This window comes from Chiloscyllium plagiosum, unplaced genomic scaffold (genome assembly GCF_037043375.1).
Source record: "Chiloscyllium plagiosum isolate Xiang-an unplaced genomic scaffold, Cpla_swu_hap1 HiC_scaffold_30, whole genome shotgun sequence".
NCBI lineage: Eukaryota > Metazoa > Chordata > Chondrichthyes > Orectolobiformes > Hemiscylliidae > Chiloscyllium > Chiloscyllium plagiosum.
Window position 1 is genome coordinate 56,294,253 of NW_028270168.1, and position 120,851 is coordinate 56,415,103.

Consider the following 120,851-nt stretch of genomic DNA (forward strand, 5'->3'; position numbering starts at 1 on the left):
TCCAAGTAAAGATACCAAAACTGCATACAGTATTCGAAATAAGGCTTCACCACAGCCCTGTATAATTGCAGCAAGACATGTTTGTTGCTGTCCTTGAATCCTCTCACTATGAATGCCAACATACAGCTTGTCTTCTTTACTGCTTACTGCACCTGCACACTTACTTTCAGTGGCTGATGCATCAGGAGACCCAGGTCTCAGTGAACATTCCCTTCTCTCAATTTACACCCATTCAAATAAACTACCTTTCTATTTTTGCTACCAAAGTGGATAACGTCACATTTATCCACACTAAACTGCATCAGCCATGCATTTGCTCACTCACTCTGTCTGTCCAAATAACATTATTCTCCTCACAATTTAGCATTCCACACAGCTTTGTGTCATCTACAAATTTTAAAATATTATATTTAGGCCTCTCATCTAAATCATTGGCATACATTGTGAATAGTTGAAGTCCTAGTACCAATCCCTGCAGTACCCCAATCATTAATCATCACGAAACATCAATCTGATTGATCCTCACTGACTGACCATCCAGAATAGCAGATGTTAGACTGACGTTCATGACTGATAGTGCAAAGATTCGATGAGCAATTGTGAACCAACAATTTACTCAAGAAGGCCATTCAACCTGTTGTGTCTGTGCAGTTCTCTACCTTGTATTCTGACCTTGTACCATCCTCTGACCTTTTCTTCTAATCTTGTAATCATCCGATGCACTTTATTGAAACTGTCTAAACCATTATTCCACACAATGCATTCCAGATATAATCGCTAACTGTATGAAGTTTCTTTCTTCTGTCACATTTCCTTCTCTTACAATTTATTTGAAAATACTCTCAATGCTTTTACCAGAGCGATCAGTTTCTCACTATCTACCTCTCATGATTCTAAAAACTTCTTTTAAATTGTCTCTCAGCCTTCTCCAATCTAACATTTGGCTGAAATTTCTCACTGTTGGAGCTATTCACATGAAGGTGGTTTCTCCAAATCTCCCAATATTCCCTTTGTTCCTTCTCTCTAGTTAAAACTAATTTAAAAGTGGAGTAGTCTTATGATCCATTCTGGTTCCTGAATCTCTTCATGTTGATGAATTAACTCCAGTTGATCATTAGGAAGAATTAAGCCAAGGTTTCCAGTCCCTGCTCCAACCGTCATTCCTGAACTACTGCCTCCACCTCCCTCTCTTGAAACTCACTGATATTCCGCCTGGCTATTCACAAATTGGTGCTGCATTTGATTCTGAGAGGAGCTTCTGGTCTCATATCTGTGTCAGCACTAAGACCTGTATTCATTTCTGTCATCTCATTTAAGTCTAAGCCTATCTCAGTGTAGCTGCTGTTGAAACCATAATTCATCCCTTTCTTACCTCCAGGCTTGACTACTTCAATGCTTTGCTCAATGATCTTTCACATTCTACCTTCTGTAAACTGGAATCATCTGAAACTTTGCTATTGGTACATTGCAACAATTCTCATTCCATGTCACTGTTGTGTGCACTGACCTACTGCCCATTCAATCAATGTCTGGATTTTAGAGTTCTCATCCTGGTCATCAAATTCCTCCCATGGTTTCTTCCATCTTTACCTCTGTAATCTCCCTATCTGAGATATCTGGATTGTTTTAATTCCAGTTTATTACACATTTTCAATTTTCATTCATTGACGGCTGCACCTTAAGTTGCCTCAGCTCCAAGGTGTAGATTTCCCTTTCTGTATCTCACTGACATTCTTGAAACTTTATTGCCAAACTGTTTGGTCACCAGCCCTGATATAACCTCATGTGGGCTCTACACAAAGACTTGTTTTACCTCCTTTTCTTTGAGTGCACTGGGATTTGCTTTTCTATGTCACAAACAGTATGTAATTAAAAGTTATTGCTGACTGCCCCCGGCCTTCTGCTTGGTTTGCCCATACTCTGTCTATTGTTCATTACGGCAAAAGTTTGCCTGAAACGTCGATTTTCCCACTCCTCGGATGCTGCCTGATCTGCTGTGCTTTCCAGCACTATTCATTGCTCCAAGTTAAAAAACACACCAGGTTATAGTCCAACTGGTTTATTTGGAAGCACTAGCTTTTAAAGCACTGCTTCTTCGTCTGGTAATCATTACCCGAAGCAGCAGCGCTTTGAAGGCTATTGCATCTAAATAAACCTGTTGGACTCCATCCTGGTATTGTGTGATTTTTAACTTTTTCCATCCAGTCCAACACCAGCTCCTCCACATCACGTCCATTGTTCCAGTGGGTTCTTCATCTGATTGGCAGCTCCCTGAAGGTGAAAGCCGCGCATGCGCCTTAAATGGCGGTGCCCTCACCAACATGTCGAGCCTGTTTTCTGAATAAAACATGCAGGTGTTCCCGCTCGGGGTAAACAGCTGAACTGAAAGCTTTCGATATTAAATCTAAGGTCCGTACTGCGTAGTTCTGAAGACTCCCATTGAAACAAACCGCCTTCTCCATGTTACTCCGCCGTCGCGAGCATCCTCTCTCGCTTTTATCCGAGTACGCATGATCAGATCGCTCTGATTGACGGCGGCTCTGACCAATAGAAGGAAAGGCAGTACTGGCGTTCCGTGATGTGGAGGAGCCGGTGTTGGACTGGGGTGTACAAAATTACAAATCACACACCACCAGGTTATAGTCCAACAGGTTTAATTGGAAGCAGTAGCTTTCGGAGCGTTGCTACTTCATCAGGTGGTTGTGGAGGGCTCAATCCTAACACAGAGATTTTTCAGGAGGAAAATGATGTTTCGCTCACACTGTCTCCTGACTATCTGAACAGACAAGCAAATCATCAACATACTATATCAGTTCACTTCTAAAGACAAACCTTCCAATTCTGATTTTAACACTTGATCGAATATATGTGGTGGGTGCTTAAACCCCTGGGGCATTCTTGTATAAGTTTATCGGTGACCTTTATATGTAAAAGAAAACAGATACCGGCAGTGCTCTTCTAGAGGAATGCTAAAGAAAACAGATTATAAATCTACAACCAAGAACCAAACTGTCTGTGGAGGCACATTAGTCAGCAGTATATGATATTTGGAACAACTGCTAGTCAATCCTCCTCTACCTCATTTACTGCTCTTAAATCATGTACAAGTCTCCATTTTGACCTGTCTGCCTTTAAGACTGGTAACAAAGCAGTGTTGCAGGAACTACAAGTTTCTTTAAGGACCCCTGCCTTAGCAATTCTTGTATTGTTGCTGCTATTTCCTCTACTGCCTCTAATTTTAAAGGATACTGCTAGGCAGAGTATCTCCTGGTTTCAATCTTATTTCCAGTGGGCTAGCTGATTTCACTCACCCCATATCTGTATCATGCTGTGACCACAAAGTGGCTGGTAATGTATCCAATTGATCATTCCCATATTGATCATCTTCTCCATTGTCATTGGCATGCTCCGCTGGGGTGTTACCTTGACTTCCTTCAGATTCCCTGTCAGGTTGCAGCATGCTAGGAATTTAATATAGCTGCCATCCCCGGATTCCAATCCACTGTCGTGACCATGTGCCATTCCCCAACTGTTTCTACATACCTGGCCATAGGTCCTAAATCTTTAGATTGATATTCCTTATTTATCAGTAAGGTTACATGTAGTGCAGCACCTGACACACTATGGCACACCTTTCCAGGAACGCATTTCTTTTTATTTGCAGAATCACTCACTGCTCCCCTCATACTGTTGCTTCACTTCTCAAATGTTGTGGAGCAGTGACTTCCTGCTGCCACTGCCTCTTTAATACCTCATCCTGAGAGTCATCAAGTATCACTGAACAGTGCAGCTCAGACTTAGGTGATCTTGCTCGAGGCAATATCGTCAACACTTCTGCTTCCCACATCCCCACAAACATCTTGCTATATCCCCTATCCAATAAACATTAACATCTCTAACATCACTAATCTATAACCAAGCCTGATGTGTGTACTCCAATCTTACTTCTAACTGTAGTAAAGCATCCCTACCTAACAATTGGCGTCTCTTTAGACACTAATATTGACAAAACTATCTCCCTGCCTTCCATTTCTAACCTTCCCACCCAGGTTCACAGGGCAACTCTAGCACATCCCATACGGGTTAACAAGTCCTGCTGCGCCTGTAGGTGTCTGGGAAGTGGTCGCTGGGGATTCCCGCTGTAGGGCAGAGAGAGTCTGGACCAATAAGGGCAATTCCTCCTGAAGTGGCCTGGTTGATAGTATCCCCAGCACATCATTTCTGGCCTCCCTTGAGCCTGATTATTTATCATGTTTCTTAGTCCCCATTCCTAGTCCCTGTCCTTGGGGACCCCAGTTCTGTTTAGGCTGTTGTTTACATCTGCCCTGCCCAGGATATGTCACCTGTGGGAAAGCTTCTCTAGAAACCTCCATTGCTGGCATGGGACTTTCTGGCCCCTGTCCAGCTACCTGATAGGACCCCCCCTTGCCCCGGCACCAGTGTTAATTACTATGTCGGTTCTCACTGGCAACACCTTTTTTAGCCTTCTCTTTTTCTTTCTTTTTAAGCTCTTCGAGCTGCATTTGCACCAGCTTCCTTTGCACCTCCTCCTGCTGTTCAGACAGTTTCTCTTTGTCTTTTCAAAACCTTTCAACTGCATGAGCTACATGGTCTCTAAATTCCTGGTGGCTCATTGATGATGTCGGACCCACCACCTCTTCCAGTCTTGACCTGACTTGGGAGGGCATTGCCTCAATGATAGAATTTCGGAACATTGTGGTCAGCAGCTGATTATTCTCTATGCCTTGCTCTATTTCCAAACTCCATTTTTTAACCTGTTTTTCCAAATAGGCAGCCGGGTTTTCATTGTCTCCCAGTGGATTCCCTCTCAGTGCCTGGGGTTCCATTTTGGGCAGATAACAGTCTCTTAAGGCCTGTCATACTCTCTGTCTCACTTGATCAAACCCGACCCCATCAATCATTGGATTGTCTGCTGCATTTTTCAAATGGGCTCGGACCTTTAACTTCGAGAGCCTTTCCAACTTCACCAGCAGTGCCTTCAATCTCCTACAGCCCTGTGGTTTCATCTTCAAAACCCCCGATCCACTTTCCTGCTCCCTCATGTAAACTGGGCAGTGCATTTTTCAGCCCTTTCAGGTCCGGAATACCCCAAGGAATGTATTGTGGTATTTCTGCATTCTTTTCTAAGCAGCAGTAGCATCCTTCCCTGTTGGCCCTTTTACCCTTCACCTGCGATGCAATTTCTAATTCTTCCCATCCTTTAGCTACTGGGGCCTTTATCTTTCCTTGTCTTTCTTCATTCCTTTCCACTTCCTCTGTGTCACCTCCACTTCTTCTCTCTTCAGCCTCCCTTCTATATTGCCAATATTCCTCAACAGCTTTTTGTTCCCTTAGCCCATGCAGTACACTAATCTCACATCTCAGCTCTTTTTTCTCTCGTTGTATAGCTTCCATTTGCTCCTTCCTGTATCTTTTCTCTCTTTCTCTTCTTTCCCTCAGTTCATTTTTGTCTTCCACACTCTGTCCCATTCTAACTGTCCCTTTATTTCTACTGTTCCCTTTATTACTGGACACTGCTTCAATCCTCGTCTTCGAGTAGAGAAGGGGTCTATTCAACTCCTCCACATCTGGGTATGGGGGAGGGTTCCTGCTTTTCTGTTTCCAGTAACTGCTCAGCTTGTTCTTTTGCAGCTTTCCTAGTCACCATGGGTGCCTGATAAGCTTCCTTCAGTTCCTCACCCTCTTTCCTAAAAAATTATATTATTTCCATCTCCTGATCCCTCTTTTGATTCCTATTTTTAGATTTATCTTTTGGCTTATAGTTCTTAATTAGTCTTTCCATTTCATTGCACGTGAGTATATCAAAGGTATATATTTTGGCCATTTAGTCAATAAATCCTTAGTTTGTCTTTCCCAGTTCTCAGAAATTTTACAATATAATTTCTTGCCACTGGAAATTTCATACTCAGTATCTCAACAGTATCTCTTTATCCACCCTTCAATTCCTAAACATCCTCAATTGCAGCCAGTTGATACAAACAACCTATTCTCATTTGTTCAGCCGAAACCAATCTAGGACTGCATTTGCAGAATGCACTAATCACTAACGGTTTCTTGAAAGAACTCCCCCTCAAAAAAAACTATCTTAAATTCTTACAATGCAAAATAAAATCAGAATACTCCAAGATCTTGAGGTCCGGGGAAACAAAACACAAACATTTAACCACCAACAAACAATTATGCATACAAACCAGATCACAATGGTTAAACTATAGAGTCTCTCTCTCTCTCTGAAACTTTCAGACAGAACCTTTTTGCAAGCAGTCAGGAGCTCAGCACTGAGCCAACATTTCTCTCTCTCAAAGCCTTTTCTAAACAGACCCTTCAATTCATTTCTAAAAGTACAGTCTAATTATCATTAAGCCTTGTCTATAACATTCAACAGTCTTGTAACACTATCACTATTCTCTACTATTTTACTTTTAATCATCAACTACCAATCTGCTGGCTTTCTAGATAGGTCTATTAGCGCTTTTAGTAAAACAATTCCCCCTTACTTATTTTGCCCTAGCTGTTCAGGCTCTTGTATTCCATGAGGTGGTATCTATAGGGTTTTATATTCACCATATGGAATTTTAACCATCACCACGTTAACTTTTATTAACACCACGTGGAATTTTTACTCAGGCAATTGCAGCATTCTATTCTTACTCCAGTGCACAATTTTCTTGACCAATTCTCCACATCTCCTTCAGCTACAATTTACTCCTCGCCTTTTGGATCTTGGATTGGAGAGAACCTCTGGCAGTTTCCTGCATCTCCAAGTCCCTGAGGACCATCCCAAGCCAACAGCATATAGTCCGAATTCACCCTTATTCTGTCAGTCTCAGGAGTGCCCCTGGCAGACCGAAAAGCACCCTGTTATTGCCATCCTCTTTCCAGGTAGGTCTCTGCACTACCCTGTTCGCAGCGCCAAATTTGTCGTGGAGAAAATGTAGAGAATCACCAGGAGCCATGAGAGTTCTTTAAGAAGTAAGTCTTTTATTTACAACCAAAAAACCGTGACACTCAGAAAGCGAATTCTTGAATGCCCCCAAGCCTCAGGGTTATTGGCTCTTTATAGCTTTCTGTTATCATATTTTTGTGAGCTTATCAGCATGCCCAACTATGTTAGTCAGAATTACCTCACTCTAGATTTACAATAAACCATGTTAGTTCCCATTATCGCTCTACTTCTGCCACGATAGTTTCTTCCTACATTCTACTTAATATTATTCTAATGTCACGATTAGATATTTTACTACCACCACTGCAACAATGGTCTTCCATCCCAGACCCTATCCAATATTATTCTAATGTCATGACTATCCCATCTACAACAATGGACTCCTGTCCCAAGCTGACTCTACTAACTATTAATTAAATATCTAATGGCATCTTCTGTCACAAGGGTCTCAAGCAGGTTGACTCTGCTATTAATTAGATATTTAATGTCATGTCCTAAATATTTATTGTCATGACCTGTCCCAACCTGCCATGATATTTAGCAGATGAGGCAGACTTTACAAATTGTTGTTACCTTATCTGGCCATAGTGACCTTTCAGCCTCAACATGACTCTGCTAATTGGTGTAGGAGCATTCCACTATTCTTATCCCATCCTGCCACAGTGACCTTTTGACTAGTTAGCATTCCACAGGCGCCTTGTAACAGATCGCCAGTGGTCCTCAGGCTTTAACCCTTCCCATGCTTTCATGCTCTTTATTTTCCATAACTGCCCTTGACATCTAGGCAGCATGTGATTGGCTAGACATCAAGGAACTATTGCAAAGACAAAGGAGCCAATGGAAATCAAGAAGAAAACACTCCGCTGGGGCTTGAGCTATCTGATGTTTGGGATGATGTGTAAACATGGTCAGGAACTCAATGTGTGGTAAAACACAAAGATCCAGATTGGGAACAGTGTGCTTCATCCTGAGCTCTCCTGCAGAGGGATGAACACATAGTTGAGGAAGAAAATTAGGCGGTCATTTCCAATATTTTTACCTTGGAGTAAATTTCCGCATATGCAGGAATGTGGAAGACAGAATCGGATAAATTAGCAACAGTAGAGGAATGGAGAGGTGGGGATGGGGTTTTATGATGGGGTTCAGTGAATGTGTGAAAACTAACAGAGTGGTTTTGGATGATGTCACAAAGATGAGAATACAGAGGGCCAGGGATAGATCCTTTGGGGACACCAAGTTCCAGGTATTTGGAGGGAAAGGGAGTTTGGAGATGAGTTCAAAGTTGGTTTTCAAAAGAAGGATTTCAAGTGAGTGCTGGGCTGCTTACTGAGATATTTGTTTCATCGATAGTCACAGGTGAGGTGCCGAAAGACTGGAGGTTGGCTAACGTGATGCCACTGTTTAAGAAAGATGGTAAGGACAAGCCGGGGAACTGTAGACCAGTGAGCCTGAACAAGTTGTTGGAGGGAATCCTGAGGGACAGGATGTACATGTATTTGGAAAGGCAAAAACCGATTAGGGATAGTCAACATGGCTTTGTGCGTGAGAAATCATGTCTCACAAACTTGACTGAGTTTTTTGAAGAAGTAATAAAGAGCATTGATGAGGGCAGAGCAGTAGATGTGATCTTCATGTAAGGCGTTTGACAAGGTTCCACATGAGAGACTGGTTAGCAACATTAGATCTCATGGTATACACGGAAAACTGCCTGTGACCAGTGGAGTGCCACAAGGATCAGTGTTGGGTCCACTGCTTTTCATCATTTATATAAATGATTTGGATGTGAGCATAAGAAAGAGGTAAAGTAAGTAATTCTGCAGATGACATCAAAATTGGAGGTGTAGTGGACAGTGAAGAGGGTTACCTCAGATTACAACTGGATCTTGATCTGAGGGGCCAATGGGCTGAGAAGTGGCAGATGGAGTTTAATTTAGGTAGATGTGAGGTGCTGCATTTTGGGAAAGCAAATCTTAGCAGGACTTATACACTTAATGGTAAGATCCTAGGGAATGTTGCTGAGCAAAGAGACCTTGGAGTGCAGGTTCATAGCTCCTTGAAAGTGGAGTCGCAGGTAGATAGGATAGTGAAGAAGGCGTTTGTTATGCTTTCCTTTATTGGTCAGAGTATTTAGTACAGGAGGTGGGAAGTCACGTTGCGGCTGTACAGGACATTGGTTAAGCCACTGTTGAAATATTGCATGTAGTTCTGGTCTCCTTCCTATCAGAAAGATGTTGTGAAACTTGAAAGGGTTCAGAAAAGATTTACAAGGATGTTGACCGGGTTAGAAGATTTGAGCTATTGGGAGAGATTGGATAGGCCAGGGCTGTTTTCCCTGGAGCGTCGGAGGCTGAGGGGTGACCTTATAGAGGTTTATAAAATCATGGGCATGGATAGGATAAATAGTCAAAGTCTTTTCCCTCGGGTGGAGGAGTCCAGAACTAGAGGGCATAGGTTTAGGGTGAGAGGGGAAATTTATAAAAGAGACCTAAGGAGCAACTGTTTCACGCAGAGGGTGGTACATGTATGGAATGAGCTGCCAGAGGAAGTGGTGGAGGCTAGTACAATTGCAACATTTAAAAGGCATCTGGATGGGTATTTGAATAGGAAGGGTTTGGAGGGATATGGGCCAGGTGCTGGCAGATGGGACTAGATTGGGTTGGGATATCTGGTTGGCATGGATGAGTTGGACTGAAGGGTCTGTTTCCGTGCTGTACTTCTCTATGACTCTATATTAGAAAGCTTCAGCAGGCTGTGTGTTTACAACAAACTTGATATAATTGTACTTTTTATCTCTTTATTAACATCTGGAATTTATACAGATCAACAGAAAAAGATCCCAATGAACATGGTTGTGCCCTGGATGTGATTAACAGCAAAATCCAATTCACTTCAAACAGCCCTAATATGTGTTAGAGATTTAAAAATCTCTCTGAAGCAGGGATATGTTCACAGCAGAAAAACAGACACTGTCATTGCTCATGAACTCGCTGGTGTTTCAGCAAGTTGAATTCATCCCACACTCAGTCCAGGTAAACAGTCTCTTCTCAGTGTCACGGTGTGTTGGGATAACCACCTGAACAATGCCCCACAGTGAGAGCACCCGAATGGTTCCTCACCACTATGAACACATTGATGGAACATCAGGTCCCCAGATCTTTCATAGCACTTCCCTCAAGCTGGGCCTTTAAACAGTCTCTCCTCTGTATCAGCTTGCTGGGGTTTCAGCATGCTGGATAATTGAGTGAATTCTTTGCCACACCTGGAACAGCTAAATGGCCTCTCCCCAGTGGGACTGTACTTATGTTCTGACAGGGCAAATGATCTGCGAGAGCCTTGTCCAACGTACAACACGTGTAACATTTCTCCACATTGTGAATGGTGCTTTTTCCTTTCATGTTCAAAATCCACTGATATTCAGGTGACATTACGCTGGACGATTCTGTCAGATTCTGAAGTGATGTTTGGTTCCAAGACTCCTCATTGCAAATCTTGTAATACTCTGTGAAATTAGTTGAACATCAAAAATGGGGAGTGTGGAAAAACACTGAAGAACAAAAAGATAAGACCATAAGACATAGGAGAAGAAGGGGACAATTCAATCCATCAAGTCTGATCTGATAATCCTTAGTTTCACTTTCCTGCCTTAACCCCTAACCCTTAATTCTGATTAAAAATCTGTTTATCTCAGCCTTGGATACACTGAACAGCCACCTCTACAGCTTTCTGCAGTAAAAAAATTCCACAAATGTAGCATCCATTGAGAAGGAATTCCTCCTCGGTCTTACACGTGACTCCTGACTCTGAGATTATGTCCTCTGCTCCTAGACCCTTAAACATGGAAAACCAATCTCTCTGAATCTATGGTTTCCTTTCATCTCCTGAGAAAATGTTCCCATGCCAGGGATCAATCTGCTGAACATTCCATGGACTACCTTTCCAAAAATAAGTACATCTTATGGTTAAGAAGGCACAACATAACCTCTTCCTTCTCAGGTGGCTCAGGAAATTTGGCATCTCCATAAGTACCCTCACCGCAGAAAGGATGCCAACATTATCAAAGACCCATTCAACCCTGGCAATGCTCCCCTACAACCTCTTCCATCAGACAGAAGATACAGAAGCTTGAACACATACCAGTAGGTTTAGGAACAGCTTCTTCCCTGCCATTATTAGACTGATGAATGGACTCTCGAACTTCAAATAATGCTGATCTTGTTAATGTTCATCCTGCCTAGTATATGTTCTGTGCAGTGCCTTACTCTGATCCTATGATCTGTACATCTTTGCTTGCTGTGATCTGCTTGTACTGCTCGCAAAGTTTTTCACTGTACTTAGTTTGTTGTGATAATAAATCATATCAATAAAACTGTTCACAGCATTCCAGGTGAAATCTGACTAGTCTCATGTAGTCTTAGCAATACATCCCTATGTTTAAAGGGCAAAAACCATTTTCTGATTACCCGCTGAATCCAAGTGCTAGCTTTTTACCTTTCAAACACAAGGACCCACAATTCTCTCTGTGCTGCAGCTTTCTGCAGTGTTTTTCCCCAGTTAAATAATCCTAGTCTTCCTGCTAAAGTGCACAGACCTCAATTTTTCCCTTGTAGTATTTCATCTGTTGAGTTTTTGTCCACACACTTGAGCTGTCTCTATCCTTTGTAGTATCATGATTTGGAGATGCCAGTGTTGGACTGGGGTGTACAAAGTTAAAAATCACACAACACCAGGTTATAATCCAACAGGTTTAATTGGAAGCACACTAGCTTTCGGAGCGACGGTCCTTCATCAGGTGGTAGAATTCTGTGTGTTAGGATTAAGCCCTCCACTACCACCTGATGAAGGAGCGTCGCTCTGAAAGCTAGTGTGCTTCCAATTAAACCTGTTGGACTATAACCTGGTGTTGTCTGATTTTTAACCTTGTAGTATCATGATGTCATCCTCACTACTTGCCTCCCCAACTATTTTGTCATCTTCAGACTTATCAACAGTATGTTCACTTCTGTCTTTGAAGTCATTTGTACATATTGCAAATACTTGCAGCCCTATGGGATTCCACAAATTGCCACCATAAAAATGCCCTCTTTATCTCAACTCACTGCCTTGACTTCATTAGCCAAATCTCAATGCAAGCACATTGTGGGTTCATGGATTCTTATCATAGCAAGTAGTCTCATACACAATACCATACTGAATGCTTTCTGGAAATTCAAATGTACTTCTGCTGGTTTCCCCCTTATCTATCTTGCTTGTTACCTCCTCAAAAATATTCTAATAAACTTTGCAGCTGTTATTTCCCCTTCACAAAACCATGATGACTCTGCTTTATTATTCATTTCCAAATGCTTTTATTAGTCAAAATTAAATAATATTTAATAATAACATTTTCCCAGTGTCAGAATAGCTTGTGAAATTGAGCTGAAACAATCTGATAGTTTGTGGGGCAGACCACTCAGAAAAGGGGATTGTCAAAGCTACCAATTGTCATAAAAACCCAACTGGTTCATTAATGTCCGTCAGGGAAGGAACCTGTCAACCAGTCTGGTCATAGAGACTCTGGCCTCCATGTGTGGCAGGGTGGTTCAGTGGTTCGCACGGCTGCCTCACAGCCCCAGGGACCCAAGTTCCATTCCAGCCTCTAGCGCTTGATTGTGTGGAGCTTGCACATTCTCCCCACGCCTGCATGGGTTTCCTCCATATGCTCTGCTTTCCTCCCATAATCCAAAGATGTGCGGTTAGGTAAACCGGCCATGCTAAATTGCCCATAGTGTTCAGGGATGTGTGTAGGTTAGGTGCATTAGTCAGGGATAACTGTAGGAAAACAGGGTCGGGAAATATTGGTGAGGCCTCTTCTTGAATACTGTATCCAGTTCAAGTCGCCCTGTTATAGGAAGGATATTATTAAGTTGGACATGTTTCAGAAGAGATTTACCAAGATGTTGCTGTGAATGGAGGAATTGAGTTCCAAGGAGAGGCTGGATAAGGGTGGGATTCCTTCCACAGGAGCAAAGGAGGTTGAGTTGACCGTACAAAGGTTTCTAAAATCCTGAGAGTAATTGATAAGGGGAAATTGCAGGTATATTTTCCCTAGAGTGGGAATTTCAAGATCAGGGGCATACTTTTAATCAAATGAATTAATTTATTGTCACATGAACTCACATGAATGGTGAAAAGTTTACAAGTCGGCAATTATAGCACCATCTTAGGTACAAATTGTTCAAGTCCTGCCCTTAAGAGATATAGTTAAGGTGAATGGCAGGTGTCTTTTGCCCTAGGATGGGGGATTTCAAGACTAGGGGCTATATTTAAGGTGAAAGGAGAGAGATTTTAAAAAGACATGGGGGCAACGGAGTTTTTACACAGAGAGTGATGTGTGGAACAAACTTCCAAAGGAAGTGGGAGATGCAGATACAGTTACAATATTTAAAAGACATTTTGCTAAGTATGTGAATAAGAAACATTTGGAGAGATGTGGGCCAAGTACAAGCAGGTGGGACTACCTTTGTTTTGGAACATTGTTAGCAAGGACCGGTTGGACCCAGGGGTCTGTTTCTGTGCTGTCTGACTCTATGTGATTGAAACTTACAGAACACAGAGAGACCTGGATACAGAGGAGGTGGACCTGGATAGGAGAGACTACAACCTGACAGCACAGCCTCAGAGTGAAGGGATGGCCCTTTAGAACTGAGATAAGGAGGAATTTCTTCTGCCTGCAGTGATTCTGTGGAATTCATTGCTGTAGAGGACTGTGAAGGCCAAGCCATTAAAGTTGATTCATGACAGAGATAGATAGGTTCTTGATTGGTAAGGGGTTGAAAAACATTTTAGTCACAATCAAAAGGTGGAGCAGACTTGATGGGCTGAATGCCCTAATTCTGTTTCTATATCTTGTGTACTTATGGTTATTGTGGGTGACTTCAATCTGCACATAGATTGCAAATCAAATCAGTAATAATATCACAAAGGAGTCATTCCTGGAGTGTGTATGAGATGGTTTTCTGGATCAATACACTAAGGACCCAAATGGAGGACAGGCCATCTTCGACTGCATATTTCTTAATGGCCAGGGGTGGGTTAGCTCAGTTGGCTGGATGGATGACTTGTGATGCAGAGATGCCAATAACACATGCTCAATCCCTATATCAGCTGAGGACACCATGAAGGTCCAACATTTTTAACCTTGCCCCTTGCCTAAAACATAGTAGAATGGATGGCTTTGAGGTATGTAGAGAAGAGGTGTTGGAAATCCTGGAAAAGGTGAAAATAGATAAGTCCCCTGGACCTGATGGCATTTATCCTAGGATTCTCTGGGAAGCAAGGGAGGAGATTGCAGAGCCATTGGCCTTGATTTTTATGTCCTCTTTGTCTACAGGAGTAGTGCCAGAAGACTGGAGGATAGCAAATGTGGTTCCCTTGTTCAAAAAGGGGAGTAGGGATAACCCCAGTAACTATAGGCCGGTGAGTCTCACTTCTGTTGTGGGCAAAGTCTTAGAGAGAATTGTAAGGGATAGGATTTATGCACATCTGGATAGGAATAATGTGATCAAGGATAGTCAGCATGGTTTTGTGAAGGGCAGGTCGTGCCTCACAAACCTTATTGAATTCTTTGAAAAGGTGACGAAGGAGGTTGATGAGGGGCAAGCAGTAGATGTGGTATATATGGATTTTAGTAAGGCGTTTGATAAGGTTCCCCATGGTAGGCTACTGCAGAAAATACGGAGATATGGCATTGAGGGTGAGTTGGAGGTTTGGATTAGGAATTGGCTGGATGGAAGAAGACAGAGGGTAGTAGTTGATGGCAAAGTTTCTTCATGGAGTGCCGTCACTAGCGGTGTTCCGCAAGGATCTGTTTTGGGACCATTGCTGTTTGTCATTTTTATAAATGACCTGGAAGAGGGGTTAGAAGGTTGGGTGAGCAAGTTTGCGGATGATACGAAAGTCGGAGGAGTTGTTGACAGTGAGGAAGGATGTGGCAGGTTACAGCAGGATATAGAGAAGCTGCAGAGCTGGGCAGAAAGGTGGCAAATGGAATTCAATGTAGCTAAGTGTGAGGTGATTCACTTTGGGAAGAATAACAAAAAGATGGGGTACTGGGATAACGGTCGGATACTTGGTAGTGTGGAAGAGCAGAGGGATCTTGGTGTCCATGTACACAGATCTCTGAAAGTTGCCACCCAGGTAAATAGTGCGGTGAGGAAGGCATATGGCGTATTGGCTTTTATTGGTAGAGGAATTGAGTTCCGGAGTCCTGAGGTCATGATGCAGTTGTATAAGACTCTGGTGCGGCCGCATCTGGAATATTGTGTGCAGTTTTGGTCGCCATACTATAGGAAGGATGTGGAGGCACTGGAACGGGTGCAGAGGAGGTTTACCAGGATGTTGCCTGGTATGGAAGGAAGATCGTATGAGGAAAGACTGAGACACTTGGGGCTGTTTTCATTAGAGAAAAGAAGGTTTAGGGGTGACTTGATTGAGGTGTACAAGATGATTAGGGGGTTAGATAGGGTTGACAGTGTGAACCTTTTCCCGCGTATGGAGTCGGGTATTACAAGGGGGCATAGCTTTAAATTAAGGGGGGGTAGATATAGGACTGAAGTTAGGGGTAGGTTCTTCACTCAGCGAGTCGTAAGTTCATGGAATGCCCTGCCAGTAGCAGTGGTGGACTCTCCCTCTTTATGGGCATTTAAGCGGGCATTGGATAGGTATATGGAGGATAGTGGGTTAGTATAGGTTAGGTGGGTTTGGATCGGCGCAACATCGAGGGCCAAAGGGCCTGTACTGCGCTGTATTCTTCTATGTTCTATGTTCTATGGTGATTCTCAGGTTAAAGCACAATCAATCATCTTTCTCTGTCTAATGACAGAGCAGTCCTATGGTTTACTGGGACGATGACAACTATAATTTCAAAATGTTGTCAATTCGTGTATGCACATTTTAGCTCATACAAAAACAATTATATATTTCCTCCACATAGTTTCCATTCTTGTTGACTCAGCTCTTGGTTGAAACAATTATACACTGGTGTGAGTGCATTTACCTTGCATAAGTAATTATGATTACAGAAGTAACACTACTTTACCTATATCCCACAGAAGGAATATATAATTTTTTTGTATTAGCTAAAATGTGCATACAAGGATGAAACGTTCCTGCAAACAATGATAGATGTTACAGACAAATAGATAAGGTGCTGTGAGGGTGTAGGTTTAGCCAGATATGCTTGTACAAGCAGTAGTTGTAAGCATCTGTTTCCCACTTCTGCAAAAACACAAAAACAAACCCCAATTAAAAGGTCATCAGGATCAATATGGTTGGGGAAAAGGGAGGAAATGTCACAAGTCAGGGAAATAGATAGTAGTGAAAGAGGATATACATAACAATGGGCCACAGCAGGATGTGGTGAAATGGCCAAGTAAAACTTGGACTTTGTCATGCACAAGGCCGGATAAGGCAAGAGATAAACAATAGTAATGGGCACCGGGTTTGGAGTAGTGAATCCTATATAAGATATGTACTTTCTAAACTCTGTGTGTCTATTTCAGGCATCATGCTTGCAAGCGTATAATAAACGCACTGATTACTTCAGATCTTGTCTCGGACTGAAATTATTGAAGTGAGTGAGCTTCGTTTCTCACAGCAAGGAGGGCAGACTTTTGACCATAAAATGGCTTCCCGACAGATTGTGTCAGAATCCCTTCAATGTTACGTTTAGAATAATTTTAACTTGGGAGCAGATTCCTGCTTTTTATCTTAAGTACAGAATCATTCTGTACCCGAGGCCGAAATGTTACTGCAAAGGTTGTATTTAAAATTATTAATTAGTCTCGAATTAAACATGCTTTCTTTTCAAGTTTGTGATTCAAATTCAAATAAAACATAAGATCTGATTAGTTAGAGATGACAGCGGGGCAGTCTGTAAGGTCTGTAGAGTGGTCTACAAGAACAGCAACTAAGCTAAGGCTTCACCAATATTACCTTTCACAGAGTTTATATTTAATAACTGGCAATGGCTATTCAATATCATCATAAAGTCCCAAAATGCAATTAAATTCAATCCATAGCAGACACGCACTAAGAGTTAATTTTCTACTGGCACCAATAGCCTCAGCATTAAAATGGTCTCCATCTATAGCGTCCTTTTGAACTCTTAAGTCAGCAAAGTTTTTTTCTTTCTCTGTGTCTGCCCCGCCTTCAAGGGGTAATAAGGATCCATCATAATTGGCAGTATCTGACCATTAATTACAAAACTTTTGATAGTACCGAGTTTCATTTCAGGGTCAGAATCAAACACTGTCATTAATTTCACAAGGGAACAGCTGTGAATGTTATCACTTGGTGTCCTGTTCACACAGATTCACCGATGCTAAGGCAAATATTCTTAATTGCCTGACAGCATCCTGTTATCACTTGGTGAGCCCATATGTCCCTATCTTCTGCATTCGTTGAGATCTCCCCTTTTTTGCTGAGCCTTCCTACCTGTCTATTTTCTAGTGCAGTAGATGTGTTCTATAATTCAGCATTTTAATCTAAATGTTTAAAGGCAAGTTTTAAGGCAATAGATTTTCTCACTTACCTTGAAGTAGTTCTCCTTCTTTCTCTACAAGGATCTCAGTGAGTTTCTCTCTTACTGCACCCCCAAGTTCATCTCCTCAGTCCTGAAGCAGACTCACTACCACAGCCACATCTCCTTCTTCAGCGCTTGCCTACGGAACCGACTGATCCCACACGGACTCTCCCATTCAGACCAAGATAACCAGTACCTACAACAAATCCAAAGCCTCCAGAAATGGTTCTTCTTCCGGATCTTCCGCTCCACACTCACAGCAATGCACCATCACCTTCACTCCCTGCAGTCAGCCCTGCCACAGCAGAGGGCCATACTCTCCCAGACCTGCAAAGGATCCCTGCTGTTCTTATTTCACCAGTTTCCCCTCTCCTCACCTTATCCCAGTCCCAACCTTCCAACTCTGCACCACCCTCTTGAACAGTCCTACCAGCCATCTTCCTTCCCACCTATCTGCTCCACCCTCCTCTCCAACCTGTCATTTTCATCCCCACCTTCATCTACCTATCACTTTCTCAGCTACCTTACCCCAGCCCCATCCCCCTCCCATTTATCTCTCAGCCCCTTTGGCCTACAAGCCTCATTCCTGATGAAGGACTGATGCCCGAAACGTCAATTCTCCTGCTGCTCAGCTGTGTTTTTCCCGCACCACACTCTTTGACTCTGATCTCCAGAATCTGCAGTCTTCACTTTCTCCCAGAGAAAATTGATGGTCATCTTTCAAAATTCTTTGAATGAGGAACAATTCCTATGGATTGGAGGGAAGCTCATGTAACCCCACTATTTAAAAAGGTGGAAAGAAAACATGGCATTATAGACAGGTTTCCCTAACACTGGAAAACGGTGACAAGAGTGGACAGAGTCAGTCAGCGTGGATTTATGAAAGAAAAAGAAAAAATGAGACATGGCGTCCTCCTATATAAGTCACTGAATGTAAGCATGCAGGTGCAGCAGGAGGTGTAGAAGACAAATGGCATGGTGGGCTTCATATACGAGAGCAGTTGAGAAATGCAGGAATATCTTGCTGAAATTGTACAAGGTGAGACCACACCTGGAGTATTGCGTGCAGGTTTGAAATCCGTATCTGATAAAAGATGTCCTGGCTATGGAGTTTGAACAACAAACGTTTACCAGACTGGTTCCTGGGATGACAGGACTGACGTTTGAGGATAGGATAGATTGGTTAGGATAAAGTTCACTGGGGTTTAAAAGAATGAAGACGGACCTCACAGAAACCAATAAAATTCTAACAGGACTAACAAGGTAAATGCAAAAGATTGCTTTTAATGACCAGTAAGTCTACAATCAAAGGATCACAATTTAAGGATATCAGTAGGCTGTTTAAGACTAAGTAAAAACAATGACTGCAGATGCTGGAAACCAAATTCTGGATTAGTGGTGCTGGAAGAGCACAGTTCAGGCAGCATCCGACGAGCAGGAAAATTGGCGTTTCGGGCAAAAGCCCTTTATCAGAATACAGGCAGAGAGCCTGGAGCGTGGAGAGATAACTGAGAAGAGGGTGGGGGTGGGGAGAAAGTAGCATAGAGTACAATAGGTGAGTGGGGGAGGGGATGAAAGGTGATAGGTCGGGGGGGAGGGTGGAGTGGATAGGTGGAAAAGAAGATAGGCAGGTAGGACAAGTCATGGGAACAGTGCTGAGCTGTAAGTTTGGAACTGCGGTGAGGTGGGGGAAGGGGAAATGAGGAAACTGTTGAAGTCCACATTGATGCCCTGGGGTTGAAGTGTTCCGAGGCGGAAGATGAGGCATTCTTCCTCCAGGTGTCTGGTGGTGAGGGAGCGGCAGTGAAGGAGGCCCATGACCTCCATGTCCTCGGCAGAGTGGGAGGGAGAGTTGAAATGTTGGGCCACAGGGCAGTGTGGTTGATTGGTGCGGGTATCCCGGAGATGTTCCCTAAAGCGCTCTGCTAGGAGGCGTCCAGTCTCCCCAATGTAGAGGAGACCGCATCGGGAGCAATGGATACAATAAATGATATTGATGGATGTGCAGGTAAAACTTTTAAAATAAATGAGATTGTGGATGTGCAGGTAAGACGAAGTTGAGGTAAAATTTCTTTATTTAGAGACTGTTGAATCTGTGGAATTCACTGCCACAAAAAGCAATTAAGACCAAAACATGGAATATTTCCAAAAAGGAGACAGATATAACTCTGAGGGCTAAAGGGATCAAAGGGCAGGGTTGAAAGGAGGAAACGTTACTGAGTAGCATGTCAGCCACGATCACACGGAATTGCAGAGCAGGATCAAACACCACAATGGCCTACTCCTGTTCCTATTTTCCAAGTTTCTATTCTGTTAAAGGTGGGATATAAAAACAAAATGATTGTAACTGACACAGATATCAGCACTACCTTATTACCACTGGATGAAAACCCTGTAACGCCTTACCAAACAGCAATCTGGGAGCAGCTTCACCTCATGTACTGCAGCAGTTCAAGAAGGTCAATGAGGTGCAGAGTGAGTTTGGAAGCTTCTGGACTGGCTGCTCTCTTTTTTTATCTGCTTCTCAAATTGTTCAATGTGTGAGAAAAGCATGTATGTATGAAAAAAATCTTTGGAAGTTTGTGGATATTGGGGACAGAGTGGTGGTGGTGGTGGGGGTGAAGGGGATATAGGTGGGAAATGGGAGCAGTGAGATGAAACATTGGGCCAGGTTTTGTGGCAGGCAAAGAACAGCTCCAATTCCCACCCTGCTCAGTTCTCTCCCTCCACTCCCTGTTCCGTTCTCTCAGCCTGTTTCACATTGGCAGCCAGTTCAATGAAAAAGATGTTCACGTTGACACTTGTCCATCATTTTCAGTCACTAGCACATTCACAAGTGTCTCCCAACAGCGTACTGCACATACTCCTCAGTGGAAACAACGACTTAATCGAACAACCTTTGCTTTCAGCTCCATTCATGCCAAAGATAGATTAAAAAACAAAGATAAATTATTACCCCATGGGGCAGCACAGTGCCTCAGTGGTTAGCACTGCTGCCTCACAGCACAAGGGTCCCAGGTTCAATTCCAGCTTCGGGCAACTGTCTGTGTGGAGTTTGCACATTTTCCCCGTATCTGCGTGGGTTTCGTCCCACAGTCCAAAGATGTGCAGGTTAGGTGATGCTAAATTGCTCAAAGAGTTAGATGCATTAGTCTGGGGGAATGAGTCTGAATGGGTTACTCTTCGGCGGGTCGGTGTGGACTAGTTGGGCCGAAGGGCCTGTTTCCACACTATGGGGAATCTAATCTATTAAACAAGAAACTGACCACATTACTTAGCAGTTTCCATGATGCATTGTTTCACACATACATACGAATGTCAAACTTTTATGCTGCAGCATCAACAGCCTTTCCTCAGAAAATCCCATTTCAAAACACTCCAGGTCTTTCTTCTGTTCATGTCCTCTCCCAGACATGTTGGCACCAGTTTCCAGACAATGACCTCATTAATGACCAAAAGAGTCTGCAGAGTTTTTGATCATAAACGACCTGCAATTAACTTCCAGGCCTGACCTCAAAAAAATTGTTTATTCTTTTTAATGCAAGCTGCTGCTCACAACCCAGAGGGCATCCTTCAGCCCACAGGTTCAAACAGAAACAATCTTTTAAAAATCAGGGGTTCTAATACATTCCAGGAAGCTTTAACTTACACTGAGAATAAAAACAAATTACACTCGTCACAGTTGAGAGAAACTATATGGATGTCCTATTTATTGAACTACAATTTATCTGACCGCGCAGCCAAGACATACCTACACTATGCAGTTCCTGTGGAAATATCAGGTCAGTGACAGGTATACACTTGCCCACCTGAGCTGGCTACTCAATAGTGTAGTCGCATTGGCAACAGACCATTCCCCAGCTCCATGTGCAGGAAGGATTCAGTCAGACATCAAATTGCTGAGATCCCTTAAGTTTACAGAGAGTTACAGGAGCTGGATTCTGGTGGTATAGCTGCTTTTTTATCACATCCAACTCCATCTCCCCTTCATATTGCACTTTTCCTGCAGTGAGCCGTCCCTACCACTGGAGACGAGTCAGATTGGAGACGGAGGAATTGAAGAGTGGGGCAGGGTGGCACGGTGGCTCAATGGGTAGCACTGCTATCTCACAGGGCCAAGCTCGATTCCAGCCTACGGCAACTCTCTGTGTGAAGTTTGCACATTCTCCCTGTGTCTGCATGGGTTACCTCCAGGTGCTCTGGTTTCCTCCCACAATCCAAAGACATGCAGGTAGGTGAACTGTGGTCAGCCCGTGGGCCTGGCTGCAATGCTCGGTGAACTGTTCCCTCAGTTTACGTTCAGTCTCCCCGATGTAGAAAAGAACACATTAGGAGCACCTGATGCAATAAACCAGGTTGAAAGAGAGTTGGGGGAACCTCTGTCTCACCTAGAAGGACTGTTTGGGGCGCTGAATGGAGGTGAGAGGGGTGGTGGACCGGCAAGTTTTGCATCTTTTCTGGTTGCAGAGGAAGGTACCTGGGGGTTCAAGGAGGTTGGTGGGGAGAATGGCGCAAACTAAGGACTGATAAAGGGAACGGTTCTTGAGGAAAGCAGAGGTATATCTGGGATGTTCGCATTCCACTCATAAGCATCCCAGATATCCACCTCCGCATCTGTTCGGATGAGGAGACATTCCACTCGCGAGCATCTCAGATGTCCACCTATTTCGAACAACATGCTTTTCCTTCCTGTCATCCAGACAGCCCACTGCCGCACCATCCCCACTTCCCATTCCACAGCCCTGAACCCTCCTCCCTCTCAATGCAGAGTCCCCCTTGTCCTCACCTACCACCTCACCAGTCTCCACATCCAACCCATTATCCTTAAACACTTTCATCAAATGCAACTAGACCACACCACCAAGAACATCTCTCCTCCCCATCTTGCTCTGCGTTCTAAAAGGACTGCTCCCTTCAACAGTCCTTGGTTTGCTTCATCCCCCACCCCCAGGTACCTTCCCCTGCAACCGGAAAAGATGCAAAACATGTCGGTATACCACCCCCCTCACCTCCAGCCAGGGCTCCAAACAGTCCTTCCAGGCGAGACAAAAGGTCGCCTGCTCTGATCCAACCTAGTTTGCGTGGTCTTCCCTGCATCCAGGAAACCAAAAGTAAAGTTAGGGAACTGTTCACCAAGCATCACAGCCAGGTCCGCAGGGGCTGACTAGACCTCACAGTCACAGCCCATTTCAATTCCCCCAACCATTCCCTTTCCGACATGACCATCCTTCCTCCTCCATTGCCAAAACGAACCATAGCGCAAATGGGAGGAACAACATCTCATCTGCCTGGGCAGCATACAGCACAGAGAACTGAGTTCTCCAAAGTCAAATAAGCTCCCTTCCCATCCCCCAACTCCCAGCACCTTCCACTTCTCCATGCCACCAACCGGGTTCATTCATCCCACTAACCAACCAGGTTGGACCCTCTACCTGTCTTCACCTATCTCCACTTAACCACCCTACCTCCACCATCCCCTTTATCTGCTGCACCCATTACACCCACCCACAGTGCTGAAGAAGGGTTACACCCAAAATGTCGACTTCTCCACCTCCTCGTTGCCTGGCTTGCTGTGTTTTTCCAGCCTCCTGCCTGTATATTTTGTCACTGACCAGGGATGCCACCATTCTTCATGACAGACTGCCATTGCTGCCATCCTTCACTGTCACTACCGCCATCCGCTGGACTCCATCCACTGTAATGCTCCATTACCGAGTCAGCTATCTCGCTGCAGAGTACAGCTCTAGACATTGATGAAGCCATAATGCTGCCGATCACAACTATCTGCCTTATGGGGAACTGAGACTGTTCCCCAACTGTTGCTGACTCCCTGACCAAGCTCTAAAAACCAACGAATCATGAGAAAGAGAAATGCAAGAAAGAGAAGTGTCGGACAGGATCAGCATTGATGCTTGGTGCCTTTGTGATCAGGCAACTACTCTGCTGCCATCTTGGATGGAGGATTGTACCCTGGACTGAGGGGAAGACTGCTATCTGTCCATTTTATTTACAGCACTTGCAGTGGGAAGCATTTCCACATTATCAATCCCAACAGATATCACAGCAAGATCTGACAGTCACCAACACCTCACTATCATCAGCCTTTCACTGTGCAAGGTAAAAGGTTTGTCCACTTTCGTCTGTTGGAAAAGATTGCAGAGATCAGTGCTGCTGGAAAAGCTCCAAGAAACTCGGAGGATGCGTCAGGGTACCACAGCTGAAAGTGAGGGCTGCAGATGTTGGAAATCAGCATTGAAAAGTGCAGCGCTGGGAAAGCACAACAGGTTAGGCTGCATCCAAGGAGCAGGAGAGTCAACTGCTTCAGGCATAAGCCCTTCATCAGTTGAGGAAGGAGAGCCTTCCTGGGGAACAGCACAGATTTACCTCAGTGATTCCTGGACCCAAGTGTTATATTATGAGCAGAAGTTGCAGAAATCAGTCTTAGGTGCGTTATGGCACAGAAAGAAGTAATTTATTAATGCCAAATTTCTGTACAGAAAGGCATTCTCTCCACTTCCCATGCTCCCTCCCCTGCAAATTTATTTACCTAAAATGCTCATCTAATATCCTCTTTTAAGTCATTGAACCTGAGTTTCCACTTATAAGCATTGTGTAGTACCACTTATTCTGGGGAAAGAAAAAGTGATACATTCGCCTTTATCTGCTGTTGCTGAAATAGCTCAGTTGTGAATACTTTAGCCTGAAGATATTAAGATTCTTCATTCAATCCCAGGTTTCACCAGTCAATTTTGGGCAGCACATTACCCCAGTGATTACCACTGCTGCCTCACAGGGCCAGGAACTTGGGTTTCACAGCCTTGAGCAAATGTTTGTGTAGTTTGCACATTCTCCCTGTGACTGTGTGGGTTTCCTCTGGGTTCTCGGGTTTCCTCCGATGTCCCAAGAATGGGTAGGTGAGATGGATTGGCCATGCTAAACATTGCCCGATAGTGTCCATGGACATACAGGTTAGGTGGGTTAGCCATGGTAAAAACCCCATGTGAGGTTACAAGGATGGAATCGGGTTGGTATCTGGGTGCCATGCTCTTCGGAGGTTTGGTGCTTCTTTCTGCATTTCAGGAATTCTATGAATCTATCTCTTGCCCATGTTGGAGATGGTTCGGCCTAATACACTTCCTAACCTTCCAAACTTACATAAACTTAGATGAGGGGATTGAACACTTCAGCGGTCAGGGACATTCGGCCTTGGATCTTCGGCTGGCCATCCTCCAAGGCGGACTTTGGGACAGGCAACCATGCAAAGTGATCAAGCAGAGGCTGATAGTCATGCTCGGTACCTGTAGATCTATGATTTCTCAAGAGGGGCCTCCTGGCTCGAGATCGGTCAAAAGAATCAACAAATACCATCTGTTCAAAAAGCAAGGGTCATTAGTTTATTGAATTAAAGTACTTTGATGCAATTCTATCCAGAGGTTAAGGCTTCCGTGTTCCGTGGTGAAGTTGCGTGATTACATTTGAAAATTACACATTATTTATATGTTTTTTAAGAGATAGTACAGCGTTAATTACAAGAAAGACAAATCACATGTAATAAGGTGACATGATTTACAGGAAGTTAATCCAAAGATATTTCCTGGGAAAGGGTTCTTAATTACAAGAAAAGTCCAATCAACTGTAATTTGGTGGCATAGTTGACAACAGGCTAATCCAATGGTATTCCTCGGAAAAGAAATCTTATTTACATAAATTGTCATGCTATGTATCAGTTCAAGGTTAGTTCAAATGGTCAACTAATGTGTCAGTATTCATTTTATGAAAACTCTATTGTCCTCTTATCTTTGAATTTCAGCTTAATTCTACAAATCAGCAGTCAGGTTCACAGGGTTCAATCAGTATTCTCAGCCATTTTATAATATTCTTTTAAATTGAAAAACTATTTTGTGGTTAATAAAAATCTACATATACTTGTTGCCTAAATTCAAATTTTAGATCCTCAGCCTCAGCTGGGACCTTGGGTTCATGCCACACTACATGTGACCACTCTACACTATACTCTTTCTCTCACATACACGCACACTCTTAGTACTCACACTCACGCAGACCGTGTCTCATACACAAGCTCTCTTTCATATGCACACACACACACACAAGCATGCACCCTCTCACAGGCTTATACCCCATCACACTCATACACATACTCTACCAAGCTTACACACAGGCATACACTCACATGCACACTTCTCTCTTTCTCTTGCATGCTCACAGACATACACACATAAGTCAATGGGATGAATCTTTATTTGCAGAATTATATTTGCAGATACTTTCTATTTTGCTCAAAAAATACATAACTTACAGGCAGTCAATCCATGTAATATCTTATAAATTTCACTTTAGAAATAGAACCAGTCTAACTCACGATTGGGACATAGACAGACTTTAACCTCAAACCTTTAATGCATTGTTAAGGTTTTGTTACATATTAAAGAACTAAAACGAGCAAACCCATTCTAAAAGATGAAAGACTTAATTTAGGTTTGTTCAATATATCATTTCAGCTGCATGACACTATAAACTTTAAATTAGATTAGATTCCCTACAGCATGGAAACAGGCCCTTCAGTCCAACAAGTCCACACGGATCCTCCGAAGAGTAACCCACGCAGACTCATTTCCTTACAATTATCCCTGACTAATGCGCCTACCACTGGACAATTTAGCATGGGAGGAAACCACAGTCTTGGATTTTTGCTATAAATTCCTGTCTTATGATCATGCTTCACAACCACCTGAAGAAGCAGCACTTCGAAAGCTAGTGTCTCCAAATAAATCTATTAGACTATAACCTGGTATTGTGCGATTTTTAATTTTTTCCACCCCAGTCTAACATTGGCTCCTCCAAATCATCGACACTGATACAGTTACAATGTTTAAAAGTACGTGAAGAAAAAGTGTTTGAAGGGATATGGGGGCCAAGCGCAGGCAAGTGGGACTAGTTAAATTTGGGATTATGACGAGCATGGACTGGTTGAACCAGAGGGTCTATTTTCATGCTGGATAACTTCATGACTCTACATCTGTCTGCAACCTCACGTCTTCATTACAGCATGGCTACCCTGCTTCAATTGTGTAGTGTCCATTCACCTGTTGTCATAGCAACTGCTAGGTCTCACCAATGTACCATGCCATGGGTATGTTAAAGGCTCTCACCATATTTGCAGAAGCATTCTATTTTGCTGAAAAAATGCAAAACCTACAGGCAGTCAATCCATGTAATATTTTGTAAATTCCACTTTAGGAATAGAACCAGTTTGACTCAAGAGTGGGATACAGGCTTTAACCTCACACCTTTAATGCATTTCCTGAGTGGAGATGGAACCTTTTGTTAGAAAACCTCCTATCTTGAGAATGTGACTTAAAAGTAGTTCTGGAATTTACATATTAAAGGACCAAAACTGGTAAGCCCATTCTAAAAGATGAAAGACTTAATCTAGGTTTGTTCAATTCATTCCAAATCCATGACACTGTAATCTTTTGCTATAAATTCTGTGTCATATGATTGTGCTTCACAACCATCTGATGAAGCAGCAGCGCTTTGAAAGCTAGTGCCTCCAAAGTCCTCACCAGAAGCCTCACCTTCATCACCCTACGCTCCCGGATTAACGAATTCAACACGCGGCGAGACATCGAGCATTTCTTCCGCCGCCTTTGCGCCTACTTCTTCAACCAGGACTCCCGCCCACCCTCTGACAACCCCTTCTCCCGCCTCCAACACACCCCATTCACCTGGACACCCCATGCTGGCCTCTCACCCGCCCTCGATCTCTTCATAGCCAACTGCCACCGCGACATTGACCGCCTCAACCTCTCTCCCACTCCAACCTCTCACCCTTGCAACGTGCAGCCCTCCACTCCCTCTGCTCCAACCCCAACCTCACCATCAAACCGGCAGACAAGGGAGGCGTGGTGGTAATTTGGCGCACCGATCTTTACACCGCTGAGGCTAAACGCTAGCTCGCGGACACCTCCTCCTACTGCCCCCTTGACCATGACCCGACCTCCCACACCAAACCATCATCTCCCAGACCATCCATAACCTCATCACCTCAGGGGATCTCCCATCCACCGCCTCCAACCTCATAGTACCATAACCCCGAACCGCCCATTTCTATCTCCTGCCCAAAATCCACAAACCTGACTGCCCCGGCCGACCCATTGCCTCAGCCTACTCCTGCCCCACCGAACTCATTTCTGCATATCTTGACACGGTCCTGTCCCTCTTAGTCCAAGAACTCCCCACCTACGTTAGGGACACAACCCACGCCCCCCACCTACTCCATGATTTGCACTTCCCCGGCCCCCAACGCCTTATCTTCACCATGGACATCCAGTCCCTATACACCTCCATCCCCCATCACGAAGGCTTCAAAGCCCTCCGCTTCTTCCTTTCCCGCCGAATCAACCAGTACCCTTCCATTGACACCCTCCTTCGACTGACTGAACTGGTCCTCATTCTGAACAACTTCTCTTTCCAATCCTCCCACATCCTCCAAACCAAAGGAGTAGCTATGGGCACCCGCATGGGCCCCAGCTATGCCTGCCTCTTCGTTGGATATGTGGAACAGTCCGTCTTCCGCAGCTACACTGGCACCACCCCCCACCTTTTCCTCCGCTACATCGATGACTGTATCGACGCTACCTCGTGCTCCCACGAGGAGGTTGAACAGTTCATCCACTTTACTAACACCTTCCACCCTGACCTCAAATTTACCTGGACTGTCTCAGTCCCCTCCCTCCCCTTCCTAGATCTCTCCATTTCTATCTATCTCGGACGACCGACTCAACACGGACGTTTACTATAAATCGACTGACTCCCACAGCTACCTAGATTACACCTCCTCCCACCATGCCCCCTGTAAAAACCCCATCCCATATTCCCAATTCCTTCGCCTTCGCCTTCGCCACATCTGCTCCCAGGAGGACCAATTCCAATACCGAACAACCCAGATGGCCTCCTTCTTCAAAGACCGCAATTTCCCCTCATCTCCTCCACTTCCCGCTCCTCCGCCCTTGAACCCCGCCCCTCCAATCGCCACCAGGACAGAACAACACTGGTCCTCACCTACAACCCCACCAACCTCCAGATACATTGTGTCATCCTTCATCATTTCCGCCACCTCCAAACAGACCCCACCACCAAGGATATATTTCCCTCCCTACCCCTATCAGCGTTCCGGAAAGACCACTCCCTCTGTGACTCCCTCGTCAGATCCGCCCCCCCCAAAACCCAACCTCCACTCCTGGCACCTTCCCCTGCACCGCAAGAAATGCAAAACTTGCGCCCACACCTCCCCCCTCACTTCTCTCCAAGGCCCCAAGGGATCCTTCCATATCCGTCACAAATTCACCTGCACCTCCACACACATCATTTACTGCATCCGCTGCACCCGATGTGGCCTCCTATACATTGGGGAGACAGGCCGCCTACTTGCAGAACGTTTCAGATAACACCATCCTCACCAACCAACCCAACCGCCCCGTGGCTGAACACTTTAACTCCCCCTCCTACTCCGCCAAGGACATGCAGGTCCTTGGCCTCCTCCATCGCCAGACACGACGCCTGGAGGGAGAGCGCCTTATTTTCCGCCTAGGAACCCTCCAACCAAGGGATGAATGCAGATTTCAAATGTGTTGCTGGAAAAGCGCAGCAGGTCAGGCAGCATCAAAAGAATGGGAGAATCGACGTTTCGGGCATAAGCCCTTCTTCAGGAATCATGAATGCAGATTTCTCCAGCTTTCTCATTTCCCCTCCCCCCCACCTTTTCTCAGTCCCAACCCTCAGAATCAGCAGCACCTTCTTGACCTGCAATCTTCTTCCCGACCTCTCCGCCCCCATCCCCTCTCCGGCCTATCACCCTCACCTTAACCTCCTTCCACCTATCGTATTCCCAACGCCCCTTCCCCAAGTCCCTCCTCCCTACCTTTTATCTTAGCCTGCTTGGCACACCCTCCTCATTCCTGAAGAAGGGCTTATGCCCGAAACGTCGATTCTCCTGTTCCTTTGATGCTGCGCTTTTACAGCAACACATTTTTAAGCTCTGATCTCTAGCATCTGCAGTCCTCACTTTCTCCTCCAAATAAATCTGTTGGACCATTGCCTAGTATTGTGATTTTTAATTTTGTCCATCCCAGTCCAACACGAGCTCCTCCACATCTGTTTTAAAAAGTTGCCTCTCATGTCTTTACTAAGTTTCTCTCCTCTCGCCTTAAAAGAAATGCCTCCTAGTCTTGAAATCCCTAACCCTAGGGAAAAGACACCTGCCATTCACCTTATCTATAATGTAAACGACTTTCTAAATTTCTGTAAGGTCACCCCTCAGCCTCCCATGCTCCAGGGAAAAAAACTCCCAGCCAATCCAGCCTGACCTTAGTACTCAAATCCTCCATTCCTGGCAACATCCTGATAAATATTTTCTGAACCCTCTCCAGCTTAACAGTATGACGAGAACTGGACACAATTCTCCAGAAAAGCCCTCACCAACATCCTGGGCAACCTCAACATGCTATCACAACTCCAATACTCTAATTTCTAAGCAATTAAGGCAACTGTACTAAACGCCTTTTTAACCACCCTGTCAACATAACATGCAAATTTCAAAGAATTATGTGCCTGGGCCCCAAAGTCTCTCTGTTCTTCATCATTACCCAAGGCTCTATATTTAATTATGTAAGTCCTGACCTTGCTTGTTTTAACAAAATGCAATATCTTGCATTCATTAAAATTAAATACCCTCTGTCAATCTTCAGCCCATAAACCCAATTGATCCAAGATCTCTTTGTAATGAGATAACTTACTTCACTGTCCATTATGCCACCAATTTTGATGTAATCTGCAAACTTACTATCCATTAATAGAAAGTGAGGACTGCAGATGCTGGAGATCAGAGTCAAATAGTGTGGTGTTGGAAAAGCACAGCCAGTCAGGCAGCATCTGAGGAGCAGGAGACTTGATGTTTCGAGCAGAAGTTCTTCATCAGGAATGAGCTGACAAAGAGCTTATGCTCAAAACTCTCCTGCATCCTCTAGATGCTACCTCGCCGACTGTGCTTTTCCAGCACCACACTTTTTGAAACTTACTATTCATGCCTTCTATATTCTCATCTAAATCAGGTTGAAAATTTGCTTGCTGAACTGTTAGATTTGTTCTTAAAATCCCTACAGAATCCTGATAGTCTGGAAACAGGCCCTTCAGCCCAACAGGTCTACAGATTTTCCGAAGAGTATCCCACCTAAACCCATTCCGCTACCCTATTATTTTACATTGACCCCTGACTAATGCATCTAACCTACACATCCCTGAACACCACGGGCAATGTAGCATGGCCAATTCATCTAATCTGCACATTTTTGGATTGTGGGAGGAAACCGAGCATCCGGAGGAAACCCACGCAGACAAGGCAAGAATGTGCAAACTCCTGGTGCTCTGAGGCAACAGTGTTAACCAATGAGCCACGGTACTGGCCCCTTTTGCTTTTAAAAAGAGTTTCCCTTCATTCAAACGTTTCTTAGAATCCCTACAGTGTGGAAACAGGCCCTTCGTTCTCACACGTTTCATCATGCTAGGTAACATCATCAGCGAGCCTCCAACGAAAGGCTGGTGTTTTATCCCACTTGCTAATTATCCGTCTCGGTTTGTTGTGCAGGTGATATCATTTCCGGTTCTGTTTCTGCAATGAATGTAGTCCTAATCTATATGTTTGTTAATGGAGTTCCGGTCTGAATGCCAGGCCTCTAGGAATTCCTATGCGTGTCTTTGTTCAGCCTGTCCCAGGACGGATATATTGTACCAGTCAAACTGGTGTTCCTCTTTGTCTGTGTTTATGGATACCAGTGATAGTTGGTCATGTCTTTTGGTGGCTAGTTGGTGCACATGTATCCTGGCAGCTAATTTCCTGCACGTTTGCACAATGTAATGTTTGTTGCAATCCTTGCAGGGTATTTTGTATATGACATTCATTCTGCTGGTTGTTGGTACAGAGTCCTTTAAATACATCAGGAGATGTTTCAGTGTGGTGGCAGGTTTGTGGGCTACCATGATGCATAAGGGCCAGAGTAGTCTGGTTGTCATCTCAGAGACGTCTGATTTATGGCAGGGTGGCGAGAGTCTCTGGGGGTGTTGTCTTCTTGTTTAGGTCTGTTGTGTAGGAATCGGCACACTGTGCTTCCTAAATACATTGCATGGATGTTTGTCCTTGGTTTCTCATGACTCCTGGGTGTTTTTTTAGATTAGATTAGATTACTTACAGTGTGGAAGCAGGCCCTTCGGCCCAACAAGTCCACACCGCCCCTCCGAAGCGCAACCCACCCAAACCCCTACATTTACCCCTTACCTAACACTAAGGGCAATTTAGCATGGCCAATTCACCTGACCTGCACATCTTTGGGCTATGGGAGGAAACCGGAGCACCCGGAGGAAACCCATGCAGACACGGAGAGAACGTGCAAACTCCACACAGTCAGTCGCCTGAGGCGGGAATTGAATCCGGATCTCTAGCGCTGTGAGGCAGCAGTGCTAACCACTGTGCCACCATGCCGCCGTGTTGCAGTGTGTTCTGGCTCACTTAAATAATGTCTTGATGCAGCTCCATTTGTGTGTGTTGGGATGATAACTCCTGTAGTGGAGTATATGGTCAGTGTGTGAGACGTTCCTGTTGACTCTGGTCTGCAGCTCTCCATTGGCTTTTCGTTCTTACTGTTATGTCTCAGAAGGAGAATCTTCCTCTTTGGTGAACTTTACACCAGTAAGGATGTTATTAATGTGTTTGTGGATTTTTTGTAATTTGTTGCATTTCATGAAGACAAAGGTGTCATCCACATAGTGGACCCAAAGCTTGGGCTCGATCGTGGGAAGGGTTGTTCATTCTAACCTCTGCATAACTGCTTCTGCTAAGAGTCCTGATATTGTGATCCCTTAAGCAACCCAATTAGTTTGTTTATAGATCTTGTTATTGAATGTGAATTGGGTTGGTGTTAAAGTACCTATTTGAGACAGCTCAGGGAATCCGTGATGGACTCAAACTGTAGCCTCTCTTGGTCCGTCCCAGAGATCGTACTCTGTGGTAGTCTGGAATATAAAACTCTTACAGACAGTTTAGTTTAAATTATTACCTTTATTTACCAATGGCATCAATGTTACACTATAATATAGATACCTACAAACCAGGCTTGAGCTAAGGTTCTAAAAACCTTTAGCAGAGTAGCGGGGCCAGCTCTTACACCCAAGACCTCTCTCAGGCTACTTAATGTTGCAAACAAGCTATCTTTATACAGAAATTGCATTTACAAAAACGCCACATGTCCTTAATCAAATAAGCAGCAATAAAATGGCAAAAGTTTGAAACTCATTGGCAGGTCGGAGTATGCTTGACTAACTAAACTACATGCACAAAGTGGGAAACCCTGATCCAGCCAGGCCCAATGGCTGATTGCTTTGGCTAGATAACTTCCCTTTTATCGGTACATCATAATGGGGGACTAACCTAAACTATGTGGAAAGGTCATGAGGTAACCTTGCTCAGCTAACATGTCCAGTATCATTGCCCTGCAAAATGGCTTTTTCTTTTAAAATCATCTTAGATTACCAGAACGCAAATTAAATTCTTAACCTTCCCGGATCTCGAGCTCCAGGAAACAACATAGAAACATTCAATCCATGACAAGCCAGTGTTCACTCAAATCAGACCATAAAGGATTAATCTTCCGTCCTCTGTGTCCCTTGAACCCTTCAGTCAGTGAATGTAATTTACAGAGAAATATTTTCTCTTTCTCTCACTCATACATGAACATCTTCCAACTTTCAGCCTCTGTGTTTTCCTAGCCTATAAGGATAATGAGAGATTCACTTCACAGAGCAGTCAAGATGAGGGAGCTGAGCTTCATTAATTCAAATCTGGTCAGTGTGGTATCCATGAAAATGCATCAGGATTGTTCTATTACATGCATATTCCACTCAGCTTATTAAATTACAAGTTATTTTCCTATTGAGTATAAGTTTTGGTAAGAGTCTTTGATATAAGCTAGTAATTTAGTTATCCGACACCCTACTGTGAAATATGTGCACCTCCAGCCTCTGGCGTGAGAAGAAAGTACTGCCACACATTCCACAACTGAACAAACGTTATCACCTTATTTACACCTATCCATTGACACTAAGAACAGATGTCCCCAATTCTTCTGAACAAGCACTTTCCTGCAGCAAATGTATCACATCTAAGGCTACCTGTTTTCTCACTGTGACATGACTAACTACCACTGGTATGCATACACACAGACAAAGAGGGACACCAGTTCAATTGAGACAATACATCCATCCTACGACAGACTAAACAAAGACACGCACAGGAATTCCTATTGGCCTGGCATTCAGACCAGAACTCTATTACTCTATAACTCAGAACTGGAAATGACATCATCTACTCCAACAAACCAGTATAGATAAACAGCAAGTGGGGGAGAACACCAATACTTCACTGGAGGCTCACTGATGATGTTACCTAGCATGTGACAAAACATTGAGGGACAGGTCTGACAGGTCTACCAGCTCAGCCAGCAAATTTACAACCTGATGCACAACCTGAGCAACAACTCTTCTCCAAAATAAGTGAACGTTGCACTGATCCCTGTGGAACCCCGCTGGTCATAGACATCCAGTCCAAAAGATAACCTCCACCCCCAGTCTTTCGTCTCCTGCTGTTAAACCAATTTTGTATCCATTTGGCAAGCTCAGCCTGAATCCCATGTGCTTTAATGATTTACTAATTAGACTACCATGTGGAACACTGTTAAAGACTTTACCAAAGTCCAAGTAAACACTGTCTACTGCTCGGACCTCATCAATCTTCTTGGTTACCTCCTCAAAAAACCCAAGTTTGAGAGACATGATTTCCTTTGTATAAACCCATGCTGTACACCCCAATCATTCCTTATCTCTCCAGATATATATTAACTCCAGTCTTTCAGAATTATTCCCAATAATGTACCCACCACTGTAGTCAGTCTCACAGGTCTATAGCTACCTTACATCCCTTTTAAAACAAATGTGACTCGCTCGTCATTCAGCACTTCTTCTGTATTTATAGGTGAGACAAATATTTCTGAAAAGAGTCCTCCAAATTTCTCCTAACTTGCCACAAAGTCCTGGGATGCACTAGAGAATTATCCACTTTTTATTTTCTAAGACCTCCAGCACTTCCTCTTCTGTAATGTGAACTGTTTTCAAAATGTTATTTCTTAATTCCTGGAGTTCTCTAGCTTCCATTCCATTTTCCACAGTAAAAACTGATGTAAAATATTCATTTAATATCTCTCCCATCTGCTCAGGTTCATCACAAAGATAATTTCTTTCACCTTTAAGGAGTCCTACTCTCACTCTCTCCAGCTGCTCTCTTGTTCTTTATGTACTTGTAGAATCTCTATGGATTATTCTTTACCTTATTTGCTAAGGCTATCTCATATCTGCTTTTTGCCTTCCTGATCTTCCTCTTAGGAATGCCCCTACATTCTTTATACAGTTCAAGAGATTCATTTGAACCCACATGTTTCTGTCTAATACGTGATTCGTTATTATTCTTACATGATAAACCCATCATTCCCACAATCAATCTTGCAAACCTGCTCTGGACCCCCTCTGTCACCAGCACATCTTTCCTCAGATATGTGACCTGAAACTACTCACAATATTTCAAATGCAGTCTGACCAGAGCCTTTTATTGCCTCAGCAGTATACCTCTGCTCTTGTTTTCTCTGTCTCTTCACGTGAATGCCTACATTGCATTTGCTTTTCTAACCACCAACTGACCCTGCATGTCACCCAGCCAGCTCAAGTCCCTGCTTCCTCAGTGTGACCTGTCCCTCCACCTATCATTGTGTCACCTGCAATAACACAATCAATTCCTTTGTCCAGCTCATTAATGCATAACTTGACTATCTGTGGTCCCAACACTGACGCCTGCTGAACTTCATTAGTCACCAATTGCCATGCTGAAAAAGATCCCTTTATCCCAAATCTCTGCCTTCTCCAGTCAGCCAATCATCAATCCACCTTGTGCTTAACACCAAGGACTCTTACCTTATTTAGCAGCTTCGCATATGGCACCTTGTCAAATGCCTTTTGGAAATCCAAACAGATCACATCCACAGGCTCTCCTTTGTTTAAGTTGCTCATTACCTTCTCAAAGAATTCTAACACAGATTTGACTTCCCCCGATGAAGCAGTACTGACTCTTCCAAGTACTCTGTGATGACATCCTTACAATGAGCTACCACACTGTGTTTAACACAAAGCTGGTTATTTGACTTTTATCCAGAATATTAAAATTTTGCTTTCAGTCCTGAATGTGATGAACAAAGTCCAATCACTGTTGAGACGTGTGAACTCTGTGCTGCCTCAGCAGGGTCGAGTGAGTGACTGAATTTCTTCCCTCACACGGATCAGGTGAATGGTTTGTCCCCCAGTGTGGTCTCAGCAGGGTTGATGAGTGAGCTAATTGTTTTTCTCACATGGAGAAGGTAAATGCTTTGTCCCCATAGTGAAGTCACCAGTGTACTGAGAGTTAAGATGATCGCCTGAACCCAATCCCATAATGAAAGCACCTGAAAGGTCTCTCATCATGTGAGCATGTTGATGGGACATTAGTTCCACAGAACTTCGATAGAACTTTCCACAGACTAGACATTTGAAAGGCCTCTCATCAATATGAACACGTTGATGATAAAACAGTGCCCAGGAACTTGTATAGTGATTCCCACAGTCTGAGCATTTAAAAGGTCTCTCCTCAGTGTGAGCACGTTGATGGGACTTCAGTTCCACAGAATTCCTAAAGCATTTCCCACAGTCTGAGCATTTAAAAGGTCTCTCCTCAGTGTGAACACGTTGATGACAAGTCAGTCCCCAGGAGCTTGTGTAGCATTTACCGCAGTCTGGGCATTTAAAAGATCTCTCCGTAGTGTGAACTTGCTGGTGTCTCAGCAGGTTGGATGACCGAGTGAATCCCCTCCCACATTCAGAGCAGCTGAACGGTCTCTTCCCAGTGTGAACCTGCTGGTGCTCCATGAGGTCAGATGATCGCCTGAACCCTATCCCACAGAGAGAGCACCTGAACGGTTTCTCCTCAGAGTGAACACGTTGGTGGGACAGCAGGTCCCTGGAGGTTTTATAGCATTTTCCACATGCTGGACATTTAAAGGGTCTCTCATTACTGTGAGCAAGTTGATGGGACATCAGGTCCCTGGGACTTTTATAGCACATCCCACAGTTTGGGCATTTAAAAGGTCTCTCCTCTGTGTGAGCACGTTGATGGGACATCAGGTCTCCAGACGTTTTGTAGTATTTTCCACAGTCTGGGCATTTAAAAAGTCTCTCATTAGTATGAGCATGTTGATGGGATGTCAAGTCTCCAGAAGTTTTATAACATTTTCCACAGTCTGGACATTTAAAAGGTCTCTCATTAATGTGAGCATATTGATGGGACGTCAAATCCCTGGAGGTTTTAAAGCATTTTCCACAGTCTGGGCATTGAAATGGTCTTTCCTCAGTGTGAACAAGCTGGTGTTGCAGCAGGTTAGATGACTGAGTGAATCCTTTCCCACACACTGCACAGGTGAATGGCCTGTTACTGGTGTGACTGCGTCGATGCGTCTCCAGCTCAGATGGAGACATGAATTCCTCCTCACAATCGTCACATTTCCAAAGTTTCTCTCCAGTGTGACTGCATTTGTGGTTTGTGAGGTCTGAGGATTGGCTGAAGCCTTTTCCACACACACAACACTGTTTCTCTCCAATGGGAACGGAACTTTTTCCTTCCATGTTCAAAATCTGATCATGTTCCATTTGTGATCAAATGGATGATTCCATCAGACCATGGTGTGATGGTTGGCGTGTATATCTTCCCCTTCTAACATCTGTGAAATTGATATCAAACAAAAGAACAAGAGAGTGAAGAGGAATCTCTCACAAGAATCTGGCTTCTACAAAATAGCGACTGAAGGAAAGGGATTTTAGGCACCTACAACTTTACCAGAACTTTGTCAGAATCTACAAACACACAGCTTCCATCGCTGAGAAGTAGCAAGGTAGCAGGTGGATGTGAGCACTGTCACGTCCCAGTTCCGTGCAGGTCACATATGGAAAGAAATTTCCTCTAATTAAATCATGGCAAAACTGAGGCCTTTGTCTTCAATTCCCAAAACAAATTTCACTGCCTTGCCACTGACTCCATCCCGCAGCCTGGCAACAGTCTGAGTCTGAATCAAACATATCATAATCACTGCGAAATATTTCACCCCGAGATGAGTTTACAACTACATATCTCCATCAGCACCAAGACTGCACACTTCCACCTCACCTGACTCCTCCTAGTCTTTGCTTATCTGCAGCTGAAACTCTCACCCGTTCTTATGCTCCTTCTGGACTTAACTGTCTTAATGCACTCCCCACCTCCTCTCACATTCTCCTCTCTGCACTTGTCAAACTTCCGCTGCCTCTGTTTATGTGTGCACTTGAACTCCGCTTAATGTTTTATTGTTCCTTCCATTGACTGTACTTGAATGAGATTTCACCGACTGCCCGTTCTCTCAACAATGTGCTGCTGCATTAGCCGCTTTATGTGTCCACATGAGCTCCCAAAAGCTGGAAGGGGAGGAGTTACAGATTATTCACCCAGTCATGCAATCCAGGTCATCCAAAACTCTGCTCCTGTGTGAGTATTCATACCAAATCTTAAAGAACAAAGAAAATTTACAGCCCAGGAACAGACCCTTGCTGACCATACCAACAGTGCCCTCTTCGAGATCATTTATGTATATCACAACAGTGTCCCTAGCACTGATACTCGTGGAACACCACTGACCAACTTTCTCCACTTGGTCATGTATCTTCACTTTCTCCATTAGTCTATCATGGGGAACCTTATCAAACGCCTTACTAAAGTCCATGTCTATGACATCAACAGCCCTTCCTTTACCTATCAACTTGGTCACTTCCTCAAATAACTCTATTAAGTTGGTAATGCACAATCTCCCTCGTACAAAACCATGTTGCCTATCTTTTCTAAAGGCCATTCTTTTCTAAATATAAATAGATCCTATCTCTCAGTACCCTCTCCACCAACTTCCCCACCACCGACATCAGGCTCACGGGCCTGTAATTACCCGGAATATCCCTTCTTGTACAGGGGGACATCATGAGCAACCCTCCAGTCCTCTGGCACCTCACCTGTATTTAAGGATGCCACAAAGATATCTGTCGGGGCCCCAGCTATTTCTTCTCTCGCCTCCCTCAGCAACCTGGGATAGATCCCATCCGGTCCTAGGGATTTGTCCACCTTAGTAACCTCTAGCATACCCAACACATCTTCCCTACTTATGCCAACGTGATCCAGACTAAAGATTAAAATCTTTAATCTCAAGATTCATCATGTTCTTCTCCTCAGTGAACAGTGACGCAAAGCAATCAATCATTCAGAATCTCACCCATTCTCTCAGGTTCAACACACAGCCTTCCTTCATTATCTTTTAGTGGACCAATCCTTTTTCTAATATAAGAACAAAATACTTTGGGATTTTCCTTAATCTGCTTGCTAAAGCTATTTCATGACCCCTTTTAGCCCACTTGATTCCTTGTTCAAGACTTGACCTTCTCTTCCGGTATTCCTCCGGGGCCCGTTCTGTTCTTAGCTGCCTAGACCTTATGTCCGCTTCCCTTTTCCTCTTGGCTAGTTGTACAATTTCCCCTGTCATCCGCGGTTCACGAATCTTGCCCTTCCTCTCCTTTGCCTTCAACGGGACATGCCTATCCTGGACTACTGTTAACCTATCTTTGAAAGCCTCCCACATCTCAAATGTGGCCTTCCCTTCAAATAGCTGTGTCCAATCCACATTTCCCAGTTCTTGCCTAATTTTGATATAATTGGCCTTGTTCACCCACCACCTCTCGCCCGCACAGCATAATATTAAACTTTTCATCCATCTCTTCCAACCACTTAATAGTCTCCTCTCTATCCATCTCTGTAATATCTTTCAGCCTTCTCAAGGGCATAAGGGCTAGCCAATAAGTGGTAACCCAACCAGGGATGTCCACATCCCAAGAACAAATGTTTAGAAATGCCAGTCATATAGCACAGAAACAGAGCTTTTGGTCCAACCAATCCATGCTGAACATAATCCAATAGTCCTACCTGCCTGCTCCTGGCCCATATCCCTCCAAACTTTGCTATTCATCTATCTTTTAAACATTGTAATTGTATCCACATCTGCGCTTTCTCTGGAAGTTGATTCCACACGCAAACCACCTTCTGTGTTTAAAAAAATTGCCTTTCATGTCTTTTTTAAATCTCTCTCCTCTCATTTTGAAAGTAACTACAACATTGTGAGCATTCTTGATTTTAACTGTTCCGCATTTAGCGTGCTCAACCTTCAGCTACCAATCCATGAACTGGGAAATCTCTTCAGGAAGCCTCTCCCTTTCTCAATCTCAGTTTTGCACTTTAACTACATATTTGATTATAAAACATTTTGTCACCTCCCTTATATATCATCATGTGACTATAATTGAAAATTGCTTTGTAACACTCCCAAGGAACAGCTTGGAATTTTCCATTGTGTGAAAGGTGTTACAGTGATGTAAATTCATTGTCACTGATTTTGACACATATCACTGCCCCTTCATCATCACTTGGTGAATAACTCCTTACCTAATGGCATTGTAGGAACTACTAAGGGAAGGTAATTGCCAGCAGCAAATGGTCAGGGGATGTTCAGCTGTAAAAATATTACTTACAGGATCAATGAAAGGAACAATAAAATACCTGAGACAGTTATACCAGTTATTGGAGACAAAAGGAGTTAGACAATGACAGATAATTGATCAGGGACAGCAGAGATGAAACAGAACAATGTTTGGACATCAATTCAGATTCACAGGAAAGAGGTCACACCAGCCCCAGAGCCATGTCAAGCTTTCATAGATAACTGAGAACAGCACTAGAAGTTGAAATCTGTAGATTACTGGTTAACAATAGTGAAATAATTTCATTGTTTTCAACTTTAAAATCAAATGCTTGAAAGATATCAGAAGCACTGGGGTCAGAGGAAACTCTCACAGTTGAGGCAACACCTGGGAATCGGGGTGATGTTAGTGACCAACTGTATGTGTGACATAACATCACTCACATGAAAACAGAGTTCTTGGGTCCACGCAAGCATCTCCACAAAGGATGTGAGGGCCCTTGGAGAGATTTGAAAGGAGATTTATCAGAATGCTGGATAGTAGTAACAGGATAGGTCAGAGTCAGCACGGATTTATGAAGGGGAAATCATGCTTGACTAGCCTTCTGGAATTTTTTGACGATGTGACTCTGAAGATGGACGAGGGAGATCCAGTAGATGTAGTGTACCTGGACTTTCAGAAAGCTTTTGATAAAGTCCCACATAGGAGGTTAGTGAGCAAAATTAGGGCGCATGGTATTGGGGACAAACTACTAACATGGATTGAAAGTTGGTTGGCTGATAGGAAACAAAGAGTAGTGATAAACGGCTCCATTTCGGAATGGCAGGCAGTGACAAGTGGGGTACCGCAGGGATCAGTGCTGGGACTGCAGCTTTTTACAATATATGTTAATGATATAGAAGATGGTATTAGTAATAACATTAGCAAATTTGCTGATGATACAAAGCTGGGTGGCAGGGTGAAATGTGAGGAGGATGTTAAGAGATTACAGGTTAGGTGAGTGGTCAGATGCATGGCAGATGCAGTTTAATGTGGATAAATGTATGGTTATCCACTTTGGTGGCAAGAACAGGAAGGCAGATTACTACCTAAATGGAATCAATTTAGGTAAAGGGGTAGTACAAAGAGATCTGGGTGTTCTTATACACCAGTCAATGAGGTTAAGCATGCAGGTACAGCAGTTAGTGAAGAAGGCTAATAGCATGCTGGCCTTCATAACAAGAGGGATTGAGTATAGACGCAAGGAGGTTCTTCTGCAGCTGTACAGGGCCCTGGTGAGACCACACTTGCACTACTGTGTGCAGTTCTGGTCTCCAAATTTGAGGAAAGACATTCTGGCTATTGAGGGAATGCAGCATAGGTTCATGGGATCAATTCCTGGAATGGCAGGCCTACCTTACACTGAAAGACTGGAGCGACTAGGCTTGTATACCCTTGAGTTTAGAAGACTGAGGGTGGATCTGATTGAGACATATAAGATTATTAAAGGATTGGACACTCTGGTGGCAGGAAACATGTTTCCGCTGATGGGTGAGTGCGGAACCAGAGGACACAGCTTAAAAATACGGGGTAGACCATTTAGGAGAGAGATGAGGAGAAACTTCTTCACCCAGAGAGTGGTGGCTGTGTGGAATTCTCTGCCCCAGAGGGCAGTGGAGGCCCAGTCTCTGGATTCATTTAAGAAAGAGTTGGATAGAGCTCTCAATGATAGTGGAATCAAGGGTTATGGAGATAAGGCAAGAACAGGATACTGATTAAGGATGATCAGCCATGATCATATTGAATGGTGGTGCAGGCTCGAAGGGCAGAATGGCCTACTTCTGCACCTATTGCTTCAAGGAATGAGGTAAAGTCAGGATGGAGAAACTGACGTTGTTCTGCAGAGCAAAGGAGATTGAGGCGAGATTTGATGAAGGTGTCTAAGTTTATGATAACTTTAGAAAGATAGATAAAGAGCAGCTGTTCCCATCAGCTGATAGAAAAAAGTATTGGGGACACAGATTTAATATATTGGGCAAGAGTTACTGGGAGATGTAAGGAAGGGATTTTATGTTACTTTCATTTTACTCAATACTTACTCGATAATATCCAGTGTTCAATGAAGAAAGAATAAAGTGGCACACTCAGATCTTGGTATGTTATTTTGTTTGAATTTTCAATCTGCAATTTGTCGTCTAACATGCTGTAAAATAAGTTTACAAAAGCCATCTCAGTGATTTGGGACAAACATTCAGAAAAGACTGTTATTTGGATGTTTGCTGTGTGTAAATCCTCCCCTCCTCTCTCCCCGTAAAAGGAGTTTCTAAACTCCATCCCTGTTAGCCCAGGAGAGACATTCACAACATTCCCAATCCCGGCCCAGGAAAACCGCACATGCGCCCTTTGCCCTCTAGAAAGCTGACGTCTGTGAGCTGGGGCCTGTCGCTGAGGGGAAGCCTAGATTCGCCCTGTTTTGTGAAACGGGTACAAAGAGCTTCCTTCTACGGGAGTCTGAAGATCCACAAAGTGTTTCCGAAGCCTCTCCGTATAACCGGCCGGTCAATCGCTTCCTCGGCTTTGCCTCAATCTTACCTTTTGCGGAGCCGAAAAAAAACCAACCGATCCTCAGGAACGCTCCCACTGCGCATGCTCCGGACGGTCGGTCGGCGGGAACAGTCTGCACATGCGCAGGGACTGTCAGTAGCGCTGAGAATTCTGGGTAGGATCAAGGCCGTTCAGAGCTGAAAATGTGTTGCTGGAAAAGCGCAGCAGGTCAGGCAGCATCCAAGGAACAGGAGAATCGACGTTTCGGGCATAAGCCCTTCTTCAGGAATGAAGAAAGTGTGCCCAGCAGGCTAAGATAAAAGGTAGGGAGGAGGGACTTGGGGGAGGGGCGTTGGAAATGCGATAGGTGGAGGGAGGTCAAGGTGAGGGAGGAGTGAGGTGGGGGCGGAGAGGTCAGGAAGAAGATTGCAGGTTAGGAAGGTGGTGCTGAGTTCGAGGGATTTGACTGAGACAACCTTGTCCCCCCACCTTGTCTCAGTCAAATCCCTCGAACTCAGCACCACCTTCCTAACCTGCAATCTTCTTCCTGACCTCTCCGCCCCCACCCCACTCCGGCCTATCACCCTCACCTTGACCTCCCTCCACCTATCGCATTCCCAACGCCCCTCCCCCAAGTCCCTCCTCCCTACCTTTTATCTTAACCTGCTGGACACACTTTCCTCATTCCTGAAGAAGGGCTTATGCCCAAAACATCGATTCTCCTGTTCCTTGGATGCTGCCTGACCTGCTGCGCTTTTCCAGCAACACATTTTCAGCTCTGATCTCCAGCATCTGCAGTCCTCACTTTCTCCTCAAGGCCATTCAGCCCAACAAGTCCACACCGACTCTCTCGAATGGGCCTCGGGGGCCAAGGTAAACCGAGGCAAGAACGAGGCCATGCTTTTCAGGAACTGGGCTGACCAATCCTCAATCCCCTTCACCGTCAGGACCAACCACCTGAAGGTGCTGGGTATTTGGTTCGGGGGGGGGGGGCGGGGCTGGGGTGTGCGCCAAGTCTTGGGAGGAGCGTATCAGCTAGGTGAGGCAGATGGAAGCTACGGTCGCTCTCCATCGCGGGAACAAACCTGGTCATCAGGTGTGAGGCACTGTCATTGCTGTTGTACGTGGCACAGATCTGGCCTATCCCCAGAACCTGTGCAGTTGCAGTCACCCAGGCCATCTTCCAATTTGATGGACCGGGTCCGAAGGGACTCGCTGTATAAAGATCTGGGCAACGGGGGAAAAAATACAGCCAATGCCACCCTCACCCTGATGGCCACCTTTGTGTGTGGCTGCATCAAGCTGTGCGTGGATCCCAGGTATGCAAACACCAAGTGTCACTATGTACTGAGGTTCTACCTGTCCCCGGAGTTGCGAAGGATGGGCCTGGCCTCGCTGCCGCGGAACGCTCCGGGTAGTTGGACAGTTCCGTATCACCTGTCCTTCGTGGAGAAGCTTATGAAGAAAAACATCTTTGACCACAAGTCCATCAGGAAGTGATCAGCACGTAGTGTCCTTGAGACTCTTCGGGAAAAGGAGAGGATGGATCCTATCGAGCAGTTCCCTGAGCAGACTGTCAAAGCCATTTGGCAGAATGCCTCATCACCAGAACTTTCCAACAAGTACCAAGACATGGCTTGGATGGTGGTGAGAAGGGCTCTGCCTGTGAGATCCTTTATGCACGCCCGGATTCTCAGCCCTCGGCTGCGGGGGGGACGAGACTGTCGCACATCTCCTTCCGGAATGTGCCTATGCAGAAGAAGTCTGGAGAGGAATGCAGTGGTGTTTGTCAAGGTTCGTCCCAAGCAGCGCCATGACGCGGGACTCCGTGCTCTATGGCCTGTTCCCCAGGACGCACACCGAGACGAACATCAACTGTGCCTGGAGGATCATCAACTCAGTGAAGGACGCTCTCTGGGCAGTCCAAAACCTGTTGATCTTCCAGCTGCAGGAGTTGACCCCAACTGAGTGTTGCAGACTGGCACATTCCAAGGTCCAGGACTACGTATTGAGGGACGCGCTGAAGCTTGGGACAGCTGCCGCCAAGGTGCAGTGGGGAAAGACCACCATGTAACGTCTGCCTGCTTAAAGAAGAACAGGGGGCCCACGCAGTCATTTGGGCTCTGCTGACGCCTCAGCTGAAAATGTAATCGTACAGACCTGTAAATAGGAATGATTACTCTGTTTCGGTATGCAAAGAAATGGAATGTTTACATATGTATGGCATGTCCAACTGTACAGACCATCAAATTATTTTATGAATTAAGTATATTTTTGAAATAAAATAAAGTCCACACCGACTCTCCCAGTTATTCCAGTAACTTTGCATTTCCCATGGCTAATGCACCACATTCATACATCCCTGTACGCTATGGTCGAGTTAGTATGGCCAATCCACCCGAACCTGCACGTCTTTGGACTGTGGGAGGAAACGCACACAGATACGGGAAATCTGAGGTTGGAGTTGATCCCAGGTCCCTGCTGCTGTGAGGCAGCAGTGCAACACTGAGACAAAAACACAAGTTGCTGGAAAGGCTCAGGTTTGGCAGCATTTGTGAAGAGCAGAGTTAATGTTTTGGTCCAGTGACCCATCCTCAGTTTAGAGGAACCGAAACATTCACTCTGATTTCTCTGCACAGATGCTGCCAGACCTACTGAGCCTTTCCAGCAACTTCTGGTTTCGTTTCTGATTTACAGCATTCGCAATTCTTTCATGTTTTATTTATTGCTAACCACTGGGCCCCTGTTTTGTGTTATGTGGCCACCATTGTAGATTTTCTATCTATTTGTTGTTATTTGTGCAAGCAACCTTTCCATTTATCTCCTACAAGTACAACTGACCTATATAATGCATATAATAGAAAATAAAATGTCTCTTGGACGCCCCGCAGATATAATTTCACAAAGTCTGACACTGAGCCACACATTAAATGGTAAACAATCGAGAATGTAGTGCTGGAAAAACACAGCAGTTCAGGCAGAATCCGAGGAGCAGGAGAACTGACCTTTCAGGTATAAGCCCTTCACCAGGAATTAGGCTTGTGGGTTGAGGGGGCTGAGGGGAAGGTAACTGAGAATGCAATAGGTAGATGAAGGTGGGGAAAAGGTGAAAGGCCGGAGGGAAGTGTGGAGCGGATAAATGGGAAAGATGATGGAAATGTCAAGGGTGCGGTGGTGAGTTGGAGGCTTGGGACTGGTGGGGGAAGTGGAAATGAAGAAACTGGTGAAATCCACATTAATCCCATGTGGTTGCACTTCTTGAGCATCTGAATTCTGAGGATGTGAAACAGCAGAGGTCCTTTGAGAGAGGGTGGCCCTGAACTGGGGAAGGGCTGACTGTAGGGAATGGATGTGGCAGCACATGGCTACGAGTGTGGCATGGACGATCCGGAATGAGAACTGTTTCTGAAGGTTTCAGATTTGTAGTACATACTGGTTGTCCTGTTCAGGTCCGAATGTAGTCCAGATCCATGTGAGATCAGTCGGTTCCGTAGACAGGCATTGAGAAAAGAGATGTGACTGTGGTAGTGAGTCTGCTTCAGGATGTGGCTGAAGAGCTTCAGAGCAGAGGAGATTACCTGAGGGTGCAGTGAGAGAAAGAGTCACTGAGATCCTTGTAGAGAGAGGAGAACTTCTTCAAGGTAGGCATCCTTGGAAGTGGAGAAAGTGAGGACTGCAGATGCTGGAGATCAGAGCTGAAAATGTGTTGCTGGAAAAGCGCAGCAGGTCAGGCAGCATCCAAGGAGCAGGAGAATTGACTTTTCGGGCATGAGCCCTTCTTCAGGAATGAGGCTTGTGGGCCACAAGGCTGAGAGATAAATGAGAGAGGGGTGGCCCTTCCTGAAGAAGGGCTCATGCCCGGAACATCGATTCTCCTGCTCCTTGAATGCTGCCTGACCTGCTGCGCTTTTCCAGCAACACATTTTCAGCATCCTTGGAAGAGGCTTTGCATTAAGGTTGAAATTGCCTAGGAGAAAGTGAGGGCTGCAGATGTTGGAGATCAGAGTTGAGAGTGTGGTACTGGAAAAGCACAGCAGGTCAGGCAGCATCTGAGGAGCAGGAGAATCAATGTTTCAGGCGTAAGCCCTTCATCCGGAATGAGGCTTGTGGGCCACAAGGCTGAGAGATAAATGAGAGAGGAGTGGGACTTGGGGGAAGGTAGCCCATCTATGCGCTCCACCCTCCTCTCCAACCTACCACCTTCTCCCCCACCTTCATCTATCTATTGCATTCTCAGTTACCTTAACCCAGCCCCACCCCTCCCATTTATCTCTCAGCCCTGCAGCCCTCAAGCCTCATTCATGATGAAGGCATTATACCTGAAACGTTGATTCTCCTGCTCCTCAGATGCTGCCTGACCTGCTGTGCTTTTCCAGCACCACATTCTCGACTCTGATCTCTAGCATCTGCAGTCCTTACTTTCTCCTATTAAATGATAAAGTCTCCATACTCATTCTGGACCGTTACTAGAGAGAGAGACAACTGATGGTGGTTTAAACTGATGGACACCACAGCACAGATGAGCAGAAGGGATGGCTCAAAAGGAATGCCATCAGCAATAACCTTACAGATTTAAACCCACACTGTTGGCATCATAAGGATACTGGCAAACAGCTTCAAGAAAGAGTTTGTCTTTTGGAACTGTCTTCAGGGAGGAAAATATAGAGTTTCTGTCCTAGAAAAAAGCAATGTTTCCTGTCATTGGTTAAGGACCTGTTTTTGTTCTATTGAAGCCCTCAAGACATGGGATATCTACTTAGATGAGCACTTAAAATTAGTGGGTTTCCAGCTCAGTGACAAACTTACATCCAGCACTTAAAATGTCAGAACACACAAAGCCAAGAGCTGGAATCTTGGTTCAGAAGCAACATGTTTGATGACAGGTGTTGATATAGTGAACAAATGGGCCAGTCCCCTTGCTGTAAGTAACTCAGTGACTCTCTATCATTTTGCAACTGAACAAAAAGTCAAAAATAGTGTCAAGAAGAAAAGTTGCAAGCATTGCGGCCACCTTCCATGGTGCTCTAGTCTTTGAGACTCAGCGCTCTCATTGTTGTTTCCTGGTTTTGATTCCCAGTTAGGGAATGAGGATTTATTGTTCCTGTAGTAATTTGTAAGGTAAACGTGAATTCCAGGCATTAAAGACAGCAAAGGGAGCATCTCTGTCAAATCAGTGAGAGTTTCACGTCAGCGACAAAACCAAATGGGAGGAAGTACTGAAAGCCATTGCCATGGCCTGCGCAGACACAGTACCACAAAAACTTTTACTCATTATTGAAACATACAGGTTTATGGAGATTTAACGTGTTGGATGCAATGAGATTTGCTCCCTTCTATGACAGACTGGTACCAGAGTGACTGATATCAGAATGGGGCTCACACATTTAAGACAGTGGTGAGAACGAATTTAGGAGCAAATTTCTGCAGATGCTGGAATCTGTACTGAAACCAAATATGCTGGAGATCACGACAGTTCAAGCAGCATCAATGGCGAGAAAGTAAGCTAATGTTTTGACTCTTCATCAGAGCTGATGTGAAGTGTGGAGAAAGATGGAGTGCTGGGGTAGAAAGGATGTTCATAGTTCAGAAGTGATCGGAATGTGAGAATGATAGAATAATGGTGTGATTGTGAACTCACTCCCACTTCTTCCTTCTCTTTTAGCTTTACTTGTTATATTCTTTGTCACCATGTCCTCTCTTCCCTTCCTCCACTCCAGTGACACTGTTCTTTCCAGTCCTGAAGAAGGGTTACATCTGAAACATCGACTTCTCCACCCCCGGTGCTGCCTGGCTTAATATGTTCTTCCAGCCTCCTGCCTGTCTATTTTGGATTCCAGCATCTGCAGTTTTTTTTTGTGTCTTTCCAGTCTGGCCGTTAAACACACCATTGTTCTGCCATGTTAAGAAGCATACAATGTGTTAGCTTTTATTGGTAGAGGGATTGGGTTTTAGAGCCACGTGGTCGTGCTGCAGCTGTACAAAGCTCTGATGCAGCTGTACTTGGAGTATTATGTACAGTTCTGCTCACTGCATTATAGGAAGGATGTGGAAACTTTGTAAAGGGTTCAGAGGTGATTCATTAGAATGTTGTCTGGTATGGAGGAAAGGATGAGAGACTTGAGGCTGTTTTCGTTAGAGCGAAGAAGGTTGAGAGGTGACTTAATTGAGACATCAGAGGGTTAGATAGGGTGGACAGTGAGAGCCTTTTTCCTCGGATGGTGACAGCTAGCATGAGTGGACATTGCTTTAAATTGAAGGTGATAGATATAGCACAGATGTCAGAGGTAGTTTCTTTACTCAGAGAGTAGTAAAGGCATGGAACACACTGCCTGCAACAGTAGTACACTCACCAGCATTAAGGGCATTTAAATGGTCATTGGATAAACATATGGATGAAGATGGAATAGTTAGATGGGCTTCAGATTGGTCCTACAGGTTAGTGCAACATTGAGGGCTGTAGGGTCTGTACTGTGCTGTAATGTTCTATGTTCTTTCCGGTGGAATTCTTTCCAGCATGGGCTTTCAGATATGGGTTATTAAGTATATTGAAGGCTGAGATCAACAGATTTTTAATCAGTAAAGGTATGAAGGGTTGTGAAGAAAGGCAAGGTAGTGCAGTTCTGGATTATCAGATCAATCATGAGCTCATTGAATGGTGGAACAGATTTGATGGGCTGAATGGTCTCTTTCTTCTCCAAAAAGTAATGGTCTTAATATGAAGCTGCAAAACTGACCTGAGTAAAGTTTTCCAAGTTAAAAATGTATGGATCCCACTCCCCAGCCCCCCACTGAACCAAGGTGAGATATGCAATGAACAATACGAAGGAGAGTCATTGTGGGTAATTGATCCAGAGTGATCTGTATTCTAGGGTAAACAGGAAAAACGGCCTTCAGCACCAACATTGTGTCTATCCACCAGGTCCACAGTCACCGCTCACAAACCACAGTAGAATCATGGAGTTATCGATTCATGGAATAATACAACATGGAAACAGGCCCTTTAGTCCCAGCTAGTGACAATAGTGCCCATTCAGCTAGTTTCAATTGCCCACATTTGGTCCACATCCCTCTAAAGTCTTCCCATCCATGTGCCTATCAAAATATTTTAAAAATATCACTATTGTATCTGTCTTAAACATATCCTCCAGCAGCTCATTCCATATATGCACCACTCTCTGCATGAAGAAGTTGTCCCTTAGGTCCTTCTTAAATCTTTCCCCTCTCACCTTCAACGTATGCCTTTTAGTTTTCAATTCCACATCCCTGCTCCTCATAATTTTCTACACCTCGATATGGTTACACATCCTCCTCCTACATTCCAAGGAATTAAAGTCCTTTCCTGGCCAACCTCTTCCTATGACTCAGGCTTACTAGTCCTGGCATAAATCTTCTTTGCACTCTTTACAGTTTAACTATGTCTTTCCTATAACAAGATGACCAAAACTGTACACAATACTCCAATTACGGTCTCACTAATGACTTTTACAACTGTCCAATAACACCTCAACTCGTTTACTCAATGCCTCAACCAGCATGCGAAATGCCTTCTTCACCATGCTGTCTACCTGTGACGCCATGTCAACAAACTATGTACTTGTCGTCCTAGGTCCCTCTGTTCCACAACACTCCTCAGGACCTTACCATTTACTGTATAAGTCCTACCATGGTTTGACTTTCCAAACTGTAACAGATCTGTATTGAATTGCATTTGCCAATCCTCAGCTCATTTCCCCATATGATCAAGTTCCCTCTGTAATTTTTGATAGCCTTCCTCTCTTTCAATGATACGTCCTAGATTTGTATCATTCACAAACTTACTAATCATGCCTTGTACATTCACATTAAGTTCGCTTGTGAAAATAACAAATCACAAACATCCCAGCACCAATCCCTGTGGCACACCACTAGTCACAGACCTTCACTCCAAGAAACAACTTTCAACCACCACCCTCTGCTTCCTGCCATAAAGCCAGTTTTGAATCCAATTAGCTAGCTCTCCCTGGATCCCATGTGACCTAACCTTCATGACCAGCCTGCCGTGTGGGACCTCGTTAAAGGCCTTACTGAAGTCCATATGGAAAACATCAATTTTTTTCCCCGATGATCCCTCTGCTCTTGTTTTGAACCAATTACACATCAAATAAATCACAGTTGACATTGCTGATGTGGAACTGTAACATGCAGGGAAGTGATTCTGACTGGTTTATGATATAATTCTGCTTCTAAAGATCAATCAATATTTCAAATGTATTATTGGAAATGTAACCATCAACATGACATGGCTATGAAAGTACTGAATCCAAATGACTAGACTACCGGGGAAGATCCCTGTATATATCACCCTGGACACTGTCTGATTCAGTATTGCATTCAGTATTGCATTTGCCCATCCTTCTCTACATGATCCCCTTGTCTTGGTTTTGTTACATCTTGCTTTATAATACAAGGCATGATTAGTAAGTTTCTGGTGCATGTGACCCCCTCTCTCAGTGTGTCTTGTAGTGAGTCTGTAGCTCAGCGGTTAGAGCACTGGTTTTGTAATCCAGGGGTTGTGAGTTCCAGTCTCAGTAGGGACTGAATGAATTATAGAGCTGTTGCTCTAACATCAAAGGCAATACTTTGCTGTAAGCAGGCTCTTGTGTTGAAGCCTGAAATGAGACAAAATAAGCCAAGTGGGTGAAATCCTACTTTCTAGGAGATGGTCTCTGTCACTCTTGGGAGAATGTGTCTGTGGGTAAAGGTTATGTTCTCTGAGGTGGTGTGAATGTAGTTTTCCCATCTCAAACAGAAATTGAAGTTTCTGGAAATGCTAGTTCCCAGAAAGGGTCACCGGACCTGAAATATGGCAAAGGGCAGTGGGAAGGCTGCAAAGACCAACACAGCACAACAACAAAAGAAATAAGGGGGAAGGGAGAAGATTAAATGTGAGAATAAGCTAACCAGTAATATGAAAAAAGATTGCTAGAGTTTCTTTGGATATGTAAAGAGTAAAAGAGAGGCAAAAGTGGGCATTGGGCTACTGAAAAATGATGCTGAAGAAGTAGTAATAGGGACCAAAGAAGTGGCTGAGAAACCAAATAAGTATTTTGCGTCAGTCTTCATGATGGAAGATATGAGTAATACCTCAAAACGTCAAGAGAGTCGGGGGTCAGAGATGAGTATGTTGGCCATCACCAAAGAAAAGGTTCTAGAAAAACTGAAAGGTCTGGAAGTGGATAACTTACTTGGACAAAATGGGCTACACCATAGAGTTCTGAAGGAGATTGCTGACAAGACAGTGGAGGCTTAAACAGTGATATTTCAGGTATCACTGAAGTCAGGGAGGATCCCAGAGGATTGGAAAATCTTGAATGCAAACCCCCCCGTTTAAGAACAGAATAAGGCAAAAGACAAGAATAGCTTGATCTCATTATTGATAAGATTTTGAAATCCATTGTGAAGGATGAGATCTCTGAAGACAGAGCAACCCCCGTCTCCGCGGAATCATTTTCTGCAGTTTCAGTTACCCATGGATTACCATGGGCTGAACATATTATAGGGAACTTTCTAGAAACAGGGACCAGAAGGCTGACAGAAAGGTAAGATTCCCATTTAAATGAATAGGTTCGTTCCTATCTGCAGTTTTGGATTTCTGTGGTAGTTTATGGGACATGTCCCCTGCAGGTACAGGGGGACTACTGTACTTGGAAGTGCATAGTAAAATAGGAGAAAGTCAGCAAGGTTTCATCAAGGGGAGGTCATGCCTGACAATCTGTTAGAATTATTTGAGGAGGTAACAGACAACTTAGACTAAAGAGAGCAAATGGATGTTATCGACCTGGATTTCCAGAAGGCTTGTGTCAAGAGGCTGCTCTGTAAGATAAGGGCAAATGGTGTTAGAGATCAGGTACTAGCACAGACAGATGATTATCTGTCTGGCAGAAGGCAGAGAGTGGGTCCTTCTCAAGATGGAAGCTAGTGGTGTTCCACAAGGCTCAGTATTGGGACCATAACTTTTCACTTGATACATTAATGATCCAGCAGAAGGAACTGAGGGCATTCTGGCTAAGTTTGTAGATGACACAAAAAAGCTGGTGGGGTGTGGGCCAAGTGGTACTGAGAAGGCGGAGAGGCTTTGGAAAGATTTATACAGTGTTACAGACGAAGCCAAACCCCATCAAAATATTTCAAGAAAGTAGCCCAGACCCTAACTTTGCTAGTTGTTTTAATCAAGTGTGATGTGGATTTTTCAGGAGGGATACAACGAGACAAACCAGTTAGCTTAAAATAAAACAGAATTTATTTGCAGGATTACCGAATGAAACACAAATATTGGAGAACAGGATACAGAATAACACTTAATCTATCAAAAAACCCAACAGATTATCACAACTTAATCATGCTGTTTCAAATACTTGCAACAATGCCCATAAACATCCCTTGGCACAAAAGGTAAAATCAAACACAGGGTCTTACAGGGAAAAAAATCAGAGAGAGAGGGTCAGCATGGACCTGCTTTTCTTGGATCCAGCAACTTTACAACTCTGCTTGCTAAAACCAAACCAAATCAGGGAAAGGCCGAGCTGTGAGAACAGGCCACACGCCTTTCAGCATACAAGTGTTTTTGTAAACTTGAAAGCCTTGTTTCTGAGGGAGTATCTGTTAACTATAATAAAATTTGCCCTGAAACCTTTAAACTTAGACTTTTCAGAGTCTGTGCATTTTATGACCTCTCTGAAAAAAGAAAGCCGAGGACAACATAACCTTGTTAAAGGAGCAGCATCATACAAGAGGATAAGAGAGTGGGAAAAGATTTGGCAGATGAAATACAGCGTGGGAAAGTGGGAGGTCATGCGCTTTGGTAGGAAGAGGCACGGACTATTTTCTAAATGGGGGGAACTTCAGATATCCGAAGTGTAAAGTCCACCTTTCTCTTAAGGTAAACCTGCAGGTTGAGTAGATAGTTGGAAAGGCACATACAATGTTGTCATTCATCTCAAGAAGACTAGAATATAAAAGCAGAATGTACTTGGGAGAGAATTTCTAAGGTTCTGGTCAGATCACCTTTAGAGCAGTGTGAGCACTTTCGGGCCCCATAGCTCAAGAAGGGTGCATTGGCCCTACGGCGGGTCCAGAGGATGTTCACGAGAATGATCCCAGGAATGAAAGTCTTAACATATGAGAAATGTTTGAGGACTCTGAGGCTTTACTCGATGAAGGTTAGAAGGAAGTTTCTGATTGAAACTTTCAGAATACTGAAAGGCCTGGTCAGAATGAATGTTTGAAAGATGTTTCCATTGGCAGGAGAGACTAGGACCTGAGGGCACAGCCTTTGAGTAAATGGAAGACCCTTAATAGTGGAGAGAAGGAGAAACTTGTTTAGCCAGAGAGTAGTGAATCTGTGGAATTCACTGCCACAGAAGGCTGTGGAGGCCAAGTCATTGAATGTATTTAAGACTGAGATAGATAGGTTATTGATTACCAGGGGTCAATGTTTGCGAGGAGAAAGCGGGAAAATGGGGTTGAAAAAACTATCAGCCATGATTGATTGGTGGAGGAGACTCAATGGGCTGAATGGCCTAATTTCTGCTCCAAGATCTTATGGTCATATGGACTTATGTCTAACTCTAATTTCACATCACAGAAGCTGCCAGACCTGCTGAGCTTTTCCAGCAGCTTCTAATTTTGTTTCCCACCTCAAACTTCAGTCCCATTCATTGTGTTGTTTGAGATTAAAAGTCATAGAGAAAATGTCATTGCGGTGAGCGCTTTAACTGTCAGAGCAAACAAGGCTACAGGCCAAGTGCTGGGAACTAGGATGGTGGGCCCCCCTCCTTGCTAGGAAAACTTGATCACGCGATAATTTTGAAGGAGAAACTTATCGGCAGGGATTTTAAAAAAGCCGTGTCATTAAGAAACGATGCAAGCCTCTTGCCTTCATCTCTAGTTGTCTAACGGTTAGGATTCGGTGCTTTCACTGCGGTGGATCTGGTTCAATTCCCAGTCAGGGAATCAGGGTTACTCTTGACTGTGCTGGCAGCAAAACCAGAGCAGATCTTACAGGAATCTGTTCATTATCTCAGATCAGTTAATATCCCCGAGAACATCAGCTTCCCCTCTGAAAGAAGGGCAAATTGCCTTGACTCTCTCTGCTCAGTCGGACTGTACACCCTTCACTCTCCTCTGATTCCGTTTCTCAAAGAGTTTCTAAAGATTTACAAAGGTGAGACTGGGCTTTGTTGTTTGTTCCCTTTCCATTCCTAGGAGCTGCAGTGATTGGGTTTGGGAAATGGAAAGGTTCCCATGAGCAACATGTGGGATTATTTCAGCTTCCCGTCTGTGAGATTGACCCTGGTGTTCTCAGGTACAGTTACTGATGGGAGTTAGTGAAAGGATTCCCATCCCTGCAGATCAGGAGTTCAAACTACGTTTCAGCTTCAGGACAATGAGAAAGATGAGTTTGGAAGTACAAAGAAGCTGTGAATGACATTCAAGCAAAGTAGGAGCGGAACTTACAATCTCCTGATGTAGAGTCAGACACATTGTCCATTGCGTCCCTGACCCCGTATAGACCAACACCCCCATGCTGCAGAGTTTTGATGTTTACATGGACATGAGTAGCAATGGGAACAGTCACAAGGTGAACAACTAGTAAAGATCATCTCTGTCACTGCTTCACTTCAATAGTCTCCACTTTATAAAATGATGCCATTCACTGGAAAAGGAAACATATTTGTCTTCAGGTGCCTGCTTCTGGGTTGCCTCCTTCTCTGCTGGAACTATCCATCGTTTTGTTCCCATTCACTGCGCTACTTCATGATCCACTCCAGTAAACTGTACTTTCATACTTTGAGTCATAGACTCTTCGAGTCAAAACCCCGAATTAATTCAGCGAGAAACCCTTGGTCATTTCTAGCCCGGGATCTAGAATCAGACAAGTTGAAGGAATCCTTCAGTGGTTCTGCCCCTTCACTGCAAAGCTCAGTGCCTCAAAACAAGTCCCTGTTAGCATCAGCCTGTTCTGTACCATCCTGCAGTGCATCTGCTGAACAACATCAGATAATCAAAGCTCCGCTTTCTTCACAATGAAATCCAGGATGAACTGTTTGGAAACTTAGAGCGAGAAACATTACTGCTGAAGGTGGTTGACATAAAGAACATCCCGTAACCTTAAAGACCAGGGGCACTTTAGCTAAGTGTCTCTTCTTTTTTACTTTGTGATAAGGGGACTAGCAGGGATGGTAGTGCAGGGAGAGCAATGTTCCTCCTGCATGATGTTTGAGGTGAGGGACGCCATTAGTGTCCCATCCAAGTATATCGCAGGCAGACCACCCAACTCTTGCTCCTCCAAGACCATGTTAAGGAACTGGAGTGGGACCTGGATGAACTTTGATCATTCTGGAGGCTGAGATTGTGATAGATAAGAATTACAGGGAAGTAGTTACTCCAAGGGGCAAAGAAAGCTGGGTGACTGTTCGACAGGGGAAAAAAACAGTAAGTGGAGGGATCCCATGTGGTCGTTCCCCTGAAAAACATGTATGCCGTTTTGGATACTGTTGAGGCGGGCAACTGACCGGGGTATGCAGTGGGCCCCATGTCTCTGGCACAGAGCCTGTCCCTGTTGCACAGAAGGAAAGGAGGAAAAGGAGGAGAGTGTTAGTCATTGGGGACTCAATAGTTAGACAGTCAGATAGAAAGTTTATGGGAACGAACAAGACTCATGGTTGGTGCGTTGCCTCCCAGGTGCCAGGGTCCATGATGTCTCAGATCGTATCTTTGGGGTCCTGAAGGGAGAGAGTGACCAGTCTCAAGTCATGGTCCATGTAGATACCAATGACATAGATAGGAAGAGGGTTAGGGATGTAAGGCAGGATTTCAGGGAGCTAGGGTGGAAGCTGAGAGCTAGAACAAACAGAGTTGGTATCTCTGATTTGTTACCCGTGCCACCTGATAGTGAGGCAAGGAATAAGGAGAGATATCAGCTGAACACGTGGCTGCAAGAATGGTGTAGGAGGGAGGGTTTCAGGTATTTGGATAATTGAGGCTCATTCTGGGGAAGGTGGGACCTGTACAAACAGGTCGGTCTTCACTTGAACCAGAGGGGTACTAATGTCAGGGGTGGGAAATTTGCTGGTGGTATTCGGTGGGTTTAAACTAGCTCAGCAGGGGGATGGGAACCGGAGGTGCAGTTGCAGTGCACAGGAGGATGTGAGTAGGGAAGACAGGGACAGGATTTCAGGGTCACAGGAATATGCTGGCAGACAGCAAACTGGTTTGAAGTGTGTCTACTTCAAAGCCAGAAGTATCCAAAATAAGGTAGGTGAGCCTGCAGCATGGCCAACTACCTGAGACTTCGATGTTGTGGCCATTTTGGAGACATGGATAGAGCAGGGTGAGGAATGGATGTTGCAGATTCCAGGGTTTAGATCTTTCATTAAAAACAGACAAGGCAGTAAAAGAAGGGGTGGTGTGGCCTTGTTAGTCAAGGATAGTATAACGGTAGCTGAAAGAACTTTTGACGAGGACTTGTCTACTGAGATAGTGTGAGCTGAGGTTAGAAACAGGAGAGGAGAGGTTACATTGCTTGGAGTTTTTTAAGGGCCTCCAAAAAGTTCCAGGGAGGTGGAAGAGAGGATTGGCAAAGATATTCTGGGTAGGAGTAAAAGGAACAGGGTGGTCATTATGGGGGACCAACATTGGAAATGCTATGTACGTTGGATGGATCAGTTTTTGTCTAATGTGTACAGGAGGGTTTCCTGACACGGTATGTTGAAGGGCTGACAAGAGGGGAGGCCACACTGGATCTAGTGCTTGGTAACGAACCAGGCCAGGTGTTTGATTTAGTTGTAGGTGAGCACTTTGGGGAGAGTGACCATAATTCAGTTACATTTAGTTTAGCGATGGGAAGGGATAGGTACATGCCACAGGTCAAGATTTATTGATGGGGCAAGAGCAATTATAATGTGATTAGGCAAGAATTAAGATGCATAGAATGGGGTAACAAAATGCAGGGGATGCAGACAATGGAAATATGGAGCTGGTTTAAGGAACAGATATTCCGTGTTCTTGATAGGTATGTCCCAGTCAGGCAGGGAGGAAGTGATAAGATAAGGGAACTGTGGTTTAGTACAGAAATTGCATCTCTTGTTAAGCAGAAGAAGGAGGCTTATGTGTTGATGAGGCAAGATGGTACAGATGAGGTGATGGAGAGTTACAGATCAGCTAGGAAGGATTTAAAGAGAGAGTTAAGAAGAGCAAAGAGAGGACACGAGCAGTCTTTAGCAAATAGAATAAAGGAGAACCCTAAAGCTTTCTATAGGTATGTGAGGAAAAAAAGGATGACTAGGATAGGAATAGGGCCAGTCAAAGACAGAAGTGGAAAGTTGAGTGTGGACCCTGTGGAGATCGGAGAGGTGCTAAATGAACATTTCTCATTGGTTTTCACTCAAGAAAAGGAGAATATTGCAGAGGAGAAGAATGAGGTACAGGATATTAAACTAGAAAGGATTGAGATTAGTTATGAACAGGTGTTATCAATTCCAGAAGGTGTGAAAGTAGACAAGTCCCCTGGGCTGGATGGGATTTATCCAAGGATTCTCTGGGAAGCTAGGAGATAGCAGAGCTTTGATATTTAGTGTCATAGAATCATAGAGATGTACAGCATGGAAACAGACCCTTCGGTCCAACCCGTCCATGCCGACCAGCTATCCCAACGCAATCTAGTCCCACCTGCCAGCACCCAGCCCATATCCCTCCAAACCCTTCCTATTCATATACCCATCCAAGTGCCTCTTAAATGTTGCAATTGTACCAGCCTCCACCACATTTTCTGGCAGCTCATTCCATACACATCACACCCTCTGCGTGAAAAAGTTGCCCCTTAGGTCTCTTTTATATCTTTCCCCACTCACCCTAAACCTATGCCCTCTAGTTCTGGACTCCCCAACCCCAGGGAAAAGACTTTGTCTATTTACCCTATCCATGCCCGTCATAATTTTGTAAACCTCTATAAGGTCACCCCTCAGCCTCCGATGCTCCAGGGAAAACAGCCCCAGCCTGTTCAGCCTCTCCCTGTAGCTCAGATCCTCCAACCCTGGCAACATCCTTGTAAATCTTTTCTGAACCCTTTCAAGTGTCACAACATCTTTCCAATAGGAAGGAGACCAGAATTGCACGCAATATTCCAACAGTGGCCTAACCAATGTCCTGTACAGCCGCAATATGAACTTCCAAATCCTGTACTCAATAAAGGAAAGCATAAAAAAATGCCTTCTTCACTATCCCATCTACCTGACACTCCACTGTCAAGGAGCTATGAACCTGCACTCCAAGGTCTCTTTGTTCAGCAACACTCCCTAGGACCTTACCATTAAGTGTATAAGTCCTGCTAAGATTTGCTTTCCCAAAATGCAGCACCTCGCTGAATTAAACTCCATCTGCCACTTCTCAGCCCATTGGCCCATCTGGTCCAGATCCTGTTGTAATCTGAGGTAACCCTCTTCGTTGTCCATGACACCTCCAATTTTGGTGTCATCTGCAAACTTACTAACTGTACCTCTTATGTTCACATCCAAATCATTTATGTAAATGACAAAAAGTAGAGGGCCCAGCACTGAACCTTGTGGCACTCCACTGGTCACAGTCCTCCAGTCTGAAAAACAACCCTCCACCACCACCCTCTGTCTTCTATCTTTGAGCCAGTTCTGTATCCAAATGGCTAGTTCTCCCTGTATTCCATGAGATCTAACCTTGCTAATCAGTCTCCCATGGGGAATCTTATCGAACGCCTTACTGAAGTTTATATAGATCACATCTACTGCTCTGCCCTCATCAATCTTCTTTGTTACTTCTTCAAAAAACTCAATCAAGTTTGTGAGACATGATTTCCCATGCAGAAAGCCATCTATCCCAAATCAGTCCTTGCCTTTCCAAATATATGTACATCCTTTCCCTCAGGATTCCCTCCAACAACTTGCCCACCACTGAGGTCTTTGGTTCCCTGGCTTGTCTTTACCGCCCTTCTTAAACAATGGCACCACGTTAGCTAACCCCCAGTCTTCCGGCACCTCACCTGTGACTATCGATGATACAAATATCTCAGCAAGAGGCCCAGCAATCACTTCTCTAGCTTCCCACAGAGTTCTCGGGTACATCTGATCAGATCCTGGGGATTTATCCACCTTTAACCATTTAAAGACATCCAGCACCTCCTCCTCTGTAATCTGTACATTTTGCAAGATGTCACCATCTATTTCCCTACAGTCTATATCTTCCATATCCTTTTCCACAGTAAACACTGATGCAAAATACTTATTTAGTATCTCCCCCATTTTCTGTGGCTCCACACAAAGGCCGCCTTATTGATGTTTGAGGGGCCCTATACTCTCCCTAGTTACCCTTTTGTCCTTAATATATTTGTAAAAACCCTTTGGATTCTCCTTAATTCTATATGCCAAAGCTATCTCATGTCCCCGTTTTGCCCTCCTGATTTCCCTCTTAAGTATACTCCTACTTTCTTTATACTCTTCTAAGGATTCACTCGATCTATCCTGTCTATACCTGACATATGCTTCCTTCTTGTTCTTAACCAACCCCTCAATTTCTTTCATCATCCAGCATTCCCTATACCTACCAGCCTTTCCTTTCACCCAAGCAGGAATATACTTTCTCTGCACTTTTGTTATTTCATTTCTGAAGGCTTCACATTTTCCAACCGTCCCTTTACCTGCGAACATCTGCCTCCAATCAGCTTTCGAAGGTTCTTGCCTAATACCGTCAAAACTGGCCTTTCTCCAATTTAGAACTTCAACTTTTAGATCTGGTCTATCCTTTTCCATCACTATTGTAAAACGAATAGAATTGCTGGCCCCAAAGTGCTCCCCCACTGACACCTGCCTTATTTCCCAAGAGTAGGTCAAGTTTTGCACCTTCTCTAGTAGGTATATCCACATACTGAATCAGAAAATTGTCTTGTACACACTTAAAAAGTTCCTCTCCATCTAAACCTTTAACACTATGGCAGTCCCAGTCGATGTTTGGAAAGTTAAAATCCCTTACCATAACTACCCTATTATTCTTACAGGTAGCTGAGATCTCTTTACAAGTTTGTTTATCAATTTCCCTCCGACTATTGGGGGGTCTATAATACAATCCCAATAAAGTGATCATCCCTTTCTTATTTCTCAGTTCCACCCAAATAACTTCCCTCGAAGTATTTCTGGGAATATCCTCCTTCAGCACAGCTATAATGTTATCCCTTATCAAAAATGCCACTTGGAGGTCACCACTGATGATGTTACCTGGCCAGGTAATGAAACATCTGGATATCAAACACACAGCTCAGCAAGCAAACCAACACCCTAAAAATGCCACTCCCCTTCCTCTCTTGCCTCCTTTTCTATCCTTCCTGTAGCATTTGTATCCTGGAACATTAAGCTGCCCATCCCTGAGCCATGTTTCCGTAATTGCTATGATATCCCAGTCCCATGTTCTTAACCATGCCCTGTGAGGCACTTTGCATTGAAATAAATGCAGATTAATTTATTAGTCCTACATTGTCCCTGCCTGCCCTCACTGTTTGACTCACTTCTGTTCTCAGCTGTACCCATCTCAGATCGATCTCTTTCCTCACTATCTCCCTCGATCCCACTAGTTTAAATCCTCCCAAGCAGTTCTAGCAAATTTCCCTGCCAGTATATCAGTCCCCTTTGAATTTAGTACAATTCGTCCTTCTTGTACAGGTCACTTCTACCCCAAAAGAGATTCCAATGATCCAAAAATGTGAATCCTTCTCCTATACACCAGCTCCTCAGCCATTCATTCATCTGCTCTATCCTCCTCTTCCTGCCCTCACTAGCTCGTAGCACTGGGAGTAATCCAGATATTACTACCCCTGAGGACCTCCATTTTAAATTTCTGCCTAACTCTCTGTAATCTCCCTTCAAAGTCTCAACCTTTTCTCTTCCTATGTCGTTGGTTCCAATATGGACAATGAACTCCTGCTGGCCCCTCTTGCCCCTCTCTGAGACATCCTTGATCCTGGCACCAGGGAAACAACACACCATTCTGCTTTTTCTTTGCTGGCCACAGAAACTGCTGTCTGTACCTCTGTACTGTCTGTACAGAATCCCTTAACACAATTGATCTCTTGGAAGCCAATGTACCACTCATTGCTTTAGAGCCAGTCTCAAAACCAGAAACTTGGCTGTTCGTGCTACGTTCCCCTGAGAATCCATCACCCCCTACATTTTCCAAAACAGCATACTTGTTTGAAATGTGTATATCCACAAAAGACTCCTGCACTAGCTACCTACCTCTCTTACCCTTCCTGGAGTTAACCCATCTATGTGACTGTATCTGAGACTTTCCCCCTTCCTATAACTGTCATCCATCACATACAGTTGCTGTTGCAAATTCCCCATTGCTTCTATCTGTTTCTCCAACTGATCCATTTAATCTGATAAGATTTGCATCCAACAGCATTTATGGCAGATATTATCCTCAGTAACTCTTAAACTCTCTTTAAACTCCCACATCTGATAAGAAGTATATATCAGTGCAAAAGCCATTTTTGCTCCTTCACAATCTACAGACCCAGAAAATAACACCATCTTATTCCTCTACAAATATTGCCCCAGGTTAAATTAATAGCTATAGCTTATATTTTAAGTTTAATCAAGAGACTTATCTCCAAAAACATATAATCAAGAAAGAATCACTACTGCAGCCTTTCTCTTGGACAGACTTAAAACAACAATTAACTTATCTGATTCTGTGCTGTGGAACTTTGCCCACCAGTTCCTCCAAGATTAGTTGTGTTTGTTAATTTTCCCAGATTAACTCCGATATCCAGCGATACACGAATTCAACAGCAAAGGCAGTAACTGTGCAGGCTCTCTCTCTCTCTCTCTCCTGCACTGTCCTCACCATGTGCTTCCTTTGTCTGCTCTTCTCCCTTTTAAACTGCTGTTGTTTTGACTTTTTTTTCCAAAGTTCCAAAACAATGCAACAGCATATAAAACAGTAATTGCTGCTCCTGGAATTCGAGGAAATTACCTCCAACACCTAAAATACCTCAAATAAAGAAGCAGCTCTTACAGCCAGAAATTTTTCCCGTCCTTCATCTTGGATTACTCAGAAGCCAGATCATTATCTACAGGTTTAGTACCAGAAGACTGGAGGACTGCAAATGTTCTGCCCTAGTTCAAAAAGGGCAGTAGAGATGACCCAGGGAATTATTGACCAGTGAGCCTTACTTCTGTTGTAGGAAAGGTTTTGGAAAGGATTATAATTAATAAGATTTATAATCATTCTGAAAGCAACAATTTAATTGGAGATAGTCAACATGATTGTGTCAAGGGCAGGTCATGTCTCACAAATCTCATTAAGTTTTTTGAGAAAGTGACCAAGCATGTAGATGAGGGTAAGGCAGTTGACATGGTATATGTGGACTACAGTAAAGCCTTTGATAAGGTTCCACATGGTAGGCTGATGGAGAAAATGCAGAGGCATGGAATTGAGGGTGATTTAGCAGTTTGAATTAGAAACTGGCTTTCTGAAAGAAGGCAGTGAGTTGATGGAAAATATTCAGCCTGGAGTCCAGTTACTAGTGGTGTGCCACAAGGATCTGTTTTGGGACCTCTGCTGTTTGTCATTTTTATAAATGACTTCGACACAGGCATAGGTGCATGGATTATTAAATTTGCAGATGACACTAAAGTCGGTGGAGTAGTGGACAGTTTGGAAGAATGTTACAGATTGCAGGGGAACTTGGATAAACTGCAGAATTGGGCTGAGAGGTGGCAAATGGAGTTCAATGCAGCTAAATATAAGTTGATGTACTTTGGAAAGAATAACAGGAAAGCAGAGTACTGGGTCAATGGAAAGATTCTTGGTAGTGTGGCTATGCAGAGGGATCTTAGAGTCCATGTACATAGATCCCTGAAAGTTGCCACCCAGGTTGAAAGTGCAGTTAAGAAGGTGTGTTGGGTTTCATTCATAGAGGGATTGAGTTCCGGAGTCACAATATCATGCTGCAACTATACAAAACGCTAGTGCGGCCACACTTGGAATGTTGTGTACAATTCTGGTCGCCATATTTCGGGAAGGATGTGGAAACATTGGAAATGGTGCAGAGGAGATTTACCAGGATGTTGCCTGGTCTGGAGGGAAGGTCTTATGAGAAATGGCTGAGAGATTGTGGTCTGTTCTCATTGAAAATAAGAAGGCTAAGAGGGGATTTGATAGAGACATACAAGATGATCAGAGGATTAGAGAGGGTAGACAGTGAAAGTCTTTGTCCTAGGATGATGATGTCAGCTTGTACGAGGGGACATAACTACAAATTGAGGGGTTATAAATTTAAGGCAGATGTCAGAGGCAGGTTCTTTACTCAGAGAGTGGTAAGGGTGTGGAATGTAGGTAATTCAGCCCACATGAAGGAAATTTAAACAATCCTTGGATAAGCACATGGATGATGTAGGGGGACGAGCTGAGAGTAGTTCACAGGTCGGTGCAACATCGAGGGCCGAAGGGCCTGTTCTGCGCTGTATTGTTCTATGTTCTATATTCTATGGTGGGTATTACGACTGCAAGGGGATCAGGATTGGGAGCTGAATATTCAAGGATGTATATCCTATCAAAAAAGCCCAGTGGCCAGAGGGGTTGGGGATGGCTTATGAGTAAGAAATGAAATCAAATCAACAATAAAAAAATTAAGTAGGGTCAGATGCTGTACAATCTGTGTGAGTAGAACTTGAGAACCACAGAGGTTAACTGGAATATTCCTGCAGTACATCTGCTCAACAACATCACAATATCACAGCTCCGCTTTATTCACATTGAAACCCAGGGCGATAATATGACCTGTTTGGAAACTTGGAGAGGGAAACATTGTTGCTGAAGGTAGTTATGACGTGAAGAAGAGGCACAAGTGTGTTCAGATCAGGACACAAGAGTTACTGTCAGCATCACTGGGGTTCCCTGCTTCGGAGGCCAGACCGGATGCAATTCCCAATCAGCGAATGAAGATTTATTTCTCTTCTTGTGAATTATCTGAATGAAAATAAATTCTTGGTCACACACAGAGCACACACCCTGAGCCAGCCAGAATCAGTCCAGCGTATACATCCATCCTGAAGAACAATGGTAGCAGATACACAGGAAATCTATGAGGAGAAAGTGAGGTCTGCAGATGCTGGAGATCAGAGATGGAAATGTGTTGCTGGAAAAGCGCAGCAGGTCAGGCAGCATCTAGGGAACAGGAGAATCGACGTTTCGGGCATTAGCCCTTCTTCCCAACACAGGAAATCTACCACTGCAGATCCCCGTACAAGGATCTCACCATCCTGAGTTAGATGTGTCTCACTGTTCCTTCAGTGTCACTGGGTCTAACTCATGCAACTCCCTCCCCAGCGGCATCATGGGCTGTACTTCCGTACTAAGGTTATCAAAGGTTCAGCAAAGTAACTCATCCCCTCCATTAGGGATGGGCAGCGAATACTATCCCCGTGAGGGACAGCCATTTCCCAGGAATCCGTTTCTAAAAGTTCCAGTTTCGAACCGAACACCAACAATCAGTCGGGAACAAGTTGAGAAGTGGAGCTGGAGAGCGAAATCAAAGTGAAAGGCAATGATGACTGGGAGGGATGAGGCAGGAAGTGAGCGTGGAGCTGGTGGTACAAGGCTCATTGTCGGTGCGAATTGGCCAGCATTTACTGCCCACTGCTCACATTGACTCACAGACCACTCCTGGTCAATTCACCACAATGACTCTGTTCCTCTTGGTGCGAGGTTCCATCTGTGTGTATTAACATAGTTAATGGGTCCCGAGAGGATGAACGTATCCTCTATATCCTGGCAGTTTAAGCAGGTGAAACTATCAGTTTTAAACCAAGGCAAGAGCAGATTCTCTCTTTCTGTGTATTTTCAGCGGAGCATGTCCAGCTGTGAATTGTCTGTGTTTGCAAAAGCAATTCTCACCAAGCATTGTTACAGAAAAAATCAATCTCCGAGTGACTGTGAGCAAGTGGTTAAGGAAATGCACAAATGAATGGGAAAAGCAGAGTTCAGTGTAACGTCGTGGCTTAGTTGGTTAACGTTCCTGCCTCGTAAACTTGGCGGTGCCTGTGCCAAGGTTCGTTGTTTAAACTTCTTGCAAATGCCGTGTTGTTGATCCAGGATGTGGAAGGAGACAACTCTGAATGCTTCCTGTGCTTGAGCTCAGCCTGTTATGATTTGGTTCTCCCCACCCCTGTCGCCTGCATTGGCCCTATCCGTGAGTGCTGTTTCTTGTTCACTATCAATTCAATCTGGAGTGTCTCACCTCTGTTCCACAAGCACATCTGCTTCTCCTCTTCTTTTACTCTCATTCCTTCATTCCCCGTTTGGGAGGAATAACAAGCTGAGGCAGGAGACACTGCAGACTTGTTGGGGAATGTTGTGGTAATGGCTCAGACACCACGAGCTGATCCTCATTATTCTCTGCTGTCACCATTCATTCATTTTACACCAACAGCAAAGACATCATTGCAATCCTGCAATTGTGGCGGAATTGAGATTTTTCTGGCGCATTATGAATTCCATCTAGAATTCTAAAGGGTCATAATAGTTGGAAGAAAGAAATGCCTCCTTCCCTCAGGCCTATTTGACAAAAACATTATCCGGAGGATGTGAGCCCAGTTCTGGACACTCTACCCTGGAGGGAGAAAGTCTCTGAGCAGCTCCACTGTCAAACTGTCTCCCAATGTCAGACTTTCAAAGAGCAGAAATGGGAAATGAGGGATATGGATAGACAGATGTTCGGAGAATGTAAAAGGTCAGGTGGATACACACAGACAGACGCAATCAGAGGTACATATTGAGGTAGACACTGAAAAGACCAAATCTCCACTAGTCATGGCTGCTACTTGTCGGAAAGGAAAATAGAAAGATAACCGTTTAAGCGCAGCCTTTCACCAGCTCAGGGCAACGGAAGCAGCATTATAGCCGGTAAAGTCCTTTTACATTTGTAAATTTGATGTTTGTAAGGTAATGAGAGATTTTGATAAATATGTTGATTCGACAGATAAAACTGATCATTTCCCCGGCATTCTAACATGGAAACGCTTCACTAACTTGGTTCTGTCGATCTGTAATATTAACTCTGTTTCTCCTCACAGACGCTGCCAGTCCTGTTGGGTTTCTCTATCAATTCCTGTTTTTGATTCAGATTTACAGCATACGCAGTTCTTTGTTTTATGTTTAACTAAACAGTATTTGGGACCAAATCAATTTTCTGCCAGCGAAAATCTGTCAGAAAAGCATGGTAACTGAGCAGAGTGGAACGCCCATTCCCTGACTGGAATCGAAACAGGCCCGCGGTGGTGAGAGCTCTGAATCTGTACCACTGGGATACCAGAGAAGACGGCAGAAGCTGTCGTCTAGTCCCAGGTTCCAGCAGTTGGCACCTAGCCTGGTGTGTTCTGATGTTTCAAGCGCTCATGGAAATGGGATTATCCCTGTAATCTCAAATGAAAGAATTAATAGGTTTGAAGTTTGAGATGGTGGAACTATGTTAAAACCCTCTCATCCCCATTTTCACCCATAGAGAGGGACACTCATACACATTGCCCAAAAGTTCCAGATACCTCAGGATTGCACCCGCTCCATGTGCTTCATATCTGCTCCCCATGTTCAGACAAAAAGCAGTTTTACCGCGATTTATTCATACAAAGAGCACCTTTCTTGTGAGCTGGGATTGGATAGTGAGCAGAAATAATCCCACACACTACTCATGTGCAAATTCCAATTTAAAAGAAAAAAAAATTCTCTGCGATTCCTGAGAATCTGACTGGGCAGCACCCAGCAGAAATTCCTCATTAAAAGCAACGGACGCACGGCAAATTCTAAACACTTTCATGTCGCGTGTGTTTCTGCTTCTATCCCTGTCTCACCTCCAGCTTCGCTAACCATCCAGCTCGTAGCTAAATGAGCTGTTTGATTCAAATACAGGCAGATGGTGAAGCCAGCCTTTACCTGGAAAGCAGGGCCAGGGAGTACAAGACACGTAGTATTGACAAGCGAGGGACTTGCACACAGTTGGATAAAGGGACCCCGCGATCTCATCTTGGACTTTCTCACAAGAATGTTCACACTGCCACTTATCCCCAATCACAATGTCCCAGTAGATAACGTGTCTGACACCAGATCAGGGCAATATCGATTGGACTCTTTCCTGGCTCGGGTGAATTTTTGCAAACATTGTCCTGTCACTTCACAAACTGAGCTGATTGCAGCCGGTAGAGAGAAATGCAGCCCAGGCAAAGGCTTTTCGGCCCATCAAACACAAGCCCCTGAATGCTCTAAGCTCATTCTGCATTACCTGCACCATACCCTTAAATACATTGGCATGGCAAGGATGTACCGGAATGCTTCATCACTGTTATGAAGGAGGGTTTTTGCCTAATCCACCCTGCCAACCAGTGGACTGCAGATTTCCACCATTAGCATTCTGTGTGTGTGGGATATAGGTAAAGTAGTGTTACTTCTGCAATCATAATTACTTATGCAAGGTAAATGCACTCATACCAGTGTATAATTGTTTCAACCAAGAGCTGAGTCAACAAGAATGAAAACTACGTGGAGGAAATATATAATTGTTTTTGTATTAGCTAAAATGTGCATACAAGAATGAAACGTGCCTGCAAACAATGGTAGACAAATAGATAAGGTGCTGTGAGGATGTAGGTTTAGCCAGATATGCTTGTACAAGCAGTAGTTATAAGCATCTGTTTCCCATTTTTGCAAAATCACAAAATCAAACCCCAATTAAAAGGTCATAAGGATCAATATGGTTGGGGAAAGGGAGGAAATGACACAGGTGGAGGAAGTAGATAATTGTTAAGAAGGATATACCAAACAATGGGCCACAACAGGATGTGGTGAAATGGCCAAGTTAAACTTGTACTTTGTTATGCACAAGGCCAGATAAGGCAAGAGATAAACAATAGTAATGGGCACCGGGTTTGGAGTAGCGAATCCTACATAAGATATGTACTTGCTAAACTCTGTGTGCCTTACTTCAGGTATCACACTTGCAAGCGTATAATAAACATACTGATTGCTTCAGATCTTGTCTCGGACTGAAATTATTGAAAAGAGTGAGCTTTGTTTCTCACAGTGTGAAATAGCCTTTCCTCCTCCTACCAAATAAAAAGAGGGGAAAACACACTCCCTTCTTATCCGCCTTCTTATTCTAAACCATAGTCGACAGGATTACAACCTCTGTGGGCATACCCCATTGCCCTAATCACTCGGCCATGACTACAGAGTGAGGCAGCCTGAATGTTTTTCTTTCTCTCTCTCTCCATGTGGAGCTGCAGAAGATTGAATCATTGCTGGGTTTGCACGTAGAGACCACTCCCTCCGCGACTCCCTTGTCAGATCCACACCCCCCACCGACCCAACCTCCACTCCCGGCACCTTCCCTTGCAACCGCAGGAGGTGCAACACTTGCGCCCACACCTCCCCCCTCACTTCTCTCCAAGGCCCCAAAGGAAACTTCCATATCCGCCACAGATTCACCTGCACCTCCACCCACATCATCTACTGCATCCGCTGCAGCCGGTGTGGCCTCCTCTATATTGGGGAGACAGGCCGCCTACTTGCGGAGCGATTCAGAGAGCACCTCTGGGCCACCCGGACGAACCAACCCAACCACCCTGTAGCACAGCATTTCAACTCCCCCTCCCACTCCACCAAGGATATGCAGGTCATTGGACTCATCCACCGCCAAACCACAACAACGCGACGGTCGGAGGAGGAGCGTCTTATCTTCCGACTGGGAACTTGGACTTCACCAGTTTCTTCATCCCCCCTCCCCCCACCTTGTCTCAGCCGAATCCCTCCAGCCCGGCACCGCCTTCCTGACCTGCAGTCTTCTTCTTGACCTCTCCGCCTCCATCCTACTCCGACCTATCACCCTCACCTTGACCTCTTTCCACCTATCACATTTCCAACGCCCCTCCTCCAAGTCCCTCCTCCCTACCTTTTATCTTCTCCTGCTGAACACTCTCTGCTCATTCCTGAAGAAGGGCCTGTGCCCGAAACGTCGAATCTCCTGTTCCCTGGATGCTGCCTGACCTGCTGTGCTGTTCCAGCAATAAAGTTTCAACCTTGCTTGAATCCAGTCACTCTACAGGTTTCTAAAAGGTTAAATGTCGGGAATGGTTGTTTCATCCTGATAGTTGAAAAGGACATTCATTCAAAACAAAACAAAAACAGAAATTGCTGGAGACACTCAGTCGATGTGGATGTGGAGAGGGATGCAGCGTTAAGATTTCAGAGCAGGTGAATTGGTCATGCCGCATGGGGAACATTTCCTGGGCCCAATTAAACAACCAAACTCTGCAGCAGGAAACTGGAGCAGTAACAACTGCTCTCTTGGATAGTAGCAAACTACCAATCCTGTGGCTAATAGCCAAACGCGCTGACCTGGCAGTTTGCACCATCCCCTCGAGCAGGTTATCTGTGCATTTAGGTTTCAGCCTGGCCCTGTTCTCCTGGAATGACAATTGCCATCTATTAGTTTTACGTTTCCAACATAAAGCCTGGGACATTCATTGTGGAGACATGGAAACAGTCTTATCCAACCCTCTGCAGACTCATCCATGTCACTGGGAACCAGCTCTCCTCCCATCTAACTGTCCCCTTCCAGCGTATTGTCTGTTTCCGAGTTTTCCCATTGTCTCAGAACAGGGATGGGGTCTGAATATCTGATGAGCAGGATCAAGAATTTTTTCAATGTCCCAGATTACTTCAAGTCCCGACAACATGAGAATCAATTTCCCAGCATCTTAAAGAATGAGAAGCTACCTTGACAGTATTTGCTCAGTTGGACAGCTGCCTCTGATTCCACATCTCCAAGAGTTTCTAAAAGTCACAAAGCTGAAGACTGGCGTTCTGTTTTGTTCCACTGACAACTGACAACTGACAATATCTCCACCTACCACCTGACAAAGTTTCCCAAGATCTCTTCACAATCCTCCAAGGTGCACCACAGAAAGGGAGGAGATGGAGGAGGGTTGAAAATTGTGTTGCTGGAAAAGCGCAGCAGGTCAGGCAGCATCCAAGGAGCAGGAGAATTGACGTTTTGGGCATAAGCCCTTCTTCTTCCTGAATGCTCCTTGGATGCTGCCTGACCTGCTGCACTTTTCCAGCAACACATTTTTCAGCTCTGATCTCCAGCATCTACAGTCCTCACTTTCTCCGTGGAGGAGGGTTGTCTGTAGGGTCAGTATGACTGGAAGTCAGGAACAGGTGTTATGAAGTTGTAGGTGTGCTGTACCTTTCAGAGAGTGGAAAGGCAGGCAAGGACTTAGCAAGCACACAGAATACTGGAAAAATTAAAGTAACATTTTGTCCAACAGCTATCAGTAACTGGGTTGCTATGAGATTAAAAAAATCAAATTCGGCCAATCAGTTTAAATGATGCGGCAAGATACCAAAAACCAATCAAGTTTGAATTTAGTATTTTGATAATATTAAAACCAATGAAGCGATCTGATGTTTTGGGATATAAGTTATCAGACATTTTGAGCATACAGCAGCCAGCACCAACAAGATTGTTTGCAGAAAGATGTGCTCTCTGAAAGCTACCTTTAACTATCAAAGATCTTGAAGCAGAATCCCCAAGTAAAAGCAAAGAAGACAGGAATACAGAGAAGAACCGAAAGCTGCCAGATTTTTAAATAAGAAGTTTTTTTAAAAAATATCTTGATCAGACATTTTTTTGGAGTGGTATTGTAGAGGGGGAGGTAAAAGATAGGTTTAAGAGAAAGAAGTTGTAAATAGTTTTAGTAAATATTCTGTGTTAGACTTAAAGAACAAAGTTGTTATTTTTTACTTTAAATAGTGACTACTGCAATACTTCTTTGCCTCTCAAACTTTAACGGATTGCATCACTGGGTGAATCTTTGCTGTGTTGCTGGTATAAATGAGCAGAGCGGCTTACTCCACGTGGTAACAGTTTGTGGGCCTGTCGTTGGAAGTTGAACAGTTTGCTCAATGAAACCAAGAGTACAGAACACTGGTAAGAGTTTACCACAGGTTAAAAAAAGAAGCCCAAGAGGGTGGAAAGTAGGTGAAAGGCCTCGGATGTCTCCACTGCAGTAAAGTGGGGCATGTAAAGTCACAGTGCTGGTTGTTAAAGAAAGGTACTGCTGGGGAAAATGTGGTAAAAGAAGCTATGCCAGTGGCATTAGTGAAAGTAGTAAAAGAAACCCAAAGAAGAGCCAAGGAGCTGCATGAGAGTGCACAGCCGAGGCATAGACCGGGTATGCAGTTAGGATGTGACCTTTACAAAGACTTTGCCTTGCTGGGTAAATTTTACTCAGAAAGTACAGGGGAGAAGAACAAGAAATTATAATTTTGAGAGATACAGTATCTGGTAATAAAATTAAACAAAATTGAATTCGCGAAAGCAAAGGTGACATTCTTGGGACATAACATCGGTCATGGAAGGTTGACCCCACAGAATGCAAAGACGAAGGCCATCAAGGAATTTCCATGATCAACCTCAAAGAAAGAGGTGCTTTGATTCTGAGGACTAAGTGGATTCTATCAGAAGTTTGTTCTAAACTTCAGCAGTGTAGTGGTACTGTGAACCGACTTACTGAAGAAGAACACAAAGATTCTGTGGACAGAACAATGCCAGGAGGCATTCGACCATTTGAAAGCAATATTAACCACCTACCAGTTTTAACTATACCAAACTTTTCAAAACCTTTTCAAGTTACCATCAATGGAGATGGAGTTGTACTGCTACAGGAAGATGATGATGGAATTGAACTGCCAGTTGGTTACTTTTCGAAGAAACTCAGCATCCACCAGAGAAGATAATCCATGATCAAAAAAGTACTATTGCGCTTTGTACTAGCCTTACAGCATTTTAATGTGTAAGTGACAAACAATGTGTCAGAGTCGGATGTGTACACGGATCACAGTCCTGTTACATTCTTAGAACGGTTTAAAGACAAGAATATGAGCATGTTTCATTGGAGTCTTATGTTACAGACATTTAATTTTCATATCACACATTGTGGGTCATAAGAATGTAATTGCAGATGCATTATCGCGGATTTAACTGATAAAGACAATGTTACATATAGGTGGGATGTAGTTCATATGAACTTAGATTAAAGCTATCTGGATGTTTTGGTAATGTGTTTAATAAAGAATAGAAAACACATGAAGCTATCTTTACATTATGATGGTTCATTTTTTCTTAAGTGGGGAAGTGTTATGAAGTTGTAGGTGTGCTGTACCTTTAAGAAAGTTGAAAGGCTGGCAAGGACTTAGTAAACACACAGAGTACTGGAAAATTAAAATGTAACATTTGGCCGAACAGCTAGCAGTAGCTGGGTTCCTACAAGGCAAAAACCAAATTCAAATTTGATCAATCAGTTTAAATTATGCCCCAAAATAGCAAACTCCAACCAAGTTTCAATTTGGTATTTTGATAATATGTTTTGGGGTATAAATATCAGACATTTTGAACAGTTAGCCCGAGTGACAACCAGCAGCTACCACCAGCTGCACTGTTTTGCAGAAAGATCTGCTCTCTGAAAGGTACCTTTACCTGTCAAAGACCTGTGAAGCAGAATCCCCAAGAAGAAGAAGAAAAGAAGACATGAATACAGAGAAGAACCAAATGCTGCTTGGTTTTGAAATCAGAAGCTTTTTAAAAAAAATTTGTAATCAGGATTTTTTTATTGGAATACTATTATTGAGGGGGAGGCAAAAGATAGGAGAAAGGAGTTATAACTATTTGTTAGTTAATATTGTCTATTATACTTTAAGATTGAAGTTATCAATTTTTCTTTAAATATTGACTTTTGTGATAGTTCTTTGCCTCTGAAATCTTAACAGATTACAGCACGGGGTAAATAGTTTTTGTGTGGGTGGTTTAAGTTAGCAGAGAGGTTTACCTCCTGTTGTAACACAGGAAAGGAGCAGTCACTTCATTGGGAGTTTTCAACAGATCCCCCCTCCCGACCCCAACTCAGAGTAGTAACAGAGACACGGAGGAGCAGATTGGGAAGCAGATTTTCGAAAGGTGCAGAAGTAACAGAGTTTTTGTCATGGGTGACTTTATCTTCCTTAATATTGTTTGGAACCTCCTTAATTCAAATAGTTTGGAAGGAGCAAGTATGTCCAGGAAGGATTTCTGACTCAATATGTAGATAGGGCGACTAGAAGAGAGGCCATATTGGATTTGGTGCTTACCAACAAAGCATGCCATGTATCTGATCTCTCGGTGAGAGAGCATTTTGATGATAGTGATCACCTTCATTATAGACATGGAGAGGGTTAGGGAGCAGACCACATGGGAAAGTATTTAATTGTGAGAAGGGGAATTAGAATGCTATTAGGCAGGGGCTTGGGTACCTAACTTGGGAACAGATGTTATAAGGGAAATGGTTAACAAAAATATGGAAGTTGTTTTGGCAGCACTTGTGGATAGTGCTAGACAGGTTTATACTACTGAGGCCAGGAAGGGATGGTAGCTTGAAAGAACATTGGGTGACAAGGGATGTGGACTGTCTAGTCAGGAGGAAGAAGGACGTTTACTGAAGGTTGAGGAGGCAAGGATCAGACAGCGCTCTAAACAGTTACAAAGCAGCGAGGAATGAACTGAAGAATGGAGTTCAGAGAGCTGGAAAGGGTGATGAAGCTTTAGCAGGTGGGATTTAAGAAAACCCCAAAACATTCTACACTTACGTGAGGAACAAGTGGATGGCCAGAGTGAGGGTTGGGCCGATTAGGGACAGTGGAGGGAACTTATGCCTGAAGTCAGAAGATGTAGGAGAGATCCTCAATGAATACCTTCAGTATTCACTACTGAGAGGCAACCTGATGCTTCTGAGGTTTAGCTAGAACAGATTGACATTAAAAAGGAGGATGTGCTGGAAATTTTGAAAATCATAAGGATAGATAAATCCCTGGGGCCAGATGGGATATACCTAAGGTATATCCCATCTGGAACCAAAGGAAGACATTACTGTGCCTTGGGTGATGATCTTTGCTTCCTCATTGTCCACTGGAGTAGTGGCAGATGATTGGAGGGTAGCAAGTATTAGTCCTTTGTTAAAGAAAGAGATAGGAATGATGTCAGGAATTACAGACGAGTCAGTCTCACATCTGTGGTGGGTAAAATAATGGAGATGATTCTGAGAGTTAAGATATATGATTACTTGGAAAACCATAGTTTGATTAGAAATAGTCATTATGGCTTTGTGAGGGACAGGACATGCCACACAAACTTTACTGAATTCTTTGTGGATGTGACAAAGGACATTAATGAAGGTAGAGCAATAGATGTGGTGTACATGGATTTTGGCAAGGCGTTTGATAAGGTTCCGCATGGTAGACTCTTTCAGAAAGTAAGGAGGCATGGATACAGGGAAATCTGGCTGTCTGGATACTGAAATGTCTGGTCCATAGAAGACAGAAGGTGGTGGTAGATGGAAAGTATTCAGCCTGGAGCTTGGTGACAAGTGGTGTTCCACAGTACTGGGGTGTCTGCTCTTTGTGATTCTTATTATTGACTTGGATTAGGAAGTGGAAGGGTGGGTTATCCAATAGCACAAAGGTTGGCGGAGTGGTAAATAAAGTGGAGGGCTGTTGTAGGTTGCAATGAGACATTGGTAGAATGCAGAACTGGGCTGATAAGTGGCTGATGAAGTTCAACTGGAAAAGTGTGAAGTGATTCACTTTGGAAGGTCAGATTTGCATGCAGAATAGAGGATTATGGGCAGGACTTTTGGCAGTGTGGATGTACAGAGGGATCTTGGTGTCAATGTCGATAGATCCCCCAAAGTTGCCACCCAAGTTGATAGAATTGTTAAGAAGGTGTATGGTGTGTTGGCTTTCATTAGCAGGGCATTAAGTTTAAGAGACATGACAAAATGCTGCAGTTCTATAGAGCCCTGGTTAGATGACACTTGGAACATTGTATTCATTCTGGTTGCCTCATACTAGGAAGGATGTGGAAGATTTAGAGGGTGCAAAGGAGATTTACTGGGATGCTGCCTGAACCGGAGGGCATGTCTTATGAAGAAAGGTTGAGAGATCTATGGCTTTTTTCATTGGAGTGAAGAAGTACCTTGAGGTGACTTGATAGAGGTGTAAAAGGTACTGAGAGGCATAGATAGAGTGGATAGCCAGAGACCTTTTCCCATGATGGATATAGCTATCATGAGAGGATATAATTTTAAGGTAATTGGTGGAAGGTTTAGGGTAGATGTCAGAGGTGGGTTCATGGGGCAGCACGGTGGCACAGTGGTTAGCACTGCTGCCTCACAGCGCTGGAGTCCCGGGTTCAATTCCCGCCTCAGGCGACTCTCTGTGTGGAGTTTGCACATTCTCCCCCTGTCTGCGTGGGTTTCTTCTGGGTGCTCCGGTTTCCTCCCACAATCCAAAAATGTGCAGGTTAGGTGAATTGGCCATGCTAAATTGCCCGTAGTGTTAGGTGAAGGGGTAAATGTAGGGGAATGGGTCTGGGTGGGTTGCGCTTCGGCGGTGTGGACTTGTTGGGCCGAAGGGCCTGTTTCCACACTGTAAGTAATCTAATCTAATTACACAGACAGTAATGGGCGCGTGGAGTGCACTGCCAGCAGTGGTAGTAGAATCAGATACATTAGGGACATTGAAGCAACTCTTGAATCGGCACTTCGAAGGTAGTACACTGAACAGTATATCGGTTAATCTGATCTTAGAGTAGGATAAAAGGCTCGGCCAACATCGAGCTGTACTGCTCTATGTTCTAAGTCCAGGGGTGAGAAAATTCTGTTTTGTGGAGAGTTTGACAAGTTTAGGAATGTTCTCTTTGCAGCAATGGAACTTAAATGAAGCCTGTTTATCATGATTGGGCTGGGCGCAGTTGATGGAGCAGATTGGCAGAATCTATTTTCACTGACCTGGGTCAGTTTCCGAGGACTGGCTTTCTGGTATTTAGATTAGATTAGATTAGATTACATTACAGTGTGGAAACAGGCCCTTCGGCCCAACAAGTCCACACCGACCCGCCGAAGCGCAACCCACCCAGACCCATTCCCCTACATTTACCCCTGCACCTAACACAACAGGCAATTTAGCATGGCCAATTCACCTGACCTGCACATTTTTGGACTGTGGGAGGAAACCGGAGCACCCGGAGGAAACCCACGCAGACACGGGGAGAATGTGCAAACTCCAGACAGTCAGTCGCCTGAGGCGGGAATTGAACACGGATCTCTGGCGCTGTGAAGCAGCAGTGCTAACCACTGTGCCACCGTGCCGCCCACCAATACTTCATACTGTCTCGCTTCCCTCATCTCTGTCATAGATTTTCTCTTCCCTCTGATAATGATATGCCTGTCTTCCAGTATCTTAAAACCCTCTTTCTGTAGGCACTATCATTGAAACTGTTTTTAACACATTTTCAGTTCCTCATACCAAGGTCATAACAACTAATTTACACAATCTCCCAGTTTCACCAGGGTTATTTTCCAAACAAATATATGGGAAACAGAGAGCTCACAAGTCATCACTTAGTCTGGTGGACAGTGTGAGTATGTTCCTTGGGAACTGGGTTCACTGATGCTCACCATTAATTGGAATACTCTTGCCATGGATCACGAAAGTATAGTTTCCACATTTGGGTATGGACAGGAACTTGGGAGGGTATAGGCTACCATGAGCACTGAGGGAGATGTTGATGAGTCCAGGAAACACATTTTCTGAGACGGTCCATTATTTTCCATGTAGATACTTTTGTTGTGCAGTATAAGGAAAGGAATAAGGAAAGGCCGACCACAGAGAGGAAAGTTTAAAAAAAGGTAAAGGCCAAAGTGGTGACAAATTACTAGGTAAATGAAAGTAGCAGCTCCACTCGGTCAGGGAAATTCAGCAACACTTATAAACGGTGCGGGAATATCAGAAGATCAGGTTTTACAGAATCAACCTTCATCAATGCATTTCAGCAGCTTGCGGAACACTGGCGTTGTCCGAGCATCCATGCTTGCACGAAAAGTTGCGAACAAGAAGGTCTAAAGAACAGTCCTTCCGGACCCAAAATGTTAACTGTTTCTACCTCGACAGAAAATGCCAGATCTGCTCAAGTGCCACTGCAGGGTGACTGTTTTCAATTCAACATTTCTCTGATGACTCCGATACCATTTCCGGAGTACCTGTATAGAGACATTTGCCATAACCATCCTAGTTTATATAAGTGAACATTTACAATTAGTTGGTTTCTGGGTAATCCAAGATGGAGGATGGGAAAAATTTCTGGCTGTTAGAGCTGCTCCTTTTTTTGAGGTGTTTTAAGTGTTGGAGGTGATTTCTTCGAATTCCAGGAGCAGCAATTACTGTTTTATATGCCGTTGCATTGTTTTGGAACTTTGGGAAAAAAATTGTCAAAACAACAGCAGTTTAAAAGGGAGAAGAGCAGACAAATGAAGCACATGGTGAGGACAGTGCAGGAGAGAGAGAGAGAGAGAGAAAGAGAGAAAGAGAGAAAGAGAAAAAGAGAAAAAACGAAAACCTGCCTTTGCTGTTTGAGTTCGTGTATCGCTGGACATTGGAGTGCATCTGGGAAAATTAACAAATAGTGAAATTCACAACTAATCTTGGAGGAACTGTTGGGCGAAGTTCACAACACAGAATTAGATAGGTTAATTGTTCTTTTAAGTCTGTCCAAGAGAAAGGCTGCAGTAGTAAGTATAATGGATTCTTTCTTGATTACATGTTTTTGAAGATAAGTCTCTTGATTAAACTTAAAATATAAGCCATAGCTATTAATTTAACCTGGGGCAGTGTTTGTAAAGGAATAAGACAGTGTTATTTTCTGGGTCCGTAGATTGTGAAGGAGCAAAAATGGCCTTTGCACTGATATGTACTTCTTGTCAGATGTGGGAGTTTAAAGAGAGTTTAAGGGTTACTGCGGATTATATCTGCCATAAATGCTGTTGGATGCAAATCATATCAGATCGAGTGGATCGGTTGGAAAGACAGATAGAAGCGATGAGGAATTTGCAACAGCAACAGTATGTGATGGATGGCAGTTATAGGAATGGGGGAAAGTCTCAGATACAGTCACATAGATGGGTTAACTCCAGGAAGGGTAAGAGAGGTAGGCAGCTAGTGCAGGAGTCTTTTGTGGATATACCCATTTCAAGCAGGTATGCTGTTTTGGAAAATATAGGGGGTGATGGATTCTCAGGGGAACGTAGCACGAACAGCCAAGTTTCTGGTATTGAGATTGGCTCTAATGCAACGAGGGATACGTTGGCTTCCAAGAGATCAATTGTGTTAGGGGATTCTGTAGTCAGAGGTACAGACAGCTGTTTCTGTGGCCAGCAGAGAAAAAAGCAGAATGGTGTGTTGTTTCCCTGGTGCCAGAATCAAGGATGTCTCAGAGAGGGTGCAGAATGTTCTCATGGGGGAGAGAGGCCAGCAGGAGTTCATTGTCCACATTGGAACCAACGACATAGGAAGAGAAAAGGTTGAGATTCTGAAGGGAGATTACAGAGAGTTAGGCAGAAATTTAAAAAGGAGGTCCTCAAGGGTAGTAATAAAACCAGTAGCAATGGTGGACTCTCCCTCTTTATGGGCATTTAAATGGGCATTGGATAGGCATATGGAGGATAGTGGGCTAGTGTAGGTTAGGGTGGGCTTGGATCGGCGCAACATCGAGGGCCAAAGGGTCTGTACTGTGCTGTATTTTTCTATGTTCTATGTTCTAATATCTGGATTACTCCCAGTGCTACAAGCTAGTGAGGGCAGGAATAGGAGGGTAGAGCAGATGAATGCATGGCTGAGGAGCTGGTGTTAGGGAGAAGGATTCACATTTTTGGATCATTGGAATCTCTTTTGGGGTAGAAGTGACCTGTACAAGAAGGATGGATTGCACCGAAATTGGAAGGGGACTAATATACTGGCAGGGAAATTAGCTAGAACTGCTTGGAAGGATTTAAACTAGTAAGGTGGGTGGAGGCTGGGACCCAGGGAGATAGTGAGGAAAGAAATCAATCTGAGACTGGTACAGCTGAAAACAGAAGTGAGTCAAACAGTGAGGGCAGGCAGGGAGAAGGTAGGACTAATAAATTAAACTGCATTTATTTCAATTCAAGGGGCCTAACAGGGAAGGCAGATGAACTCAGGGCATGGTTAGGAACATGGGACTGGGATATCATAGCAATTACGGAAATATTGGTTCAGGGATGGGCAGGACTGGCAGTTTAATGTTCCAGGATACAAATGCTACAGGAAGGATAGAAAGGGAGGCAAAAGAGGAGGGGGAGTGGCATTTTTGATAAGGGATAGCATTACAGCTGTGCTGAGGGAGGATACTCCCGGAAATACATCCAGGGAAGTTATTTGGGTGGAACTGAGAAATAAGAAAGGGATGATCACCTTATTGGGATTGTATTATAGACCCCCCAATAGTCAGAGGGAAATTAAGAAACAAATTTGTAAGGAGATCTCAGCTATCTGTAAGAATAATAGGGTAGTTATTGTAGGGGATTTTAACTTTCCAAACATCGACTGGGACTGCCATAGTGTTAAAGGTTTAGATGGAGAGGAATTTCTTAAGTGTGTACAAGACAATTTTCTGATTCAGTATGTGGATATACCTACTAGAGAAGGTGCAAAACTTGACCTACTCTTGGGAAATAAGGCAGGGCTTGTGACTGAGATGTCAGTGGGGGAGCACTTTGGGGCCAGCGACCATAATTCTATTTGTTTTAAAATAGTGATGGAAAAGGATAGACCAGATCTAAAAGTTGAAGTTCAAAATGTAAGATTGCTCACTGAGCTGGACGGGTTGGACTGAAGAGTCTGTTTCATGCTGTACATCTCTATGACTCTAATTTGCTGTAAAACCTGACACAAAGCCTGATCCAGGAATGAAAGTAAGGATTGCTCCAGCTAAGCAAAGACCTGGTTAGATCACAACGGAAGAACGGGGTATAGATTGTTCTTCATGCCCTTCTGATGTTGAGCTCCTGTTAATGGAAACTATCCACACCTTATCATACGATGTTTGAATCATGCCCAGTCATTCTATTCGCAGGTGCAGTGAGCAAATGGAGGAAAGTGATGACTGCATCCCTTGCATCCGGTGTGATCTCCTCTACATCGGGGAGATAGGGCGCCTTCTCCCAGAACATCTCTGGGACACCCGCACCAACTAATCCCAACTCCCCCTCCCGCTCCGACAAGGACATGCAGGTCTTGGGCCTCCTCCACCTCAAACTGTTACCAGCTGGAGGAAGAACGTCTGCGTCATATTCCACCTTACGACCCTGCCACCACACAAGATAATTGTGGACTTCAACAGCTTCCTCATTCTCCCTCCCCCATATTATGCCAGTCCAAACCTCCAACTTGGTACTGTCCTCCAGACCTTTCTATCACACCCCCCTCTGACCTATCACCCTCTCCCCCACCTTCATCGCTTTCCCAGCTACCTTCCCCCAACCCCAGCCACCTCCTTTATCGCTCAGCCCCAACCCACAGGCCTCATTCCTGATGAAGCACTTATGCCCAAAACATCAATTCTTCTGCTCCTCAGATGCTGCCTGACCTGCTGTGCTTTTCCAGCACCACACTCTCAAAATGGAGGGAGGTGTCAGTACGGCACTGTCAATTCTCTCTCACTTGAAATCCAAAATATGAGGATTAGGAGTGTTAAATGCTTTCCTGTGAGGCACAAAGAAGGGCATAACACAGCAGGTGCAGTGAGCAAATGGAGGAACATTTTAGAAAAAAACCCTATTCGGATCTGTGCTCAAAACTTAATTCCAATTATAAGGAGTCATGATTTTCTGTATTTGTTTATTCAGTCACAACAGATTTCATTGTAATAAGATAATGGGTCCCTGGATCACTCTGGTGAAATGGTATGTCAGCATCAGTTCCTTAGTTCACTGATCCATAGGGAAATCTGGCTGGAGTCACTAATAACAGTGCCTCAATTATGTCTCAATCATCTAACGGAATCCTGGAGGAGCTATTCATTTGAGAACAAACCAAATCCAATGGAAAAATACGAGTTGGGATTACAATACAACCTGTAACTTCCCCTCTATCAGTCACAATCCTGATTTTGAACAGCATATTTTTCTTCGTGCTATTGGGTCAAAGTTCTGGACCTCCTGTGAGTGACCTTCCTTTAATAGACAGTTTACATCTTCTGACGAGGAGATAGGGTTAGGGTTAGGGTTAGGGTTAGGGTTAACCCTTACCCTAACCCTATCGCTTATGCACGAAACGTCGATTCTCCTGTTCCTTGGATGCTGCCTGACCTGCTGCGCTTTTCCAGCAACACATTTTCAGGTCTACATCTTCTGACGAGGCAATTTCTCGTCTCACCTCCTGCAATTTGAAGGGGAAACAGCAGCCGGCCGGTGGGTTTAAAACATTTATCTCTATCGAGTTATCTCAATGACCTCAGTCCTGTCTGAGTTTCCAGCCTAACTCTTCCGCTGTCACCTACTCGGGGACATTCACTTATTTCTCCCAGCTCTGCTTGGTTGTGGGCAAGTATGGATCATGAGCATGATTTGAATCAGTGGAGAATGTATTGCTGCTTTTGTGCTCATTGAACTGATTGAGTACATGGACGTTTTGACAAGAGTTGAAGCACAAAAACACTCTTTGTGAAACTACTGGTTAGAAGAACAGTAGCTGTGAGGAAGAAACACAAAATGACATACCTGTCCAGAAATGACAGTGAATGTGAGTAGAACTGGCGAATTTGAAAATAGTTTTATTGAGAGTTGGGAAGAGGTTGAGAATTTTCCTGATCTTTGTTCATTGGTTTATTGCTGGCAAATACATCAAAAACAGCCAATATGCTTTGAGTTCTTTTGTTCTTCAATTCAAACAATATGATTCAAGCTCCTTTGAGCACCGTTTCTTATTATGGCCTCAGGGAACAGGACAAATTGAATTCGTTCACTTGACAACAGGGTATTGGACAGACATTAAACAAAATTTTGATTTGTTTTTCAAATATGTAGTAAAATCCAGAGAAGCAAAACATTTCAGTTCCCCGGTTAACGGAGTCATGTTCTGACTATCGGAGCTCTTTGCAGCTGATACAAAGATTTGGATAGACTAATGGGGCAAAGAGACAACCACATTTTCAATTATTTAGACTGTAAAGCGGGATGTTGTTTTTGCTGCATTTACCAATATAATTCATAGCATTAGGGCTTATTAATTGTGCTTTGAACCATGTTGATGTAACTTCAGTATTTATACAAGAGGCATTGTAATGTCTCAAGAAGAGGACTCATGCCCATGTCTGATCTTATCAATGTCTTGTTCTCCGGGTACTGGATCTCATTGCTCATGTTTCAAATTATTTTCCAAAGACCTGAAGAGATGTCCTTTAACCCTGCCATCTGACAGGAATCACAGCTTTCAGTATTTGTGATGTTCGAGAAGATTTGTAGCTCAAGTTGAAGTTCAGATTGTAAGATTGCTCGCTGAGCTGGAAAGTTTCTTTTCAGACATTTCATCACACTGGTGTTATGTCCTACTGCAGAGAACAATACTGTATCACCCTAACTGCTCTTATCAAAATGTCCATGTACTCGATCAGTTCAATGTCCTGTTGCAACTACATTCCTATTTTCACATCAACGCTGTTTGTATAGCAATGATACACACTTTTCACTGTATTCCATATTGAACATAAGTGACAACAAAGGAAATTCTTCATTTTCAGCTTACATAAAATGCCAGTTGAAGCAAATGTCTATGAGGGACTGGCTATAAGCAGGAGAAAGATTAAATTGCTCTCACTGTTAAGATAATTATTTATTTCCATGTCTATTACTTCCAAACTGGTCCAAAACTTAACGCAGTGTCCCCTACCCTTTGTTGACATGGAACCCAACACAGACCGTCCAGCACACAATGACAATTTTGAATGATGGTTGTACAGAATTTGTAATGTTAATCGCTTTTAATGATAATCTCCTGACATTCTTGTTCTTTTTCTCTTGTGTTGTGGATTTATGACAATGGAAGTGTTTTTCTTTAGAACAACATCTCCCCTTCAGGTTTAATTTTTCCAAACCGGAACATTTTTATTTAAAATGAATCATATCTGTACTGCCATTTTCGGAGAGAATTGATGCAGAATGGAAAAGGTGACTTTGAAATGTACCTTTAATTTCTCATGGAGAATTAACTGGTACTGGCACAATTTGAAAGAAACCAATGATTATTCTGATAAAATAAACAAAAGGTTCTGAAAATAAAACAACACTTAACAAAATCCCCATCTTCTTTTTGCAAACTCGGTGATTTGACAATGTTTAAGACTTAAACTAAATATGAGCAGCAGCCGATGCACATTATATTTTATTCTGACACCTGAAATATTTGTATGGTTGCAGCATGATATTGCGACTCCGGAACTCAATCCCTCTATGAATGAAACTCAACACACCGTATGCCTTTTTAACTGCACTATCAACCTGGGTGGCAACTTTCAGGGATCTATGTACATGGGCTCTAAGATCCTTCTGCACATCCACACTACCAAGAATCTTTCCATTGACCCAGTACTCTGCCTTCCTGTTATTCTTCCCAAAGTGCATCATCTCACACTTAGCTGCATTGAACTCCATTTGCCACCTCTCAGCCCAATTCTGCAGTCTATCCAAGCCCCCCTGCAACTTGTAACATTCTTCCAAACTGTCCACTACTCCACTGACTTTAGTGTCATCTGCAAATTTACTAATCCATCCACCTATGCCTGCGTCAAAGTCATTTATAAAAATGACACACAGCAGTGGTCCCAAAACAGGTCCTTGTGGCACACCACTAGTAACCGGAGTCCAGGTTGAATATTTTCCATCAACCACCATTCACTGCCTTCTTTCAGAAAGCCAGTTTCTAATCCAAACTGCTAAATCACCCTCAATTCCATGCCTCTGCATTTTCTCCATCAGCCTACCATGTGGAACTTTATCAAAGGCTTTACTGAAGTCCAAGTATATCACGAGGAGAAAGTGAGGTCTGCAGATGCTGGAGATCAAAGTTGAAACTTTATTGCTGGAACAGCACAGCAGGTCAGGCAGCATCCAGGGAACAGGGAACAGATTCCTGAAGAAGGGCCTGTGCCCGAAACGTCGAATCTCCTGTTCCCTGGATGCTGCCTGACCTGCTGTGCTGTTCCAGCAATAAAGTTTCAACTCCAAGTATATCACATCAACTGCCCTACCTTCATCTACATGCTTGGTCACCTTCTTGAAAGACTCAATGAGGTTTGTGAGACACGACCTGCCCTTGACGAAACCATGTTGACTATCTGAATCAAATTGTCATTTGCTAGATGATTATAAATCTTATCTCTCATAATCCTTTCCAAAACCTTACTACAACAGAAGTAAGGCTCACTGGTCTACAATTACCTGGGTCATCTCTACTTCCCTTCTTGAACAAGGGCACAACATTTGCAATCCTCCAGTCTTCAGGTACTAAGCCTGTAGACAATGATGACACAAATATCAAAGCCAAAGGCTCTGCTATCTCCTCCCTAGCTTCCTAGAGAATCCTTGGATAAATCCCATCAGGCCCAGGGGACTTGTCTACTTTCAGATTACAGATTACAGATTACATTACAGTGTGGAAACAGGCCCTTCGGCCCAACAAGTCCACACCGACCCGCCGAAGCGAACCCACCCATACCCCTACATTTACCCCTTACCTAACACTACGGGTAATTTAGCATGGCCAATTCACCTGACCCTGCACATCTTTGGACTGTGGGAGGAAACCGGAGCACCCGGAGGAAACCCACGCAGACACGGGGAGAACGTGCAAACTCCACACAGTCAGTCGCCTGAGGCGGGAATTGAACCCGGATCTCTGGCGCTGTGAGGCAACAGTGCTAACCATTGTGCCACCGTGCCGCCACATTCCGCCCACATTTCATTCCATCTAGAATTGACAACACCTGTGCGTAACTAACCTCGATCCTTTCTAGTCTAATACCTTGTACCTCATTCTTCTCCTCTGCAGTATTCTCATTTTCCTGAGTGAACACCAATGAGAAATGTTCATTTAGCACCTCTCTGATCTCTACAAGGTCCACACTCAACTTCCCACTTCTGTCTTTGACTGGCCCTTTTCCTACCCTAATCATCCTTTTATTCCTCACTTACGTATAGAAAGCTTTAAGGTTCTCCTTTATTTTATTTGCTAAAGACTGCTCACGTCTTCTCTTTGTTCTTCTTAACTCCCTCTTTAAATCCTTCCTAACTGAAGAACTCAGATTTCTCCAGTTTCTTCATTTCCCCTCCTCCCACCTTGTCTCAGTCCCAACCCTCGAACTCAGCACAACCTTCCTAACCTGCAATCTTCTTCCTGACCTCTCCGCCCCCACCCCGACTCCGGCCTATCACCCTCACCTTAACCTCCTTCCACCTATTGCATTTCCAAAGCCCCTCCCCCAAGTCCCTCCTCCCTACCTTTTATCTTAGCCTGCTGGACACACTTTCCACATTCCTGAAGAAGAGCTCATGCCCGAAACGTCGATTCTCCTGCTCTTTGGATGCTGCCTGACTTGCTGCGGTTTTCCAGCAACATATTTTCAGCTCTGATCTCCAGCATGTGCAGTTCTCACTTTCTCCTGCACGTAATAGTAATAATGGACTCGTGGTAACTTTGAGCTGGCTGGTATCTCATTAAATGGGTTGACTGAGTACACACTTGCCCACAGGGGAGTAAGTGAACTGTTCCTCTCCAGTCTAAATGTGTAAGCGTGTCATAATTTCATGTCTGTCTTTAAAACTGTGCTGCATTTAAACATTTGAAAAGTTCTTTAATAGTTGGTGTGCACTCAGGTAGTTTAACCGATAATACCCTTTCTCTCACTCGGAACAGGTGACTCATCAACACCACCCCACGCTGGTGAATGTTTTTCCACACTCAGAGCCCGCCAGAGCCTCTCCCATTTGTAATTTATTCTTCTGTTTGAATGAATGACTGACCCCTTCCCACAATCAGATCAAGTGAGTGGGCTCTCTCCTGTGCGTATACGTTGATGGATCAGAAGGTTGGATGATCAAGTTAATCCCTTTGCTCAAATGGAGGAGATAAATAGTCTTTCTAGTGTGACAGTGTCAATGGGTATTTGAATCCTTTCCCATAATTCTACAATTTTCACAACGTCTTTGAGGCGAGTGTGTAATTGTGTGCGTGTGTGTGAGTGAGTGAGTGAGTGAGTGAGTGAGAGAAGAGACAAAGAAAGATTGCATCTCTCAAATTAGATTACCTGTGGATACATTCACTCCCTTTTGGGAAATGGTGTTTAATTTTATTAGATTTAAATTGTTTCTGCTGTCAGAGCCCTGCAACATCCTGTGTGTGTATTTATTTTGGGTTTTTTTCTCCAGTCACATGGATGAGCGGAATATAGGTAGTTGACCTTTGTAGAGAAGCTTTGGATAGTTTATTAAGGTTACTAAGAAGCAACAGTTTAGATACAATGCATAAGTTAATTCATAAAAGAACAATAAATAACTCACGATAATTGACGAGTTTTCACTAATGCCACGGGACGAATAGGAGTGCATTTCATTAAAGTTGCTTAGGCAAACTCCCGCTGTCCGGCCGATTTGCGAGGGACTGCTAACCTTTAGTCTTCCTCAATCTTTTCTCATTCATCTTCCATCTGAATATAACAGCACCCTTACATGGATGCTATCTGCAATAACCGCCTACCCGGCACTCCCTTATGATACGTCATATTCATCATGTTTGTCAATTACTCATTTAAATCCTTATTGCCAAAGGTAAAACAAAATCAAGATAATAGTGCACACTTCCCAAATTCATTCGAAGCTTATGTTTCATTCCTTTTGTGAGGAAAACGTATATAATCCTAAACACATCATTGTTAATGTAAGACACATCATGCCATATAGTTTTTTGGACTTCAACTCAATTGAATGCTGTGATCTTGGCAATCTTGGTACAGATCTTTTTACGTTTCTTTGAACTACTTCTGTCTGTATTTATTTTGTGCATGTGTAAATAGCGGGGAAATCTTACCTAGGCATTTATCAGGAAATTTGCTTCCCAGGAAATATTAGAGGAAAAATTACCTTGGATATTTATGGGAGATCAGCAGCGTTCAGCTCAGAGACCAAATTCACTTTGTCATACGAAAACAACAGTAAGCAACATAGTGCAGATATCCTTCTCCCCTGGAAACCAGGGACATTTCGCACTGAAATCCCGGCCTGGTGTTGTTGCATATCTGGGTCATGACACAAATGCTTTCTGATTCCATAGGGGATACAATGTCTCTGGGTTGGGGGCGGGCGAGAGTATATATCAGATGCGAACAAGTGGAGAAATGAAAATGCTTATTGCTCTTTCACTGGTTTGAAGCGAACAGCGAGAGTGGTGAAAGGATGCATAAGTGTATTCTTCAGCTCATGTCGAAACTTGGACTGTGTTACTGCATAAATGAAGATGTTAGTGCAGGAGCTGAGCAGTTGAAGCATATTGGTCGTCTCTTGAAAGATGTACTGTGGATCATTGAAATCCAGGCCAGTGAAGTAGGCCTCACCTGCAATCTGCACGTAAAGAAAATGTGCAACATAGGTCACCCACAGTAAAAGGAAGCTGAGAGAAATGGTAAACAGCAGGACAATGGACTTCTTGCGATTAGCCATTTCTGGATCTTGTCGATTCTCAGCAGCCCTGAGTCTTTTGCGGGCTCTGCTAGCCAACAGAATATGTTTTACGGTCAGGGCATTGAGTAACAGGATAAGGAGGAATGGAACAAAGGGGGTTAAGATGCGATCCAGCCAGTCATAGGTCTGCCAGATTGGCCAATTGTAGTAGCTGATCTTAATGTCACAGAACCAGGCCACCCCATCCAAGAAGTACAGTGGTTGGTAGATGAAGTAGAAAGGGATGTTCTTCATGCAGCTCAGGGCACAGACAATTCCTATGACTAGCGACGCAGTTTTCTCTGTGCAGTACCTGGTCTTCAGCCGCTGACAGCAGATGGCCACAAAACGGTCAGCGGTGAAAGCCACTGTCAGCCAGACCGAGGCATCACGAGTGGCGTACACCAGCACAGTGCTGAGTGCACAAGAAGGCGTTACGGACCAGATACTGTTTCGAAAGTAGATACCAGCGATCCGGTTGAGGATGACAGCCATAACGATGACAAAGAAATCAGCAACTGCTATTGCCACCAGGTAGTAAGTGATGCACCGGGACAGTCCGCACCGTTCACGGGATAGAATAATGATCGCCATCAAGTTGGCTGTGAGATGAAAAAAAACTTATCAAATTAATTTAAAAAACAAACATTTCCCAATCAAATATTCTACTGAAATATCCTGTGCACTCATTTTCCAACTCTGTTCCAAAGACATGGCTGCTCATTCAGAATTCATTCCGAGAAAAGCAGCCTTTTGTTGCAGTTAAACGTTTTTGCATCAGGAAACTTTCCCTTCTGTTCCTTTCAAAATTGTAATCTCTGGAAACTGGTTTTGTTAAATAAACCAGAGACCGTTTACAATGTTGGCCGTTGTTTGAGCTTGGGATACGTTACCAAACGCCTTCCTCCTCATTAAAATATTGTATTGACATTACATATTCCATAGAGTAAGACAGTCATATAGCAAAGAAATATGCACTTCAGCCCACAATGTCTATGCAGGTCAACTCTAAACTACACTAATCTAATTTGCATGCTCTTAATCTATGGGCAGAATTCCCGGCCCTTTCCAGCGTTTATCCAGATGTTTTTAAATGTTGTGAGCGTTGTTGTTACTCTCTCGGGCAGCTTGTTCCATATTTTTACTACTCTGTTGAAAAAAATTCTTAGATCTCACTCTAATTCTTATGCATTCTGGTCTTTGACATGCCTGTCATGGTAATCTGATTCTCGTGATCATCTCTACCTGTGCCCCTCATAATTTTGTAAACTTCAATCAGATTCCACCTCAGCCTGCTCTGCTCAAAGAGGTATAAACGCAGCACGGTAGCTCAGTACTGCTGCCTCACAGCGCCAGGGACCCAAATTCCATTCTAGCCTAAGGCGACTGTCGGTGTGGATTTTGCACCTTCTCCTCTTGCTGCGTGGATTTCTTCCGGTTTCCTCCCACAATCCAGTGATGTGCAGTTTAGGTGGATTGCCCATTCTAAACCACCCAAAGTGTTCAGGGATGTGGAGGTTAGATACATTAGTCAGGGGCAAATATAGGAATGGGTCTGTGAGGGTTACTTTTTGGAGGGTTGGAGTGGAGCAAAGGGCTTGTTTCCACATTGTAGGGATTCTAATTCTATCCAGCCACTCTTCAAAACTGAGCATTATCACCCAAAGCAACATCCTGATGAATGTCATGCTCTCTCTTTAGTGCATTGACGACCTTCTAATAGAATGACGTCTAGAACTGCACACAGTACATAATCTGTGACCGAACCAATGTTTTAGGAAGTTGCAACATGGACTTCCTTGCACTGATATCCTATGCCCCTATGTATGAAGTCAAGCCCGAATGCCTTCTTCATCAATCTGGCGACCTCTGCTAACATCATCAGTGATGTGTTGATCTGTACATCTAAAGTCCCTTTTTTGCTCATTACCACCTAGGGATCTGCCACTCATTTTGTTTGTCCTTCTCCTATTAGATAACCTCGCAATAACAGGATTAAATTTCATCTGCCATTGCTCTTCCGAATTTACCAATATCAAATTGCAGCCTGAGACTATCTTCCTCTTTCTCAACCACACCAAGTTTATTGACATCTGCAAACTTATTAATTGTAGCTTCTACATTCACATTCAATTTGCTAATGTGCATAGCACACGTAAAGCACTCCAGCACCAATGTGTGGCACATCGCTGGTTCCAGGATTCCAATATCAAAAATATCCTTCCACGATTACTCTTAATTACAAGCCAATTTTAGATGCAGCTTTCTAACTTGCCTTCAATCGCATGGACGATTTTTAGACCAATCTCCCATGTGGGATCTTGTCAAAGGACTTACCGAAGTCCATGTGAATAAAATCAATCGTGCACCCCTATTTAAAATACTTTCAAAAAAAGCTCAATTAACTCGAATTAGTTCAACAAGATCTCCCTTCTTATTTCGAATGTTGCACAATGACAATTATCCATTTGTAACAACTGCAACAATTGGAAAAATCTCTTGAAACTGCCCACTTTTATCGTCAGGGAGCTTCGGCTCAACCATAACACTTGCTGCCTATGTTTCTAATCACATGAAACCTCCGACGTCTATCAGCCAGATGATTCCTTATGTATTTTGTTTTCTTTGAATTTAACATGAAAACACTTATTTTCAAATCTTTCCATAGCCATGTCTTTCGGTATTCATGTAATCTCCTGGAACTCCACCAGCCAATATCTATCCTCTTATGCATCCTTGAAATTGATTTCTCCATCAGTGGTCCTTGTGGCATGAGTTGAGAAAATCATAATCACTGAAATTCTCTCTCGACTGCTCCAACTCCTTTTCTTTCTTTAAACCTTGTCATTTAATTACAGTTTTGTTCATTCCTTCGCTTAAATCCGAGTATAGTTATTATTGTATTTTCTAAATTTGCTCTGAAAAACCATTATCTTGCAATTGGTGTGGTTGTACAATATAGGAACAACTATAATTTCTGAACTGGAAGCAAGATGCAGTTAATCCTTCCAGTGATAGCCACATCCGCGAAAGAATAGAAACAGTATAAATCAACAATGTATTAAATATAATGCACACACAGGAGACTGCATTTTTAATACGAACTTTCTTTCTTCCAGAGGTGACGGCTCGACTCGTGTAATTACTTAACCTATTTTCGCAATTCAAATTATGAAATTTTACTTTTTAATCAATCATTACGGCAATTTGTGATGGAGCTGATGCACATGAAAAAAAAGTTTGCATTCTGAGACGCTATTATTTCATTGAAAACTAAAAATACCAGAATGAAACCAATTACCAACTATGGAACAGAATATTTTCCACTCAGTTTCATCTTTAGCATTTCAGCAATAAAAATAATTTTGTACGGATTATACCATAGAAAATTAAATGACGTGTTGTACTATCATAGAGCAAACTGGAGCTATAAGTCAGTGCAATATCATATATTATATGTCTTTATAGGTTTGGAGTTGAATTTGCTTACATTAGAAGAGTACTTAATACTAGAAATAATCATAAAAATCCAAATGGGAAGCGACAGCGGTTTTGGCAATTTGAAAGAAAACGTTAAAGCTTACCTGGAACACCAATAATAGCGAGGAAGGGATAATAAATGGCATAGAATTGTCCATTCGCTGGCCCGTGCATCGTCTTTTAGCAAGTAAGAAAGATTTTCAAGATGTACACTTAAGTGCGTGACAGATTGAATGAGTCGTACATTTATTGCTTGTGAAACTCTCCAGAGACTGACTTAAAGTTGCAACATGCATCTTTGTTGCAGTTTGTTGAGCAAACAGATTAACTCAACGTTTCGTGTCTTCTTTGTAACATTGGTGAAGTACTGATCACTGTACATTCTATGGTCTCCAACCCCAAAACGTGCATTTCCATCAAATGAATGTCGTGATGATAGATACTAAACTGATACCTAGGCTCTAGCCTACACTAATTCCCTCAACATTGCTGTGTTCTCAATTATTTATTGTCAGTTTCAATCATGTATTTGGTTACAGTTACGTGGTTTTGCGTTTATTCTAAAGGCTTATCACGAAACAAAATTGATTTATAGCTGAATATTAAAGGTAAAATTATTAGCTAATATGGCTGGACATCTGAGATGAAGACCAATGCTCATTGCATTAAAGCTCTGCACCACATTTGAACTGGCAAAGACTTTGTATACTCTGGGAAACAATTCAAGTAGGAACTAACTCCAAGAGCTCCAGTTCGATCGGACAGCTCCAAATCATATAACAATTAACACAAGTCCTTTTGTATTGTAAGGAAAGACACAAAATAAAAATCACTGAACCATCATCCAGAAATAAATAGGCTAATTGTAGTGTTATGGACCAGGTCAGTCTTCTCAAAACGTTTCAAGTAGGTAGCCCAGACCCTAACTTTGCAATTCTTTTAAGCACGTGTACAGCGAAAATTCCAAAGAGAGAATCAGCTGATCAAACTACTTAGTTGTAAACAAAATAGAAATTATTTACAAGATTACTGAATGAAACACAAAAAACAGAAAACAGAATACCGACTAACTTATCCTATCCGAAAATCCAACAAACTATCCCCATTTAATGATGCTGTACCAAAATACTGCACCGTGGGTGGCACAGTGGTTAGCACTGCTGCCTCACAGCGCCAGAGACCCGGGTTCAATTCCCGCCTCAGGCGACTGTGTGTGGAGTTTGCATGCAGACACGGAGTTTCCTCCCACAGTCCAAAGACGTGCAGGTCTGGTGAATTGGCCATACTAAATTGCCCGTTGTGTTGGGTAAGGGGTAAATGTAGGGGTATGGGTGGGTTGCGCTTCGGCGGGGCGGTGTGGACTTGTTGGGCCTGTTTCCACACATAAACAGCCCTTGGCACAAAAGATAAAATGGAGAATGCAGCCTTTCTTCACACACCCACTGCTGCATTTTCAACCAAACCAAAGAATACCTGTTCTTGAAGAACTGGCCACTCCCATTTCATTATGCAACTTTTTTTTTCAAAACTGAAAGTCTTCTGCCTGAGGCTTGGTGAGATTGGTGAACTAGCATAAGCAGAGAGTAAGGATCAAAGGGACTTTCTCGGCTGTTCACCTTGTCTTCAGTGAATTGCCACTGAGCATGTTATCCGATCTTCCATTATTTCTAGGCTATATTAATGACGTGGATGAACACGTTGAATGCATTCAGACTAAATTTATCAAAAACAAAATGCAAGCTAGGGAAGGAAGTACTCAGGTCGAGATTGGGAATCAACAACCTTGTGCATGCAGGATGCGTGAATTGGCAAAAAAAATGTTTCATTGTGAAATATTATGAAAATAAGTGTGACTCTGCCCATTTTGGCGAGGGGGGCGAGTGTGGTTGGAAGAAGCAGTGTTCAAAATATTTAAATATAGCAACATTGTTGGCGAACAACCTGGGGGCACTTGTACTTGAATCTCTTTAAAGTGGTATGCAGTTAATGGAAGTGATTAAGCAAGTTGTCATTTCTTGTAAAGAGAATTTAAAATAAAACCAAAAAGCTTCATAGCTTCTTCGTGGACATTGAGGAGACCAAATCTGGGATAGTGTGTCCAATGTTCGTCACCTTATTTAAAAAAGGAATGAAATACTTGCATCGAAAACATTTCAAAACAGATTTGTTCGATTCTTTTCTATAATAAAGGTTCGTTTAAGCACAAACCTTGAAACGGCGAAAATGGGATGCAACTTTATTAAGATAGGCAAAATGTTAACAGAATTGGATTCTGTGGCTTCTTGGATAATTTTCCTTTTGTGAGGGAATAGTTTAATCATAAGCATCTCCATTTAACGACGGCGATAAAGCTAAGTTTTTCTTTTCGAGCGTCTTTACAGTGACGAATTCGCTCCTTTGCAGATGGCGAAGGCTGAGGCTTGAAATCTATCAAAGGCTGAGTTAGCTATGTTATCGGCAGACAGGAATGCACATTATCGGGTGTCAACAGGACAAAATCAAATCGGTGCGCTAACAATCAAATCTTACTGCATGTTGTATCAGGCACTAAGCAGTGGATATTTGCTCCTGCTTCTAAGTCTTATGATTTCCCAAACCTGGGAAAGGTCGCTATCTGTGGAATAGCTCCATCCAGAATGGACAGAAATGCGCAGATCAATTAAACTTCACCTTAACGATCAGGCCCTGTTGCATTGCATATTACGATCAACAAACATTCTAAAACTTGTATTTCACAAAGATTATCGGAGGTGATGTTTTCCTACATTTTCAATCAGTTTACATCGGTTGCTGATACAATGGGCTTTTTTGTTAAAAGACTTGTTCATCAGATGTACGGTTACTGGCAAGGTCAGCATCCATTGCCCAGCCAGAATTACCATAGATCTGGAGTCACATGTATGTCACATCAGGGTAAGGACATCGGTTTCCTTTCTTGAAGGACATGAGTGGACCAGATTGTATATTTTTTCCCGAACAATGGTGTCATGATGAGACTGAATGCCAGATTTTTTTTGAATATTGAATTAAAATGGCATTATCTAGCATGGTGGGATTCAATTACGGGTTCACGGAGAATTACCTGGTTCTCTGTAGCTTTGAATCAGCTGCAAACGAGCATGTGCACTTCCTCAACCCTTAAGTGTCTGGACATAGAGCTTCATCTGGACGAAGATGTTCTGTGCAAGTAAGATAGAATTAGGCATTTGATCGCATAGATTTTGAGCTTTGCTGAAATTTGCATAAGTTTTGAAGCTTTTCACCTTGCACTTATCAGGACAAATATTAAGGTGGCAACATTGTATGTTGTATGAGAAGAGACGACTGTCAGTCAAGTAGATTTTGATTGATAGGTTTATTTCCAAGGAAAACATGCCCGTTACATCATGACTGACAACGAATTGCTAAGATTTGATAACATTTCAGTTCGGCAACAAAATAGCTATTACTTACTTTGTTCTGATGAAACAGACAAGTTTGTGCTCATGGTCTTTCTGCCAAAAAGATGGGAGATATGTATTAACATGCATTACAAACTGTGTCAAAGAGAAGAGGCTGGCAATCGGTTGCCAGCTTAGTTTCTCCAACTCTCAGAATTATGCAGCACATGTCGTTCAATCACAGAGTCAATTTCATATTGTACACTGATATGAAAATTAGGTGCAATTAAGTGACATGATACTTAGTCACTTATACCAAGTATTTAAAGAAGATCTTGTCGGTATTGTTAAGTAAACTGATGTAGCACAGTTTCCTGCATCACTTGATGAGGTAACACAGGGTGAAGATGGATTCAGATAGTTGATGGACTCACAAAAGGCGTTTTATATTGTGATTTACCTCTGACTTCTGAACTACTTTAGACCCCATTGAATAAAATTGAGAGCTTGGATCTGACATTCGCTGAGAAAGAGGCAGCCGAGAGGAATGCTTTTCAGATGCAAGGTATGATGCAATGTTCCGCAGGATCAGGTTGGCTTTATGCTTGCTCTTGATATAGCAATAAAGTAGATTTTATAAAACAAAATTTAGATGTATTGTGAATTGCGAGGCACAAAACCAAAAAGTGTAAGGACATAGACTGGTGACAGATGAAATCTAACATAGCAAAGTACTGTTTGCAGTGAGCAAGGAGGCAAGAGAGGAGGGGGAGTGGCATTTTTGATAAGGGATACATGACAGCTGTACAGAGGGAGGATATTCCCGAAATACATCCGAGAAGTTATTTGCGTGGAACTGAGAAATAAGAAAGGGATGATCACCTTATTAGGATTGTATTATAGACCCCTTAACAGTCAGAGGAAAATTGAGAAACAAATTTGTAAGGATATCTCAGTTATCTGTAAGAATAATAGGGTGATTATGGTAGGGGGTTTTAACTTTCCAAACATAGACTGGGGCTGTCATAATGTTAAAGGTTTAGATGAGTGTGTACAAGAAAATTTTCTGATTCAGTGTGTGGATATACTTACTAGAGAAGGTGCAAAACTTGACCTACTCTTGGGAAATAAGGCAGGGCAGGTGACTGAAGTGTCAGTGGGGAAGCACTTTGGGGCCAGCAACCATAATTCTATTAGATTTAAAATAGTGATGGAAAAGGATAAAAGTTGAAGTTCTAAATTGGAGAAAGGCCACTGATAGTATTAGGCAAGAACCTTCAAAAGCTGACTGGGGGCAGATGTTCGCAGGTAAAAGGACGGCTGGAAAATGGGCAGCCATCAGAAATAAGATAACAAGAGTCCAGAGTAAGTATGGTCCTGTTAGGGTGAACGGGAAGGCTGGTAGGTATAGGGAATGCTAGATAACTAAAGAAATTGAGGGTTTGGTTAAAAAAAAAGGAAGCATATGTCAGGTATAGACAGGATAGATCGAGTGAATCCTTAGAATAGCATATAGGCAGTAAGAGGAGACTTAAGAGAGAGAGATCAGGAATGTAAAAAGGAGACATGAGATAGCTTTGGCAAATAGAGCTAAAGAGAATCCAAAGGGCTTTTACAAATACATTAAGGACAAAAGGGTAATGAGGGAGAGAATAGGGCTCCTCAAAGATCAGCAAGGTGGCCTTTGTGTGGAGCCACAGGAGATGGGGGAGATACTAAACGAGTACTTTGCATCAGTTTTTACTGTGGAAAAGGAAATGGAAGAGAAAGAATGTAGAGAAATATATGGTGACTTCTTGAAAAATGTCCATATTACAAAGGAGGAAGTGCTGGATGTCTTGAAATGCATAAAAGTGCTTGATCAGGTGCCTGATCAGGTGTACCTTAGAACTCTGTGGGAAGCAATGGAAGTGATTGCTGGGCCCCTTGCTGAGATATTTGTATCATCAATAATCACAGGTGAGGTGCCAGAAGACTGGCGGTTGGCTAACGTGGTGCCACTGTTTAAGAAGGGTGGTATAGCCAGGGAACTATAGACCAGTGAGCCTGATGTCGGTGGTGGGCAAGTTGTTGGATGGAATCCTGACGGACAGGATGTACATGTATTTGGAAAGACAAGGACTGATTAGGGATAGTCAACATGGCGTTGTGCATAGGAAATCATGTCTCACAAACTTGATTGAGTTTTTTGAAGAAGTAACAAAGAGGATTGATGAGGGCAGAGTGGTAAATGTGATCTATAAAGGGAGACTGATTAGCAAGGTTAGATCTCATGGAATACAGGGAGAACTAGCCATTTGGATACAGAACTGGCTCAAAGGTAGAAGACAGGGGGTGGTGGTGGAGGGTTGTTTTTCAGACTGGAGGCCTGTGACCAGTGGAGTGCCACAAGGATCGCTGCAGGATCTACTACGTTTCATCATTTATATAAATGATTTCGGTGTGTAGTTGACAGCGAAGAAGGTTACCTCAGATTACAACAGGATCTTGATCTGATGGGCCAATGGGCTGAGAAATATCAGATGGACTTTAATTTAGGTAAATGTGGTAAGTGCTGAGAGTGCAGGTTCATAGCTCTTTGAAAGTGGAGTCGCAGGTAGATAAGATAGTGAAGGAAGCGTTTGGTATGCTTTCCTTTATTGGTCAGAGTATAGAGTACAGGAGTTGGAAGGTCATGTTGCAGCTGCACAAGACATTTGTTAGGCCACTGTTGGAATATTGCGTGCATTTCCAGTCTCCTTCATATAGGAAAGAAGTTGTAAAACGTGAAAGGGTTCAAAAAAGATTTGCAAGAATGTTGCCAGGGTTGGAGGATTTGAGCTATAGGGAGAGGTTAAACAGGCTAGGACTGTTTTCCCTGGAGCATCGGAGGCTGAAGGGTGACCTTAAAGAGATGTATAAAATCATGTGGGGCATGGATAAGATAAACAGACAAAGTCTTTTCCCTGGGGTGGGGGAGTCTAGAAATAGAGGGCATAGGTTTAGGGTGAGAGGGGAAAGATATAAAAGAGACCTAAGGGGCAACGTTTTCACACAGAGGGTGGTACGTGTATGGAGTGAGCTGCCAGAGGAAGTGGTGGAGGCCAGTACAATTGCATAATTTAAAAGACATCAGGATGGATATATGAATAGGAAGGGTTTGGAGGGATATGGGTGGGTGCTGGCAGGTGGAACTAGATTGGGTTGGGATATCTGGTCGACATGGACAAGTTGGACCGAGTGGTCTGTTTCTGTGATGTTCACCTCTGTGACTCTATGACTCTATAAGTGACAGTACAGTATAAATAAAGTCAGTCACTGATTACCAAGGATTCAAATTTTGGGGATCGACAGAACGTCAAACCCCTGAATCCATTAAGTCTTGCTCCAGTTTTGTTATGGGCATGTCTTGGAAGAGCTGTTGCAGATATCTGAAATGACTACAATGATATGTGATTTATTTATCCAGTGCAGAGCCCTGTGACAATCACAGTATCATGGGGAGGGAAGTCTGGGCAATTGAATTTATTAAAAGTAAGTATGAATTCAACAATCAGTGATGTATATGGTATATCTGGTGTGGTTATCAAATCACCAATGGCCCCACAGTTTGCCCAAAATTCAGTCCGCCCCATCCCCTCACCTCTCACTACCTCCACACATTCCCGCTGATTTCCACTTTGTGTGAAGAAATATCTATGTTTAAGTTCCTTAATGTTTCATTCAACAGGTAAATTGGACCTTGGTTAACCATTTGGTTTCAAGGACAATACTTCAGAGCTTGTACCTTCCCTCAGTCTGACTATCACAACTGAAACATGAGGCTATCCAGTGACAGGATTAGTATCCAGGTAGATAAAAATAACAAAAAACAAGGAAGTCATTTGACGAAGTGTAATTTTTATAGAACATAGAACATCACAGCGCAGTACAGGCCCTTCAGCCCTTGATGTTGCACTGACCTGTCATACCAGTCTGAAGCCCATCTAACCTACACTATTCCATGTACATCCATAAGCTTGTCCAATGATGACTTAAATGTACTTAAAGTTGGCAAATCTACGACCATTGCAGGCAAAACATTCCATACCCTTACTACTCTGAGTAAAGAAACTACCTCTGACATCTGTCCTATATCTATCAAAGTTGCTGGAGAAGGTACTGAGGGATAGGATCTATTTATATTTAGAAAGTAATGGCCTTATCAGTGATAGGCAACATGGTTTTGTGCAGGAGAGATCGTACCTTACCAACTTAATAGAGTTCTTCAAGGAAGTGACCAAGTTGATAGATGAAGGAAGGGCTGTTGATGTCATATACATGGACTTTAGGAAGGCGTTTGATAAGGTTCCCCATGGTAGACCAATGGAGAAAGTGAAATCACATGGTGTGCAGGGTGTTCTAGCTAGGTGGATAAAGAACTGGTTGAGCAACAGGAGACAGAGAGTAGTAGTTGAAGGGAGTTTCTTAAAATGGAGAAAGGTGACCAGTGGTGTGCCACAGGGGTCAGTATTGGGGCCACGTTGTTTGTAATATACATAAATGATCTAGATGAGGGCACTGTTGGGTATGATCAGCAAGTTTGGAGATGACACGAGGATTGGTGGAGTCGCAGAAAGCATAAGGGACTGTCAGAGAATACCAGAGGGTATGGAGAGTTGGACGGAAAAGTGGAAGATGGTTTTCAATCCAGACAAATGTGAGGTGATACATTGAGACAAGACTAATTCGAGAGTGAATTATATAATGAATGGAAGAGCCTTGGAAAAGCTGATTGGCAGAAAGAACTGGGAGTGCAGGTCCATTGTACCCTGAAGTTTGCTGCACAGGTGGATAGAATGGTCAAGATGGCATATAGTATGCTTGCCTTCATACGACAGGGTATTGAGTATAAGAGCTGGCTAGTCATGTCAAAATTGTACAAGACATTGGTTCAGCCGCATTTAGAATACTGTGTACAGTTCTGGTTGCCACATTACCAAAAGGATGTGGACACTTTGGAGAGGGTGCAGAGAAGGTTTATGAGGATGTTGCCTGGTATGCAAGGTGCTAGCTATGAAGAGAGGTTGAGTAGGTTAGGTTTATTTTCATTAGAAAAAAGGAGATTGAGGGGGGACCTGATTGAGGTTTACAAAATCATGAAGGGTATAGACAGGGGGATAGAGACAAGCTGTTTCCCAGGGTGAAGGATTCAATAACGAAAGGTCATGCTTTCAAGGTGAGAGGTGGAAAGTTTAAAGGGGATACATAGGTCAAGTACTTCACACAGAGGGTGGTGGGCATTTGGAATGCGTTGCCAGCAGAGGTGGTAGAGGCAGGCACGGTAGATTCATTTAAGATGTATCTGGACAGATGCAGGAGTAGGTGGGGAGCAAAGGGATACAGATGCTTAGGAATTGGGCGACAGGTTTAGACAGTAGATTTGGATAGGCTCATGCTTGGAGGGCCGAAGGGCCTGTTCCTGGACTGTAAATTTTCTTTTTCTTTTTTCTTTGTGTCATCAGCAAATTTACTAACCCACCCCTCAACGCCCTCATCCAAGCCATTTATAAAAACTACAAAGAGCAGAGGCCCAAGAACACAGCCCTGCAGGACTCCACTCAACACTGACCTCCAGGCAGAATACTTTCCATCTACAACCACTCTCTGCCTTCTGTCAGCCGACCAATTCTGAATCCAGATGTCCAAATCTCCCTGTATCCCATACCTCCTGACTTTATGAATGAGTCTACCATGGGGAACCTTATCAAATGCCTTGCTGAATTCCATATACACCACATCCATTGCTCAACCACTGTCGACCTCAAAGAACACAATAAAATTTGTGAGGCATGACCTGCCCCTCACAAAGCAATGCTGACTGCCTTTAATCACGCTATGCCTGCCCAAATAGTCATAAATCCTACCCCTCAGAAGTCTTTCCAAAAACTTGTTGACCACAGACATAAGACTGACTGGTCTGTAATTGCCAGTGATTTCCCTGTTACCTTTCTTGAAAAGAGGAACAACATTCACCTCTTTCCAATCCTCTGGTACAATTCCCATGGAGAGTGAAAAGACAAAAGATCCTTTCAAGCGGCTTACCAACCTCTTTTCTCGCTTCCCGGAGCAACTTACGATAAATCTGTCTGATCCTGGGGACTTATCAATCTTAATGTTTGGCAAAATTTCCAGCACATCAACTTCATAAATCTTGATCTATTCAAGCCTGTATCCCAGCTCCTCAAAGTTCTCATTTACAATAAGGTCCCTTTCCTTAGTGAAAACGGAAGCACAAAACTCATTTAGGGCTTCCCCTATCTGCTCAGACTCCACACACAAGTTCCCTCCACTATCCCTGATGGGCCCTACTTTCTCCCTGATCATTTTCTTACTCCTCACATATGTGTAAAATGCCTTTGGGTTCTCCCTAATCCTTCTTGCCAAGCCTTTCTCGTGCCCCCTCCTCAGTCCATTTCTGAGCTCCTTTTTAGCAAGCCTGTAATCCTCTAAAGCTGTGCACAATCCTTGTTTCCTCCACCTTACGTAACCTGCCTTCTTCCTTTTGACGAGAAGCTCTTCTGTTCTCGTCATAGAGTCATAGAGATGTACAGCATGGAAACAGACCCTTTGGTCCAACCCATCCATGCCGACCAGATATCCCAACCCAATCTGGTCCCACCTGCCAACACCTGGCCCTTTTCCCTCCAAACCTTTCCTATTCATATACCCATCCAAATGCTTCTTAAATGTTGCAATTGTGCCAGCATCCACCACATCCTCTGGCAGCTCATTCCATACACGTACTATCCTCTATGTGAAAAAGTTGCCCCTTAGGTTTCTTTTATATCTTTCCCCTCTCACCCTAAACCTATGCCCTCTAGTTCTGGACTCCCCAACCCCAGGAAAAAGACTTTGTCTATTTATCTTATCCATACCCCTCATAATTTTGTAAGCCTCTATAAGGTCACCCCTCAACCTCCGACGCTCCAGGGAAAACAGCCCCAGCCTGTTCAGCCTCTCCCTATAGCTCAAATCCTCCAATCCTGGCAACATCCTTGTAAATCTTTTCTGAACCCTTTCAAGATAGGGAGGAGACCAGAATTGCATGCAATATTCCAACAGTGGCCTAACCAATGTCCTGTACAGCCACAACTGACCTCCCAACTCCTGTAGGAGAAAGTGAGGACTGCAGATGCTGGAGATCAGAGCTGAAAATGTGCTACTGGAAAAGCAATTCAGGAATGAATGAAGAAGGGCTTATGCCCGAAACGTCGATTCTCCTGTTCCTTGGATGCTGCCTGGCCTGCTGCGCTTTTCCAGCAACACATTTTCAGCTCCCAACTCCTGTACTCAATAATCTGACCAATAAAGGAAAGCATACCAAATGCCTTCTTCACTATCCCATCTACCTGTGACTCTACTTTCAAGGAGCTATGAACCTGCACTCCAAGGTCTCTTTGTTCAGCAACACTCCCTAGGACCTTACCATTAAGTGTATGAGTCCTGCTAAGATTTGCTTTCCCAAAATGCAGCACCTTGCATTTATCTGAATTAAACTCCATCTGCCACTTCTCAGTCCATTGGCCCATCTGGTCCAGATCCTGTTGTAATCTGAGGTAACCCTCTTCACTGTCCACTACACCTCCAATTTTGGTGTCATCTGCAAACTTACTAACTGTACCTTTTATGCTCGCATCCAAATCATTTATGTAAATTACAAAAAGTAGAGGACCCAGCACCGAACCTCGTGACACTCCACTGGTCACAGTCCTCCAGTCTGAAAAACAAACCTCCACCACCGTACTGAGTAGGTCAAGTTTTGCACCTTCTCTAGTAGGCCAATCCACATACTGAATCAGAAAATTGTCTTGTACACACTTAAGAAATTCCTCTCCATCTAAACTTTTAACACTATGGCAGTCCCGGTCGATGTTTGGAAAGTTAAAATCCCCTACCATAACTACTCTATTATTCTTACAGATCTCCTTACAAGTTTGTTTCTCAATTTCCATCTGACTAATAGGGAGTCTATAATACAATCCCAATAAAGTGATCATCCCTTTCTTATTTCTCAGTTCCACCCAAATAACTTCCCTGGATGTATTTCCTGGAATATACTCCCTCAGCACAGCTATAATGCTATCCCTTATCAAAAATGCTATTCCCCCTCTTTTCTTGCCTCCCATTCTATCCTTCCTGTAGCATTTTTTATATCCTGGAACATTAAGATGCCAGTCCTGCCCATCCCTGAGCCATGTTTCTGTAATTGCTATGATATCCCAATCTCATGTTCCTAACCATGCCCTGGGTTCATCTGCCTTCCCTGTTAGGCCCCTTGCATTGAAATAAATGGAGTTTAATTTATTTGTCCTACCTTGTCCGTGCCTGCCCTCACTGTTTGACTCAATTCTGTTCTCAACTGTACCAGTCTCAGATCGATCTCTTTCCTCACTATCTCCCTGGGTCCCAGCCTCCACCCACCTTACTAGTTTAAATCCTCCCAAGCAGTTCTAGCAAATTTCCCTGCCAGTATATTAGTCCCTTCCAATTTAGGTGCAATCCGTCCTTCTTGTACAGGTCACTTCTACCCCAAAAGAGATTTCAATGATCCAAAAATGTGAATCCTTCTCAATACCAGAGCCAATCTCAATACCAGAAACTTGGCTGTTCGTGCTACGTTCCCCTGAGAATCCATCACCCCCTATATTTTCCAAAACAGCATACCTGCTTGAAATGGGTATATCCACAAAAGACTCCTGCACTAGCTGCCTACCTCTCTTACCCTTCCTGGAGTTAACCCATCTATGTGACTGTATCTGAGACTTTCCCCCATTCCTATAACTGCCATCCATCACATACTGTTGCTGTTGCAAATTCCTCATCGCTTCTATCTGTCTCTCCAACCGATCCACTCGATCTGATAATATTCGCATCCAACAGCATTTATGGCAGACATAATCCGCAGTAACCCTTAAATTCTCTTTAAACTCCCATATCTGATAAGAAGTGCATATCACTGCAAAGGCCATTTTTGCTCCTTCACAATCTACTGACCCAGAAAATAACACCGTCTTATTCCCCTACAAAACACTGCACCAGGTTAAATGAATAGTTATGGCTTATATTTTAAGTTTAATCAAGAGACTTATCTCCAAAAACATATAATCAAGAAAGAACCCACTATACTCACTCATGCAGCCTTTCGCTTGGACAGACTTAAAACAACAATTAACTTATCTGATTCTGTGTTGTGAACTTAGCCCAAACCAATTCCTCCAAGATTAGTTGTGAAATTCACTGTTTGTTAATTCTCCCAGAAGCACTCCGATGTCCAGCGACACATGAATTCAAAAACAGCAAAGGCAGTAACTGTGCAGGTTCTCTCTCTCTCTCTTTCCTACACCGTCCTCACCATGTGCTTCCTTTGTCTGTACTTCTCCCTTTTAACACTGGTGTTGTTTTGACTTTTTTTTCCCAAAGTTCCAAAACAATGCAACAGCATATAAAACAGTAATTGCAGCTCCTGAAAATTGAGGAAATCGCCTCTAGCACCTAAAATACCTAAAAAAAGGAGCAGCTCTTACAGCCAGAAATTTTTCCCGTCCTCCATCTTGGATTACCTAGAATCCTTCTCCATGGCTTCTTACTCTTACCCCTTCTTACCTGTCTCAGAGGAACAAATTCATGCATCACTTGCAACAACTGCTCCTTAAACAGTCTCCACATGTCTGCTATGCCCTTTCCTTGGAACAGTTGTTCCTTGTCTGTACTTCCCAATTCCCGTCTGATAGCGTCATAATTTCCTTTTCCCCAATTAAATATCTTCCCTCGGTAACTGCTCCTTTCCCTCTCCAAGGCTATGGTAAATGTGAGTCAGGTGTGACCACTGTCACCAAAGTTTTCTCCCATCACGAGATCTGACGCCTGTCCAGGCTCATTGCCGAGCACCAAATCGAAAATGACCTCTCGCCTCGTTGGCCTGTCTACGTACTGAGTAAAGAAACCCTCCTGAACACACCTGAAAAAAAAAAGGCTCCATCCAAACAATCTGCAATAAGGAGGTTCCAGTCAATAATGGGAAAATACGAAGTCACCCATAACAACACCCCTGCTACATCTACATTTTACCAAAATCTGCCGGCTTATCAGTTCTTCAATCTCTCTACTACTATTATGGGTCTGTAGAAAACCCCCAATGAGGTGGCTGCTCCCTTGCTATTCCTAACTTCCATCCATACCGACTCAGTAGACAAACCTTCCTCAACAACCTTCATTTCTGTAGCTGTGATGCACTCTCTGATTAGCAATGCTACACCTCCTCCTCTTTTCCCACCCTCCCTCTTCTTTTTAAAAGATCTAAACCCTGGAACATCTAGCAAACATATCTGCCCCTGTGAAATGCACGTCTCCGTTATGGCCACAACATCATAGCCCCAAGTACTGATCCATGCTCTAATTTCATCACTTTTATTTCTGACACTCCTTGCGATAAAGCAGACACACTTTAACCAATCCCTTTGTTTCATCATGTGAGAAACCTTCCCAATAGATTTGTTACACCTGTCACTGCCCCATCTATAACTATCTCCCCGGACGAAATTTCACATTGGCCCCAAGGTCCCGTACTTCCCGCGGGAGCCTGTGCCCCACAACCTGAGCCGCCTCCGAAATTTTAATTTTGTCTCCTTCAAAGATGTAAAAAGGAGGGCCCTGTAAAGACTGCTGCTGCACACCGTCCACCTCTTCTCCCTCATCCACCGTCCAGATACGCCATGGCGTGCCCATTTGCCACCGGGCGGTGGGGATCCCCAGTGGAGGGCTCTCTACGCGGGAGTCCTCCCCCTTTCTCTCGGGGATCTGGGGTGGAGGGTGCTGCACGCAGCAGTCCCCTGCAACCGCAGGTTGCGGTGGTTCACGGACTCCCAGCCCAACTGCTTGTTCTGTGGCGCTGTGGAGTCCGTGGACCACGTTTATATTGGGTGTGGGCATTTGCACTCCCTTTTTGATTTCCTGAAAAACCTCCTCCTCTGCTTTTGGTTGCACTTCAGTCCCACGCTCCTGATCTTTGGGCACCCGGTACAGAGGAGGGAGAGCAGGTCTGAAGACCTCCTCGTGGGTCTGTTCCTGGGCCTGGCCAAACTGGCCATTAACAGGTCCAGGCAGCGGGCCGTGGAGGGGGTCGTTAGGGCCGACTGCCTGCCCCTCTTCCGCGGTTACGTTAGGGCCCGGGTGTCCTTGGAGAAGGAGCACGCGGTGTCGACCAACACCCTGGAGTTGTTCAGGGAGAGGTGGGCGCCGCAGGGAGTGGAGTGCATCATTTCTCCCTCCACCTCTATTTTGATTTAGTCCCTCCCCTCCCCTTCACTGTTTTGATCACACAGCACTGCCCTTTGATGTGAAGGGCAGTATTTGTCACTGGCCACCCGGGTGTTTTCCTTTCTTCCAAATAAAAAATATAACTATCTCCCTCTCAGATGTGTTGCTCTGATTTCCACCCCCTTGCCAAACTAGTTTAAATCCTCCTGAACCACACAAGCAAATCTCCCATCCAGGACATTTATGCCCTCCAGTTCAGGTGGAACCCATCCTTCATGTACAGGTCCAACCGTCTCCAGAAGGTATCCCAATGGTCTAGGTATCTGAAGCCCTCCCTCCTGCACCAGCCTTGCAGCCACGTGTTAAGCTGCATTCACTGACCGTTCCTCACCTTGTGACCTCGGTAGCAAGCCTAAGATCAGTATTCTCGAAGATCTATGACTCCTCAAGAGGGGCCTCTTGGTTCGAGATCAGTCAAAAGAATCGACAAATGAGGTCTGTTCAAAAAGCAAGGGTCATTAGTTTGGTGAATTAAGGTACCTTGACGCAATTCTATCCAGCAACACAGAGGTTAAAGTTTCTATGTTCCGTGGTGAAGTTGCACAATTATATTTGAAAATTACAAATATTCATATCTTTTTTAAGAAATAGTACAGCCTTAATTACAAGAAAGATCAATCACATGTAATTAGGTGACATGATTTACAGCAATTTAATCCAATGATATTTCCTGGGAAAGAGTTCTTAATTACAAGAAAAATCCAATCAACTGTAATATGGTGACATAGTTGATAACAGGCTAATCCAATGGTATTCTTTGGAAAAGAAATCTTATTTACATAAGTTGTCATGCCATGTATCAGTTCAATGTTAGTTCGAATGGTTAATTAATGTGTCTTCTTATCTTTGAATTTCAGCTTAATTCTGCAAATCAGCATTACATGTTCACAGGCCATTTTATAGTATTCTTTTAAATTGAGAAACCATTTTGTGGTAAATAAAAATCTACATGTACTTGTTGCCTAAATTCAAATTTTACATCCTCATTTCCCCCCCTCCCCACCCCACCCCACCTTTGGTCATTCTATGACCACCATAAAGGCATGGATCAAATTAATCCAATTCAATGGTAGCAAAAGACTGCCATACTTCCTCTTCCTCAGAAGGGGAATGATGCTTCCTCATTATGATTTAAGTGAAGAAGCATTTTCTGGGTAGAAGCAATATTGTCAATAGAAGTTAATATTTGAGCAATAATACACTTAACTACAGCAATACCAACAAAAAGACCATATGAAATACATTGTTGTCATCTATGCATCGACATACCTCTTTGAAAAATTCAATAAAGTTTGTCAGATGTGACCTTCCTTGAACAAAACCATGCTGAATGTTCTTGACTAAACTCTGCCTCTCCAATTGCAGATGAATTGTCCCTCAGAATTGTTTCTAATTGTTTCCCCACCACTGATGTAAGTATGACAGGCCTTTAGTTTATCCCTTACTGAATTACAGTACCACATTGACTGTGCTTCAATTCTTTGTCACCTTTCCTGTGGTAAGAGAGGAACTGAAAATTACATCCAGCACATAGCACAAAGGTAGGCAACAGAGGGTGGTGATGGAGGGTTGCTTTTCAGACTGGAGGCCTGTGATCAACAGCATGCTACAAAAATTGATGCTGGCTTCACTGCTTTTTGTCATTTCTATAAATGACTTGGATGTGAATAGAGGTTTGCAGAAACCACCAAAATTTATGACGTAAACAGACAGTGAAGGAAGTTACCTCACAGTACAACAGGACGGTGAATAGATGGGCAGAGGAGTGGCAGATGCAGGTTAATCTCGATAAATGTGAGGTGCTCCATTTTGATAGGGTAAATCAGGGCAGGACTCATACACTTAACGGTAAGGTCCAGGGAAGTGTTGCCGAACAAAGAGACCTTGGAGTTCAGGTTCATAGTTCCTTGAAAGAGGAGTCGCAGGTAGACAGGGTAATGAAAAAGGTGCTTGGTATCCTTGCCTCTGTTGGTCAGTGCACTGAGTATAGGATGTTGGGAGGTCATGTTTCAGCTGTACAGGACATTGGTTAGACCACTTTTGGAGAATTCAATTCTTGTCTCTCTGCTTTAGGAACAACATTGTGAAACTTGAAAGGATTCAAAAAAGATTTATAATAATGTTGCTAGTGATTAGATTAGATTAGATTACTTACAGTGTGGAAACAGGCCCTTCGGCCCAACAAGTCCACACCGCCCCGCCGAAGCACAACCCACCCATACCCTTACATTTACCCCTTACCTAACACTAACGGGCAATGTAGCATGGCCAATTCACCTAACCTGCACATCTTTTGGACTGTGGGAGGAAACCGGAGCACCCGGAGGAAACCCACGCAGACACGGGGAGAACGTGCAAACTCCACACAGTCAGTCGCCTGAGGCGGGAATTGAACCCGGGTCTCTGACGCTGTGAGGCAGCAGTGCTAACCACTGTGCCACCGTGCCGCCCGCTAGTGTTGGAGGGGTTGAGTTAAAGGAGAGGCTGAATAGACTAGGGCTATTTTCACTGGAACATTGGAGGCTGAGGGGTGACCTTATACAAGTTTATAAAATCACGAGGGGCATGGATAGGGTGAATTGTCAAGATCTTTTTGCCAGGCTAGGAAAGTCCTTGAGAAGCTGGTGGTGAGCTGCCTTCTTGAATTGTTGCAGTCCACTTGCTGTGGGTTGATCCACAATGTCGGTAGGGAGGGAATTCCAGGATTTTGACCCAACGACTGTGAAGGAACAGTGGTTTATTTCCAAGTCAGGGTGATGAGTGGCTTGGAGTGGAACTTGCAGGTGCTGATGTTCCAAAGTACCTTCTGCCCTTGTCCTTCTAGATAGAAGTGGTTGTGGGTTTGTAAGGTGCTATCTAAGGATCTTTGGTGAATTTCTGCAGTGCATCATGTAGATAGTATACACTGCTGCTCCTGAGCACCAGTGGTGAAGGGATTGAATGTTTGTAGGTGTGGTGCCAATCAAATGGGTTGCTTTGTCCTGGGTGGTGTCGAGCTTCTTGAGTGTTGTTGGAGCTGCACCCATCCAGGCTTGTGCCTTGTAGATGGTGGATAGACCTGGAGGTGTCAGCAGGTGAGTTACTCGCCACAGTATCCCATGTCTCTGTCCTGCTCTTGTAGCCACTGTTGTTTATATGGTGAGCCCAGTTGAGTTTCTGGTCGATGGTAACCCCAAGGATGTTGACAGTGGGGGATTCAGTGATAATAATACCATTGAATGTCAAGGGATGGTGGTTGGAATGTCTCTTGTTGGGTGATGTCTGGAATTTGTGTGGTGCGAAAGTTACTGACCACTTGTTGGCCCAAGACTGGATGTTGTCCAGATCTTGTTGCATTTGAGCACAAACTGTTTCTGTATCTGAGTCGTCGCGAATGGTGCTGAACACTGGACAATCATCGGTGAACATCCCCACTTCTGACCTCAAGATAGAGGGAAGGTCATTGATGAAGCAGCTGAAGATTGTTGGACCTAGGACACTACCCGAAGGACTCTAGCAGAGACGTCCTGGAGCTGAGATGACTGAGGAGAAAGTGAGGACTACAGATGCTGGAGATCAGAGCTGAAAATGTGTTGCTGGAAAAGCGCAGCAGGTCAGGCAGTATCCAAGGAACAGGAGAATCGACTCAAAGCCCTCCGCTTCTTCCTTTCCCACCGTACCGACCAGTACCCTTCCACTGACACCCTCCTTCGACTGACTGAACTGGTCCTCACCCTGAACAACTTCTCTTTCCAATCCTCCCACTTCCTCCAAACGAAAAGAGTAGCCATGGGCACCCGCATGGGCCCCAGCTATGCCTGCCTCTTCGTAGGACATGTGGAACAGTCCATCTTCCGCAACTACACTAGCCCCACCCCCCACCTTTTCCTCCGCTACATCGATGACTGTATCGGCGCCGCCTCGTGCTCTCACGAGGAGGTTGAACAGTTCATCCACTTCACCAACACCTTCCACCCCGACCTCAAATTCACCTGGACAGTCTCAGATTCCTCCCTCCCCTTCCTCGATCTTTCTATTTCTATCTCAGACGACCGAATCAACACGGACATCTACTACAAACCGACCGACTCCCACAGCTACCTGGACTACACCTCCTCCCACCCTGCCCCCTGTAAAAACGCCATCCCATTCTCCCAATTCCTTCATCTCCGCCGCATCTGCTCCCAGGAGGACCAGTTCCAAAATGGCCTCCTTCTTCAAGGACCGCAATTTCCCCCCCGACGTGGTCGACGATGCCCTCCACCGCATCTCTTCCACTTCCCACTCCTCCGCTCTTGAGCCCCGTCCCTCCTACCGCCACCAGGACAGAACCCCACTGGTCCTCACCTACCACTCCACCAATCTCCATGTACAGCGCATCATCCGCCGTCATTTCCGCCACCTCCAAATGGACCCCACCACCAAGGATATATTTCCCTCCCCTCCCCTATCAGCATTCTGTAAAGACGACTCCCTCTGTGACTCCCTCGTCAGATCCACACCCCCCACCAACCCAACCTCCACTCCCGGCACCTTCCCTGCAACCGCAGGAGGTGCAAGACTTGCGCCCACACCTCCCCCCTCACCTCCTTCCAAGGCCCAAAGGAAACTTCCATATGCACCACAGATTCACCTGCACCTCCACACACATCATCTATTGCATCCTCTGCACCCGATGGGGCCTCCTCTATATTGGGGAGACAGGCCGGCTACTTGCGGAGCGTTTCAGAGAACACCTCTGGGACACCCGGACTAACCAACCCAACCACCCTGTGGCTCAACACTTCAACTCCCCCTCCCACTCCACCAAGGATATGCAGGTCTTTGGACTCCTCCATCGCCAGACCACAACAACACGACGGTTGGAGGAAGAGCGCCTCATCTTCCGCCCAGGAACCCTCCAACCACAAGGGATGAACTCGGATTTCACCAGTTTCCTCATTTCCCCTCCCCCCACCTTGTCTCAGTCAAATCCATCGAATTCAGCACTGCCTTCCTAACCTGCAATCTTCTTCCTGACCTCTCCGCCCCCACACCAGTCTGACCTATCACCCTCACCTTGACCTCTTTCCACCTATCACATTTTCGACGCCCCTCCCGCAAGTCCCTCCTCCCTACATTTTATTTTAGCCTGCTGGACAAACTTTCCTCATTCCTGAAGAAGGGCTTATGCCCGAAACGTCGACTCTCCTGTTCCTTGGATGCTGCCTGACCTGCTGCGCTTTTCCAGCAACACATTTTCAGCTGAGATGACTGACCCTCCCAATGACAATCATCATCCTTTGAGCTGGGTTTGACTCTAACCAGTGGAGTGTTTGCCCTCGATACCCATTGATTCCGGTTTTGCCAGAGATCCTTGATACCATACTCGTCAAATGCAGCCTTGATGTCAAGGGCTGTCACTTTCACCTCACCTCAATGCTGTATTAAGACCAGGAGTGGATTGACCCTGGAGAAACCCAAACTGGGGATCACTGAGAAAGTTGTTGCTAAGCAGGTGCTGCTTGATAGCACTGTTGATGACCTCTTCCATCACTTTACTGATGATTGACAGTAGACTAATTGGGTGGTAATTGGCCAGGTTGGTTTGGTCCTGCTTTTTATGTACAGGACAGACCTGGCAATTTTCCACATTGTCAGGTAGATGCCAGTGTTGTAACTGTACTGGAACACCTTGGCTATGGAGCAGCAAGTTCTGGAACACACTCCTTCAGTACTATTGCCGGGATGTTATCAGGGATTGCCTTTCCATATCTTGTGCCTTCAGCCATTTCTTGATATCATGTGAAGTGAATCAAATTGGTGGAGACTGGTATGTGATGCTAGGGACCGTATTGTTGAAGAGGAGAGTATGAAACAGACTGGTAAGCTAGAGGGGATACTTGTTAGGAAGATAAGTTGTTCAAACTGCCCAACACATCTGGAGGATAGACAAGTCCCCCGGGCCTGACGGGATATATCCTAGGATTATGTGGGAAGCAAGAGAGGAAATTGCAGAGCCGTTGGCAATGATCTTTTCGTCTTCACTGTCAACGGGGGTGGTACCAGGGGACTGGAGAGTGGCGAATGTTGTGCCCCTGTTCAAAAAAAGGAATAGGGATAACCCCAGGAATTACAGGCCAGTTAGTCTTACTTCGGTGGTAGGCAAAGTAATGGAAAGGGTACTGAGGGATAGGATTTATGAATATCTGGAAAGACACTGCTTGATTAGGGACAGCCAGCACGGATTTGTGAGGGGTAGGTCTTGTCTTACAAGTCTTATCGAATTCTTTGAGGAGGTGACCAAGCATGTGGATGAGGGTAGAGCAATGGACGTAGTGTACATGGATTTTAGTAAGGCATTTGATAAGGTTCCCCATGGTAGGCTTATGCGGAATGTCAGGAGGCATGGGATAGTGGGAAATTTGGCCAGTTGGATAGATAACTGGCTAAGCGGTTGAAGTCAGAGAGTGGTGGTAGATGGTAAATATTCAGCCTGGAGCCCAGTTACAAGTGGAGTTCCGCAGGGATCAGTTCTGGGTCCTCTGCTGTTTGTAATTTTTATTAATGACTTGGATGAGGGAGTCGAAGGGTGGGTCAGTAAATTTGCAGATGATATGAAGATTGGAGGATTTGTGGATAGTGAGGAGGGCTGTTGTCGGCTGCAAAGGGACTTAGATATGATACAGAGCTGGACTGAGGAGTGGCAGATGCAGTTCAACCCTGTCAAGTGTGAGGTTGTCCATTTTGGAAGGACAAATAAGAATGCGGAATACAGGGTTAACGGTAGGGTTCTTAGTAAGGTGGAGGAGCAGAGGGATCTTGGGGTCTATGTTCATAGCTCTTTGAAAGTTGCCACTCAGGTGGATAGAGCTTGTAAGGCGTATTAACGTTCATTAGCAGAGGGATTGAATTCAAGAGTCGTGAGGTGATGTTGCAGCTGTACAGGACCTTGATAAGGCCACATTTGGAGTACTGTGTGCAGTTCTGGTTGCCTCACTTTAGGAAAGATGTGGAAGCTTTGGAGAGGGTGCAGAGGAGATTTACCAGGATGTTGCCTGGAATAGAGAATAGGTTGTACGAGGATAGGCATGCCCTCCTACACTCTCCATTGAACAAAGGTTGATCCCCTGGCTTGATGATAATGTTTGAGTGGGGGATATGCCAGGCCACGAGGTTACAGATTGTGCTGGAGCACAGTTCTGCTGCTGATGGCCCACAGTGCCTCATGGTTCGAAAATCGGTTTGAAGTCTGTCTCATTTAGCACGATGCTAGTGCCACACAACATGATGGAAATTGTTCTCAATGTGAAGGCAGGACTTCATCTCCACAAGGGCAGCATGGTGGTCACTTTTACCAATACTATCATGGAGCGATACTTCTGTAGCTGGAGATTAGTAAGGATGAGGTCAGGAATGTCTTTTCGTCTTGTTAGTTCCTTCACTGCCTGCTGCAGACCCATTCTAGCAGCTATATTCTTTAGGACCCGACCAGTTCGAGCAGTAATGCTGCTGCAGAGTCACTCTTGGTGGTGGATATTGAAATCCCCCACCCAGAGTACATTTTGTGCCCTTGCCATCTCCAGTGCTTCCTCCAAGTGTTGTTCAACATGGAGTACAGATTCATCAGCTGAAGGAGGGTGATACATGGTTTCCTTGCCCATGTTTAACCTGAAACCATGAGACTTCATGGGGTCCAGAGTTGAGGTCAAGGACTCCCAAAGTAAATTCCTCCTGACCGTATACCACTGTGCCACCACCTATGCTGATCTGTCCTGCCGGTGGGACAGAACATATCCAGGGATGGTAATGGTGATGTGTCAGGTGTTGTGTGTTAGGTATGATTCCATAAGAATAACTATGTCAGGCTGTTGCTCGACTAGTCTGTGAGAGAACTCTCCAACTTCGGCATTAGTCCCCAAATGTTGGAAAGGAGGACTTTGCATGATCGACAGGGCTGTTTGTATTTTTGCTGGGTTTTTTTTCCCAGTTCCAAGGTTGCTGCGAGGTGGTCCATCAGATTTCATTTCTTTGTTGTGATCTCCTAGCCATTGATACAACTGAGTAGCTTGTTTGGCCATTTCAGAAGGCAGTTGAGTCAACCACATTTCTGTGGCTCTAGAGTCACAACCAGATTTCCTTACCTAAAGGATATTATTGAACGAGATAGGTTTTTTCTGACAATTGACAATGGTTTCATGGTCATCAGTTGTCTCTTAATTCCAGATTTTTTTAAAAATTGAACTCAAATTCCACCATCTGCCATAGTGGGATTTGAACCCAGATCCTCAGAACATTATATTGGTTTCTGGATTAATAGTCCAGCTACTTGGTATCAACCCAATAACATCACATAGCGATCGCCTCCTGTCTTGCTCCAGCCCCATTCAGCGGTGTCTGACATGTTAAAGCAAATTGGTCTCAGCGGAATGCCCCTTGGGAGTGAATGGACATGTGAGCACACACCCCGCCGCTATTACGGTAAACGTTCTGAGTGGAGACACAAGTCATATTCAGGAATTTATTGACATGTAATTCAAATGCTAAGGTCCCGCACTCCATCCTCTGCAATCCACTCCTGTCCAGGTAATGTTGCCAGGGAAAAGCGAAGCACGGAGACAGCTATGGTGGCCAGTTAACCTCTTCCACAGCTGTCTGGAGGGCTGGTGTCTGCAGTGCCTTCTGCTTGGTTTCTTTAAGGGTGGCACTCTTTCTGTATTGGGTCCCTTATGTCCAATTGAGCCTTCCTACTTCTTTCACAGCCATCTGGGTTGTCAGGAGGGCATGGAACGGGCCTTTCAACCTTGGAGAGAAAGAGTCCTTTGAAAATTATTTTATCTTGACAAAGTTCCCAGGCTGGAACAGATGCAGTGGTTCATTTTGAGGGGTGGGCATGGCTGCTTTCACTAGGTCATAGTTATGGGTTACCTAAGTGCTTGAACACAGTCCAGCAGACCCTCTTGCATCAGGAGCAATGCTACATCCGCAGAGAGTTTCAGGGGTCTGGCCCCTGTAGGCATTGGTTTGCCCATAAGGAGTCAGTCTGGTTCACTTGGCTACGTTAGGCGTACAGGTCCAAAGGCAAGGCATCTGGCCATGACAGACCCGTCTCTTGGGTAATTTTAATCAGGGTAGTTTTGTGTGCCATTCATCCGCTCCACCATGCCTGAGAACTGGGGCTGATAGGGGATGTGATATTTCCATGTAATACCCAGTGCTTTGCTGAACCAGCTGTGATGGTTGCAGTAAAGGGAGTCGCTTTATCACTATTAATACTACCCGGAATCTCCAATCTAGGGATGATATCCCTCACTAGACACTTGACCACTGTCCTAGCATCATCCCTTTTTATGGCGAATGCTTCCACCCATTTATAGAACATGTCCAGGATTACCAGGACGTATTAGAAACTTTGTTTAGTTGGCATGTGAGGGAAGTCAATTTGCAGCTGAGTGAAGGGTCCCTCTGGGATGGACAAATGGTCATACCTGGCCACAGGCTTGCCCTCATTGTTCTGTAGACACTCAGACAGTGTGACACCAGTGATTGGGCAGCAGCTGCATAACCCAGTGCATAAGGTCTGTCCCACAGCATGTATCATTTCCCTCTTTCCTGTATGGCCGACTCTATGGGCTGCCAGTGCCAGGACAAGCAAGTGGGACCTGGGGCAAATGATGCGTCCATCAGGGTGCACTAGCAGTCCGAGAGTGAGGGATTCTTTAGCGTATGCAGAACCTGCTGTCTTTTTAGACTTGGGGACCAGCATGTTGAGTCTGTGAGGTCAGGGGCTGCCTGTGCTCTGGGAGTTTGCAATACACGTGTTGGGATTCAATGAAGATTGTGAAGCTGCCTGGTCATGTAAGCATTCCCGTGGGTGACAGGATCATAGGCATTGGTGTGGGGGACAGCGCATTTTATAAAAGCTACAGCGAAGGGCAGCAGAATAGCTTTCAAAAGATTTTCAACCAGTTGGACATGCTGCAGGGGTCTCCCAGCAGAGGTATGAAACCTCTGTTTCCAGAGGGTACCAAAGTCACACACAACCCCAAAGGCATACCTGAGTCCGTGTAGATATTAGCAGAACTACCAGTACTGAGAATGCAAGTCCTAGTGAGAGCAAACAGCTCAGCAGCTTGTGCAGATGTCCCACCCGGTACAGCAGCAGAGGGTCTCAAAAGGGGTGCAGACTGTCGAGCCCGCGAACATCTGTTGCTCCGAGGGCCTAAATGAGGATCCATTGGTGAAGAGGATAAAGTCAAGGTTTTCTATTTGTGTCTCCGAGGGGTCAGGGCTCAGGGTTACAACCTGCTGAATTAAATCCAAACAGTCATGGTCTTCCGCATGGGGATTCTGAGTGACAGGAAGAAGGGTGGCAGAGTTCAAAGCGGGGGCATGTTGAAGGGAAAGGTTGACACTGGATAGTAATGGGATCTCATAGCCTGTTCTCTTAGTGGCTGTGAAATGTTGAGTTGTTGCCTGAATTGAGCAGCAGGAAGACTGAATGAGTAACCAAAGCAGTGCATGGATAATCCAGCACAATAGAGGTGGACTTCTCTACCATTACAGCTGTGGCCGCCATTATTCCCCTTACAAAAGGTGGCAATTGTACAGAGCAAAAGGCTACAGGACACCGGAGATCCCTGTGCATCTATGTCGAAATCCCGGACGCATCGCCCTCTTTTTCAGTCACATACAGTTGAGGTGGCGGTGGATAGTCAGGGACTGAGAGCAGGAGCAGAAATTAAATGCTGTTTCAGTTCCTTAAAATCTTGTTCCATTTCAGATGTCAGGCACACCTTTGTCGGTTGTTTCGCAAAGGATGTCTCGCAAAGGGGTACCTCATTGGCATGATGGTCAGGTATCCAGTGTCTGCAGTAGTTGATCACACCCAAGGAAGCTAAAAGTTCAGTCCGTATAGTGGATGGGGAGAGCTTAGTGATGGTGGTAATGTGCTCCTTAAACAGTGCTCTGAGGCCATGTGATCATTGTTAGCCCAGATAACGTACTGTGTGCTGGAAAAGTTGCATTTTCTCTACAGAGACTTTGTGTCCATCCTGCGCCAGGCAGTGGAGTAGGGCGACAGTGTCCTTCACGAAAACATCAGTGGAGGTAGAGGCTACTAACAAATCATCAGCATATTGTAGCAAGATGCTTTGGTAAGGCAAGTGGAGGGTCCTGAGAGTCTGGTGGACTGCGAAGGGGTAAACCGTGGGGCTCTCGCTATACCTTGGGGAAGCCATGTCCATGTACATTAGTGGCTTCTGTAAGTAAAGGAAAAAGATACTGGCTTTCAGGAGATAATTTCTAGGAGAAAAAGGCTAGACAGAGGTGAATGATGGAAAAGGTAAGGGTGGCATTAGTGTCCAGAACCACTGTGGAGCAGGGGACAATAAAGAAAAGAACAAAGAAAATTAGAGCAGAGAGACAGGCCCTTTGGCAGTCCAGGCCTGTGCTGATCCAGATCGTCTATCTAAATCTGTTGCCTATTTTCTAAGGGCCTGTATCCCTTTGCCCCTTGCCCATTCATGTATCTATCTAACTACATCTTAAATGCCCACATAGTGCTCGCCCCTACCAGCTCTGCTGGCAAATCTTTCCAGGTACCCACCACCCTCTCCGGAAAGAACTTTCCACACATATCTCCTCTAAACTTTTCCCCTCTCACTTTGAACTCCTGACCCCATTCTGGGAAAAAGCTCCTTGCTCTCCACCCTGTCTACACCTCTCATGATTTTGTAGACCACAATCAGGTTACCACACCCCCCCATCGCCACCTCCATATTTCTAATGAAAATAATCCTAATCTACTCGACCTCTCTTCAGGCAACAGACTGATGTACCTCCTCTGCACCCTCTCCAAAGCATCCACGTACCTTTGCTAAAGTGACAACCGGAACTGTACGCAGTATTCCAAAGTCTTATGCAACTGTAACACGACCTGCCAATTCTTGTACTCAATACCCCGTCCAATGAAGGAAAGAATGCTGTGTGCCTTCTTGACTACTCTACTGACCTGCGTTGCCACCTTCAGAGAACAATGAACCTGAACATCCAGATCTCTCCGTACATCAATTTTCCCCAGGACTTTTCCATTTATTGTATAGTTCGCTCATGAATTGGCTTTTCAAAAATGCATCACCTCACATTTGCCTGGTTGAACTCAATCTGCCATTTCTGTGCCCAACTCTCCATGCTATCTATATTCTGCTGAATTCTCCGAGAATCTACTTCACTCTCTATTACTTCACCAAACTTAGTGTCATCTGTAAATTTGCTAATCAGACCACCTATACCTTCCTTCAAGTCATGTATGTATATCACAAACAACAGTGGTCCTAGCACGGTTCCCTGGCCACAGGTCTCTATTTTGAAAAGCTCCCTTCCGCTACTACTCTGTCTCCTGTTGCCCAGCCAGTTCTCTATCCATCTAACCAATACACCCTGGACTCCTTGCAACTTCACTTTCTCCATCAGACTACATGAGGGTTCTTATCAAATGCCTTACCAAAGTCCATGTATGACATCTACCACCCTTCTCTCATCAATCAACTTTGTCACTTCCTCAAAGAATTCTATTAGGTTGCTAAGACATGACCTTCCCTGCACAAAACCATGTTGCCTATCAATGATAAGCACATTTTCTTCCAAATGGGAATAGATCCTATCCCTCAGCATCTAATTCCAGCAGCTTCCCTACCACTGATGTCAGACTCACTGGTCGATCATTACCTGGATTATACCCTCTATCCTTCTTAAACAAGGGAACAACATTAGCAATTTTCCAGTCCTCTGCAACTTCACCTGTGTTCAAGGATGCTGCAAAGATATCTGTTAAGGTCCCAGTAACCTGAGATAGATTCCATCCAGACCTGGGGACTTGTCCACCTTAATGAGTTTTCGAATACCCAACACTTCCTCCTCCTATGCTGACTTGACCTAGAGTAATCAGATATCTATCAACATGTGTCATATCCCTCTCCTTGGTGAATACCGATGCAAAGTATTCATTAAGAATCTCTCCCATTTTCTCTGATTCCACGCATAACTTTACTTCTTTGTCCTTGAGTGAGCTAACCTTTCTCTAGTTACCCTCTTGCTCCTTATATATGAATAAAAGACTTTGGGATATTCCATAACCCTGTTTGCGAAAAGTCTCTCATGATTCCTTTTAGCCCTCTTAATTCGCCGTTTCAGATTGGTCCTATATTCCCGATATTCTTTCAAAGTTTCAACCATCTTCAGTCACCTAAACCTTATGTACTCTTCCTTTTTCCTCCCAGCTAGTCTCACAATTTCACCTGTCATCCAATGTTTCCTGAATCTTGCCATTTCTATCCCTCATTTTCACAAGAAAATATCTCTAATTAACCTCTCTTTAAAAGCTTCCCATGTATCAAATGTGGATTTACCTTCAAATAGCTACTCCCAATCTACATTCCCCAGCCCCTGCCAAATTTTGGTCTAGCTGGACTTCCCCCAATTTAGCACTCTCCCTTTAGAACCACTCATTTTTGTCCATTAGTATTCTAAAACTTAGGAATTGTGATCACTATTCCCAGACTAATCCCCTACTAAAGCTTCAACCACCTGGCTGGGCTCATTTCCCAGCACAGGACCAGTATGGCCCTTTCCTGAGTTGGACAATTTACACACTGCTCTAGAAAACCCTCCTGGATGCACTTTACAAGTTCTGCTCCATCCTGACCTCTAACACTAAGTGAATCTCAGTCGGGAAAATTAAAATCTCCTAATACCACCACCCTGTTGCTCCTACATCTTTCCATAATCTGTTTACATATATTTGTACCTCAATCTCATGCTCGCTGTTGGGAGGCCTGTAGTACAGCTCCAGCATTGTTCCCAAAACCTTTCTACCTCTGAGGCCTGCCTCACTGCTCGAGTCTTCCATAGTGCCTCCTTCAGCACAGCTGTGTTAGCCTCTCTGACCAGTAATGCAATCCCTCCATCCTTTTTACCTCCCTCTCTATCCCACCTGAAGCAATATCCTGGGATATTTAGTTGGAAATCATGCCCTTCCCTCAACAAAGTCTCAGTAATAGTAATAACATCATACTCCCAGGTACTAATCCAAGCCCTACATTCATCTGCCTTAACTACTACACTTCTTGCATTAAAACATATGCACCTCAGACCTTTGCATTCATCATCTGCTCCCTGCCTCCTCTTCCCCTTAG

The 120,851-nt window shown here is 44.0% G+C and overlaps 2 protein-coding genes across 3 annotated transcripts; both read right to left on the reverse strand.

Moving 5' to 3' along the window:
* Positions 1–9,744: 9,744 nt before the first annotated feature.
* On the reverse strand, positions 9,745–42,926 carry LOC122545827 (uncharacterized). 2 transcript variants are annotated; one of them, XR_015752187.1, is made up of 4 exons: positions 42,843–42,926; positions 42,350–42,453; positions 35,616–37,447; positions 9,745–10,511 (listed from the first exon to the last, which is right to left on the reverse strand). XR_015752187.1 is itself a non-coding variant. In XM_087976965.1 (3 exons), exon 3 carries the CDS (start codon positions 37,374–37,376, stop codon positions 36,030–36,032), a length of 1,347 nt encoding a protein of 448 aa, XP_087833091.1. In that variant the 5' UTR covers positions 37,377–37,447; positions 42,350–42,453; positions 42,843–42,926; the 3' UTR covers positions 32,639–36,029. The 2 variants fall into 2 exon arrangements, 1 of the variants encoding a protein (XP_087833091.1); XM_087976965.1 differs by lacking the exon at positions 9,745–10,511 and having other exon boundaries at positions 32,639–37,447.
* A 45,263-nt stretch (positions 42,927–88,189) lies between these two features.
* LOC122563777 (putative G protein-coupled receptor 139) lies at positions 88,190–92,155 on the reverse strand. The gene is made up of 2 exons (XM_087976984.1): positions 92,086–92,155; positions 88,190–89,103 (listed from the first exon to the last, which is right to left on the reverse strand). The coding sequence occupies exons 1-2, from the start codon at positions 92,153–92,155 to the stop codon at positions 88,190–88,192; spliced, it is 984 nt and encodes a 327-aa protein (XP_087833110.1).
* Positions 92,156–120,851: the final 28,696 nt, after the last annotated feature.

Coding starts and splice junctions, on each gene's coding strand:
- LOC122563777 (XM_087976984.1), bottom strand. CDS start 92,155: ATGCACGGGCCAGCGAATGGACAATTCTATGCCATTTATTATCCCTTC. Junction 89,104..92,085: donor CGCTATTATTGGTGTTCCAG/GTAAGCTTTAAC, acceptor TTCATCTCACAG/CCAACTTGATGGCGATCATT.
- LOC122545827 (XM_087976965.1), bottom strand. CDS start 37,376: ATGGAACATGATCAGATTTTGAACATGGAAGGAAAAAGTTCCGTTCCC.